The sequence below is a fragment of the Saccostrea cucullata genome, unplaced genomic scaffold, assembly GCF_032062105.1.
Source record: "Saccostrea cucullata isolate Sc308-1 unplaced genomic scaffold, CSIRO_AGI_Scuc_v1 ctg2579, whole genome shotgun sequence".
In the NCBI taxonomy this organism is placed as follows: Eukaryota; Metazoa; Mollusca; class Bivalvia; order Ostreida; family Ostreidae; genus Saccostrea; species Saccostrea cuccullata.
In genome coordinates this window covers 24,989-147,646 of record NW_026918726.1, presented here as the reverse complement: position 1 = coordinate 147,646, position 122,658 = coordinate 24,989, and the positions used below count along the sequence as shown (strand labels likewise).

The 122,658-nt window shown below is 32.5% G+C and overlaps 2 protein-coding genes and 2 long non-coding RNA genes across 4 annotated transcripts; all 4 read right to left on the bottom strand.

Moving 5' to 3' along the window:
* Nucleotides 1–11,408: 11,408 nt before the first annotated feature.
* On the bottom strand, nucleotides 11,409–16,185 carry LOC134270015 (uncharacterized). Its single transcript, XR_009992709.1, has 4 exons — nucleotides 15,871–16,185; nucleotides 14,506–14,530; nucleotides 13,817–13,878; nucleotides 11,409–11,563 (listed from the first exon to the last, which is right to left on the bottom strand). It is a non-coding gene; the product is annotated as an uncharacterized LOC134270015 (long non-coding RNA).
* A 1,909-nt stretch (nucleotides 16,186–18,094) lies between these two features.
* On the bottom strand, nucleotides 18,095–88,149 carry LOC134269999 (probable serine/threonine-protein kinase pats1). Its single transcript, XM_062752171.1, has 7 exons — nucleotides 88,128–88,149; nucleotides 87,204–87,662; nucleotides 85,985–86,215; nucleotides 29,351–29,836; nucleotides 23,122–23,376; nucleotides 21,811–22,050; nucleotides 18,095–18,273 (listed from the first exon to the last, which is right to left on the bottom strand). The coding sequence occupies exons 1-7, from the start codon at nucleotides 88,147–88,149 to the stop codon at nucleotides 18,095–18,097; spliced, it is 1,872 nt and encodes a 623-aa protein (XP_062608155.1).
* Nucleotides 38,876–49,272, bottom strand: LOC134270022 (uncharacterized). The gene is made up of 5 exons (XM_062752195.1): nucleotides 49,217–49,272; nucleotides 48,240–48,463; nucleotides 45,898–46,002; nucleotides 45,354–45,677; nucleotides 38,876–38,952 (listed from the first exon to the last, which is right to left on the bottom strand). The coding sequence occupies exons 2-5, from the start codon at nucleotides 48,310–48,312 to the stop codon at nucleotides 38,876–38,878; spliced, it is 579 nt and encodes a 192-aa protein (XP_062608179.1). The 5' UTR covers nucleotides 48,313–48,463; nucleotides 49,217–49,272.
* A 17,445-nt stretch (nucleotides 88,150–105,594) lies between the features above and the next one.
* LOC134270008 (uncharacterized) lies at nucleotides 105,595–111,785 on the bottom strand. The gene is made up of 3 exons (XR_009992707.1): nucleotides 111,684–111,785; nucleotides 105,786–105,890; nucleotides 105,595–105,646 (listed from the first exon to the last, which is right to left on the bottom strand). It is a non-coding gene; the product is annotated as an uncharacterized LOC134270008 (long non-coding RNA).
* Between the last annotated feature and the right edge of the window lie 10,873 nt (nucleotides 111,786–122,658).

Below are 122,658 nucleotides of genomic sequence, written 5' to 3'. Positions count from 1 at the left end.
AAAACTACAAATAAGATGCTATAATGTGATGCAAAAAGTTTCTATAAAGAAAAGTTGAATTTTTCGATTTCTTTGATCACTTCCCGTGACAACCGGAAGTGACGGCGGACAATGTTATCCCAACTGGTTTTGCCTACTCATCAAGATCTACCACTTGAAAGAGTTTGGTTTCTTAATCTCTTATCGTTTACGAAATCTAGCTATGATAACTTCACAATTTGAGGACAGAAAATCATGCAACCGGAAGTGAATTTAACACAGATATTTGACCTTCCTGTAGATATTTGCAGTCTGAATTACATATCCAAAAATCGTAACAAATATGTCATGTATAAGAAATATTTAGGAGAAAGAAAAATACTAAAAAAAATGCAGTTTTTCTCTTAAAACCGGAAGTTGACGTTTTTGTTTCCGGTTGGACTGATATATTTTAAAAATACAAAAAAGATAGTATAACGTCATGCCAAAAAAGTTTAATAAAAGAAAATTTGAAAATTTTGATTTTTTGGAACACTTCCTGTGACGACCGGAAGTGACGGCAGACAATCTTATCCAAACTGAATTTGCCTACTCATCAAGATCTACCAATTGTATAAGTTTGGTGTCTTAATCTTTTTCCGTTTACGAGATCTAGCTATGATAAGTTCTCATTTTGAGGACAGGAAATCACGCGACCGGAAGTGAATTTTATAAAGATGTCAGACGTTACTGTAGACATTTGCAGTCTGAATAACATATCCAAAAATCATTACAAATACTTCATCTATAAAAAATATTTATGGGAAAGAAAAATACTGAAAATATGCAGTTTTTCTCTTATAACCGGAAGTTGTCGTTTTTGTTTCCGGTGGGACTGACATATTTCGAAAGTACAAATAAGATACTATAATGTGATGCAAAAAAGTTTCATAAAAGAAAAAGTTGAAATTTTCGATTTCTTAGATCACTTCCTGTGACGACCGGAAGTGACGGAGGACGGATTTAAACAGATTGCACAAATCTACTTATCATGATCTATTATTCATAAAAGTTTTATGTCTTAATCTGTTTTCGTTTCTGAGATATCGTCCGGACATGATCAATTTTTGAAAAACGGAAATCGGACATATTTGACGACCGGAAATGAATTCTGAAAAACTGAAAACTGCGTTTGAAAGATATTTTCACTGTCTATCATCTCTGAAAATTTCACCTGAATCCGTCCAGTCATCTCTGAGAAATCGTCAAAAAAAGAAAAGGGAAAATAAAATAATAATAATAATAATAATAATAATAATAAAAAGAAACAGTAGAATCACTATAAGGTCTTCCGTCTGAAACGGAAGACCTTAATAATAATAAGAAACAGAGTAAAAACAATATGTTCCCCAACTTCGTTTGGGGAACATAATAAGAAACAGAGTAAAAACAATATGTTCCCCAACTTCGTTTGGGGAACATAATTAGAACATTTTTTTGCTGAGAATTAATGCCAATGCTATGATTGGTCTTTTATATGGAAATACCATAAGGTTAATTAAGTCTGTTCAAACGTTACTCCAGGGGTAGGATGGGGCCTCAATGGATGGTCAAAGTTTGAAATAGAAGCATACAGTTAAAAACTTTAAAAACCTCATCTCCAGGAAAACAAAAGCCATGATTGGATATATTTATATTGACAAATTCTTAGGTGGTGTTAATGTGATTTTGTACAAATAATGGCCCCGTGGGAAGGGTTGAACCACAAAGAACAATCAAAGTTCCACAAAGTAACTCATGGGAGAACTCATATAAAGATCGTCTTCTCAAGAACAGCAAATCCATTTAATTTTTTTTTTCATTTATTTCAAAGCATTCCTATTTCTAGGAATTGTATATTTAAATTGTTAATATCATTGCCCAGGGGTAGAGTTAGCCATGACAACGATGAAATTACAGACATAGAAAGGAAAAGTCCCAGTTAGTCAAAGAATACCAAGTATACTTGGTTTATTTGGACTCAAATTTGTTCATGCCTACAATACCACCTCCTCCAAATTCAGAACCGTTCGTGACAACTTTTCAATACTGAAATGATTTTTGCATTTTTTACTAGCCAGAGTCACAGATAAGCGATGTGACCATGAACCTCTGTTTTCTTATTTAATGAGTATTTTGTTTCTCCTTTATCCAAAATGAAATTCAATGAATAAATAAGTAATTTAATTCGAATAAGTAATTTATGAACTGAAATAAGTAAATAAATGAATAAAATAAAATGAAAGAAGATACGGTTTTGGTTTTACTTGCTCTAGTAATATATTGTTTCTTAAAAGTTATGAATTTGCCTTAACAATAGGCTAGTTGTGTATGTAAATATTGAAGAAAAATGTCATGAAAGAGGAACATTCTGGAAATATGAAGTCGTTTTTTGGTATTTTTTTAAGTTTCATTAGAAAAGTCCCTAAGTGACTCATTTCTGCGCTTATTTCCGTAGGAAAATAATGTATGCTGCCGTGGTTTACTTCAATTGAAGGATATATGATGTAAATTGCTTTAAAATTCACACATGTGAAAATCTTTGAGGACGATGGATGCAGAATATGGTATCTGAAAGAAAACTTCAATAGAATTTTGATGTTTTCTGCAACTTTTTAAAGAAAATACAGCTAAATGCACAAATTTATGACATCAAAATAAGCATTTAGGAGGTCATAAAAGAAAAACCAGTTATGTATTCTTACTGCATTGGATATCCGTGATTCAGAAAGAATTTGAATTTGAATTTCTTTTATCACTTCTATAGTTAGGAAAAATACAGGGCTATATTTGCATTGAAATTATACCATGTTCTATAACAACTTAAATAAGGAATAAGTAAGGCAATAAATAAATATTAAAATGTGTTACATTATCAGATTCTTTAAGCTTCATTTTTGAAGTATTAAATTGTGCTCATTTTAAATGTTCAAACAAAACAAAACCTTCAAGACTTGCGTAATTAAAATTTTGTCAGATTGCAGTTATCTACGTTTTGTAATTCAAATACCAAATTGATATTTCCTTTTTAAAACCGATTCTTAGAAAATTCATAGAAAAAAATGTGTCTTTAATTTTTCGTCAAACTCCTGGAGTTGTAAAATTTTGTTCTATCTCTTTAATTTGCTATCCACTGAACGAGAACTGGCAATGCTGAAGTGTTGAATTTACTACATGTATCTCGCATTTTTACTCCGAATCTCATGAATTATATCTAAAATACTATATTTATATGAAACACGAGAATTGTTTTTCTTTAATAAACAAAAAGAAAAATGTTCGTGAAAGTGTAAGGAATTCTTTAAAATCAAATTTTCTGGAAAGTCCTATTTTTCAGGTAATATTTTATATAAAAGAAACTATGTTTTTTACATATTAATCTGAAATGTTTAAGAAAAAAGTCCTGTTAATATCCCGGGATACAAAGGATCTATTAATTTCAAATCTGTGCCCACACTCCTTTAAAACTAATAACACTAGCCCACTCACCCTTTTCTATATATTTCATGACGCCTTTGACACACAGATGTACAAGTCCTGTTTTGTTTGTGTTTGGGACACAAATGTACTGATTGTTTCCATATATATCTTGACCACAACCTAACCTGGTCGAGGATTCTACCACCTCTGTAATATTCCGAGGACATGACTCCACAAAAGCTTCCATTTCTACAAAAAGAAATATATTGAAATTATTTACAAACAGAAAATAGAAAAATATGAACAGTTTGTACATTGTCATCACTTAGAGGAAGAATAATTATTTGTTTAATAGTTATAGTTTTTATATAATATGTTGTTTTAGTCTGTTTAAAACGCTTCATGCTTCTAAAGACAAAAGCGTCAACATCCCCTCAACATTATAAACGTATTAATGTCATATCCTTTCGAACTTTTGGTGTCATGTTCCATTCTAACTGTAAAAAAGGAAATAGCACATCACTGCTATTTTTACTATAGACTACTCTCATCACCTAAACAATAAGGATGATGTTTAAACGATCGATATATATATATTCCTGACTTTTACCTTTCACACACTCATATTTATAATGAAGATGTAGAAACATACATGCAGTTAATAAATGATTTTTTTAAAAATGCATATAATTCATTCAAACTTAAATGGATATATACTCTTTTTCCTCTGGTTCAAAACAAAAGGTATTCCTAAAACATAAAAAAAAAACAGTATGTTAACAATACCCTATGAAAATGACCGTGCAGACTACTGGACTATTTCTTCTGCATTTTAACCATAGCGTTTCTGCTTATTGACCCTATTTTTGCTCCGAATGAAAGAAAGTATGGTAAAACATATAAATATAGGACAAATAAAGTATTTCGACCAGTCACGAACAGAATAGGTCGGACACGGACTCTCCTTGATCTGCCCGGCCCTTGCATGACTTCGTTAAAATTGCTATAATTACTTTGCAAATCATTGTTCCTCAGAAGGTGAAACTTTGTTTGTTTACAAAGTTTTTTGATATTATCGGCGATCGAACCTTAGAGAAATATTAATCAATTCCAACAGCATGCCAAATATATGATATTTTTGGTCTTTTTTCTGATGACTGTTGAAAAAAGCATACATTCAAATTGATTTATGAAAAAAATGATGATTCCGAAAATCACTCAAATCAATGTTATAAGGAAGTTAATAAAACGAGCAGTCATTCGTCGCACGGCATTAAAAATGTTTTAAACGGATGAATTGATTTTTTTAAAAAAAAGAACATATCAAATTCAATTTGTACTAGGGAAGGCTATATCCTCCTAAAATAACAAATGAAATCAAACTTCAAAGATAAAAAAAAATAACATAATTGATTTTCTGAAACAGTCCTTATTCTAGCAACATTATTTACAAAATTAATACAGCTCCAGTTAACAGGTTTGTTATCGTCTAGACCTCGTATTTTTAGTGAATGATGCGCCTCATACTAAAAATGCAAGCCGGTGTTTTTTAAATGTTCAGTCAATCGGAAATCTTCCATTACTGTCTTTTAAAATTTGACTCCACCCTGTTTGACAATGTATTCTTTTGTTATTTCACATTAGCAATGTTTCTTCTGCATAGTTCTTCCAAAATATGTGTTTTCACCCAACTTAATATACATGACTGATTGATACACATAATTACCGTGTATAAGACGTCCAATGCGCTATTCATAAAACGGAAGTTGATAATTTTAAATGGCATTAGGGCTTTGTTGCTTAAAAGTTACAGATAAATACCAATAGTTATTGTGCCAATATCAACGATGTAATATTTACCTTTAAGAGTTATCTTTGATCCATCACTTGGTATATATTTTTTTATATTTAACACAGAAAAGGAGTGAATCTGTCTGTTGCGCTTCAATGACGTTAAACCCGATTCAAATATCCGGGTTACCAGTATAAAGTACACCTGTAAAATTGTCATTTCGAGCAAAAAACTCAACATATGATAATGAACACGCAAAAGCTTTATTTATGGGCGCCTATTTTCATGCATAAGATCCCAAAAGGATGATGTTACATAACTGTTATCTAGGGCACTCTTTTAAAAAAAAAAAAAAAACGAATGACAAGTATATATAATTCACAATTTTAAAATCTTTTTTTTTAAACATGAGTGAATAAAAGAGATGCCTTCTGAATAGTTTCAATAGTTCCGACATAATTTATATCTGAGGAATACTGCATTATCTGTGATTTTTTTTAAGAAAATATCATGCCAAAATTCGGCCTGGTTTGTGACAATATGTTCTTTTATGAAAGAGATTGGGTGGATCATAATACAAATGAGAATATGAATGTCCGAGGAGTCTACCTTACATAGTAATGTTATTGTTTTGCCCATAGACGCTTACCGAAAACAACCGTCCAATCCGATGACAGAAAGAAAAACATGCTGGTTTACTATATGATTACAGTTTATCACAGACAAGTGGTTAAGGTCAATTTACCTTTTATCCTCTTCTACATTTTAAACTTTTAATTATCAGCCAAGGCTATTTAAACTAAAAAGTACGCATTGCTTCTAAGTGTTTTCGACTTTGGAACAATAAATCCACATTAAACTTGTATTTACTGATACTGGGAAATGCATGTAGACATACGGGTATCGATTTTCATACCAAACACTTTACAAAACTTACACTTTGTATATCTATAAATTAATTATTTGTATTTGTGATCTCAGAAATTGTACATGTGTAGGTTCATGTCTAATCAATGTCTAGATTGCATATAAATATTTATCAGAAACCAATAAAGTTATACTTTTTTTCAAAGATTGAAATTTCCTAAGCATTATTGTGGTAATTACTCTTGACGCATCTCATTTAGCCGATTGATCAGTTAGAAAGTATTGCAGGTGCCTTTATTAGCATATGAATTCATTCTTATACTAGTCAAAATTTCCAAGTAAGTTTTTGCTTTACACTGCATTTACATTTGTAAATAATAAGAACAAGATAAATTGATAACTATACAGGATAAAAAGAAGCAAAAGATTTTTTTCAATTAGTCTTTCTTTATTGAAGGTCTTTTACACAAAATGCTGAAAAGTAAAGACACTATAGAATTAACAATTCGCAACATGCGATACTGTTTTTATCCTCCATTCAAACGAATTTAGATCAAGACAACTGCTTCTCAAAGAATTCATACAATTAAAGGACAATCTTTATTGAAGACTATTCCATGATTTGACGAGGTTTTCATCTGTAGTTCTGCTAAATGTTGCTGCTGAAAATAGTTTTCACTCTCTTGTCGATCTTGTCCCATTTATGTTCTATAGGGTTGAGATGTGGATGACACTGAAGCCGAACGAAATTGTTTGTACCCGACAATATTAAGCTCACAACACATAAGGTCTCCTTCCACGCATTCCCATCACTTCCAGTTTGTTTGTTATAATTTGGATAGTTAAGAAGACTTTGACCATGGACACTTCTAGTTCCAGTTTCAGTGAATTTCCGATTAAATTCTAGGATTGTTTAGTAGTATTTGTTGAGAATATATTATTTGTAATGATTATAAAAAATACAAGTAACCTTTGCGCATGTTCCGGACGGTAATTTAACGGTTTTTGATAAAGAAATAAAATTAATACAAAGGAAGAAAACACCACTCTCCCTTACTATATTTCAATAAAATACAGTGACAAACCAAAAGATAAAATTGTACATAGTTGCCCTCGTAAATTTTAAGGGCTTCAAAAAGTGGAACGGGATCAAATTCAAAATGGAATTGGATGTAAACATGATACCCCTACCCAAATAAAAGATACATATCTTTAAAATCAGGTTTCTATTTTTGTTTAAAATATTATTCCATAAATGTACACATATCAAAGATCAGGTACATAAAAAAAATTGAGTAAAACTTCATTTTTTTTGTCAATTTACGGGGAGGGGGAGGAGACGTAAGTCACCCCATCCTTTTTTTTACCAGTGCCCCAAAGATATTTTTGGGGCGATTTAAATACTGTTCGAATACATTCTGTTCATTTTTATCAATGTAGATTTGAACTCACTGAATACATATATGATATTTCATCAGTCTTAAAATGGTGATTTTGTTAGAGAGATTGTTTTTTTCTTCTAATTATTGTCGTAAAATCACATTTCCAGTCCACTAGGGTAACAGATAATATTAATTTTGTATTAAAATCAAAATATTAGGCAAAGGTGTATCGTTGCAAAAATGACTGCATGGACTTATAGGTCTTCGCAAGGTCATGCGCCTCGTTGAAGCTGAACACGACTCGTAAATAGGTATACATCATTTTCGACATTATTATCTACGATGCATCAACACCAGGGTATACTCGTCGCATGAGTTACACCTGACTGCTTTATTGTCACGAGTATCGGCTTGGAATGGCAACCCGAGGTCGTGCTGGTTATCTTGTATTACCTCTTTTTACATTTTATTTGCAGTTACTTTTATCTGTGTTGTTTGTATACTGCACTGACCTGTACACCTATTATAACTATAATTGTAAATTTATTTTGTATCTTACTTTCCCGCGTTGGACGATGTATTACGTTATTATTCTTGCTACCGAGTCCTTAATGAGGAAGGATATGGAAATAACGAACAGTATTCAATCTCAACGTCCATTAAACAAATATACAAAATAAGAGCAGAGCAAACACGGACCTCCAAAACATCAGAGGTGGGATCAGGTGCCATGGAATAGCATACATCCGTCTGTACTGGTGTCAACTGATCATGCTGAACAGTGACTAAGTTCTTGCCTTTATATAGGGTCATGCAGAGTAGCGAGAATCGGGAACCAAAATGGCGGACACATTTCTTTTACAAATCGTATTCATCTTTAAGCATCGATGCATCTGTTTCTTGTCATATTCTACTGGTACATGGGACCTTATTTTATACGGTCTCAATCGAAAGACTTTTTTTTTGAGTATCTGACCTAATACTGGTAATCTTATGGGTGATTTTTAAAATATGATCGCCGTATGGTTCAAAAAGTCGGTATGATTGAATAAGTTCGAAAAATAACAACCCAATTCGAATCAGAAAAAAATGTATTTCTTGTGCAGAATGTTCATAAGTTAATCTAGTGTTTAAGTTGTATAACAAAACATGGGCAATCCATTTCGTTAGTAACTTTACTTTTATTTTTTTTTTTTTTGCATTCATTTGTGGCACTGAAGAGAAATTGATCGTTTTACAGAGGGAGAGTCTGTAACGCTATTATTTAAAATGTTTATATGAGTGTTAGCATTTTTAATCAATTAAAAAAGGATTACAGAGAAACAAATTATATATTAAAAAAATGTGCTCCTCTGATAGATTTAAAATATTTCATTAAGAATTTTATCAAAATGCATGCTATGTGGCAAATACATAGATTGCAAGTTCAACTAAAAAGTCCAGAGACTTAATTGACGTTCAAAAATAAGATTTTTTCCCGTTAATTTCAAAACTAAATATTTGTGTATTGTTTTTTTAATGATCAAAATGAATGTCTAATATAAAAAAAAAATCGCTCAAATAACGTTCAGGTAGTTCTAAGGACGACTGAGTAATAGTATGTTAAACGTCACCAATATCATGCGAAACTCCTGAAAAGCCGTTTGGGAACACTGCAACAAAAGCCCGGTTTACCGCTCGCACACACACCAAGCGTTGCCTGAATCAACTATAACTGTCCAAAAGGGACGAAGAACCCTTCCCCCAGTTTTTCAGCGAAGGTGGTAAAGTATGACTATTTAATGGCTCTAGGAGAAGAGAGAAATATTTAAACGTTTAAGTGCAAATACAATAGCTCATCAGATTTTTTCATGAATGAAATAAATTTGCAGCTTAAAAAAATAAATAAACAATAAAGATAAAGACAAGACACAAATTATATTTTTTTTCTATCAGTGACGATGAACTTGCATTAATGACCTATGTTATAACTCACGACACACCCTCAGTAATAAGCAATCTTGGTGTAAAACGGGAAATCACAATGTTTATCTATTTAAAAGATATTGACTAGGCATGAATTATGATTCATTTCTGCCAGTGTCCTTAAACAGGCACGAATGACCTTGTGCTAAAGTCATGTCACACATCAGGTCATAAGCAATCTTTGTGTTAAACATGATCCCTCGAAGTTTATCTACAAGAAACATATGGAGCAGAATTGATTCATGAAATTTTCTCTGACGTTAAACTCAAATGACCTCGGCTCAAGGGCATAACACACCCTCATGCCATAGGTCATCTTTGTGTGAAGAAGCAGTTTAAAGTTTTTCCATAAGAAAATATCTACCAGACATGAATTATGATTTTTTTTCTCTCAGTGACGTGAAACAATAAACATGCATGCATGTAAAAAAAATGTCACAAGGACAAAATATATTTTATCTAATGTTACATAAACAAATATTTAAATGGATATTGTTAAAAGGATATAATTTAAAAAGAAATAAAAGAGAACAGAAAACTCCAATAATAGAAAACATTAATAAACATGAATATTTAATTTGATGTTGCGTTTACATATAGTGTATCATCAAAATCTTGATTTACAACAAAAAAACGTTAAAATTAACATTGATCTTACAATTTAAAATTTTCAAAAAATTATGAGTTTTTGACAACATTATTTGATTGAAAATATTCTTTTCATCTTATTATTTGAAATAAAAAAGTCTTACATGGACTTGTAGTGTACAAATCCATATAATTCTAAGGAATCATTACAGTTTCTTTTCCATATGGGTGAAAAATTCTCGAGAGGGACGTTAGAAAATAAACAACAGTACAGTTTCAAAAATACGGAAAGTTTTGAAAAATTACGTTAATAATTACAACTTTTTTAAACACAAACGGAATGGACAATTGACTTTTATAACAGCGAGGTGAATCATTGAGATTACTGTGACGAGTTTCAAATTTTAAAGTGAGACCGTGTGTCTTTTGGCGAATTGGCTGTTATGGTTTACATCAGGCTTTGATGGCTGGATACTTATCATTCAAAGAGAACACCAAGATAAGTATTATCATTTCTGTGAGCTATTTCCGGTGAAACTGCGGAACCTTCGATTATCACATCATTATATAAAGACGATGATTTACTTGAGTTTTCATTAGATCCATCAATTAAGTTGTCATCTCTGGTATACACTTCCGTATCCAATATTTCTATGTACGAATGCCGTTGTCTTCTGATAGTTTCTGTTGAAATAACAGGTTCTATATAATTTTCCAAACAACTGCTTTCACTTGTCGTCTCCATTTTTGACCGAGAACCACTTTTGAGCACAGATGGATTGTCCACCATTTCTAAACATTCCTCAATTTCCTGATACTCAGACTCAACACGCTGATACACGTGACCTTTAACCTTATCCTCTTCTAACCTGCTATAATGTTTTATATCGATGTCCAATGGCTTTCTTGAGGAGTCACTCAATACATTTATTTCATTGTTTTCTCCCCCTTCTTCCTTTGAAATTGTTTTGTGTGAAGATTTTGATCTCAATCGGAGCTGAACAATGATGACTATCAGAAGAATCGCTAATATCAATCCTACACCCAGGATTGTATAATTACTGTTAAACTGTCCCGTGGTAGTTCTATCAGTAGGTATTTCTGTTGTTTGTATCTCTGATGAGTACAAAATCGTTCTGTTTTGTATTGATATATACGGCTTTAGCGTTGGTGATGTTGATATTTTGTAACTCTCTGTGGTAGGGATTGGGAGCTCAGTTTTTATTATTCCTGATGATACTGATGGTGTAGAAGTATGTATTTTTGTCAGATGAAGCCCTTTATGTGAAGGGGAAATAGATAAAATGGAACAAGTTTAAAATTTATAACATTTTGCATTTAAAAGCGTCTTTCTAGCTTAATTAAATTAACAAATGCATTTAGTTTTTACATGTAACTGCCTGTGTGGTTGTAAGCTGGTTTATAAGAGGACATCCAGTCACGTGGTCACAATCCTTTGGAGAGCACGTGCACTCCCCAGCACAGCCTTCACCAAATTTTCCACGTGGACAAACTGTATCACAAAGTTTCCCAAAGTATCCAGGGGCACATACTAAAATAATATTTAAAGCAATATGAGCTGCATTTTTGAGAATTTTAATTTGCAGGTAAAATGTGTTATTGTGATTAATATGTATGTAATCTTAACCCTTATAATCAATAAAACCAAAATAAAGTTTAAAAATGTTTCATCAGAAATACTTCTGTACAACTGAATATACAGTATTATATAAGAAATCATAATTGTACAGGACGACAATAATTCAATTTTGCTTCAATCAAAGCGTATAAAAAGTTCTTTCATGGAAAATATGAACAACAGAAGTTTAAAAATGTTCTATTTTTTCTGTCATTGAAATAGTTACAAAGTTACAATTACAAATTTACAACATTTTTTCTGATGTCAAACTTGCAGCTCATATTGCTTTAATAGAGATATTGCTTTTTTGAAAGAACTACAACGAAAGCATTGTTCTTCCCCTTACCTCAAAGTCAATTTTCAAAAGTTAATATATTTAAATAGTTTTCCATATTTATATTTAATCACATATTGATATGAATTTCCTTTATCACATTACTTTTTTGGGAAAACAAAGAGAAATAACCCTATAATTTTGGTAAAACTCGCGTTTTTCTATATAGTAATCAACAGAAAATATTTTTTAATACATCCCCCCGTGAAAGAAAAACTCCTTTACACAGGTAATATAGACTGTCATTTCACAAATTCATACCAGAGCTTATTTTGTTACAAGGACAGGGGAACATACGTTTAATGACCAAAAAGTGACAAAAGTTATAATTTTTCAACAATTTCAAAGGGGTTTAAAACTAAAACATAGTATTTTATTAATGATATATGTTTAATTTCGTATGCTTAAAACATAAGAAAAGAGGTAAGGAACACTTATACACATTCAGAGATATTTTAAAATACGATGATGGTGTAAAGCTCATTTCAACGAAAAATAAATATCGTCTATCCCCCCATTTTAAGGAGCAAAATAAGAGATAATTAACTATTTTACACTGGTATTAAAATTATTTATAAATTATAGTTGAATTTATCTTTTCATTCAATAAAGATTTTATGGCCAAATTGTCATAAATATTGAATTAAATAAGCGTAAAATGTAGGCGGGAATCGAGAGTTATAGCGTACGTAGTTCTTTCATTCTTTTTAACAACTTGGAAATCCTTGATATAGAAAATGCGTTGTTTATTAAAAGTTTCTGGGAAAATGAAACAACCACTTGTCGGCGGAATTAGACCTGTACTTGGCAATTATGGCTTTTGAGAAGTAACGGAAATCTTTTTTAAGCCCCATCTACGATAGGAGACATTGGTTTCTACAATATCATCCAAGAATAATACATATCGTTACACAGTGTATCTAAACCTGTGGAATTGGCTGAACTCTCCGATTATTCTTCGACTCTAGAACAAGCATTCAAAGCGTTGTAAATGCAGGACACTTTGTAAAATTAACGATAGAGGTTATGGTTAAAACATAAATGCAAAGAGTGTAAAGAATACCATTGTGTCTTACGTAACAATTATTTGATAATTGATAATAGTCCAACAATATCTATAACAATGAATTTAGTAATAAAACATGTTTAAAAAACTGATTTGTAATCTAAATTCACAAAATCAGTTTACGAAATCACATTTACTTGGTAACTTTCTGTGTATAAAATAATAAAAAAAGAAACATCATAAAATGAAACAAACTGAATAAAATGTTTGCATATACAGATAAAAACAAAATCGTTCAACCAAATCAGATTTCGTTGAGTTGGTATCTTAAACGATTTCGTTGGCATTGTTTTTTTTTATTTTCGTTTCGAAAGTATCGCTATTCAATTTATAGACACATCAAAATATCCTGTTGGATTAAATTTCCCTGATAATTTAAAACAACTAAATCAACGAAATAGTCAAATCCACACTTTGCAAAAGTTGTTTCCCTTTGCGGGGTCAACCAAAAGGTCAAAAAGAAACGTCATTTCTCCTCTCTATGCTACCAAATATTTGGGCGTGCTGTGAAAAATCCATTGTGTTTAATTTTTTTTTCTTTCAATGTGTGGGTAGCCCCATCTTTGGGCAATTGATACACAAAAGGCAGGGCTTTTTAAAGTCACATGACGAAGTGAAAAAACTACAAAGGCTACCGTGTGGATTGTATGGGCTTATCCCCTAAGATGGCGGCCAAGGGACATAACTTTTGAAAAGTGTGGATTGGACTTTTTAATACCCAATGGAACTTTCTGCTTTACAGCACATGTACATAACAAATTCTTACCGTTACAATCCCCATTCTTGTCTCTGTCATAATTAGTACAACAGAAAGATCCTGTCACATTTCTGAAAAGAAGAATATTTAAAATTTAAAATAATAATCCTCTTAGAATCTTTGAGATGGGACCATTATTAGATCCTAGAAGGGCACTGTGATTTATTTCCCCTTGGTTACTCTGCTAAAGCTATATATGGCATATCTGAGCTAAACAATAAAAAAATATAAGATTAGGTGTAGGTTTCCAATGTATATTATTAATGTTCAAATTGAGACTTTCACTAATTTTGACCTTTAATATGCCCACCCTACTATGGCTAAATTGACTTTCAACTGTGTCTTAAACTGTGTTTGATATTTCAATCCTACTCGGAAATTATTGTTTTAAATCTCTGATATCTATGATACACGATTAATCTGAATTGTGTAATTTACAGGAAGTCCTCGTAGTTATATGGAGTAACAAAACAAATAGAAAGATTTTTTTAATTTAAGTTCATCTGAATTTATCAAAGACACCATATATAAAGATATGTATTATTAAACATTTTCATGTAAAAAGCATTTTTTTATTTAAATGAAGAAACTGACACATGATGTTATGCATATGAATGTCATTCAACTTTTCTCTATCTTTCTTGTGTTTGTGGCTATGTTTATTCTTTTAAAAGTTAAAAGTGTAAATGTATTCTTACCTGTTTAAGATACAGATTGTTTTACCTATGATACAGGAACAAAAAGATATTAAAAGTATTCCAAAAAATTGTAATACATTATGAAATAAACACATTTTGATATTGTAATATAAACTCAAATCCAGGAAGCATTTGAAAATTCGAAATTTACACTGACAGGAAGTCACAAACTATTTTAGTTATTTTTTTTCCTGTGGCAATTTATCGAAGGGTTCCATTTTCATTAAATAAATCGACATTCCGGTGACCACATACGAAGTCGATATTCACAGGAGAACCATGACATTTTTATTTAGATTTTAAATCTATCACAAGAAGACTCATATTTTGAAACAGAGAGGTCCATTTTTGATTTAAGTATTTCTTTTAAAACTTTTATTCATTGTTTCGGCATAAAGCAACTGTTACAGTTTTACAAGTGGGAGGTGGGAGAGGGGTATATGTAGCCCCCCACCCCAAGAAAAAAACATATTTTTAACCCTTTCCCCCTTTTTATATCACTATTGAAGGACAAGAGGAGAAAATGGAGATTAGGGATATCTTCTGAAGATCTTAAAAATTTATAATGTCTTTGTGTTTACTGAGCAGCGAAGCGCAAATTTTAGTAATAGTTTTCAACATTCCGTATAGTGTGTGATTGGTGGATTTTCATTCTTATCTTGCATTACATTTATGGAACGACCTATGTCTTGTAGATGGTGGTTTATGGTAATTTGATATTTTTGTGAGATTGTTGGTTATACATATGTAACAACTGTGAGCTTCCATCATAAATATTTTGATTTATTTGATTCTTTCCGTTATGCCTCACAGAATTTTATTAGTTTGTGGGCGAGTTCATCAGTTTCTATTTCTTTAATATCCATTGGGGTACCAAAAAAACCTCATCATACCATCTAAAATCTTTTGGGGAAAAATTCTTCAATTCTGTCTTTTTGACTTTCTCTTTTATTTGTTTTATTTTTGTGTTTTGATTGAAACTTTTTACAACTTTAAATGTTAATTTTTTTTCCTTACGCATGTTATTTTTTTCATTTTTCCTTTTAATTTCTTTTTTATTTAGCAATTTTTGAGCTTTTTTGCCACCTGGTATTTTTTCAATTTATTAATTTTAGAATTTTTTTTTTTAAATTAATTTCATTTTTTTTAGGTAATGAAAGATGTAAATACGCATTTTTATGATCATGTTTATAGTTGTAATTTACTATGTTCTGATTTTAGAATTTTTAAAAATTTATTTTAATTTTGTAAGGTATGATACAATGCAGTTGAAAATTAGCATTTTTATTATCATGTTTATAATTCTAGCTTACTGAATGTATAGTTTAATTTTCTGGGGTTTGTTTTCTTCTTCATCTTTTTTACCTTGAAACTGTTGAATTCAAAATCTTGTGTTTCTTTTAGTAGATTTAGAATGTCTGGCTTCCTGAAACTGCTTTAACGCAATATCAGATGACATACATCTGAATCTCTTTGGTTCTGGTTTGGACGCAGAGGTACAGGCAGTGGTCTCAGGTGGAGGTTGGCAATCCATATCAGTTGATTGTAGCCTTTGTATCATTTTAGTGTCTTGTTCACTTGCAGGAGCCAAAGACGATGGATCCAAAAAATCCAAAATATCTGCATCCTAAGGTAAATAAAACACTGCGTCTATTTTTTCACTTACTAGGTCTACATCAAAGTCATCGTATGGATTTTTCATTGTAAAAGATGCAGTATAGTTGCAGACGGTATCTAAATAAAAATCAGAATGGTATGTTAAATGTTTCATTGATTTTATTAATTGATGGATTTCTTGTCTCTTTGCCAAAAATATATTTATATCTTTTAAGGCTTATAAAGAAAATGTTCAAGATATGTTCATCAAACTTTATACACTTATATAAATTTTCCTGTAGCATTAGTAATATAAATTCGGCGGGACGTTCATGTCATATAGACATACTCTAGTTTTTCAAATCATGACCCCAGAGGCTAGAGTCAGGCCACAATTAGGGATCAAAGTTTTATATAGAAAAAAAGGAAACAAATCTTCAAATTTCTTCTGTTCAAAAACAACAAGAGCATGATTAATATAGAAACATTTTCAAGAGATGTAGATTCAAATTTGTACAAATCATGAGCCCCTGGGTTAGGGAGGGGCCATTTTTTCCTGACCCTTTTTGGCATCCACATGAAAATGCAAATTCTGAAACCATTTTAAACATACACAAGTAATGCATAAAATATTAGGGAAGTTTTTTGGAAGTAGGGTGATTAAACATATGAAATATTTTTAAAAAATAAAAACAAATATCGGCACAGGTTAGACCCCCTGGGCCAAAATAAAAGTTCCAAAACCTTACTGCACATCTACTTGACACCACCTATCATATCTTCAAAGATGATTAGGCTACTGAGTAAAATGCAGGGGAAATTGAGGGAAGACGCGGCTTGTTGCATTTTAAAAACATCATTTTTCGACCCCCAATTGACCCCTTGAGCCTAAATGGAAGCTCCTCAACCTTACTGCACATCAACATGACACCACCTACAAATGTACCATCTCTTATAAGATGATTAGGCTACTGAGTAAAATGTAGGATGAGTTCAGGGAAGATGGGGCTTTTGGCATTAAAACACCATTTTGTACCTCCAAATTGACCCAAAGAACCGAAATGAAAATTCTGAAAGGTTACTGCTCATCTGCATGACACCACCAACCATCTCCTTAAAGGAGATTAGGCTACTGAGTAAAATGTATCATGTTTTCAGGAAAGATGGGGATTTTTCATTAAAAACACCAATTTTCGACCCCCAAATTGACCCCCGAGTCAAAATGAAAATTCCGAAACCTTACTGCACATCTGCATGAACCACCTACCATCTCTTGAAAGATGATTAGGATACTGAGTAAGATGTAGGAGGAGTTCAGGAAAGACGGGGCTGTTTTGCATAAGAAACGTCCTTTTTCGACCCCAGTTAACCCCCGGGTCAAAATCAAAATTCCGAAATCTTACTGCACATCTACATGACACCCCTAACCATCTCGTAAAAGATGAATTAGGCTACTGAGTAAAATGTAGGAGGAGTTCAGGGAAGAAAAGTGTGACAGACGGAAGGGCGGATGTACATGAGTACATGTAACAACAATTTTCGAGAAGTTTCTCTAGAAAGTGGGGGCATAATAAGGCAAAATGTATCAACTAAAAAGCACAATATTACATTTTGCGTTGCTCTCAACGCAAAATATAATAACGCAAAATGTAATGATCCATGTTTATTATATTTTGCGTTGTTATTACATTTTGCGTTGTAACAAATTATTTAATCGTAATGAAAACATTTTATGTAGATTTCCTTATTTCGCAGATAAACGTTTTTTATGAAGTTTGACAAAAAATCATTTGCACTAAACATAACACAATTAAATAAAGATTGTCTCTCATATCATCATCGCCAAATTTTCTTTTAGTGAATGTAAACAACTCCTACATTTTGTAAATGATCTTGTTTGATATTCATATGAATTTCAATTATCAGTTTTAAGATACATGTACATGTATATAATTTTGATGTTTTAATGTTTTACAAACATATGGTTAACTAATCATAGGTACATGTAGGTAAGCTGATTATAGAGAACTTCTGGCTGTTTTAGGCCTACCTGATACTGTCTGTTTTTTTCTTCCCAGTGAGTCGCCACAATAAGGACGGTTGGTTTAGGAACTTTGTCATTGTCAGAACCACAATATGTATGGATTGACTTTATCCAGAAAACAAAATAGTCTACAATATAATAAACGTAGTCTACTTTAGAATACACTGTACTTACCTTATTATTTTTTTTTTCAAAATCGCCTGAAACCCAGCAAGAACAAAGTGTTTTATATTATATATACCCTTCATTGAAAAATATTTGTTTAACTTGTGGACGCAGAGTATTCCAAGGGTTTACTATATTGTTGCACAAATGTCGACACTGATATTCTTCAGTTACTATTTATGCAGTTTTACGTTGAAAAATTCACAGTGTAAGTTTCCTATTTTTTATATCGATTGAGAAAGTGCATAGGATTTGTGCAGCAAATTTAATAATTTTCTTGTTAATATTATGCATTATTAATTTTAAATAAATTTTGACAGGCCTTTGAGACCATCGATGTTCTTTTGTGTTTATTGTCTAAAATGGAAAAGCCCAATGGAGTCATGATATGACGTCATAATGTGAACCAACTTTAATACATGTATGCTGTAAGTTTTAAGTATGAATTCATTTTTGTATAGGCCTTATAATGTAAGTATTTTAATTGGCTCATTTGCATAGAAAAGACTGTATTTAGCCTCAGCCCACTTGCAAACAATCCCACATTTTTTTGAAAAATAAATTGTTTTTAATGGTGAGCATGGAAATAACAGAATAAAAAAAAAATAGAAAATGCTTTTAATAAGCAAAATGCATGGAAAATGTTCTTTCCGCCTTTTCGATCGCCATTAAATTTATTTCTTAACTTCAAATTCTTGTAATATCTGTGGTAACCTACAATGCAATTTCGATTTCCATTCATCTGATTCTTTAGTTCTTGTACCTCTTTCGCTAAACTGCTCCCCCCCCCCTCCAAAAAAAAAGAAGAAAAAAAAATAATAATTCAAGTTTCCATACAAGTATGTCCAAAGGAAATCTTAATACATGACAGAGATACATTGTACTACCACAGCTACGTTGACCTCCCCAGGCTTTAAAGTCTGTAGAACATGGAAAAACAAAAGGTTCCGAACACATTGAGGTGATACAAGAAGACATTGTATTTTTTTTCAAAATATAGGCATATCATCATCTAACAAATAGTTTGAAATACTTTAAGGTTAAATACATAAATATAGACACAGTCTAAGTCACAATCACAACCAACGCAGACCTCCGTTATACATAGCGAAAAAGCACTGGGACAATAAACTCTCTTTGCAAGTTCAGACTCTAAGAAATCTACATGATGTAATTGTCATAATGAATATTCCTAAAAAAAAATACTTTTTTTTATACTCGTTTAAGTTTAAAACATGATTCGATGTGAATGTTTAAAATTTAAACATTTTTCTATTAAATGTAGCGTTAATGTAACCCCCCCCCCCAAAAAAAAAAAAAATAAAAAAAATAAATAAATAAATAAAAAAGTTACATTTGATTTCTATTCAGAAGGTCATGGAAGACATAAAGATTTGAATGTTAGCAAAAGAATATTAGTATATCAAAGAAAGTTTTTTTTTTTGCATCATAACATTTAAAATTCAAATGAGGGACATGAGTTCTAAATAATTTGATATTTTCTTTTTTTGGTCAATGTCGAAATAAAAGCAAAAAAAAAAAAAAAAAAAAAAAAAAAACACGCACACACACATGTAGCCTCTGTAATCTTCATTTTAATGAAACATAACCCCCTTCACTCATAGATGCTTCATAAATGTAACAAAGTAGGTTAATATCGGTCCAGGAGTTCTTTAGAGAATGAAGTTGAAAATGTGAAAACGTTCACAGCCTGAAATCAGACACGAGTGACTAATGTTTTAGCTCTGCTGAGAAAGCCTTTTTTTGTTTTCTTCTTGCCTTCTCATATGCTCCATTCTGAAAATAATTTTTTTTGACAAGAATTCTGAGAGTACCGCTTATATGCTACTGACTTCCCCCTTTTTTTCTATAGGATACAAGTCGCCCGCGTGTCGCAGTGGTAAGAGCGTCTGCTCTAGAGTCGCGAAGTAAGAAGTCAAGCCTTACGTCGCGGGTTCGAATCCCACTGTGGGACGTGGAGACCGGTCCTTGTCGCAGTATGTGCTGGCACAAAAAAAGATCCCTCCCTGCTCAATGACCCTGAGTGCCGAGTATAGGACAAAATTTGCAGCTCTCCACCGGCAGCTGGTGGCGTCTTCATATGAGTGAAAAATTCTCGAGAGGGACGTTGAATAATATACAATCCATCAATCAATCAGTCTTTAGGATACAAGCTCGTTTGAAACTTTAATTTAGTGCATATTCCAATAATGAAAAATTAAAAATGCCGTAATTCCGTCAAAAATTAGTGAAGTGGACCGAACTTCAACCTTAATTTGTACATCATCAAGATACACTCACACATATCTAATCAGCTCAATATCTGCAAGCATTTAGAAAAAATGCGGAAAACCAAGTGGAAAAGACTGACAGACAGACGAAAGGACAGCTGGACGGACAGTGACAAACAGAGAAACAGAAGGACAAGTAGACGGACGGACAGCTAGACAGACTGACTCACAGACTCAGAGGAAACCTATATCCCTCCACCGGTTTTACCGGTACAGGTCTTATAAAATGATTATCAAAATAAATTTTGGTCTAAAACAAAAGTGACATCAAGAATATATACTGAAACGCAAACGAAACCCATCGTCAGTTTTAGGGGAAAATATTTATGTAAAATAAAGTATTTTGTATCTTAAAATTATAGATATCTTCAATTTGATAAATATTGGTAATTTAACGGTTGAACGATTTTCATGCCCGTGTTTGCTCTGCTCTTGTTTTGTATATTTGTTTAATGGACGTTGAGATTGAATACTGTTCGTTATTTCCATATCCTTATGCCATAACCGGAAGTCAAGTTTGAGTCTGCTCAATAGAAATCAAAAATTGCATATTTAACAAAGCATTTGGCAATGTTATATTAGTTTCAAGGGGTCCATCTTAAGTAATAAAGCGATGTTTAAAAATTTCCTTTCATTTCCCGTAAGGATGCTAAGGCTTCTTGAAAATGGCAAAAGTACGCATTTCCTTTCAGCTATCTGGAAAATCTCAAAGTAAAGATGATGGAGAGTTGGTGATACAAAAATACACTACATGTTATTACACCTCAACGGGGTCTTACGTATTATATGCATATATGATAGTCCTTTGACCGGAAGTCCAAGGGTTACTTAAATGCGCTGAGTTAGAGAAAATTCGACCTAATCATCTGAAAGACAGGCATTTAAAAATGGCAAAGAATATATCCTTCGCTCAAATATCGATTTTGATTAACTATCGTATCGTAAAAATTAAGCTGTAATTGTTGTCAATGGCAGTCTTGCGCGTTGTTATTGAATGGTTGAAAGGGGTGTTTTAGCAGCAATATGTTACTTAGTAAAGTTAAAAGAAATACATTTAAAATTTTTATCAAATCTCTGAATTTCTTAAGAGTGAGTTAGGCCTTACTATATTCTTTTTTGAAAATCATTAGATAGAAATTCAAACATTTGTAGATCACTGCTTCTTGCATTTCTTTTGAGTCACAGTATAACATGATATGGCACATGTACCTCCATATGTCCATCCGCAGAAAACGCTTCCATCTTGATCACAAACTGCCTTATCCACTTTCTGGTCAAGGATTTTAGAGGCGTCTACCACCACTACATAGAAAGCTCTCCTGGTTAGGTAAATCTGGTGACATGCGTAGTACGCACACTGTCCTCCAAAGTCAAAGAATGTCAATGTCTTATCGTCTATATTTGTTGCAGAACATTCTTTATTTTTATCGTCTGTGTTTACTTTCCTTGCTAGAAAAAAAACACGGATTTCTTTGATAATTACCCTCAAGTTTGATTCTATTATTGTTCATCGCTTTCGTGAAAGTGCGTAGATATTTAATCTCACTTGTCTGACCGTCCGTCTCAAACAAAAAAAAAAAAAACACAAAAACAAAAAAAAAATAAAAACGTAAACCTCGGTCATATCTTTTAAATGAGAAGGATTGTGACTTTCATATTACGTACGTGTTTTAATTCTTATGACAATATCTTTTTAAATACACTTTGATTTTGACCCTTTTTCCCTTTGAGTTTGACTTACTTTTCTTAAAAGGACAAAATAAGGTAAGACTCTTTTTTGGCCCCCCAATTTTAAGTGTCTTTCAGAATAATGCAAAAGTTTATGATTAAAAACCTGCTGTCACACCTACCACAAAATGAGCATTTGTCTAAATCTTACATGTAAATACACATTGGTCCTAATGAGACACAAGAATATGGAATTTCTTTAATTTTCTAATTTTCATGCCAATTTTCAACAATTTAACAGCAGATTTTATTTTGGAAAACGTAAAGCACAAGCTAGCCTAAAAACCGGATTTCAATATTTTAAACCCTAGTATCAGAGGTATTTTATGTGTAAAAATCTCAGATAGACACGTGTGCGCTGTAGGAAAACTATCTCAAATATGATGAAATTCTACCTGAATTGAGGAAATTCGTATAAATGTGCTTAAGCTGTACCCTCTAAAGGCTTTTATGTAAACTTTGAATCCAAATTAGTGCTTGTTTTAAAACAATCATCATTTCAAATTCTTAACCATAAACTAATAATACCATTGCAGTTTTCTGATTTTTAAATCAAATAGCTGGCCAGATTACACAGTTGCCTTACCTTGTTCTTTAAACAATACTTGAGATTGGATTTTTTCAACTGTATTTCAAATAGAAATGCAATCTACGGAAATACGGCGTTTTTATTGTTAATTATTAGAAACATTAGATTAAATAAGCATTTACTTGTTTTTATTTTTCATGCTTATTTTTTTGTGAATTTAAAGATAAGTGCACAAATTAGGATAGTGAATTTCAAAATTTTACCTTTAATTGATTTTGTTTCATAGCATATATCAAATATTTCCTCATGCACCTCCAAGCCCTCAGTAGATTTTACATTATCAATCTCTTCTTTACTACATCCGAGCAGACGTTTTAGCAGCGTGGTTTTCCCAGCCCCAGCACATCCTACAATCATCCCCCGGGCGTGGTGGACTTTCTGTGTTCCTCTCTTAGCGTACTCCACATACCGCTCTCTTGCCTCCTGGTCCCATTTCAGTATTTCTTTAGGGACTCCCACTGTATCAATTACAAGAGGCCCGTGGGCCACATCGCTCACCTGAGTAATGTGGCTTGTAAAAAAGCATAAATCAGTTTATCATTGAAAAGTTGCAACCCAATAGTGGTTCCAAAAAGGTCTTTAAAAGGGAAAGGGTATGATTTGAACAAACTTGAATCTACACTAAATAAGGATGCTTACATATTTCTTTGACAACCTGTACAATGTAGCTTTATTGCCCTTTACATTTGAACTTATATTGTGGCCCCGGCTTACCCCCATCATGATTCGAACAAAATTGAATCTACACTACCCGAGAATGCTTCCATATGAATGGGACTAATCATGGATTTGCTTTTTATGAAAAAAAAAAGGTTTTTAAATTTTTTTCTTTATGTTTCTATGTAAAATATGGATTCCATGTCGTGGTCCTACCCCCAGGGGTCATGATTTGAACAAACTTGAATGTCCATTGCCTGAGGATGCTTCCATAAAATATGATCAATCATGGCTTTGCTATTCCAGAAAAGAAAATTTAAAAAGAATTTCTTATATATTTCAATGTAAACTTTGATCAGCTATTGTGACCCCGCACTACCCCCAGGGATCATAATTTGAACAAAATTAAATTTTCACTACCTGAAGATGCTTCCATAAATTATGATCATTCATGCTTTTGCTATTCCCGAGAAGAAGATTTTTAAAAAAAAATTCCTATATATTTCTATGTTAAACTTTGATCGGCCATTGTGGCCCCACACTACCCCCGGGGGTCATGCTTTGAACAAATTTGAATCTACACTACCTGAAGATACTTCCCTATAAATTTCATCTTTCCTGACACAGCGGTTCTTGAGAACAGGATTTCAAAAGATTTTTTTCTGCATATTTCTAGGTAAAAATATGATCGGCCATCGTAGCCCCGCCCTACCCCCAGGGGTCATGCTTTTAACAAACCTGAATCTACACAACCTGAAGATAGATGCTTCCCTATAAGTTTCATCTTTCCTGGAACAGTGGTTCTTAAGACGATTTTTAAAACATGCCATTAATTTTTCACTATTTCTAAATTATCTCCTCTTGAATAAGGGCGTTTCCCTTAATTTGAACAAACTTGAATCCCCTTCACCTTATGATACTTTGTGGTAAGTTTGGTTGCATTATCATGGTGGTTCTTGTGAAGAAGTCGAAAAATTTAACGACAACAACGACGACAACAACGACGACGACAGACAACAGCCAAATTTTGATCAGAAAAGCTCATTTGAGCTTTCAGTTTCAAGTGAGCTAAAAAGTTAACAATAACAGTTAATCAAGAAATCTCTCCAAAATATGTTAGTAATAAGCTGACGTATAATAATTAAAGCATCTTTACTAAATATAGAAAACTAAGGAAAACGTACACATGTAGTTACTTTATATGGCTGTGGCCGCTCGCCATTAAAAATGACCCTTTCGTTTGCCAAGGAATGTTTGTTGGTTGATAATAACCCCCTCCCTCCACTGAAAATGTTTAGCTGTCAACCCCCCCCCCCCAATGATATTGTTTCCTTCGAGTCTGTTCAGTTATATATTTTTCTTTTTTTAGATCCTGTAATAGTTGCACTGTTTATATCTTAATTTTGTACTTATATTTCTATGATTTTTGGATAAATTGAGAAAAAGGTATTTTTCCTAATTTTTTTTTATTAAACTTTGACGCTAACTTTTTTAAAATTTAAAAGTCCTTCATGTGCAACACATTAGTGCATAATCATATACTATTATGAGTTTAAAACAAAATTAAAAATATATGTACAATGCATGTACATCTACAGTACTGACAAACTCTTTTTACGCTCCGAAAATAGAGTGATCTAACCATTAAAAGTTTGAGCTATATGTTGTGACATTGAGTAATTTTAAAGATACACCTATTAAAACATCAACAAAAACTTGATGAAATAATTCTAGTAGAAAAAGTGAAAAAGATGAGATCTCAATGCTTGTATCATACACCAGATAATAAATGTAATATAATTCAAGACAATTTCTCATTTAAGTTTTAGTGTGAAGGACATGACTCTTGACAGCATACATGTACATGTACCTCCTTCCTTCTCCTGCTCCTCACCTTATAGGGTTATAAGACATTTATGGGCATTAATATTTTTTCTCTACATGTATTAGGTGGAGAACAACTTTTTTAAGGAATATTACATTTTTAAATGCATACTTAACACATTTTTTTAAGAAAAGTAATATTTTTTTAATCATATTGTCTATTTATAATCCCAATATAACTATAGAAACGCAAAAAGTTTATAACACTACATATTGACTGGATTTGAGGGAATATTCAACAAAGGATCAGTGCTCGTGCAGCGGCATTATGACTATTAACACTCCAAACAGCATTGTAAACAACTGTTGAAAAGGCTGTAGTCACCTCTGTATCTGTTCCGGAAAAATAATATTAGGCAACCCTATGATAAATGATAAATGTTATTCATTTGGACGTCTTACATTAGCAAAACCAAGAAAATAAAACAAGGAAAATCTGCTAAAAACTGTAATCTGGAGATTTTTTTTACTGGAAAGTACATGCACTTGGGTTTATCCAAGCATTTGCGGAATTTCTTCATATTTCATTTGTTTCTAAGAAAAAAATAATTGAAAAATACAATGTACAAATGATAATATAAACACTTGTTTTTTTTTCTATAAAAATATTTCAAATATTCATGATAGAAACGCTAGAACAGTTTCCATAGAAACGGATGTTTAATAATGAAGGTGAGACATGAACTCTATGATATCATCTAAATTCTTAATACGTGAAATGAGAAAAAAAACCGCACTTAGCTAGTGGTATATAAAACGAAAATGTCATTCTTACGACTGCTTGACCTCTCGTGACTCTTTTGTGTGATATCATACTGATTTAAATGGAAAATTAATTTATTAGTCGATGAATTGTTGACGATCTTTACATTGTAATATCACGTCAATTTTCAATCAAGTTATAAGTTTTGTGAAAATATCATGAACACTCTTACTTAAACATGTATACTACTTATACAGGCTGGAGAAAAATGCATTAAGAAACTAGTTTTCCAGTGCCGTTAGAAATTTAAGAAAAATAGTACTTCCATCGCGATTGATTAAAGGTGTGGCCGCCTTTCGGAGAGTTTGTTTTTCCTTGTTGGCAAATTACATGTAAGGTTTAATGGACGTAAGCCGATGACGTTCTGTGCTTGAAATTGCTACCGAAACTAGAACATCATTTGGAAAGATCGAAAGTATTCTAAATATGAGTTTATTATGAAGATAAGTCGGTGCAAAAGGATACCCAGGATCTTTATGCGTAAAAATTGAAGAAAAGGCAGCATTCTGTAGAAATACATGGAATTATTTGAATTAGTCAGGGGGTGAGGTGCGCTTATAGCGTGATGTGACATACTTAACGTTGCGCCGAAGTCTACTCCGCACTCGATAACTATCCATTTTGATTAAGTTCTTGTGACATTGGTAAATTGAATTTGGAGAGTTATTTTCCAATATTTTTGCATAATGACTTTATTTTATCAATATACATTTTGTTTGCTTTCAACAACTCGCAATAATATTAAAGAAGGAAATTCCACAAACTTATGAATCAACCATCCTATAATTATAAACTAGAACTATCTCGATTTAACTCTTGTATTTTCATTCCAAGGGCAACAACACGTTGTAACCATGCATGCCAGCTTTATGTCATTGTCGTCTAAAGGGTGACAACAGCTGTCCAATCATGTGACATGCTTTAAACCAATCAGATTGACTGTATAATTCTGAAGGATAATAGTAAAGCTTATGTACTTTAATATCTCTTAGAGGATGCCTTTCTTTAATATTTGCGCAGAACAGTTCCTCAATACCTATTGATTACATGTTAATTATTTTCAAGTGTGACAGAATATTTCAAATAAATATTGTATAATTCATGTTATAAAGACTGTTTCAAATATTAGGAATAATATGCGATTACATTCTATGTACCTATCTACATGCACATGTAGTTCTTACATTACATTTAAATAATTAAAAACTATTTTTGCATAATAAATGATAAAGAAAATTCTTAATATGTGTACATAAAAATATTACAATAATTAGCATACAACACCAATACATGTTCATATTTAAACATAGGTAATCAGAGATTACAGAGCTCACCTCAACGAATGTTGTCTTTTAATAAGGCAAATTCACACAATTAACCAACAAAAAGTGTACATTCCAAAAATGAAAATATTTAAGCAATTTTGATCTGATACTTTGAAATAGATCTACATAAAAAATTTAAACTGGTTCTTCTTCATGAAAATGTAATCAAAATCCAGCATCTGAAGCAAATTTGAGAATTTTCATCTCTTGATGAAAACTTTAACCTGTTCACTCAACCAGAAAATGTAGGTCAGATTCAGCACCCGAGGCAAGCCCGGTAGTGTGCATCCTTAGATGTATCATCCATGCAAGTTTGGTCAACATAGGGCTTATAGTTACTTGGAAATGAAACCTACACCAAAATCTTTAACCTGTTCAATCAACCGGAAAATGTAGGTCAGATTCAGCATCCAAAGCAAGCCCAGTAGTATCCATCCTGAGATGTATTATCTATGCAAGTTTGGTCAAAATAGGGCTTATAGTTACTTGGAAATGAAACATGCACCAATAACTTTAACCTGTTCACTCAACCGGAAAATGTAGGTCAGATTCAGCATCCGAAGCATGCCCGGTAGTATGCATCATTAGGTGTATCATCCATGCAAGTTTGGTCAACATAGGGATTATACTTACTTGGAAATGAAACCTACACCAAAAACTTTAACCTGTTCAATCAACCGGAAAATGTAGGTCAGATTCAGAATCCAAAGCAAGCCCAGTAGTATCCATCCTTAGATGTATTATTTATGCAAGTTTGGTCAACATAGGGATTATAGTTACTTGGAAATGAAATCTACACCAAAAACTGCACCAAAAATGTTAACCTGCTCCAAAAACATTAACCTGGTCATTCCTTTGCTGAAATTGCAGCATCTGAAACTTTGACTGATACAATGAAACACACTAGAACCGTCTTCCATGCATGTCTAATCAATATAGGACACAGAAGTACTTAAAAAGAAAACTGCTCCAAAAAACTTAACCTTAACCTGGGACGCCGACGCCGACGTGGACGCCGACACCGACGCCGACGCCGACACCGACGCCGACGCCGAGGGTATTACATAAGCTCCCCCAACTTCGTTGAGGTGAGCTAAAAACCTGAAGTTTCTGTCAAGATTGAAGCTCTATTGGTTTGTACTACTAACAAAGGAAGAGAAAAATGGCAGTTGGGACTTGAAACTTTCAAACTGCTATTAATAGAATAAAGAAGCTTGATTAATTCTCCTTTTGGGGCAATATATTGCAATAAACGACAACTGAAGGAATAGCTTTTGATAAAATCGTACAGTATTTCTTTTACTTTAGTTACATTTGCAACATCACTCATTAAAATGAAAAAAAAAATATGCATCTCAGTGCAGTTTACCTACATGCCACATTATAATAAAATCAAACTAGAACTGTATTCAGAGAAAGATTTTTAAAGCATTTCACAGAAATTTCTATTTTTAGCAACCATGACATCGCCGTTCATCGACATCAAAAACCAAAATATGAAATTATGTATATTAGTGTTGTCTACTAGTGTGCCAGTTTATATTAAAATCAGATCAAAACTGTAGGAAAGAGCATTTTGAAAGTATTTCACAAAAATATTTATTTTTTTGTAACCAAGTCAACAACGTTCATCGAAATAAAAAAAAAAGGATACAAAGACACCTAGACTGACAATCAGACAGACGGACGGACGAATTACTATCGCATAAGCTCTTCTAGTTTATGACTAGTAGAACTTAAAACAAAGAAAAGTTAAAATAAATAATTTTTGTTACACATGTACAAGTGGTAAAATATACTCACAAAGTCTACTGATCCTTCCATGAATCCCCCTGTCAGACACAGTACAGTGTGTGATGATGTCCAGCTGTAGTTTGTCTATGAAGAGGTAGTACAATTTCTCCGGACTGTCCGGTAAATACAGACATCTCTCTCCCTTACTCTTCGTATACCACCAGGTCCGGCAGTATTCTGAGATCACGTCACGTGACACCGTGGTCAGGAAAAACTCCAGATCACTGTCCTCCACCAGACACTCCGTAACAAAGGCGTACATGACGTCATGTCGGATGTCCTCTGATATAAAGGTTATAACACCTTTATGAGTCTCTGTGATTCCATCAGGAAGATCTACCAAATCGTCATCATTTAGATCTATAAAACATCTATCTCTGATTTTGTCCCTTATGATTCTGTGAGATTGTTCATTGAGATTCAGCCGATATTGATCACTTAACAGTAAACAATACAGTAGACATCTGACTTCCGGCGGATAACTAAGAATTTCACCTGAAATCACAACATTTCCAAATTATAAAAAAAAATCAATAAATGATAAAATTTAAAGCTAGCAAATGGATAAATTATGAACTAATAGAATAAAAACAATATGTAAGAAAAATAAGTAAAATGTTTACATTCAGCTGAACTACTTTATATTTGTTCGTTAAGTATAAAACTCTATTGAATAGATGTGTTTTAAGACTAGCTGCAGAACTGTAGTTCTCCTAATAACTATATATTGACAGATCAGAGAGCGGCAGGGCCACCCACTGAAAAAAAGATAAACTTATTGCTGCAAAAAATTTCGCATGGTGTAGGATTAATTATTTCCAAATTCTTACTTCCATTGCAAAAAAGCCAGATTTCAGTAAATTCCTTACTCTTCTATCAAGTACTCTCGTAGTTTTCACCGGTACGTAGCGCGTTGGACCCAACTATTTTTACAAACCAACATGGCTTTATAAATATGCAAAATTTTCGATGATATCAAATTCAGGGCCGGGAGAGCAATTAAAAAGAATTATAGTGAACGAATATGGAACACACAGTTTCAATTTTGTAATATGTATGTGATGAGAGTTTAAAAAAAATGGAGAAATATATCGAGGAACATTACCCGTTTTTGTGCGCAATAGATATACAGTTTTTCCAAAGGGTGGCACTGTAGCTCTGTCAGTATACACACTATTTTTTTTTTTTCAGAGAGCTACAGTTCTGCAGCTATTTTAAGACGGGACTCCCTGTCTTTTTTAATTACAACTTTAGTCAACGGTGAATTAATGCGTTTTAAAAAAAATATATAAGGATATTTCTTACGAATGTACATATATTCCTAAAATGTGAATGCAAACCTGTTTAAAATGTTTATTCTTAATAATAGCTATATATTGAATTAACGTGTTGCTTTCGTCGCCAGCGAGACGCAGTGATTCCAGGATCTGCTTTAGAGTCTTGGAGTAAGAGGTTAATCCTCACGTCGCAGATTTAAATTCGGGACAAGGAAACCGGTCCATTCGAAGAGACTGTTAAACCGGGTTTGATGCCAAAGTATGCATTGGGACTTTTTTATCTACGTTTTATTACTATACAATAAATCGTGGACCATTCTTTTTTAGAATATAAGTGCTATTTTGACATTCATTGATCAGTATAAGCAGTATAAGCAGGATGAAAGTAAAATATAACGAGAATCAATGAAGAAAAACACATGACATCGAAGTTTTTATCATTTAGCAAGAATAAAATGTTTGGTTCATGCGGAAATAAGCTTAGGGTTAAGGTAATATGCTTATATTTTTCTACAATTTATTTGTATCATGAAATCAGACAATGTTTTTTTTTTACTTTCCGATCAGCCTTTCCCCCGTCTAGTCGATTTGTTACAAAAAAGATGCATTAATTCAACACTATACCGCATACATTGAAACATTTTATTTGTTTCTATTAAAAGTTCTCGGTGCATAGTTTTTCAAATCAAAAGCACTGCTAGAATAGTATGGTTTATATAGGGATTGATGATTTATTTTTCCATCTTAAGTACTAAATTTTAAAAAATTTTGGTAAAGTCGCAGCTAGGTTAAGGACGCCCATAGCTAGGGAATACGCCTTGAAATATTTCGAGAAAATCCGTATAAAGAAACTGTTCATATTTGATTTTTTATTAACATGAGTTTTAATTCAATGGGAAATCTACTACTGCTTATGTATGCATGGAATGTTTGCCGAGCTCGGCAAAAACGACTTCACTTTTATCAGTAAGGGGAACATTTTGTACGGTTATAAAGATCGTAAGAGTTCAACGATATACGGATAATTGTTCACAATGAAATGGATTGTATTTTCTTTAAGACAAATTTCTGAATAGGAAAAGTGCTGGGAACAACATCTCGATGCCCGTGAATTTTATAAAATATACCTAGACTAGAGGTTATAAACTTTATATCTATACATAAAACGCATTGAAATAATGTAAAATTACAGGAAAAAGCTACAAGGCACAACTTTTTCACTTTTATGGTAGTCCTACCTGAAAGTGCTGAATAATTAATTCTGTGATAGGAGAGTAGGATTTAAGCAGCCCCATTCATGGTATAGAGATTATTTTCCATAATAATTATTACAAACAGTAACTTATAATCCCCCGAGTAGTGTTGAACTTTTTATTATTTTTCATTATGGTAAAAAAGTGGGGGTGTCTTAATCTGTTTTTTTTTTAAATTAATTTATGATGTATATTTAAATGACCTTAAACAAATTATGGGGATTGGATGAGTAGCTTTATAGTTTATACTTCAACTTCTATGACATTTACACAGATTAATTATATTATTTTTAAAGAAAAATGTTTATTCATGCAAAAAATTAATAAATATAGCATTTTTGTGTGTGTGTTTGGAAGAGTGTTGTGAAAGATTGGATATTAAGGTGTTTCATATTCGTATGGTAGTTATATAAACACACTTTCAACTATAAATATATCTGTATATAATATTTTTTAACGTTAGCAGATCAAGACTTTAAATGCACTTTAAGGATGTATCCTTATGATACTCGGAAAAGGAACGTGCATTAAACTTTCCAAATGCTTATATTTTTCTGAAAATGTAATACCCAAGGAATAATTTAAAGACAAGAAAAGTATATATTAGTGTTCATTTAAGAGAGGTTCAACACTTTGAACATAGGCCAAAATAGAGCATGGGAAATTTCCTTTAAAAATGCTACTAGACCATAAAATACCTCATAAAACTTATAAATACAGTGAATTAAAACTTCATTTGGTTTAAATTTACTTGAAAGTATCGCAAAGTTGATTTTTTAAGGAAAATATGAGCAAATAAATACCAATTAGATAACTTGTACCCAAAAATGTTGTTCACTCATGTCAAAATTAGGCACATTTTTCCCTATGAAATTGCTCGAAAAACCAAAGAAAAACATATTTCTACAATTAAACTTTTTAAGCAAATTGTTGTACAGTTTTTTTTGGGTATTATGGCTTCTTTTCATAGCATAAAAAGTAGGGGTTAGTGCACATATAAGAAAGTTTTGATATTTTTTATATCCCCACCCCCTGTTTTTTTTTTCCAGCATTTAATGAAAATAAATCAAGCATTTAGGCATCAAACTATGTGTTTTATTCACCAAATATTCACCAAATATTCAAAATCAGTGTGATAATTTCAGGTAATAATTGCAATTTTGTTAAGAAAATATTTTTAAGAATAAAAAGTAATCAATTAACACATAAAACTTCATAATAGTCTGCTGGGTGCCCTCTCGTTCTCTTGCCCTGTGGGTTCCAGATTGGGTCCTGGTTTGTGATGTTGGATGGTGGCTTCACAGGGATTAGTCAAATCCAGTCCCACTTTCTCAATCTGATTTTCATAGTTTTCTCCATCTGATTTTAGTGGTTCTTTAACCCTGCTTTCTTCTAAATGCCTTCATTAGTGATTCTTGTGAAAACAAGACTTACCTGTAAAAAAATATTTAAAAAAAAGAAAAAAATTAGATTATAATTAACTGGTAATATCATTGTTCAAAAAATGTAAAATCATTACGCTTAGCTCTCACTTACATGTATGTACATGTAAACATTTATATATCAGATACTGAAAACTTCCTATTAATTTACGAGTATTGAATGGTTAAATACCCAAAACACAAAAATTAATAAACAAATATAAAAAGAGTGAAATGCGACTTTTCCGACTACATAATTATTAATCATTGCTATTTAGCTTTGTGTGTACTGTTCTAATAATAACAAAAAATAGGGTTTAGTCGGCAAATGAATTATTTAACCCTGAAAATCATTTTAGACCCGGTAATCTCATATGAGGCATATTCGAAGGGCGGGATGTTAAAATTCCGTAACAAATTTAAAATAAGAAACAAGATCTAATCTAATAGCCTAAGATAATATTGAATTCTTAAATAAGTTTTATAAGTATGGAATTAAATCGATTAATACTATAAATTGATTCGATGTACCTACTTGTCTTGCATGGTCACGGCGGAATCAGACGACTTTTTTTGTTTTATAATTATAGAAAGATACCGTAGAAAAAGTAATGCGAGCTAATTTTCATATAGTTTAGAATGTTAGAAATATAGTGCGAGCTAATTTTCATAGTTTAGAATGTTAGAACTATTTCACCCGTTTCTACGATCAATGAAATTGTTAATGAAATTGTTTCCTAGAATTAATTTGACCCCGTTATGCAGAAAACCCGATGATCCGAAAGTGCATGTACCACAAGTACAGTTTTATTTTTTTTGAAATGTTTATTAAAAGACTTATTTACATAAGCATTATGGAACCATTGTACGAAATGAAATAAATCATCGGATTGAGATTAGGGACTCCATTTCATTAAATTGATTTATTTGAATTTTTATTTAAGATTCAAGCAATGAGATGATTTTTTTAATCCATAAATCGTACAATTATTTAATTTATTACATACCCATCAATATCCTTGTTTTTGTTACTGTTAATTTTACCGAGTTTGATCCGATTTTCCGGATCACCACACTGTGGTTTTCTGTATCCATATCACCACTCTCTGAAACTGATGACGTAGTACGCAAAAACATGACGTTATTTTTCTTGCGCGTAAAAAAGTCCCTTGTAATTACTCTTTGTTGTATGGATAAATATTATACAATTGATCTCTAAAGTTTTATTCTGCTATATTTAGCTAGTTATAAGAGGGTATATAATAAATTTATCATTATAACAGTAACTTGATCCGAAGAGCCGTATCACGTCTCGTTGACAGGCGCGGATCATCATATCAAGTTCGACGCTTCGCGTCTCGTTAGATCTGATGATCCGCGAGTCAACTCGACGTGATACGACCCTTCGGATCAAGTTACTGTTATAATAATATATATATATATATATATATATATATTTTTGAATTAAATCTTGGATAAGTTTGTTCACACAAGTTAGGAACACAATCCCGAAAATAAGTAGATGCGTTTCATTAGAACCAGGTAGTATTCGAGGTTACTAATTGACCCCAGGTGAGAAATCAGTAAAGGTTTGTTGACGATGATCACACACACGCCCCGAGATGTCAGTTAGGGGAGAAGGGGGAGGGGATGTTGACCGCACAGGAAGGTAGTGTGCTAATTAGAGAGCTACGCATACGTGTAAGTTTTCTGGTAAGGAAAGGTCTTCGATTTGACACCCCGATGGATTACATTTTCAGTTTACTTTCACGCCCAAAAGGTAAGCTGTTTAAAAAACATCATGTTTTCCCTTGTATACATTAATTTAAAATTTGAACGTATACGGCCAAAATCGGTTTTAAAATCATCTTGATTAATGTGTTATGTTTTATTATTTTTGTAACATGAAGACTTTAATTAATTGTGCATACATGCAGTTTAAAGGCGTTAACATATTACTATATTATCAGACGATAAATAAGGGGAAAAAAGAATATTGCATGAAAAAAGATACATATCAATATCCTGCCTATTATTCATTTATTTGCTTTTTGGGTATTCATACACCGTAGCTTACCAAATATCTTTCTCCAGTAACTCTTATTCATTTAAGAAAATTATATTTAAAAAAATCTAATTTTGAATAAAAAATTCATATAATTCGATAAATTATTTTTAAAAAAAGACAGGTGATCGATTGCTGAGCATAATTTCATTTCCGAAAAATACAGTTACTGTTTAATTTTTGACAATCACTTTCTGCCTTACCAAGATATAATTTTTTTTTCATTTAAATATTAATTAATTGATCGATTTATTTATTCGTGAATTACGCTATTTATTTATTATTTTCCTTCTACGCTTTAATATTTCTTTTAAGGATGAAAAAGAAAGGGATGAAATTTTCTTTTCTCCTTTTCGGTTGAAGTAATCTTATTTTAGTTAACAAAACGAAAAAGAAACTCGGAATAGATCAGTAATTTCTTTCTATAGTAAAGAAAAAAAAAACCGAGGGTTTCCGAATGTACACGATAAACGCAAAACACGATACACGATAGAACCTGATAAACGATCTACACGATACACGGAAAACACGATACACGCAAAACACGATAGAAAACGCAAAACCTGATAAACGGAAAACACGATACGATAGGATACGATAGGATACACGCACGATACGATAGGATATACGCACGATAGGACACGATAGAATTGTAAAGAATAACGATGCGGGTACTGTAAAAGACATATAAGACACAGTCAAGGTCACAAGGTCATTGACCTTGGTGCCATGCGAAAGGGCTTCACTAGCGAATTGAGTGCTAATTGCTTTTTAACGCCAAGTGGGCAATGTTTCAGCCAAATTTCGGCGGATTATGCATGTCAAATATTAAATCTCTGCCTTTCTTCGTTCAAAGTTATGGTGAAGGTTAAAAATTTCCGTAAAAAAAAACTATATTTAGCATATAGGCTACAGTCAAGGTCATAAGGTCATTGACCATGGTGTCTTTTAAAAAAAACATAAAAAGCGTTGTATGCATACCAAATATGAAGTCTCTATCTTTTATGGTTCAAAAGTTATGGTAAAGGTTAAAGTTTGCAAAAAACCTCTATTTTTATCATAAAGGTCACAGTCTAGGTCACAAAGTCATTGACCTTGGTGTCATTTGAAAGAGCTTTGCTAGTGGAGAATGCATACCAAATATGAAGTCTCTATCATTCGTGGTTCAAAAATTATGGCGAAGTTTAAAGTTTGCACATAAACAGACAAACAGACAGGCAGGACAAAAACAATATACGCCTTAGATCTTTCGATGCGGGCACATAAAAATAGATAAAGATACAATACAATACATTCATTGTATTGACAATGTTTCAGGTGCTTAGACACACATTGATGTTAAGGACAGATGATACAAACATTTTTTTTTCTTTGTAAAAGATTAAATATCATGTCACAAGTTTAGAAAAGTGGATGGTTCTTAAAAAATTTTCTCCGAAGAACTGGAAAATGAAATAGATTTGGAAAATATTAGTAATATTTCAATAAAAAAACATATAAAGAAAAATCACATTCAGTAAAGGTTTACAGGTGAAAATAAATTTCAAAATATGTTATCCTGGCGTTAAAAGTGTAATATAAACCTAAGAAAAATATGCCAAGCCAGGCGAATTTTAAGAGGAAGATCGAAATAATAAAAAAAATGGCAATATCACATAGGCTGATTTTAACCATTTAGCTTTTCCTAATAAAATTCATCTGGCTCGGTATATTTTTCTTTAGTTTATATTACACTTCTAGCGCCAAGATAACATATTCTGAAATTTATTTTCACCTGTAAACCTTTACTGAATGTGATTTGTCTATATTTGTGTTTTCATTGAAATATTACTAATATTTTCCAAGTCTTTTTCATATTCCAGTTTTTCGGAGAAAAAAATCTAAGAACCATCCGCTTTTCTAAACTTTTGACATGATATTTAATCTTTTTCAAAGAAAAAATTTGTTTGTGTCATCTGTCCTTAATATTTTCTCAAATTTTCGGTATAATTTCAAGACTTACATGTATATGTTGCTTTATGTTGCTACAGCATTTCATACGAAAATATAATGAAATGCTTATTTTTCTAGAAGTTATTAAAAACGTTTAAAAGCGTTTGATTGACATATTATTGCACTTTCACAAATTTTAACTTTACCTTTCAGAGGAGAATGTGCGAAAGAAAAATCATCACATCAGTTTGGTGAATCAGTATTTGGTGGTGTGTTCGGAGTTGAACAAATGCACACACTTGGTGAAACGTACGCATTTACAACAACAGCGCAAGAAAATTAAAGCTAGGTAGAGGCATTTCTATGCAAATGAGCAAATAAAAATGCATAATTTGTGTAATTTTTACACAGAGAAGTTCCAAGCTTATTTTTTAAACATACTAATTTCACCAAGCATTATGAAGCAATTGTACAATATGACGTCTTATTATGATGTCATTGATCTCTCAATTTAAATATTATAGGTACATAAACAAAATAACGTCGGCGCAATAGGATCTTTAATAGATAAAGTAAAATATAAAGAAGATATAATTTGACGTCATAATATGCACTTGTTAGGAGCATGCCGTGGGTACCAAATCAACGTTTTAATAAGTCAATTGTATAGAAACCTCTGTACGTTGCCTTAACTTACTTGCGAGACCTCGCATCCTGTTTACAAACGTTTCACGGATGTATTCAATTTGTCAAACTCTGTGCAGAACATGAAACACAGGCTGACAAAACCAGTGTGTTGGTTTTGCTTTCGTACATTTCTATTCTAAACCTTATAGTTTTAATATTTTGTCATTATTACACAACTGAATAGCTTTTTCTCTTTAAAGTATTTTAAGGATAAAATAATAATTTATGAAAGTGGAAGATATATCAATAAAACTCCTCTAGCTAGATTAAATACTAGTAAATTCCAGAAAAATAAGATTTCTATTATATTTCCGTATGAATTGCTATAGCAAAATACAGATAACATTCACGAAATTATTCAGAAAATTTGAGAAAATGTTAACATTAAATTTGTGTCAAAGCATCTGCAAGACTTTTTTTTATTATCATTCCCTATGAATTATTTTTCCCTTATGTAAAATTCAAAATGTTTTAATTGCAATGTAAAAATACTAACGGTATTCCCTAAACTGTAGAGATTTTATGTACTACTTTTCATTTAAGGTAAAACTCTAAAGTTTTCTTTCAAATTATCATATTATGTTGTTTTATGTTTTAATTGGCGAATTGAATACATCGTTACCCTAAGCATTTTATATATAGAAATAATATATTTGATTAATCTGATTAAATAAACATATTATGGCTTAAAAAGCCTCCAAAAAGTGACAGACAGCTAGTTAAATTAAAATTCAATCATCTATTTTCCTAAAATGCTTTTGCTCACGTAGATTTCTTGCTTTTAATGTTTTCGCCTTAGCAACAGCGTTCGGTTGAGGACTTGTAGCCGATACTGATTTTAGAAAAGTAGAAAGTAGCTAAAATGATTATCTTGTAGGGGGAAGTAGGTACTTACAAATTCAAGATTTAGCAAAGTACATACCATACGACTTTGGTTTCCAAATATTGTAATTACCCAAATAACTGGCGGTGTAACCTAAAAAAGAAAAGAAATGAGAATGGTAACAATCTGCTTTACAGAATAATTAAATCAAACACTAAGGACATTTATTATTTTTGTATAGCTTTATTGTCATTTTGAGACACGTGTATATTTTCAGGTAAACAGAAATAAATGTTTGTCACAATGTAAGCTTGCAAATTTACAACACTTTGATTAAGGAAATGCAAGGCTCCATAGGCCACATCTGAGCATATTTTCTAGGGAAAAGGCACAGATAAATTCAGAATAAAAAATATATAGGAAAAGGGATACTTAATATAAACAGTCCAGATATGATTCTATGTCGATATTGCAATTGGCTCTGCTGTTTTTTAAAAAGCATTTTAAAATGATTTTCTCCTCAAACTTTGGATGTATTCACTTTGACAAAAGAATTGACCTATAGGAGAGAATAATTTCCCGGAAAAAGTGACATTTAAAATTTAATCTTTATTTGTTGTTTTTCCCGTGAGGATCCGGGTTAGAATAGGTCCTCAGTACCCCCTTGCTTGTCGTAAATGGGGCGGTCCTTCGGATGAGACCGTATAAACCGAGGCCCCGTGTCACAGCAGGTGTGGCACGATAAAGATCCCTCCCTGCTCAATGGCCCTGAGTGCCGAGCATAGGCCCAAATTTGCAGCCCATTCACCGGCAATGGTGACGTCTCCATATCAGTGAAATATTCTGGAGAGGGACGTTAAACAGTATACAATCAATCAATCAATCAATCTACCGTATATATGTCTAAGTTTTTCAAATCTGTATTTTACACCTAAAACTTACTATTTACAACTTTACAAGAAACCTCCAAAGTTGGCCGAAACATCATTTTGTCCGTTAAAGCGTTGATTTTTGCATGAATTTTGGCCTAGAAGTCCTTCAGGGCAGGCCTGCCCCTAAATAAAATTGTGATATTTTGATAGGTTTGGATGTAAGGAATAATTCAAGATAGGATTTTTTTTAGGGGCACCCCTGCCCTAAGGTCGAAATTCACAAAAATCCTACAAAAAATAAGGAAACCTGATTTTGATAATCTGCTTCAAATTTATACCTGTAAATATTATAGTCTGATTAGCTCAGTTGATATATGCGCTAACTTTTACACTGTGTTAACAAACATTTTAAAGTCGGGGGTTCGAATCCACCTGGTACCACACTTTTAAAGTTTTTAATTATCGCCTTTTCAAAGAATATTTTAATATTTTTTTATAGACTTGTGTATTTTCCTTCAATTATCTATCCTTTATGAATGCCCATTCTTGATATAAGAAACACTATAAAGAGATATCAAATCGTAAAAATCCAATGTACAGTTGTCAGTCAGGCGGAACAAACCTCAGTATAAGCACACTTTCTCTGAGGACAAGAATAACTCACTATGTGTTAAACAATACAGGTATTCTTGGCAGCATTGAGCTGCGATGAATGTCAATTGTATATACTCCTTAGAATTTAATAACATTAATTTTGGGTACATATATCAGTAACTGTACTCCCTCTGATTTGATTTAGGCCTATATGATTTTCACACATTAATGGCATGTTTTATTATATTTATGGATAAAATAGCCTAGACATGAATAATAGAATTTTAGAGGCAGTAAACATTACTATTATGTACAATGCAAGTAAAGAAAAATATCAATTATTACATTTGGAGATAACAAACTCAGAAAATCAATGTAAGGGTTCCTCCTACCTCTACTCACTGAAATAAAGATTTAGGAAAAAACAAATTGTTAGATGTATTTAGCCTAATGCCATTAATCAGAACGGAAATCGACAAGGTTTTTGTAGAGAAAAAAAACGAAGCCCGGTCCTATAGGTCAAATACCTATTTATAATGAAATGATCCTTTCTTTGTAAAATTTTTATCCAAAACTCTGACCCAACCTTACTTTCAGTGGTCTCACGTTTCTTTATTTAAACGATTTTTAGAAAGGACCCATATCAATTATCAAAATCAAACAATATAATCATATCCCTGCTTTTACGAAAAAAAAAACAGTACAAAAATTTTCCTACCTATTAAAAAAATTATATTTTGGGTGAAGGAGGTTTTTATCTTACACTTTTTACTAATTTTACTTCACTAATATTTCTATGAATCTTTCTACTAATTTACTTAACAAGGGGTTGTACACTTGGACACACATATATCTGCAAATTTTAAGAGAGTGCATGTAGGGGGAGGGGGGGGGTAATATTTCCAATTTCCAAATGATAACCCTTTGAAAATAAACGTTTGAATATCAAAATTTATTATCATTCTAACTATTATGAATATTATTACTATTCTTATCCTTTTACTGATTATGCATGTATTTCGTTCAATTTTTGCAATATAAAATTTTTATTATAATTTAATTTTTAATTAAACCTCCTAAATTGGCCATAAGTGTTTTTGCCCGTTTGAGGACAAATAATACAAACAAAAACTGGATGCCTGGATTGGTATATATTTTCTATGCTTAATTTCGTTGCAAATGATAAAAATAATAAATTTCTAGAAAATAAAGAAATTGTAAACCTTCTGTGATGGTCAAAAGTGTGCCCTTTTGAAACCATCCTTATTAATCTATTAAAATATTTTTCACTTTAAATTCCATTTTTCCAAATTTGAATAAAAAATTAAAAACTAAACGGTGAAAGTTCTTCATTTTATTCATTTAATCATGACACAAGTTGTATTTTTCGAATTCTTTGACACAAGTTTGTTTGTATCATCTGTCCTTAAATGCCAATTTTTGCATGGATTTGACCTACTCATCTTTCTGGACAGCCTTGTCTTTAGTTATACATGTGGATGGCGATATTCTGATACGTTATTGTGTAAATAATGAATTAAGGCTAATGCTTTCAGGTGAAATATATCGATAAATTGAAAAGTTATTCAAAAATCAAACATCTGTTCCCTTTCTATCACTTCTTAAACATTGTGAACACATAGCATGTTATAATAAACGTGGTGATAAGGGGTTACTTACTGAGCTAAGATTTATCGAAAACAAATTATTAAGTGCATAACACCTAAAGTCATTAAAACGAACGGAAATGGAAAATTCCTTAGTAAAGACAGGAAAAATCATTTACGGCAATATAGTTCAGATTTATCAGTGTGCCTTCATTTCTGTTTTTAATTTTAAAAATTGTATGTTGATAGCCTAACTTTAAAGTGTAAGAAAAACTGTTATCCTGCTAAAAAGGGAACCAAACAAGGAACTCGCTACCAATTCAACAGAAAAAAAAAGTTTCTGTCCCCTCTCCGTCATCAGATAATTTATATTCTGGTGAAGATAAAACAAGTTTTGTGGAATCCTTGAATCTCTCTTGGTCATAAAATTTTATCAAATTTAATAAAAATAAGGTAGGTATCCTTACGAGAAATGACTGTATGTGACAGTGTATGAAAATGAAAATTATTATTCATTCGCCGCGAGCTTCATCTTTTCAATATTACCATGACGTCATAATCGATTTATCAAAGCTATGCATAGGCTGATGCACTTATGGTAGTTCTTAAACTAGCTGCAGTTTCATTTGGAAGTGTTGAATAACATAGACCTAAAGCGATCGCTATACGATCTCCGTCCGATCGCCTTCACCAAGACATAGAAAACATCCGGCATTTCAAAGATAACGTTATTTACATCTACATTGTCGAGATATTATACATGTAGCATTGAATGAATTAAACTTTTGCCGAATATATCAAGTTTTTACTAATACATCAAAGAGTTTTTGAGCAGCTTTTGAGGTATTTATCTTGTTTTGCAATGTGTAAAAAGGGGGCTCTACAGTATTAAACATGATGATCACCAGATGATCACAGAGGAGTTGTCAAAATGCATGCGAATTTGCTCAAAATGCTATTCGATAAATATAAAAAGTTCGTATGTATGAAAAAAAAATGTTTATTACGTAGAAACTTTAAAAAGCAAAGTTTTTATGTTTTCTAGCAGGAATCTTAAAACATCAATGGTTCGCAACAGATCCCCTCACGTGGCACCCTATCATGATCATGTTACAGTAACAGGAGTAATAAGGTATTCTTTGACAAGCCAAAAGGCGTCAAAACCGCAACCCCTTCCCATTTGTTTTTGGCAAAGATATATATAATTTAAGCATTGATCACTGGGACGTATGTTAACACCCCCCTCCCCCTATTTTCATCAGGTATGTTAAAGTTCAAGCCAATGAATGGATAAGTTGTAGTATTTGGGGGAAAATAGGTATTGAAAGAAGTTCGATCCTAATAAATCCCCCCTCCCCTACCCCCGAAATAGGATTTTCGAGATTGTACGATATGGACACATTTTCCTTTTGCTACAAAACTTGTTGGTAAAAGAATAAAAATCTCTTAGGAATTATATTGATTACTGACAATGCTGTAATTTTGAATTAACACTGATTTGAAGAAATCATTTAAGCGTAATAACCAACCATTTTTTTATACAGAATTATGTAGATTATTAACGGGAACATCTCAATTAAGTTGTAAGCGATCCGCGACGATTGACTAGGTATTTATTTTTGTCAATCCATCATAGATTTTTCTTTTGTATAATAGATAAAAAAAAATAATCATGTACTACCGTAAAATATAATCGACAAATTTCAAGAGATGACACGTCATAATCAGTTGATGTTTGAATTTAAAAAAAATTCCATCGAATCCACAGCGTGAATTTATAATTTCAGAAGTATTATATCGTGATCATTTCGTCGAAGGAAGCATAGAGAAGTGACTGATTTCTCTTATGTGTTGTTATTTCCTCAGAAAATGTAAAAATCCATGATGCGACAGCGTTGATTTCATTACAGGAAGTTTGTTTCTATGAAATAAGAAGTGATTTGTGTTGTGTTGCAATGATAGCAAAAGTCTTTTACACTATGTATTATAAAATACGGAGAAAGAAGATTAATTGATTGATTGTATGTTGCTAAACTTCCTTCTCGTGAATTTTTCACTCATATGGAGAAGTCACCGTATGCCGGTGAAGGGCTGAAATTTAGACCTATCCTCGGCACTCAGGGCCATTTAGCATTGGTGGTTCTTTATTGTGCCAGTGCCTACCGTGACACGGGACCTATGCTTTTAAAGCCATATCCGAAAGACCCGTGACTTTCACTTCTTATGCCGAGTATTAGGGAAGGAAAAGTCACTACCTATTTTTACGTTTAAGGTTTAATTGACGGTGCTGCAAACGCGATCGAACCCGAGCCTCCCAATCGAAAATAGAAGACAAAAATACCAAATAAATATGAATTTAAAATCCTGAAAATTTCTCTGAATTCCGGGATACATCTCGCTTTTTATCCCAAAATATATTATTTTGTTGATCAATTTACAATTAGAAAAATACATTGCTGATTATCCAATTCGCTTTTTCTGCAAAAATTCTTGAAATTTGGCAATTTTCCCTTCATGATATGATTAACTTAAATCTTTGACTTTGAACAAATACTGTGGATAAATTTACATACCTTCGTGAATTTAGAAATACTTTTATGAGTACAATTGATTACTTAACTGCTTATTTTATAAACCTCAGGATCGGACTACCTTAACTTTTCACTTATTTATTAAAGCATCTTTTTCTATTCTAAAGATGTCACGTGATGACGTCTTGTTGGGATGCCTCTTATAGTGTAATCTTTTTGTAGTCTTTAAAATGAATAATGTTAGCAAAAGTTTTATACATTACTTTTTCGATTAATCAATGTTACATATTGCCAAAAGATTTCATTTGGCAAAATTCTGATCTGCGTTCTGTCTATATATACCTGCAAGTGTTTCCGTTAAATACGAAATAAACAGAAAACATATTAATAAAATCTTGATAAAGACCTTGAATCAACTTAATGGTTTATAGAATATATGTAAATAATATTTCATCTAATTATAGAATACGTTTTTTGTTGAGAAAATATTACTTGATCTGTTTTTCACTGCAAACAAACTGCGTCACATTTGACGTCACATCGACAAGTGGATTACGTCCAGTGAATTATTAATAACTTTTGTGAGATTTAACTGACGACGAAACATAATGCTGTAGTAAGTTTTGATATAGTTTGACGGTTTCTTACATGTTGAAATAGCAAATCACCTCATTATGTGCTATTTTAAAGAATTGTTGGTTTAGTGTGAGTTCACAGTAATTTTTTTTTTTGCGTACGAATAATGCTCCACCCCCTTTTGTAGCCTAACATGTAATTGTGTTGTGTATTAAATATCTTAATACTGGTGCATTATTAAAATCGGCATATAGTTATAATTCAGCTTAATATATATATTTTTTATTTTATTTAAATTTAAAGCTAATGTTCCCCAATTTGTACCATAATAGGAAAGATCTTGGAATTTTTTTTATATACATTGTCATCATTACCGAAAATATGTGTTGGCACTATTTGCTTTATTATTTCGTCTTTGTTGGCTCCGTCATTGGCAAACGTATCTCTGCAATCACATGCTTTCTCGTCTTGTTCCCACATTGTATCTTCATCTCTGACTTTATAGATCCTCTTTCCATTATCAAAACTTAAATTTGAATCTTCTTTGAGACCATGCTCTCTCTCATCTAGTTCAACAGATATTTCTGAATTAACACACCCTCCTTCTTCTGCATTTTCACTAAGGACATGAGCATCAGTAAATTCGTGTATTTTGTTTAGTTCAAATTTGACAATTGTTTCCTCTTCAATCTTTAGATCTAAAAAAAGGAATAAAACATCTTTCATTTTGCTTAATATTTCTAACTCTTCTGTAATTAGTTCATTTCTTTTCGATAATGTTAATTGTTTTCCGTCTTTTCTTAAAAATTAACATTTTGGGATTTTTAATTTATAAATCAAATCATTTTGTGAGTTTTAAAAGAATTTATTGTTAAGATATAAACACCAAATGTTAAATTTTGTTTAAGTTATCATTACCCTCAGCAGTATCTGTATGTGATAGCAACGGATATCTATAATCTGGAACTGTAGAACTGTTCTCGCCTTGATGTATTCTGATCTTATCTTTTTCTGATTCACCGACTAATGAAGCAAAAGAATACTTTGAAATGAACATTTCAATTCAAGTCTTTATTTTTTTTTTTAATTTCCAATCAGTTTTTAAAAGATTCGATTCAGGTCTTCAAGAACTGAGAATCCGTGGCGTTTAAAAGTTTTAATGGGACTGAAGAATAGTTGTTTAACAAGATATCAAATTTAATGCTACTGATTATGGCTATAAAAATGAATTCAAAGAGCAAGAGCCATCTTATACATAAAATGGCCCTGTACTTATATCAATTAATAAACCATCACCCTCTTTCCCTTTTCATACATCAAAATTAAGGGGATACTTGATATTTTCATTTTCTGTAATGAAATTTTGTTTTTGTGAATCCACATATTGGAAAACAGGTTTGAAAAATTGCAATGATCTTGAAATTTGCAGAAAACACAAGTGTATTTGACTACTTTCAGCAAAGAATTAAAATGTGAGCACAGCCCACGATCCAAAAAATAAAACATGTTTTATGATCTTCAGAAACAAGGCTTTCATTATGTATTTAAATATTTTTGATGAAAGTTTGTGCTCTACGAGTATTTGAAATATTGGAAAAACGCTTCAATATTAGGTGATTTTTAAAAGATATGAGGAAAATGACGCATTTTATGACGTCAAAATGCATTGACATGGACTTGGAAATTACGTCACTATTAATAGATACATGGTCACCAACACTTTAAGTGATTAATAGTGCATAAGCAGCCTAAACTGAGCGGTTTTGATTTTACAGAAATTCTCAGGGCCAAATAATGCCCAAAGTGGTTCTGAATCTTTTCCAAATTTCCTAGGAATATCGAAGTATCTGATTAACACCACTTCATGAATGCATGTTTGCAGTGTGCAAATGTTTCTAGTTCACTACGTTATATTTTAGTGAGGAGTAAAAAAAGATGCCTAATAGAACATTTACTTGAACCCTCTTTGTATCTTTGTTGGTAAGGATTTTTTCGAAGTTTCAGATTTCTATATAGTTATGATAATTCAAACTCATTTTGGTTGCTTGGAATACTAAAAACATCTAAAAATGGCAATGACTTTGAAGAATTTCTCTTTTAGAAAGAGAGCTATCGGTATACATGTAAGTAAGATTGCCACTTGTAAAATTAAAACCAAGTATAAACTAGTATAAAATAGTATTTAAATCAAAGGGGTTATAAGGAAGCATTCAGAATATTCTAGCTGGACTAAATCAGTGATACATTCAGACGTCATAGTAGACAATATGACGTCAATTTAAGAACACAAGTTAGTAAAACAAGTTTGCTAATTTTTCATCGGTTATATCTCTTTCGAAGACAGACACCTATTTACGTAAACCGGTCGTCCTTTCCTCTGTCATTCATGACAACAATAATGCAAGAGAACAAGAGTAGGCCATATATTTAAAAAAAAATACATTTATATAATGTGGTCAGCAAATGCGTGGATTCTTAAATACTTGAAAAGTGCTTCTAGAATCCCGAGGTAAGCATGTCTTCCCGAAAAATCTTGGTTGAAATGTATGAAATCAAATCTACGTGTGCATGTTTGTAATTATTATTTCACTTATAAGACAGTGGATTTCTAGCAGCACTAGACATCATTAGGCATGATACGTTTTTAACGATATTATCTACTAAAAGAAGTTATTAAACTCCGGGTGCCCGTTTTTCTAATAACTTTTTATTAAGGGACATTTCGACATAAATAGAAATCATGTAATGACGTGGTGATGGTGCACGTCTTTTATCTTTAAAGGTTAATAATTGTTCGGATCCATTTTATCAGTGGCTTTGGTAAATTATAAAACATAACTTTCTTTAAATGTCTAAATTTCTTGAGAAATAATTTGAATGTACCCTTAACATACCCCACATTTTCTTAAAAACATTTTGAATATTGAGCTTTACAAAAAAAGACAATGATGTTACCTGCTTTATCAGCAGGGATCAGTACATTCTGATCATGCATCCGTTCCAACTTTTTTTCCTCCCCTACCTCTTATCTGAACGAGAAATTTTACTTTAAATGAACATTTCTCTGTTATTGAATTTTAAGGAGGGATAGGATTGTTGGGGGTGCTGTGTTTATCATTTTGTAGACATATTATCATTTTGTTTCCAATATAACCCCTCTTCTTTCAAAACTATTATAAGTGCATCATAAAAAAGCTTAAGAAGTATTAAAAAAAACTGTCGTAGGTACTATGAGATTACCGTAGAAAAGTAAAAGATACCTGATGTACGTATTTGTGTTTTATCTTTCTGTTTACTTTTCCATTTCCAAACAACGCCACCCAGTACCAACATAATTATAAACACAACAGCAACCAGGCTTCCAACAATAATCCCCGTCGAGTCGTGGTCCACATGCGAGAGAATGCTGTGAAGGATATGGATCGTTGATAAGTCCAGTCTTGATGTTTCTGAAGTGTCTCTGGTAGTAACATCTTTTTATGTGCTATACAAACAAAGAAAGAATGATTAAAATCAAAGAAGTCGGAATACCGAAATCAAACTTCCTCTTTCTACCAAGGCATAATACTGTAGGAGCGGAAAAAACAATTTTTGGCAATTTAAGCAAGAGGTTTGAGATCGTTAAATTTGAATGTCGGTTATTTTTTTATACTTTATATGTTGCATAACATTTCTTGACATTAGGCCAATATTAGGTTATTTTATTGTGCAATATTAGCACAAAAAAACATAAAAATACATGTTGTTGATTTGATTTCTAAATTTCCCGGTGATCGTTAATGAAAGTGTACTATGAAAATAAAATTATGTGCAAATAAGTCAGTCTATTCTGACTAGCTGCTTTATAAGTGATAATGGGGTCGATTTCATTATCAGAGTCACCTCTCTTGATTAAGTGTGTCTTTGAATATACTGTGATGTCAAGAAAGAAAACACTTTCATCTGAGATTTCAAAGGTGAATTTATGTGATCGTGACAGGTATTGCCGATATCGAAGAATTCTAGAATTTCCTCTTTTGTGTCGTTAAAGGCTATAAATCCGTCATCTCTATATCTCCCATGATACAGACCTTCGTTAGCGAATTTGAATTTTGACAAAATCACAGTAAGCGGTCGACCCTGTTGTGAATCAATTTATTCATGAAATATCAGAAGATCCATGACATTGATACTGTTCAATTTCCAAGTAAAATCAAACTTTCTGCATATTCGCCGTCCGGCATAATCATTTACTTACACATTTGGACACGTGGACTTAACAACATAACATCTGTGTTGCGTGTTGATGTTCAGACAAGCAGGATCTTTTTTTTTTAAGATAAAGAGAATCGTATTAGCTTACAACTTTGATTTATGTTTAAAATTAAATCAAAATTAAAGAAAGGTGTATTTTTCCTGTCTCCTTCATCTAGTCTCCATACCCCCATATTTACACGATTTTAAATATCAAGGTTACTCACCTGTAATTATGTAGCGCAGTTAGTGTCATAAATATTGGTAAACTGCTTTAGGTCTTAAAATGACAGGAACAAATAAAGAAGAATAGATCATGAAACAAAATTCTTGAGAAATTCGGGATGCATTTTTAATGCATGAATAAAGCAGATTTTTTTTTACATTTAATTTTTTTTAAAAAATATATCTCAAGTTGATACAAAGAAGAAGATATGGATTTCATACAAATCTTGCCCTGTAATTTTCTAAAAAAAAAAAAAAATAAAAGTGGTGTAAAAGATAAAAACTCTTCATTTTTGAATCATTGACATTCATGGCATAAAAATCATACAAATTAATTTTCTCAAATGTGTTTTACTGCTAATTTGACGTCATAGACATGTGCATTTTTAAGTATTTTCTTTCAAAAGTTTCATAAGACAGCAATGTAATGTCCAATGAATTTTTCGTTCAGATAATATTGTCCACAGACCTCACCAACAAAGATTTTGAGATTTGTGATTTTTTATAACAGTTGCACACCATATCAGAAAAATTAATGTGGGAGACGGCTGTTGACGCTATTTTTAAAATGAAATTGCCCTTGAAATGGAACATTTTGATATTTTTTTTCTATTAACATTAGAGAAAGGCATAACATTAAACGTGTCATATTTGCAGATTGATAAACCTTCATTACATATAATGACGCCATATTTGCAGAATAATAAAATTTCATTCCATATACTTTCCCGATTTATCACAATCATATACTTAACTTATATTTAAGCCAGTTTCAAACGTTTTAATGATATTAAATGTTTACAGCAAAATAAAGTTAAAACCGTATTTTAAACATTAACTACTTGATATCTATTTAAAATATAGCACAAACAACAACAAAAATATTTAATACAGAATTACTGATTATTCTTTAATTTTTTTTAACTTATGATTTTGATGCATTACAGAAAGGCTTCACCATGCATTCACCGATAAATCTTAAGATACGAATGACCGGTGTAAAGACAAATAATGATCCCAATCGAATAATGACCGGGGGTCATTTTTCGACAGCGAAAAATGACCCCCAGTCATTATTCGACGTAGAAAAATTACCCTTTTGCCCGTAGAAAAAGTGTCACCACACTAAAAAATTTGCAGAACCCACGTGAAGAAAAATGACCCCCTGTAGATTAAAGCTAAAATTTTTAGGGGGCAAAAAAAATTAGATAAAGATGCATATTGGCCAAAATGCTCACCTGAGCTTATTGGGAATAAACTGATGATATGTTGATCTCATAACATGATACAATTAAAGCTATATTTTAAGGTCAATACAATGATTCAGAATCTAAAGGAGTAAAAGATTTATCAAGCCTTAAGGGTTAGGTAAACATTGTTTTTTGATGGTGGAAATCATCGAACAGACAGAAAAAATCAGCAGTATTATATATTATTATATCCTCCGCTTGAAAAGCGGGAGGGTATATAGTGATCGGGATGTCCGTCCGTCTGTTACGCTTTGAGGTATCCATCTCTTATCCGCAAATCCTCATATATGAAAAGATGTGTTTGTGAAACAGCTATGCCCGTGTATGGCAACATAGCGAAGATTAAACTTTTCTTAAATGCAATTTGAATATATTGTTACCCAAAGTAGGGTCTTCTCACAAGAAATATAACTGCAAAATAGGAAAGCCCTAGCACCACTTGTTCAAAAGTAATGGCTCAGGATAAGTTATTGAAATGTAGGTCAAACTCAAAGGTCAAGGTTGATGATTTCTTAAGAAAATGTTTAATGTAACAAGGATTACATAATTATGTGAAGTATGAATTCCCTAGCCCTTACCGTTCAAAAGTTATGGCCAAGGTAAAAAAAAAATCATAAGTACGGAAATCTCCAAGGTCAAGGTCAAAAGGTCAAAGTTTTTAGTATCAAATTAAAGGTAATGCCAAAAAACTACAAATTTGAAGTATGAGAGTACTAGTATCTACCGTTTAAGAGCAATTCTCTGTAATCACCAAAGTAATTCTGAAAGGGTCTGGCACACATAGTCTCCGATTTTCTTCAAACTTGGCATATAGTATCTTCCTAGGGTAAAACTTATATGTATGGCATAATTTTTTTCTGGACATCCTCCGTTACCATGGTAACCAGGATACAAAATTTCTGACATATAGGGCTAATTTGTGTATGGCAATTTTGCTAAAATCACACTTTTTACACCATCAGTGCTGAACCCATATTTAAGATTAGAACTCTGTTGCTAATTTCTTATAAAACTACAACATCAACACTTTCAATGGATATCTTTAATATGTTTAATAATTATTTGAAAATTTTGTAATACTTTGTCAAACAATGGCAAAATATCAACTTTTCGAAATTTGGTCAAAACTGAAAAATTACAACATTTTGGGAAGAAAAATAAAATATTAGCAGAACTTTCACAATGCATCACCTATTTCATCTGAAGGTACTTGTCACAAATAATGAAAATATTCAAAAACATTCATGGGCAAATAACAATAAATATTGACTAAAACAAAATGAAAAATCATAAAATTGGCATTTCGCCAAAAAGCAGCTTTGATGAACATTTCATATAACAAGATATATATTTTTTCTTTTTAAAATAAAAATTCAAGGAATTTAAGCTTAAAATTTGTAAAATCAATGAGATATTGTCAGCTGAACCATAAAAAAAATATTTATTCATATCTATAGGCAAGAATATGATCATAAATATACCCCGCCCCCAATTTATAGCACAATACAAAAATAATAGTCCTCTATTACTGATTACTGCAGGTAATAAGGCTGCATTTATAATTTCTAAATTATATGCTTTATAATACATGAACATAAAACAAAATCCAAAACACAATAAAAATTACATAGTTAGCTACATATGATAGAACAAAAGGCTTCAAAATATTACAATTAAGACAAGTACTGTTAGCTTGTGAATTTTTTTTTCAACCTTTATCAAAATTATCAACTACAATGTATCTTAATTAGCAAACCATATATGAAATTTAAAGAAGCTCTAAACATGGGCATCAAGAAGTGATCTGCAGACTTTCAATTAAGGAAAAAAAAATCATATAAAGGTATGCACATTGAGACTATTAGTTCATTTTCAAGAGGTACATGTACCTGCATTATTTCTACAAGAAAAATGTTATGAATTATTCATGAACAGAAAACCCTGTTGTTGACCATTGGGAAAATTAATGTGAATATTAAACAATTACTTATATATTCTTTGTCTAAGATAATGCTAGTAAAAATATTTTAATGATAAATAATCTATTACAAATTGTGAAATAAATGGTAAGCAACCATTTTTTCTATCTGACTTCTAAGAGCAGATCACTTTTACTGTATTAAACTACTCCTTCAAGGAGCTCATTATTGTGCTGTTAAGAGCTTCCTTAAATAATGACCTCACTGAATCACTTAGAAATATGGTTGAATCTTGAGAATTTCCAGTATGGAGACACACATGAATATTCTCATTTCCAATTTCATCTTCAGGAAAATCACTCTGTCAAGCCTGCTACATTGCTCTTCATTTGGGAAACTAAATTATTAGTAACAGACATCATAGTACTTTCTAAGGAATAAATTCAATGCCATATCTCCAACTTTCAAGGCTTCACCGTTGTTAGGAGATTTTATGATATTCAGCTTTGCACTTTACTTTGAACTTCATGATGTTGCATCTCCACTTTTTTCTACCTGCAGAAGTAAATACAATTTTCAATATCTTCAAATGAAGACAAATATCAAACTGAATTAAATACATAATTAAATTAAATACATATTAAAATGTAAAAGCAAACCCTAAATCAAGAGGTGTTTTTCTAATGATCATTATGACAGTTGTTCAAGTTAAACATGTTTTCTTTGATACATGCATATATTATTATGATTCTAAAAATCATTTTGATCAATAAAAGAGAAATGTGCAGAAAATATAGTACATGAATAGTACTGTGTTTTTTTTAACAATTTTGATTTGATTTTTGAAACTGGTTACCTTGAAGAGAAATGCATCTATAAGCTGTCCGGGTCCCAATTCCTGAAATTGTCTTTTCCAAAATTAAGTTCAAGATTTCATTCGAATTCTGTTATAGCCATGATTACATGTGTATATGTTCTTGTTCCTTTTCCTTTTCATCCTCTTTGGTAAATCCTTTGAAAACAAAAAATGAATATTATTTAATTTTTGTTAAAAATCACTAAATTCAAGATAAAAATTAATTAATTTTTTTAAATAAAAATCAATCTATATATTAATTATTTTTCTGTCAACATGATCAAAAGGAAAGTCATATTACCCTTACAAAAATATGTACAGGTCAAGCACTATATAAAAGAGAGGTTAAGCAGATGACCGTGTACATCTACGTGTACGTGTCCCTAGAGAAATCCCATATTTTTATGCGATTTATGTCATCAGTTTCGCATACCGCATACATGTAATTCTACAAGTTGTACACAATGTTTAGATTCGCAAGTACGCGTAGGTGAGAACTTGTAGCTTCTTTAACTCAAACTACAGAATATTTATTTTTCAGCTGGTGTTCGGTATGAATTTTAGTACCGGTATTTATTACGTACATCCAATGTATCTTTTTTCATTTCAAGCTATAGATCTATTTGATACAAATGGATAGAAAAGTGTCGTGCTGAAATGATGTTTTACACATACCAGTACAAGTGCAGATTGTTAAACTGAACACGAATCGATGTGAAATCACTGCTAGGTTTACATGTAGAGGAAGACATACACAGTAAAATGCTTAACCTCTCTATTGACAGAACTATTTACTTTTAGTTTTATATATAGGAGTATGTTAGGAGTATGTGTATTATACAATATGGCTGTAATGTATAAGGATTTACTGCTATACACAAAGATTTCATAATACCATGATTTTTCATCTTGAAATATTTTTATACACCTTGGTTTTTTTTCTTTTCTGAAAAGGGAAACTTTCACTTAATTTAAGAAGAATACATTGATTGTATAATGTCTCTTAGTCTTGAGAATTTTTTAATATAAATATGGAGAGACCCACCACTTGCCGTTGGAGAGCTACAAATTTTGTCCTATACTTGCCACTCACGACCATTGAGCAGTGAGGGATTTTTTTGTTCCAGTGCCTACTGCCGCATGGGACCTCAGTTTATATGATCGCATCCGAAGGGCTGGTCTCCACGTCCCACAGTGGGATCAATCTCTACCCAGAGTTATCGTTCCACTAATACCTCTGTCAATGTCTAAAAAGTAGTGCTGAAGCGGAGGGACGTGATTTTTTTGTTTAAAATTGTCCACAAGAAGATTAACACATTTACATTTCTATATATGTGTTAATGCTGCAAGTTGTTTGTCTATAAAAATTAAATCATGTTTATATTTATCGGCAATGCATTTTAAATTTTCCACGTTCGTAATATCCTGCCGAGAAATAATCTCTTATAGGTTATGGTGAAAAAGCGATATTTGATTCTAATTCTCATAAATTAACTTTTATTTAACATGTTAAAGAAGAATATAGAAGTTTTACATTCATAATTTATGATGCAATAGGTGAAAGTAAGTTTTGCCAAGAATCTTGGCATTTAGACGTTGACAGAGGTGTTGTAGCAAAGCGAACGACAACTCTGGGTAGAGATTGCAGTGGGATATGAACCTGCGATATAAGCATAAAATCCTTACTTTGGAATTCTAGAGCAGATGCTCTAAACACTCAGTGCACTGCGCAAGCGACTTAGAAGTTGCTTGGAAAAATAGGCCTACAGCTATCTACCTAGCCAAATCAATTGATTGTACTGGACCTGGTTATATAAAGAGATTGTGTCTGACCTGATTCATGTCTTCATAGTATGCCATCAACATGCATTTTATGTAATTTTTTATTGTGAAATGTACCGGGGAGAGTCAGGGCAGAGGTCCCTTCAGGTGTCACAATTTTCATAGCAGAGGAATCTCGGGTTACATGCATGCAAGCCAATAAAATGGAGAAAAAAGTATACATACATAGCATTTGTAATATTTATAATTACCTCTTGTCTTCTTTTGTATTATATCTTGGTCTTTTTTCCTTCTTCCACACTGCCAATCATCACCCCGGACCCGCTTTGATAAGTTTTCTCACCAAACTATTTATTTACTACTACAAGTGCCTACATATTGTACCTCCAAACGCTAGAGAGTAATCCAAGGGAAGTAATTTGGAAGCAAAAAATGCTTCAAAATGCAGAAAAAAATGGATATTCACCTTTGAATTTCTTTTACACATATCATTTGCCCACCATTTTTTTAATTGTTTAAATATAACCAAATATCAACTTTTCATGTTTTAGTATTGCTTAATTTGTAGATGGCTGCATTTTTTTGTTTTAAGTCTGTAAAAACTGATCAAAATTTACTATATTTTTGACATTTTGCAATGCATAGCATGACCACTTACAAGTGTAAAATTAAAATTGAACTGTAAATATTGTTGTTTGAATCTCTAGTATTGGATAACAACAATAAACACAAATTTAGATATCTCTGTTCATTTCTAGACATGGTTTTTCATGAAAAGTACAGATTTTCATGATTTACAAAAATGAGAAAGTTTGCATCCCGTTTCTATGGCAACCAAGTTTACAATTCAAAAACTATTTTTAGATTTGATAATCACTCACACACCTGTATCAAATTATGATATAAAAAATGAAATCTGTAAGTATGCGTGCCAAAATATTTTGGTGATTACAGAGAATTGGTCTTAAAAGTTATGGCCAAAGTAAAAATTTGGCATTTTTGTGTAAAATGGGACAAACTCCAAGGTAAAGGTCAAAAGGTCAAATTTGGTGGTACCCAAAGTAAGGTCTTGTCACAAGGAATACACATATTAAATATGAAAGACATAGCTCCAATAAATGAAAGGTTATGGTCAAAGTTAAGGTTTTTGCGGACAAACAAACCGTCAGATAGACAGACGGATTACATATTTGACAGACACGATAAAACTATATACAACCGAATCTTCGATTACGGGGACATAAACAGAAATGGTCTTCAATTAACTTTTCATATTATGATACATTGTAAAGAAAACGTTACAACAATGAAAATGTTTGTTCTGATTTTCATATTAAATTCTCTGAAAAATATACTCAGAACTGAGAAAAAGAGTGGAGTAAACCAAGAATTAAGGTAGAACCTATGTCGGAAAAGTCTTTGTCACAAGATTTTCAAACCTTTCAAAATGATAAATTAGTACTTGCTTATCAATCAGTTAAAATATCATGATATGTTTCCTTGTTTTTTAATCTAGAACAGGCTGTAAAACTTGGTATGGTATTTACATACTACGACTTCACATTTTCATATATTTTTAGGGGTACTTGTCATAAAGGGAATATGAAAAATCACAAAAATACTTCTTCAAACATCGTCGTATATAAATATTAACTGAATAATATTAAACAAAATTTTATCAAGAATAATTTCTTTTTTATTCAATTAACATAAAAGATAAGTCCACCATTAGAAAAATAGTCAAATGAACTATATTATTTTTAGTCAATTATGCACCCTACATTTGTAAATATTTTTTAGAAGTCTTTGTCACAGTGTTTTCAATCTTTAATATGATGAAGAACACAGCCAAATGATTACAAAAAGTGATTAAAATATATACCTTTTCCCTCTAACTAATGAATGATAGGCTATTTACCGATACTCATATTCTTGACCTTTTTGCACTTACACGGGATTTAATAATTAAATGACTGTTTGGGATTACCTTCAGATTAAATATTTATCAAAAATTGTACCTTAACTTTAAAAAGATCATATTTGATAGAAAAATTGTAATCAAACACCAAGAATATGAATAGGTAACAAATAATTGTTAAAAGGAATGCACATCATTTCAATCAAAAAAATTTACACACGATAAAACGATCTACAACACGTACCTCTTTAATTTAGACACATTTCATCAAAATATTACACTATATAGCTGGCAACTAAAGATTTCTTACGATTTTAGCATTCCTTCAAAATGGTTACATACCATTCAAATCATTACGAAAGTTGTATGTACATTGTAATTTCATTACACTAGATAGTCTTGGGTTTGTCAACTTCAGGTCTAGATCTAGTAAATAAAAGGTGCCTACATATTTTCTCTTATTTAGAAATATATTGCCATTAAGCATTATAAACCAAAAAATATATGAACTGAATTAAGATTATGTTGACATTATTGTATTCTGTGAATTTCAAAATGCAGTATTTTCTACCTTTTCTATTGAAGCTGTCAAGTACGGGAAAAAGTGGCATTGAATTAATTATGACGTCTTTTAAAATGGGTTAGCACAGGTTAAACACATTTATCTGTTATGATGTCATACGAAGTAGGTTCTACGTTAAAAGAAATGTAATGAATACTGTGTGCTAAATCAAAAGTTTGTGTCTACATGTATAGTTTTTGCATTAGAATGACTCTGTATTTTACACTAGCCCATAGCTTTAAAGAGCATATTTTTAGGTCTTATACTTACCCCACCCCCTTTCTTATTTATAGGAAAGTCGATATTGAACAAAAGCAAAAAAAAAAAAAAAAAAAACACCCAACCTTTATTTTTCTATAAGAAGGAATTAAAAATAAGCTTAAAATAATCTACTATTCTACTAATTTTTAACTGTTACTTTGCCACAATACTTTCAAGTATATCTCCAACAACATTTAATGTATGCTTTAATCATGGCGAAGTAAATTATGATATGATAGTACTTGTGTGAAGGCTTAACTTCATTTCAATATTCTATCTACATGTAGAACCTCTTTCAGAATTAATGAAAGGTATAGAGTTTTATTTATATTTTTGTTTTTCATTTATTATTATTTTTTTGGTTATGATTTAACGTTATGTTCTTTTTTTCTTGGGGGGGGGGGGGGGGGGGGTGATAAAAATTTCCTCCTCTTTCATTGTCAAATAGGATTTGCGAACCTTAAACAAGGTAAAAGTTGAAATGACGGAAACTTTCATTTTTCCTATTAAAGAGTATTCAAACCTGATTTTTGCATGGTTTGATTTCTAAAAGCAAGTGGAATATCATTCTTTAAGCAAACATTATAAGGAGGAATATTAAAAAAAATATATTTTTTTATTTTTTTTTTATATTTATTTATTTTCGATTCTTCATACAAACAAACAGTGAAATATATATAACAGACAAATTACATGTACATTACATTACATTACAAACAATATGACAATATTACCTTCAGACAATTTTATGCAAGTGATTTCAAATTTTTCAAAATGGAAGCATAGAAAAAAAAATTGAAGATTTTACGTAATTGAAGATGTTATAACTAGTTTCATCTAAGGAATTTATTCGACAGTACATCTTATATTTGTAAATTCTACAGGCATAAGAGATGCTCCCAGCACTTTTTGGGTAAAAAAATGTCTTAAAGAAAACACAATAAATTTCTTGGTAAAAAAAAATAATCTGTAAATCCTTGAACTTTAAAGATCTTTGTATCCGTATATTTCTTTCTAAATAAAACCATGCCACGTGACATACAGCTGATGTACTGGAAGTCACTTCGGCCGAACCGGTTGGGACCCTATACATACACATGCATTAGTACCATCCCATAAAAGTAAAGCTCTTAGTAATATAAGAAAGATATCAAAATTGATTTCCTCGGAATATTTTAAGGCATAGTTCCTATCGGCGTCCTTAACCTAGCTGCGTTGTTCAATCATTTTTAGAAATTAATCAGGTGGACAATAAAAAAGAATATTGCGTTTTGTAGACGGGATATAGATGGAAGAATTCTTGGACTTTAAAATATTGCAGCAGTTTAAAAAAATCATAGACTAGCAATAAGCAGTGATGCTGCTCATCAAGTAACACCAATGGCATCTTTCTTTTTCTTTTTCTTTTTTTTTTTGGTCATTGAATTCCAAATTAAATTATTCGCATTACGATCATAAATACGTATTTTTTAAATGTCTATACTATTGTATAGCCAAAATTATTAAAAACAGTATCTTATTTTTAAAAAAATATTTTTTTAAAGAAAACATCTGGAAAACATAGAGGACTCAAAAATATCTTCAGAATGGTTAACCTGTGTCATAATGATATCTGCATAAAAAAAATATCTTTTTAATTTCCAACTCTAGCTTACAATTGCTGGTCTTTCGAAAGAGTTCTTGAACAACTTCTTTGTAAGAATCTGCACAACAGTCTTTTCGGGATTCAGGTCGTGCATGTACAACTTTGCATATGCGTAACATTGGCGATCAAAATATGCATACTGAGAATTTCTAACTTTGAATTGCAAAAACATGCAAAAAATTCTGTTCACGTAGACCATTTCAAATTATTTAAATTTAAAAAATATGATGGAAATTACTTCCCAAGATAGCATGACTACGTTGTCCCAATGTTGGCTAATGGTTGGACCGTTGGCCGATGGTTGGCGTTGGGTTTACAACGTTAGCCCAATGTTGTGCCAATGTCGACATCAAACTAGTTTACTTAGAGGCCGAGGTTGGTTGGGGACACAACGTTGGCCCAATGTTGGGTCAATGTCAACATTACACTATTTTACTCAGAGACCGAGTTTGATTGGGGACACAACGTTGGCCCAACGTTGGGCCACTGTTGTTAGCTTGTCACCACTAAGTTGACGGATTTTGTTGGGAGTACAACATTGGTCCAACTTTGGGGCAACATTGGTGAATCACTCTCTTATTTTGTTATAGTTTGTTGGACACACAGCGTTGGACCAATGTTGGGTCAATGTCAATATAACCCTATTTTACTCAGTAGCTGAGGTGAGGACATTACAATGGCCCAACGTAGGTCCGCTGTTTACAACGTTGTTTACAACGTTGGCCCAATGTTGGGTCAATGTCAACATTACAATATTTTACTCAGAGGCAGAGGTTGGTTGGGAAAACAACGTTGGCCCAACGTTGGGCCTCTGTTTTTAGCTTGTCACCACTTAGCTGACAGATTTTGTTGGCAGTACAACTTTGGCCCAACAATGGGCCAATATTTATGAGTCTCGACCTTTTTCGATACAATTTTTGGTATGGACAACGTTGAACCAACATTGGAGTGAATTTATAATTCAGGAAACATGTGAAATGTTTGTTACAAAATGGGACAAAAAGATGGAACGTGAAAAAAAAGAAATAGTTAATTATGTACATTTATTGTTACATATATACTAGGGATGTCAACGGATATTCGAATATTCATTCGATGAGTTAATATTCGAATACAAATTTGTGATTCGAATATTCGGTTTTTAAGTATAAGCATAAAATAGAGAGAAAAATCTGACAAGTTTTATTTGAAATTGAATGAAGTTTGTACGGTTGACATCAGATTTGATTTTAAAAAATTAAAAGACACTCCAGTTTGATTACTTTAAAAGTGTGAAGAGTGTAATTATCAGAATAGATTATTCTTTGATCATTTAATCAGTGGTATAACAGTACCAATAACCTACAATTAGTTTGAATTGTTTTAAGGACACAGTTTTACAGAAAACACATAGATGCCTTGTTAATGCACTCGTATATATCATTAAAAATAATAATTTGGAAATTACTTAAATAAAATTAATTGATTTTAATTGTTCTTCAGTAGATAATTATTTAAAGTGGTATAAATTGGAGTAAGTAGTGTAGAATTTGGTAAGACGATCATTTAATCTGGAATATACTAAAGAAGCTTTTGAATTTTCAAAAACAAATTTGAATTACATTTTAGATGTATACTCTTCATATACTCAGTAAAATTTTAGAAATGTAATTAGTTTGCATTTACAATACTCCACGTAAAATTTCATTCCAAAATAATGACATACAACATATACTGGCTGACAGGAGAGTTAAAATATATACTTTATAATGCAAAATGTTTTTTTTTTTATTTTTTTATATAAATAATTTATTTATTATTTATTTTATCGAATATTCGAATATAATCGAATACTCCTATCGAATATTCGAATATCAATTATTGACAATTTTGACATCCCTAATATATACCATGAGTACCTAAAAACACGCATGACGATGTATATCAAGTTATATTTTTAGTTTGTGAAACTTTAAAATACTAGTATGCGTAAATGTTTAAACAATAGTAGTTTTATGAAATAATAATTTTAGAGAAAAACATAAATAGATTTAACTTAAAGTTAAACAATAATATGTTAATAAAATTAACTTGCATATTTAAAAAAAAATATAAGACGAACAACATTGAACAAGACACACTTTCTTAAGTGTTGCATTTAGGGGGCATTTTCTGAGATAAGAGAACATTTTCTGACCACGCAATTAGGACAGGGGTTTTCAAAGCGTGAGACTGGCCAGTTTTTATGGTAATTGTGATATCTGATAGGACAGGTTGGTCAACTCTGCATTCTTTTAACACGGCTAACATTTTCATCTCGGATGTTTCCTACTGCAGAACGTTGAAGATTTTATGTTAAAAAGAAACCTTTGATATGTGTGTTCTTGAATGTGGATTTTTAGAACTATGCCCAGACAATCACATACGGAAATGTAAGTATTATTTCAGATTTTAAGACACAAAATATAAAGTTTGTTTCATGCAATATTTATCTTTTTCTAAGCTTGCTTTATTCAGGTCAGTCGCTAATCACTGTGTCCTTTCTGTATAAAACTTATAAAATAAAATGTAACATTGATCTATGTTAATTACATGTATTACCTTAATCAAAATCTAATTTGTAAATTTCATTTTTAAATATCTTTGAAATATTGGCTGGGTCAGTTTCGTTTCATAAATTTCTCTTATATTTTCTACCGTTAAGAAAATAATTAGTTTGCAATTGTTACTTTGTGTTTCACATGTTTCAGGGAAATCAAATTTCTTAAGATTAAAGTTTTTATTCTACTTAATTAATGGAAATACCTTGGTAAATGAAGAGGAGAGTATTTGCTGTCATGTTTTTAAAACAAAATTGCAAAGAATTCCATTGGAAGACAGATAAAGAAATCCGACTTTTTCAAAGATTTAAAAGTAAGTAATAAAATTAACGTGCTCTGTTTCCCTGAAAAATACTATTAGTTATACATTATTATAAATGCAAAAAAAAATTATAAAAACATATATACATGTATCTAAGTTAAAAAAAAATGACAACCAAAATTACACATGTTAAATCTTCTATAATAATCGAATATTCTATGTAGTTATAGTTTCGAATACACTGAATCAATAAAAAATACTATAAACATGTGTTAATTAAGTACTGCATTTCTTTTTCTTTTTTGCTCAGTAAAGCTCTTCGAATTTACCGCTTCTATGCCGAAGTAATTTCTATGGAATTTTACTGTGTACGATCATGAAGGAAGGATAAGGACTGGAAAAGAAAGAAGAAAATTCAAAAATACAATGGAGGGCAATGATTGGTTATAAACTGTTAATAAAAAGTGTATATAAGTAAAATGAGTGGAAAACTTTGGAAATTTATTCTACTATATACAAATTTCAATCTAAATAAGGGGCAACTTTTTTTTATTGTTTTAATTGTATCATTTTTTTTTTATTCTATACTTAAATTTACTTGCCTTGAATAGAACAATAAATTTATCATTGATAATTTTTTTTTTTTTTTATTAATTGTAGGAAGTTAACAAGTCTGATATTACTTGTAAATTTAGTTAAGCTAACTTGAAGGATTAGTGGTAGATTTATTTCTGATTGTAGAGACGATCGGATTTGTTAATCTACAGATTTGTAACAATAAAATGTTTATACACATTGGGCCAGTGTTGGTCCAATATATTGGGTCAACATTGGGCCAATGAGCAAAATGACATTGGGCCAACGTATTTTGCCAACATTGGCCCATCGTTCTTCATGACGTTGGGCCAACATTGGCCCAATGTCGCATTCATTGAAGGCGTTGGCGTAACGTTGGGCCAATATCTGTAGAAATAACACTGTGTGAAAATAAAGACATCAATCAGCCAAACTTGTCCATGAAATTTATTAGGACCCTACACTCTAAACCAAACTTTGCGACATTCTATTCCCTTGGAAATATAAGCATTCATAAATGTATATTGAAATATAGTAAAGAGTGTTTCGGCAGTTTTTATTACGGGTACTTGCCCTAAGGTCTGCCTCTTCAGGGGTCCACCTTAGCAGTGTGATCTTGTGGTAAACGTGATCTAATAATTATTTCGCCTATGCTTTTGTCTTTGCTATAAGCTATAATTGGTTCCGATGTAAATAATTCTTTGCATCTTGGGTCTGTTTGCATTTCGTTCCAGTGTTTTAAGATGCGTTTTTTTAATCCTTTGATTCGGGGATTATATTTTGTAACCATAACCAATTTATTGTGGAGTTTCAATTGGTTGCTACTTTTATTTAGGATCTCATTTCTGTCTGTTCCAATTATGTTTGTGATAATAGGATCTATTTCTGTATCAGAGTAGCCTCTCTTTGACAAGTGTTTCTTAAAGTCTTGTAGAATAATATTGAGAGCTGCAATGTCATTGATATTTCTCACATGTCTTATGCATTCGCCTTTAATAAAACCTTTGAATAACGCCGGGTTATGAGAACTTTCCCTGTGTAGATATTGAAAGTTGTTTGCTGGTTTTATGTAAGATTTGATTTCAAGTTTGTTCGATAAAAAAGTTCACTGAATCAACAGAGATTTCAAAGGTGAATTTTAAGTGCGAAAATAAAGACATCAATCAGCCAAACTTGTCCATGAAATTTATTAGGACCCTACACTCTAAACCAAACTTTGCGACATTCTATTCCCTTGGAAATATAAGCATTCATAAATGTATATTGAAATATAGTAAAGAGTGTTTCGGCAGTTTTTATTACGGGTACTTGCCCTAAGGTCTGCCTCTTCAGGGGTCCACCTTAGCAGTGTGATCTTGTGGTAAACGTGATCTAATAATTATTTCGCCTATGCTTTTGTCTTTGCTATAAACTATAATTGGTTCCGATGTTAATAATTCTTTGCATCTTGGGTCTGTTTGCATTTCGTTCCAGTATTTTTCAGATGCGTTTTTTTAATCCTTTGATTCGGGGATTATATTTTGTAACAATAACCAATTTATTGTGGAGTTTCAATTGGTTGTTACTTTTATTTAGGATCTCATTTCTGTCTGTTCAGATTATGTTTGTGATAATAGGACCTATTTCTGTATCAGAGTAGCCTCTCTTTGACAAGTGTTTCTTAAAGTCTTGTAGAATAATATTGAGAGCTGCAGTGTCATTGATATTTCTCACATGTCTTATGCATTCGCCTTTAATAAAACCTTTGAATACCGCCGGGTTATGAGAACTTTCCCTGTGTAGATATTGAAAGTTGTTTGTTGGTTTTATGCAACATTTTATATCAAGTTTGTTCGATTCTTGATTTTCTTTTCCTTTATACACTGTTGTGTCTAAAAAGTTCACTGAATCAACAGAGATTTCAAAGGTGAATTTTGAGTGCGGATGACAATGATTACCAAGGTCAAAGAATTCGAGAATCTCAGTCTCTAAACCATTGAAGATGATGAAACCATCATCTCTAAATCTGCCATGAAACAAGACTTTATTAGCAATTTGAAACTTTGCCATGATTGATTGGGTTATTTGGAACATTCTTATATCAGATACTTCTGGGGAAACAGTTGAATCCATTGCACACCCGATTATTTGTTTGTAATATTTTCCATTAAATTCAAAATAATTATTTTCGAGTATGCATTTCACAAAGAAGATGAGATCTGAGACATCTGAGAGGTCTCTTTCGTTATTTGTTTACGCTTCTTCAACAGCGCATAATAATTCATCGAACTCCATGTTAGTATACATACTTGTAACATCGTATGTGATCAATAAGATTAGCGATGGAAGGCATAAAGTTTCGATTTTATTAATGAAATCAGTTGTATTCTTTATATAGGTCGATTGGTTTTTAACTATCGGAATTAGAAAATAATCACAGTAAGCACCAATTCTATGTGTTGGCGTATCGCATTGTGAAATAATAGGTCGCCCAGGTGGTAAACGTCTGAGGCTGCAAGTGCCATTCATGAGGGCAGTTAAGACATTATCTTTGATCTTGTGTATTTTAGGGAGCAAGTATAAGTGTCCGCATTTAAGGGACGACTCATTATCATGTAGATAACGATATGTTTCTTTATCCAATGTTCCTTTAATATGCATATATAGTATTTTTTCTTGAATGCTATTATGTAAGTAAGACAGATCGGGTTTGTCAACTTCAATATAATGCTTTGACTTAAGTTGACGTAGAGCTTCAGTGACATATTTTTCTCTGTCCATGATGGCAACAGTGTTACTTTTGTCAGCTTTCTTAATGACGATATGACGGTTGTTTTTTAATTTTGTCAAAGCTGCTTTTTCCTGGCTAGTTAAATTATGGTGGGAAAATAAAGACATCAATCAGCCAAACTTGTCCATGAAATTTATTAGGACCCTACACTCTAAACCAAACTTTGCGACATTCATTCCCCTTGGAAATATAAGCATTTATAAATGTATATTGAAATATAGAAAAGAGTGTTTCGGCAGTTTTTATTACGGGTACTTAAACTAAGGTCCGCCTATTCAGGGGTCCACCTTAGCAGTGTGATCTTGTTCCAATATCTGCAGAAATAACACTCTACATTAGGCCAACGTTGGCCCAACATATAGGGCCAACATTGGGCCGATGAGCAAACTTACATTGGGCCAATGTCATTTGCCAACATTGGCGAAATGTAACCGATGACATTGGCCCAATGTTAGCATTCTATCTGGGTCCTTACCTTTATTGCTCAATAATTATTGAAATATCAATCGCCATTAACCCATAAGCAATGTTCGATCCTTTCTAATTGTTAAGAATCAAGGTAAAATAATAATTAGTTTATTCACAATGTAAACAGCATTCTGAGAGTATCGCATGCTATGATCAAAACAGCTATGACATTTTACATGGTTAGACAGTATTTAAAAAAAAACCACAAAAGTCACCTGATCTATGGATCCTCGCTATAAAGCTACTCAGTATGTCTTAAATCAAATTTTTAAACTGATAATTTCGTTTAGGTTATTAAGATTGTGCAGAATGAACCAGATGATGAAACAAATTATAAGGGAAGAAATAAAATTCCTTTATATTGTCAAATTCATAGAAGCGGAACGGAGTGCAAACTTCATGTATTACTTACCAATATGAAGTCGTAACAAATCAGCACAATCGGAATCGGAAAGGTGTCGTAATTACGTAAAAAAAATCCTTGAATCAGATTGATATCTAAATATGATTTGTTTATGATCCATTTTCACTCACATACTGAAAATCAGGTAAATATTGTAATATTAGGAAAAAAATTGCAGAAAATCAAAGGGGCCGACTTTAAAACAGAGGGACAACTAGACGAAGATGCAGACTCAGATGAAACGTATGGTCCACCTCAATTTCACCGCGGGGGACAAAGAGCAATTGACTTTTGCAAAAATCGCTGACGTTGTCCGTTTACGGTTTTACTTTGATTTTTAAAACTTACATTGTGAATGAAGGTAGGAAATAGATGATATTAAATAAGAAAACATTAAGAGTATATTCGATTAAGCAACACGAGTTACATACGTCACTAGAGTTGCTTGGCTTGCCCCTCAGCTTAGATATTTTGTTAGAAATTATCATTCATTCTTTATTTAATAATTGTAAATTGTTTATTAAACAATTGTCTGTCCTGTTCAAACCAAATTTTCAGAGAATATACTGTTTTCCCGCCATATTTAAATAAACGCTATACAACACGAGATGTGTTAGACAACTAGTGATCAATCAGTTAGCATGCGCGTATTTTAAATTAACGCTAGTGCAACATGAGTTGTCTTTATCAAATACACTCGAACAGTGGTTCCGATAAAAAAAAGATATGGTGTTGGACTTAACCGAGGAGCACTGACTTTTAAAAATGACGGTTTACATTTACACAAGGACAATTTACCACACGAAAATAACGGGTTATTTCAATGCACATATAAGTTGTCCCTGACGAAAACGACAACCACCCTATCCTCAACTCACGGCCTTCATATGTAAGTATCTCTAACACTATACCTATGACCACTTATGTATAATTGACTTATGTATAATTAATTCTGTACCTCCGTACATGATACACGTTTAAATGTCAAAGTAAACCGTCATCTAACGAAGTCAGTGTTTCTTGTAAAGTCCTTTAGGGGCAATGAACCTGATGATCGGATGTTACATAAAAAAAACTTAAAACGCTCTATTTACGAGAGATACTAGTAATCCATTTATTTTCATCCCTAAAGGGATAATAAGAAAGAGAGGAAAATATTTCGACAGGAACAGGTCAAGGTGAGAAGGAAGGAAGTTAAGAGAGTGATTTCTACCATTTCATTTTTAGAAATATATAATGTGTTTTGAAATGGCACGCTTAGTTTCTTTTTATTATCTATTTAGCCTAGAATTTATACCAGGGGTTTTGCAAAACAGCTTTCGTATACTGCTTTTATTGAAGAAGTTCAACAAAAATGTTAAACAGTATTTTACACTTGTAGATTAATGTCACGTCTTAATTTGGATAAACTTATAATTTACTCTAAATCGAGTACATTTAATGATTATTAAATGAAAATATAGTTGTTTATTGAAAGGAAACAAAATGCACAAAAGTATACGGTTTGATAGTGAAGTGCATACATATATGTCCAAACAAAAAAAAACTATAGGAGTATGATAAGTAGTACAAATTAAACATTCGATGAAACTTAAAATATTTCGATGATGGCATATGTGACACAATGAACAAGTTGAACACAATTGAACAATGGATCTGAAATAGGGATGACTTTTTTTTACAAAAGTTTTAAAGTTGAGTGTGCATAAAGTCAAATTATTGCAGATTTTGCATTGGAACTTTTACAATTCCAGAGGTGATCAAAAAGTTCGCGAATTAATTGAATAACTTTCAAAAAAGAAATGATATAGGGTTTCAGTGTTGAAAATGTTTCAAAGTAGTCCTCTCCGATTTTAATGCAATCACTCTGCACATGCGCAGATCACGTGATATTGGCGGTCACATGACATGCTCCTTAGCATTCTGTCACAGAAGCTTTAAATTTTTTCAGACTCTTATATTTCTTACAATGTAGGTTATTTTTTCCAACAAAAACAGTCTATTTGTCATAAATGGCCTAATCTCAAAAATAGAATGGGTGTATAATGATATATTTTTGCCGAATGGGCATGGTTACCATCAAAACCCAAGTCTTCTGTCTTTTGAGCGTCGTTTATTTCATGTGGATAAAGTATGGGTGCCTTGACTTTATCATTTCTGGTATGTTTAAAGTCTAGAGTAAACGATATTGTAGGGATTTGATAATATATTATTGTTTAAATATTCATCTATTTTTCTAACTGTAAGTTGGCGATCTTTCTTACCAAATCGCTCTACAAATAACACGCCTCTCTCCCGGTTTGCATTCACTGGGCAACAGAACAAACATAATTTTTAAACATCTCCATTCCTTTACTTAAACAATCGATCCAATTACTGACAATACTTCTGGAAAGTCGTTCATTTCCATTAACCGTATACAAATTATTATAAACTTCTACAAAGGAATTTCCAAGATATACGTTTAACTTTATAGCCGTTTCGTTTCTCGAATACGACTGAGTCAATCATTTTTTTTCACTAGTGATCTACCTTATGACGTCATTTTCTCATTCTGACGTCACAAACACGTGAAAAAAATCTTCCATTACATGTGCTTTTATAGAACATTTGTGCCAAATTTCATTCTGATCTGAATTGTGGTTTTGTAAATATAGAAGTAGTTCGCGAACTTTTTGATCACCCTCGTATATGCATCATAACCATTGATTTCAGTTCAATAGAAAAACATTTAAACTGTCATCCTTTTATAAAGTCACTGTAAAAACATATGTCAGATTGTTTTTATTAACTAATAAATCTGATAGAAGGATTGATTTTAAAGGCTTTACAGTTTGTTTCTCAAACACATTATACCAGTTTTATGCATGTTCAAGAATATTTTGAATCCATTAGCATGGCCAACATTCATATAATTTCCAAATGAATGGCCCATGCATTTTAAGTTTGAATCAGCAGTACGTCGACAAATCGTATCGTTCGATGTGTACCGTGGATGTTCGAAAAGTCAAATGTTTTATGTACTTAATCCCACACGATTTATCATAGCAATATAGCAATACAATGAAAAGAATGTCACGGGATGACCCTGCTTTTGTTCAATAATGCAGACTACGATCAACTTGACAAATAAATGGCAAGGAAGTCGATCAATCCTAAACGTCACCTTTTTCAATTTTTCATTAGATTTATAATTATCACTGCATATTTTCTCTTCTGCTATACGATGCGTTATCAAAAAGTTCGTGGACTAGCGCCATAAAATGAAAATCGCTTAAGGTACATCAATGAATTTTGAAATATATAGTAAGCATCATCTTTTCTATCTAACGAATAAACCATAAATCATAAATTTAATTTTTTAATAAATTATTGAGGTTTTTGTAAGCAATGGTATGTCCAGGCGGCGCAACCTCGAACACGACGTTTTTGCGACCTATGTGTAACTGAGAAAAAACTCTTTTGATATGAACATTTGACATCCAAAATTCCCGTTAATTCAGGTAGGTGTGTCGGGACACATTTTCTCTAAAATTTTGTAAATTTTACATGGAAAGTCCTAATAAAGGAGGCCTTGAAAATGACGTCAAAAGGGGGGAGGGGTTTCTTTTTCCATCATTCAATCAAGTTTTGCCCCTGAAAAAAATGATATAGACCTAAAAAATGTTTAAACTGGCTACAGAGAAATAATATGTATCCAGAATACTTGTCTTTTAATGTCAAAATATATTCAGAGAGAAAAGGGATACACAGTTAATGTCGATTAGTAGTCAAAGTGTGAAAAATCAATCGCGTCAAAAAATAACCTTGATCATGTGTTGTAGATATTGAACTCTCAAAAACAAAGTATACTGGCACAATCAAGCAAGGATCTCTCCAAATGTTTTAATCCATTTGGCATATTATATTTATTGAAAGCCGCTGTTTATGACATTGTAAAGTCATAAAAACAAGACGGGTTGATGTTCTTACTCAGCTCCAGGAAATATCATCCAAAAAAGTACATGAGTTAGAAGAGGACATTGAAATAAACATTGACGTTGTCGGACGTCATGAAAATAAACGACGACAGCGCCGGGTGATCATATAATGCCGTTTTTATTTTATAATATTTTGGCAAATAATGAATGTATCAAGCTAACATTTTCAACATTTCTTTATTTTTTGTTGATCTATGTTCCATATAAATTTTGAAAGCACAGACTACATAGTCCTAATTTTACAGCCTCAGTCCATGAACTTTTTGATAACCCCTCGTATATGGAAAACTTTTGACCAATTAAAACTCAAATAAGGAACCAATTTCTTTGGTTTGATTCGAATGCTAATTTACTCCCAAAACCCTAACAAATAATCAGGGTTTATTGTGTGGTGATCTTCGACTTGATGGAGAGGACAATCCATTGAGGTTCCTGTCCTCAACTTTCCCTTTTCAATAAAGTTTTTATCGATTTCTACTCCAATTATTTGATTCTGCTCTTCTTTGCACATGAATCCTGTTTTGTATGAAAGGTGTTTGTGAAAGGTATCAGTTATATCCTTCAAAACTCTGTCGATGACTGCCTTTATTTCAAGTGTTGTCTTTTTCTCTAAGCGCCCATCTGATTCAGAGTGCAAACTTTGAAGCTGAATTGAATTTACTGTAACAGCAACAACAAAATAATGATTATTGTAGCTAAACATTGCAGCATTTTTGTACAGACATTGAGTTGCATGACTTCTGAGGACTTCTAACTCTTTTCTTTGCATCAATGCCACAACGAGACGGTAAAATAAAAAAAATGGCAGAAAATCAAACTGGAAAACCATCACGGAGGTTTTTTCCTTAAATCTCTGGAAAAAGGATTTCTTAACTATATCAAAACTTTTTTTGTTCATACATGGAACATAATGACATTTCTCTCCGACAGCCAAAAGTCCCAACCTCATCATGTACTTCAGCAAAGCTGCTTTGTGATACAAATAAGATCTATTATTTCTTTCATTGGCGTTTATGGATTCATAATCATCTCTTTCTCTGATATCTACAAAAGTGGTTTGTGACGCCGCTTGCATTTTTTCATCCCCCATCTTCCAGATGCCATTAAGAAGAGAATCTTCCAGATTCCCTGTCGAGTAGTATGCCTCCCATTCTTCTTTCGATGCAATTATTCCTTTGACATGTAACTTGTCAGTGATAGTGGTTTTAAATGCGTTAATGAACCATTGGACATCTGTAACTATTGAATCCCGGAGACCCCTCTCGTTGAAGAAAAGGCATTTCCCAGCATCATGATAGTATCGCAACATGTCAACAGTATTTACTTCTTTAACAGTAACATCAACAGGCATTTTATCTCTCAGCTCTTTCAGCGAAGTCATAGAATGATTGGAATTCTTATCATTGATTTTGTCGTTTAGGAAAACCCATTCGTGTGGTATTTTTTCGCTCCATTTTGATTTTAGAGTGATATTTACAATACATCTCTCAAGATCCTTCAAGGACTGGGTAGGTGGAAAGCCAAGACAAAAACATCGATCTTCTTGTATATATTGTGGCAAATGGGAGTTGTTTGGCAATACGTTGTACAGTGAATTTACGAAATGTTCCTTGTTCTGTATAAAAAAAAATATAACTATATATAAATCTAAGAACAAACTCCAAACATTGACTAGCCATTTTTATACATTTTTATCATATTCACACCATTGCTTTAAATGACGTGTGTGTTTGTCACAAAGCCTCCTGATGGACTACAAGTAAGTAAGTAAATGTGTATTTTAAACCACTGTTTACCTGGTCATATCATTCATGGCTAAATAAGATAATAAAGCGTAGCAAAATAGACAAATCTTATAATCATTCCACTCATTAAATTAATAACAAATTATGAAACATTTGATAGAGATAGTGTTCAAGGTAAAATTGTTAAAATGTCAAATGGTAAATCTTTATCTGCTACAATATAACAAATATATTAACCTTATTCTAGTAACGAAATTCCGAATGATTGTTATATACAAGTATGACAACGAATCGACATTTAATCATGTAGAAATAATCATTTATTAGATGATATTTTCTACGAATAGAAAAAAAGATACGTTTTAAAAGTAGTGAGCCTACTGACTTCATATGCATTGTAGATCTAAGAAGGTGTAAACGTGTGTCAGTTACCTTGTATATTGTTTCATCCCAATGCGTTCCTACAATTAGTACTTCAACTCTATCATCATTTCTTCCAGTTACAGATGAACAGTAGGTGTGGATAGATTTCAACCAAAATACGAAATACTCTGAAACATGCGTCTCATGCGTTAATATGACAGAAAAAAGCCTACGTTTTTCATTTGCAAAAAATAAATAAAGAGAAAAATAGTTGTAAATGCTTCCTACATCTTTGCAGCCTAACGTTGCCAATGATTACAAAAAAAAGTTTGATTATTTCTCTCTTCCAATTGAAATTTTAACGCAATGTTACAGTAAGAATATACCTCTGTATGTCCATCCAGAAAATAATGTATCTGTTTGGTCACACACCTCGTTATCTACCACCTGGTCAAGACCTTTAGAGGCGTCTACAACCACAATGTAAAAGGCTCTCCTGGTCAGATAAATCTGATGACAGGCGTAGTACGCACACTGTCCTCCAAAGTCAAAGAATGTCACAGTCTTTGAGTCTATATTTTTAACAGAACTTTCTTCCCTTTTATCCCCTGTGTTGATATTTCTTACTAGAAATGAAAATATAGAAAACTACTATCAGTATAATTTGATTTTATTTAATCACAAAAGTTCGTTATAAGCACATTGTTCACCAAAGTCGAAGAATGTCAAAGTCTTATCTGGAGGTTCATTCCTCTTTTCTTCACTCTTCTCAAAAATATCTCTACCTCGGATTCTTCCTGATGGATTCAAGGTAGTATATCTAATGATAATGGTATATCCATTTTTTCCGAATTTGTACAATAGAGGAAGACGAAAGATACTTTAATCGTCATAGGAGCATAACAAAGGATAATAATTTTATTGTTTTATTTAAAACTTTCCTAATCTTAGGTATTATAACATTAATTGCTTAATTATTTTCATGAACAATTTCATATCATACTATAAGTTTCAGAATGAAAATATTGGGCTTTCTTTTACCTAAGTTAAGTGTTACACTTGTGTCATCACATAATTAGTGTAAATATACCGATTCTGTATCTTGAGATATGAATGGTCTCACTATGCCACATACATGTATATCAACGACAAACCCGACATGTTGTATAATAGGCATGCATAAATGGGAAGTAACATATGAATAAAGTTTCACAATTAATGGACATGATTTTATGGAAATAAACATGTCTTTCCAAGGGAAGAACCCGTAAGTTGTAAGAAATTGTTTATGACCCTTTTGTGTTAAACAATTAAATATTTAAAAATCAAAATCAACATGTGATAAAATTCTTGTATATACTATTCTTTTAACTCAAAGGCCTCTGTTAGATTTTAAAGAAAAATCAAAGTACTGAAAGCACTCATGGGAGTTGAACGTGGTGTGAAATAAAATCTTTGATCGGGAGGTTAAGTGAGTGAACAATATTATTTTTTCAAATACATGTACAGAAAACTGTTTCAGATTTTTTGAGTTGCAAAAATCTTGAGAAAGACATTCAGAGACATTGAAACGCAAAAAAATGCAGGGGCCATATGTTGCCTGCCTACATTAGTCCTTTTGTATACCCCTTGCTTGAAAAGCGGGAGGGTATTTATTAATCTGGATTTCCGTCTATCTGTTTGTAACGCCTTAGGTATACCCATCTCTTATCCGCAACTCCTCTTACACCACTGAACGAAATTTTCATAGAATCTTTTTTGAACATATTGCCTTTGTGCACCTTCTATTACTTTTGAATCGTACACATATTTTGGGTTTCCCTTTGCAAAACATGGACACTGTCATTACATTCATATTAGAGGCGGTTGATCATTTATATAATTCACTGCTTACAGTCTTCAAATTTGTAAGATATTTTTCCTTGGCACCTTTACCCATGTGTTATGAGAATTTCAGTTTCGCAGGAATAATATCAATGTTGATAAAATGTGGATTTTAACACAGAATCCTTTAAGAGCTAACAGGTTTGTTAAATAAAACTTCTCTGTGAATATAAATGTACATGTATTTCAATTACACGAACATTATACATGGAGTACGTCAGAACTTAATCTTATTTAATATTGTGAAGAAAAAAAGCAATACCAAGTTTAAAACAAATATTTAATGACCAAACATAAAACCAGTGGTATATGTGAGAGTTTGTGTGCGTACGAGTTATCTGGTATGTAAATGAGGTTTTTCTTTTATTAAAAAAAAACACCTTCATTTTGTTGTTTTTACGAAATGATTTTACGAAAACATCAGTGTCCGATTTTTGGTTTTAACATTTATAACAGAGTACTAGATTTACCGCTTTTGGCAGGTGATACTGCTGATTTAGTAATAAATACGCATGTTTCCTAAAGTTTTTATGCATTAATGAATTCATTTAAACCAAGAAAATGTTCATGAAAAGTTTGAATAAATTCTGTGCACCGGTAAAAAAGAAATTGCTAAAAATCCGGAACCGTCGGGCGTCGGGACGACTAGATTTACCGCTTGCCGTTAGTATGTAGAGTTGTCGATCGTATCTTTTTCAGTGTATGACGCCACACAAAAAAAATGAGTTCCATTACGAAAAACTTTTGAGGTTCTTTATAATTTTGTCTTACTTTGAACGAAATCTAATATTCAAAATAAGATTGCTTTATCATTATTACATTTACTAACATTTCAAATTATGAAAATTAGACCAATTCAAGAGAAAATGACATGAACTATTTGTGGCGGATGTATATGCATGTTTTCTGTTGAATATGATCGGAGTAAATCAGCTGACACAGTAGCCTCGCTTTCGGCTCTATATAATCAACACAAATTACTGCGCATGTTAAATACGTGATTACCATAGGAGATTGAACATAGTTCAACTCCCAAAAAACGAAATATATATTCATGCACAATTTTTTTTAAAAGAGGTATTTTCAATAAATGATGTTGCACTTTCTAGTTCTGCAGTCACTAAAAATTGTTGACAAAAAGATGATAACAGAAAAATGTTTTATTATGTGATATTTGACGTTTTCGGTGTACCAAATTGACATTAACGTATTTTGTTTTCCTTTCATCATTTACAACATGAGATTAAATACAACACAACGGTAGACTCGCAGTAAGAAATATTTTGACAATATGAGTTATGTATAAATGAGATAAAATGGCAACGACCATAGATTGTTGATGATAATGTCTCCATACTTGATAGAAATTGTAAAGAGGAACGTCACAGGCCCGTAGATAACGATTTGTGTGGGAGGGGGGGGGGTGGCACAAGGAAGGATATGGAGATAACAAACAGTATTCAATTTAAAGTTAAAGTCAATAAAACAATACAAAATAAGAGCAGAGCAAACACAGACCCCCGAAAATCAGAGGTTGACTCAGGTGCCATGGAGGAGTGAGCATCCCATGCCCACCGGTCATATCCGCCCTGTGTTCCTTGTCATGATCAGGAAATAACGGGAAAATCCGTCGTCAATTGAGTCTATAAATAATCGACTGACAATTGGTATGAAAAACGTCAATAAGCATTTGACTCAATGATAAATTGTATTTGCTGACAAGGTCATTATATCGACCATAGATCTTAACAACCATCCATTTCATTGGTGTAGGAACTATTAACTATTTAAAATGAGAATCCAAAAACGACATCAAAGATGTTTTTGTTCAGAGGGCACATGGATATAGTAGCTATGTTTTCTAAAGTGTTCTATTTATCAGCAAAATCATTGTAGGGCCACTTCCCCCGTGTTCGCCCGAATTTTACGCCCACTTGTTAAACAATATAGCAATACCTTCAGTGTAGTAAGCAAAGGTACATGTAACCGGTATAACTTTATAAAGTAAAATTTTTGGTAAACAAATAAAGATCCATTGCAACACTTACATGTTGTATCTTTTTAACAAAAATTAAGGTGGAGATTATCTTTAGGTGAAATTTTTAACGAAAATCAAGATCTATGTCATCTTGGGGGGTTGGGGAGGGGTGGGGGGAATTGCATGGATACCAGATTGAGTTTTCTCTAAATTTCAGTTATTTTCTACCAGATTATACTTCACAGTTGCATGCTTTATGCATCAAATCTGAGATTTCACAAGGAAGCAAACCGTCATTTTTTGGGAAGATGCAGACTGGGGGAAGGGTTGGTGGTTGTTAGCCGGAAAATAAATTGACAATTTAAATTTGAAATTTAAAAATAAAAAAAAACGAAGAAAGTTATTCAATTTTAAAATTCCTACAAGCATTGCCTGAACAAAATGATATGTTTTTTAAAGAAAGAGAAGATCAGCAGCTGAAAAGAAATTTTTGAAACAAAAATAACAAATTAACTGCCTTTCTTGATAAAATTTGTCAGTATATAATTGTATGCGCAGACTGTGATAAGTTATGTTAGATACACAAACAATGCAATGAGTGTGTATATGTGTGTATATGTGTAACTATATATCTCTTCAAATATTTTTACATATTAAACAAAATTGTCATATTATTTTCACCTGTTAGTGATTCTGTTTGATCACATATATGAAATATTTCCTCATGCACCTCCAATCCCTCAGTAGATTTTACTTCCTTAATCTCTTTTTCAGTACAACCAAGAAGACGTTTAAGTAGCGTGGTTTTGCCCGCCCCAGCACATCCTACAATCATCCCCCGGGCGTGGTGGACCGTCTGTGTTCCTCTCTTAGCGTACTCCACATACCGCTCTCTGGCCTCCTGGTCCCACCGCAGTATTTCATGAGGGACTCCCACTGTATCATAAAATAATTAACAATATCAAACTAGAGGTACGATGAGCAATGAGCTCAGAGTCACTAAATGTTACTGCCGCCTCCCTTATGATTACAATATCATGACCATGTTTTGCTATTGGAACCTTAAAATTTGTATATTTTTTTACGGTAACGTGTAAAGAGGAATAGGGTGCTGTACATGTGTCCCATGTTTTTGAGAAGCCACCGCACCTCACATCATTAATAAGAATATAATGGCAGCATCCATCATGGTTTGCTACAGGAAACGAAAAATATTTTTTTCAGATCAAAAAAAAAAATATAAAGGAGATGCTATGTGACATTATGTAATAAAAATGATCTGAAAGTTCAGAGTCTCATTAGATTTAATTCAGTGGTATAAGCGGAGTTGCGAATAAAAGATGGCTACCCCTAAGCGTAAGAGATGGATAGACAGACGGACACACATCCCGATTACTGTATACCCTCCCGCTTGGAAAGAGGGGGGTTTGATAATAAAGAAATAAATCAGAACAAAAAAGCATTTTCCATTTAGTTTAAATGACAAAATGTGGCATAAAAGACATAAAACTCCTCAGAATAGGTTCTCTTTTTCAAGGTAGAGTAAGTTTAAGCATTACTGCTTCATTTATTCCGTTCAGCATAGATATAGGATATCTGGTCACAGGGCCGGTGTTGGGGGTAATGGGATTGGGTGGGGTATCCCAATCAATAATTTTGATGAAATATAGAAAACTATGGAAAAGGTAGCTAAACATGTAATATGATTTTTGTCTGATGAACTCTGAAATCTGATTTCAGGAATTTTTTGGCAGTAAATAGTACCCAAGGTTCTCAATGAGCTGTTTTACTGTGTTGCCCCCGACACAGTAAAATTTTCTCCGACACAGTAACAATTCAAATTTCATGCATGCGACACAGTAAAAAAATTTTCCGACACAGTAAGAGTTGTGATAATTGGAAAATCTTAACACATAGATTCTCCCTTACTGAAAGTTTAATCAAACAGTTCTACGTCTTTCAATTCAAAAAGTTATAACACTTAATTACTAGGGATTCACCTTGAGTAATCGATCAATTATCTCCTACACCCTCGCCGGACTTTACGCATGACGGAACAAAGACAAATAAATTGTTTTCACAAGTCAATGTACCGGTTCATTGGTAGTTGCAATAAAATACATTGTTTTATTTATGAAAAAAATATATAAATATGTCTTTCCTATAGAGCCACGGCTCTAGATTTATATAAGCACTGTAAATCAAACATTACATCGTATAGAAGTCATTTAATTGATGTAAATAAATTACCAAAAATTTTGAAATTTCAGCATGTTCAAGGAACTCTTTAAAATATTTTACTGTTCTGAAGTTCCTTTTTTGTAATGCAGTAACTCGATCAAGAAACCTGATAAATAAATACGGCAAATCTACTTTCAAAAATGTTAAGTAGTTCGACTATCGGTGAGAATTTCCTCTGATTTTCAGAACGTATTTTCCCTATAATCAGTATGTACGACCATACCATTTGTGTATCGAATTAGTGATTTTAAAATAAGTGTGTGCTTGTTATCTTCTGTAATTATAATGAATTGTGATTCAGTTGCGAATTTGTTCGCCAAAATACCGCGAAATATAAGTGCTTCGCGTAAACTCTGCAACACAGTAAAATCTCAAATGATGGAGAACCCTGAGTACCCCAACCACCAAACAATGCTTTCTACATGCCTTTTAGGTTTTGAATTTTGTTAAAATTCTACAATACATTTGTAATTGCAATTTTTTACATATAAAACTATGTACTTATTTATTCTATAATCCTTTCTTGAATAAATTGAAAAAAAATTTTCAATACATTTTTTTTAAACTTTGAGGGTTACCTTTTTAATTGATTATATTTGATATTCTCTCACTTTCAACTCAGATCTTAAAATATAATATTATATACAATAACTTTATTTTATAAAATGTACACACGTACAGCGCTGGCAAGCTGACACACTCTTTTACATTCGTTCAAGATCGGATCAGAATTACAATGATCTAGACAGTATGAGTTTGATCTATATGTTGTGATGTTGAATTATTTGAAAAATGTATGAAATTCATCAACAAAAACATGCTAAAGTTAGTGACTAAGACCTGATGACATGACTCTTCACGGTATAATGTAACCCCCACCCTCCCTAGCCCATATCCTACATCTGATCTCTAGTGGCATTAAATTTGTGTTTTATAAGGTTAACTACACACTTGTCTTAGGAACATTGTATATTTATATGCGTACTTTCAAGACGTATAAGAAACTTTTTTTAAATTTCCGTGAAACTGAGCAAATCATATTTGACAAAAAAAAAAATTCATGGACATATTTATTTCTTGCTAGGATATCTCTCTTTGATACATGCACTCAAAAAAGGGATTAGAACTTATTACGAAATAAATAGATATTGACATTTGTAATTAGTGTAACAGAATAGTTCATAATAATATTTAAATACTCACTTGATAAATACTGTTCCAGATATTAAGTATTTTATGTATTTACATGGTATGTACTCATAGTTTCCTTCCATTATATTTAAACTATTAAAGGAACTACTTTTGCAAAATTAATAATGAGGAAAGTTCTTAAAGTACAAAAGTTCACAAAATATTAGGGTAAAGCACCAAAACATGTTAATATTTTTTTTAACTCGAAAAAAAAAGTGGAAATAAATAGATTCCGTTTTGTTAAATACAGAGGTAAAATGGAACTCACAACGTTCGCTGATCTTGTTATGAATCCTCCTGTCAGATACGGTACAGTGTGTGATGATGTCCAGCTGTAGTTTGTCTATGAAGAGGTCGTACGTCTTCTCCGTTCTGTCCGTTATATACAGACATCTCTCTCCCTCTCTCCTCTCATACCGCCAGGACCGGCAGTATTCTGATACTTGACGCCGTGACGCCGTGGTCAAGAAAAACTCCAGATCACTGACCTCCACCAGACACTCCGTAACAAAGGCGTACATGACGTCATGTCGGATGTCGTCTGATATAAAGGTTATCACACCGTCACGTGTTTCTGTGATTTCCTCAGGAAGATCTACCGAGCCGTCATCAATAATATCAGGGAAATACCTTTGTCTGATTTTGTCCTTTGTGATTCGGTGTGATTGTTCAATGAAAACAATCCGATATTTATCAGATATAAGTAAACAATAAAGTTGACATCTGACTTTCGGCTCATATCTATGGATTTTATCTGAAATGACAAAAAAATAAATAAATTATGAATCACCAAACAAATTAATCTATAAAATAAAATAAATAAATTGTTAACATTCAGTCTAACTACATGGCATGCACTCCAATCTTTTTCTTTACACTGTATGTACACGTATGTATTCATTTCTATTGAAGAGATGTTTAAGAATGTGAACCAAAAACATATCAATAAGACATTGTAATTAAGCGATCTTGCATGGGGAGCATAAATACACTATCATATTTAAAAAATCCCGAAATACGAGTTCAAATCTGTAAAAAATGTTAGTTTTATTCTTAGTAATAGCCATATTCAAATCTGTAAAATATGATAGGTTTATTTCAATTTATATGCATATAAATTGAAATAACGTTTTGCATTCGTCGCCCGCGAGACGCAGTGATTTGAGCATCTGCTTTAGAGTCCAGGAGTAGGGAGTTCATTCTTTTAATAGCGACACCACATTATTTTCTTGTTTGTCGGACATCTGATGACAAAAGTATGAAAGGGCAAACAATTTAGTAATTATATTTTTATTTGAGCGTAAGTATATTCCTCCTATTGTTTCACCTTATTTTTCTTTTTCTTCTCTCTTTTTAGAGCTACATATAGCAGAATGACGAAGAGTACGAAAAATGGAGATGAAATAAAAGGAAAAAATATATATCAATACGACATTGTAATTAAGCAATGTTGCATGAGGAACATATATACAGAATCATGTTTAGTAGGATTCGCAGAAACTGCAGGAAAAGACGGGGGGGGGGGTAATTGTAACATTTCATATATTGAATTTTAAGAGACTTGTACCGGAGCTCCCCCCTTCCTATAAAGTCTACGAAATTATATTTCCATCAACTGTCATATATTTTTTTTAATTAGCTTCTAAAGGAATTTTGTATTTTTGTGCTCAAGCAATTAAAATATCGACTTCTTGGACAGCACATTGCTGTTATATTGGTCAATGAAAACATGCAATACTCAAGTCAATAGATTCATGTTTCTGCATCCCTCTCACGACCCCAACCCCCTCCTCCCTACACATAGAGACACACATGAAAACATACATCCGGTCCACTGATAAAGGTAAACTTTTGGAAAAGGAGGAGGGCAGCCAGAAAGAAAAAAAAACTTACCTAAAAATAGAAATATATTGACTTATTCTATATATCTCTATATATTTACGATGAATAGTGCTTGTAAAAGTGCAGAGTACTGTAATGATGAGTATGTGTGTTTGTTGATTAAAACGTCTCACTGCGAATACTTCACTGAAACACTGTTACATTGAAACCATCCTTCGCCGCGGAGAGCCTCAATTTGACCTTGGCACTGAGGGCCATTGAGCAGCGAGGGATCATTTTCGTGCCAGCAACTTCCGCAACAAGGGAGATCGTTTTAATCAGTCTAATTTAAGAACACGTGTTCACGTCCCTCAGTTGGATGAGATCTCGTGACATATATAAGGATCAGACGAGAACTATTCATTTCATACCCTACATCCATTCAAACTTTTATATATGTGCAGTACCTGGATTTTCATCGTCTCTAGTCATTTTAGTCAGAAGTCCGTATTTTTTTTTCCTATGATTTTATGATGAAACTGAATTTTTTTTAATAGTTCAAAATGCTTCCTGATTATATTAAGTTGATCTAATATATTTTGCACTAAAAAATGAAACGAATGATTTAAAGCATAACAACAATCAACTCTTCTTGCATTCAATAGGTCCATGGAAGGATAAAGGTGAAACTTTTAAAATGAGGTTACAATGTATACGAGCCTTTGTAGCGCTACATAACTCGTACGTATTATGATATCTCTTGCCTGCCACCCCGTCAGCGGTACGAGATAGCAAATTTATAGGACCTGAAATATTTTCACCAAGTTGATCTATTATTTTGCACTAAAAAATGAAACGATTGTTTTGAGGCATAACAGCAACATATGGAGAAACGGTGTTAATTCTGAAAAATAAGCCATATTGGGGTTAAATCCTGTTAAAGGATTATATAGAGAACTAAAAAAATTGCTAATTTTTATATTCTAATATTTCGGAAAAGTTCAAGTTTTTTTTTATATCCTATACAAATAACAATAATGTTGATGCCAATGTGAAAGTTGCGACCGCCTTTTTGATTTGAAAATTCGAAGCGAGAGTACATTGTTTTATTGAAGAAAAGAGAACTGACATTTAAATTTTTGGTGATTAAATGTAAGTGTTTATTGCATGAAAAGTTCTTCCAATTTATAGGTGCAAACGAAGGTCTATTTTTTTAGAAAATATTGCTGTTATAAAATTGTATGAAGAGTTACGACAGCCTTTTAAAATTAAAAACGACAATTCTTTGCATTTGCCTGACCTACTAATTATTGAAACATACAGTATCATTAAATGCCAACTGAAGCTAACGCTTAATTCTACCCATTTAGATATGTCGAGTGCTTAAAGGAATTTAAATAAAAAAAAGTCTTGCATGTTTTTTATATTAAAAAATTAAAGAAATGGTATAATTTGAGTTTTTGCAGGATCTTGTAAATATTAATGAGAAGTAAATCACGTGGGAGCAACCTCATGAATAAACTGCACGTCATTTCTCCATATGATCAAATCTACTTGCATTCAACAGGTCCATGGAAGGATAAAGGTGACACTTTTAAAACGAGGGAAGGAAAAAGGTATATCGCCTTTATATTTCTATTATAAAACTTGTCAGAGGTATCAGATAGCAAATTTATACGACCTGAAACATGTTCACCACCTTTCACAATAAATAATGCGGAATACATGTACACTTACATACAATAGAAAAATAAAAGCAAATGAAAATCCTGTTAAAGAGAATAATTTTTAATTTGGATTAATATTGAAACAAGTTTAATTTTACAAAATTTTTCCTATATACATGTATTTCTAAATGTAAAACTCTTAATAAATCTGCTTTTAAAAGATAGACATATATCCCAGCAATGGATAGACACAAGAAAAATCATATGTCAGCATGTTCACTTTTCCGCTATTACCTATCGGAGTATATACCCCGAAATGTAAAATACTGAAATTTACCTATCCAAGATTTTATTGTATACAAATGAATTAAAATCTAAATATTCGACTTTAATACCCTAAAGAGAGTAGAAATATTTTAGTCAACAATATATAATCATTGTTTTGCATGAATTAATATAAATAGATGCACTTTGTTAGAAGAAGATTTTTTATGAAAGATGTTTCACTATATATTCCATTCAAAAAAAATGTAAAACTTTGTAAACTTGCATTATTTTTACTCAATAATATTTAAGAAAAAGATTAAGCTGTAAAAAATTATTTGTCTTCGCATTATTTTCACTACCTGAGGATGATATTTCCAGATATATTCAACTTTTCCTGTAATACTGTTAATGTTTGTTATATTTGTAGAACAAAGTTTTTTAAAACATTTTTCACCCATATATTCCTATTGTAAAATTTGATCTTATTTTACTAAAAAATAAAACACACTAGTCTTGTCTGTAAATTGGAGACAATGAAAATGAAAGTGACTTGAATCAACACTTCCTGAGGATAATTTTTACATGAGTTTAGGCAAAATTTTGTTGGCCCAGTAGATTTTATAAGATTTTTCCTATATATTATATATAAAACTTGTATAAGGCAAGTCCTCGGCCATTTTGATAAAAGAGCTATCCCACTAACAACCATTGGATAAGTGTATGCTATTCATAAGATAATTTTATAATTTTGTATTAGTTCGTGGCTAAGTAGTTTGAAAGGGGGGGGGTGCGTCTTAAACAATAATTATTGTTCAAAGTAAATTTTATAATGTTTGATCAGTAAAATTTATAAATGTCTAAGTCAAATCGTAAGATTTTTTCTTCCGAAGATTACTATTAGCTTCACATGGCCGCCACAATAGTCGCGAGACGTCACCTGAGCAATTGGCTATCGGAACGAATAAAGCATACATCAGAAATATACAGAACTGAAAAGTTTTCCAGCCTTATCTTTATAATTAATTTATCCTTAGACTGTAGAACAATCAGTTTTTGTAGGTCATGATTGAAGCAAAATCGTTACCGGATATTTAAAACGCTACACAAACTAGAAAACCAGAATATTACTAAGCATGGCTTTAAAGTACTTGAAAAGCTGGAATTTAAAAGTTTTCCAGCAATAAACAGATAAAGCTCATGTAAAACTTTTATGTTCTTAGTGTATTACTTGTGTGCCAAGTTATATTGGAATCCCAAAACTGTAGGAGGAGTAGTATTTTGATAATTTCAACAAACTATTTTTAATAACCACAACACCGTTCATCGAAATCAAAAACAGATAAACAGAAATTTCATCTTTCCTTGTGTGCCAAGTTATATTGAAATCAGATCAAAACTGTAGGAAGAAGATTTTGAAAGAATTTCACAGATATATTGGCAACACCATTCATCGAAATCAAATACCAAAACAGAATTATGTATCAGCCATTTGTGTGCCACAATATTGAAATCCCAAAACTGTAGGAGGAGTAGCATTTTGAAATATTGTTTACAAAATTGACAGACTACACTAACCTGGGGATGATTCCACATGAGTTTTGCGGTTTTATATTTCCTGACGTCCAGTGGTTACTTTAAAGCGAAATCGAAGAAGATTTTATAAAGATTTGTATAATACAATAAAAAAAGGCTAATAAAAAGATTACATTGGGACGTAACAAGGGATACATTGGGGGCGTACAGTGTTTTTCACATAGAAATCATATAGTAAATGTCACATAAACAAACACACATACACTTTCAACACACATGTATGTTGCAGTTTAGTTAAAGTTGAAGAATGGTAAGTCGTACTGTTTGAAAGATAAAAAAATGATCATGAAAGAACTTCAATCTCCTAAAACCCAAATCCTCTCCTTTATTTAAGTAGAAAAAAATGACACCCTTCATTTTTAAATTTATGTCTACACAAAGTTACAGGTAGATTTAGGTAATCAGTAATATTTATTTAGATTACTGAACAGATTAATCACTTTTCTATACAAGATCGTGGGTAACAAATACAATCAACTGAGCTAATATAAGTTTATTGGTCTAAATTCACATAAATAAACTAAAGAACTAATTTTATTTTTTTCTAGAAAATCAAACTTTCTTACTTGGTTTTCTGTAAGCTTTGTTGTCGATGATGTAAATGTCGTTGTGTGGATGCAGACCTATACAGGACCTCACGATGTCAGGTCTCCAGTATCTCCAGAGCCACGTCACGTGATCTACACAGTCCTGTGATCTTCCTCTGTAATGTACAGCCTCCCCTTCTCTTTTTAGTTCCGTTAGAATTTTTTCTCGTTCATCTTTACTGCTCTTGATTTCATTTTCTGGGATATTTACTGTAGAAAAAATATACTGTTTATAATAAACATTTACACTGTAATACCATTATGTATATATACATGTGTATAGGTAGAGATACATTCAAATTATAGATTTATTAAACATATTCGATCAGTTACTTCTATTATCATCGGCCGCAGCAGCGGCCGATCTATTTGTGGTTGTGTTAGAAAGTGCACATGGGGAAAGGAGACGTTATTTTTCAATAATAGTCATAATTCTTGATTGATAAAAAGTAAAAATCATGAGTTAAATATTTAAAAAAAAACTTGCTTTAATATTAGCATTAATTGTTGTTATTATATTTCAATTTCATTATCATTTCTCGTCAGATAATTGATAATTTATGGTTATATAAAAAGAGTGTACAATAGATACTTTTTAACTTGCCATGATTTTCCGGAAAAATTAAAAGTGCATGGTGAATATTCAATGTATGCTCTAAAGCTCCAAGATTTTTCCCTCCATTTTGCACCGCGGTTGCAGCAGAGCTTACTCTGCATAACGTGACAAAGATTCTGTATCAGCACGTGGTTTATCTTGAGAGGCCTACATCATCATTTTCAATAAATTCTCATTATTCATCATTGACTTATTTTTTTACGTCGATTTACAATTATCTATTTATTAATTTAAAAAAAAATTACTTTGCCTTGAAGATAAGCTGAAAAAAAAAAGATTCAACCATTTCTCCTTTATATCTTGACGTGCTTTCCTTGCATGTGAAGGAATTTTTTTACTGCTAAATTTTGTTTGCAGCCGATTTGATGCTTTGCATCAATTTAACTTGTAATATATTAATCTAGTAGCATTTAATTGTAGTCGATGAAGCTACTACAAAGCAACTACAAAAAAGAAAGCTATTTCAATGTATAAATGTTTCTACTGATAACTTTTAAACTTTTTAAAAATGCAATCCAATTATTTTAAGAAAATTCTGGAAGAAAATTATAACAATTTTACAATTATTTTGCTCTGACTTACATATCCAGTGTATTTTATCATATATCTTCGTGTCCTTCATGGTGACGTGAGTCAGTATGCTCATCTGTAGACGGAGTATCAGTACATCATTCCAGTCAGGACTAGTGACACACTTCTCTCCAGGTTCTCTGTTGTATCTCTCTGATCTCAGGTACACACTGACTGTGTCATAACTACTGTAAATAAATGGTATTTGACAGAATATTGATGTTATCTTATACATTGTCTCATCCTTTGTGTCCTCCGTTATCTTATCCTGATCTTCCCAAAGGTAATCACGTGACTTCAGTCTGTCCAGAGTCTGCTGTGCTTCCTCACGTGTTACAGGATTAGTTCTCTGTCGCATCACATTTAGCAAGTCCAGCCACTCTGTGTCAGCGAAGTCAGGAGGACCGGAGTCAGAACACAGAAAACAAAATAACACGCACACCTCGTCATCAGTCAGTTTGGAGAACTTATCTACAACGTTTAGTGAACATATAATGAGTAACACTGTCAATAAATAATGATGCATATATATTATAGTTTAAAGGATCTCCATAATTTAGGTGATTTTTTAAATTCATTTTTCGCCATTTTTTTTTCTTTTCATCTAACTCAATTCAGCTTTTGTGACTAGTTTGATAGTAATGTTTCAAAAAGTGAAATCGACCTACATGTGTATATAGATTAAAATCTGATTACCAGATTAATTGAGAAGTGTTTTAACAATCAAAACACATGTAACGACCAGCACCATTCTTGATACTGTTTAGAACTTGTTCAAGAATATTTTCCCGATTTGTATTCGAAGATTTAGAATAACTGAAGAAAGATATGTGGAAAATTCAAATTCAAATTTACATAAAGTTAATTAAGGATACTTTTTTAAAATGAGCAAAATTAAGATTGCATATTTGACACCTTCATTTACATGTATATTACCTCGTCGTAATTTTAGTTGCATTGTAAATCAAAAAGAGAACAAAAAAATTATATTGGTATTTCTGCCTTTCCCTTTATTCTCAAAATATTTCTTAGAGTCTTGTACATATTTAGGTTATATTTAGATAAACGCATCAATCCCACATGATTTACAGAAATATCATCCGAAATATAATAGATAGGACAGGTCCAATAAAAGAATTAGAGTCTCCTTCTTTATAATTACATGTACAGGGAGGGGTGTATATTCGTAATATAATAACTTAATTATAAAAAGAGATTTCAATTATATTAAATATAAACTGCACAATGTATATGAGTCCACCGCTTCGGGAAAAAAGGAAAAGCATAACCAGTACGGAGGGGAAGGGGAACGACGCCCCCCACGCCCCCCCCAAAAAATGTGGATTTATCTTTATACATGTATATTTAATCAATTTTTATATTTAAAAAATGCCAATTTTGATATAAAGATTTAATTGCTTATTATCTATCATATGTTCAGTAGGATTTTTTAGATAAAGAATATTTATCACAGTGTAATGATGATTTTATGAGTTTATACAAGCAGACGTCATAATTTCTTTTTTTTATTTCACATGGTGATAACTTTCAATTAGTAAATAAAAAAATAATGTAAAAAAAGCTAGGATCTTCCGGAATTTGACCTGTTACCTCTCACATGTTAAGCGAGCGTCATACCCCTAGACCACATTTCCTCAGCTTGTAATGCAAATTAAATGCAAACATGGGGTCACATACATACATACATACAGGTAAATATTCACGTTGATATTGACAAAAATTTTCACAAGACCTACATGCAAGATTATGAAGCTATATAAGGACTAAGGCATCACTCAGACGAACTTACGTCACACCTTAGTCTTAAGCTAGACCATTAAATCTGTCCTGTATTAGGGGACCTTTTACTTCATACATGTTTTCTTAGTCCATGTTTTAAGACGACCGCGAGCTTCTCCCAAGACATATCTTAAGTGATTTAAAGAAGCCATGGGGCCAGGAAAACAAGAATCATTTGTTTGCATAAATAAGTTAAATATTTTTGTAATGTACATGTACTACTGTTTGAAGCCATTCAAGTTGAAAGAGGGGAGGGCAGTCATACATTTTCAGCTTGGGGGGGGGGGGCTATCAACTGCCAAAAATTCCCTGACAAGTAAAACAAAAGAGCCCATGGGCCACATGGCTCACCTGAGTAACTATGGCCATACTATTCTTTACATGATTTCCTCTTTGTAATACCTATTTTGACCCGTCTTACCCCCCCCTACTCCCCCCCCTCCTAGGAACATAATTTGGAGAATGTAAAATCTACACTATCCCAGGAATCTTCCACATAAGTTTCAGCTTTTCTGGTCCAGTGGTTTTTACATGCAAAAAGAAGATTTGTACTTGATCCCACCCTATATTCTTATCTTGATTATCTCTCCCTGTTGAAAGACTAGACCCATCATTTTTACAATTTTAACACCCCCCCCTCCCCTTTAGGATGCTGTGTACCAAGTTTGGTTAATATTAACCCTGTGATTTTTGAGAAGATGTTTAAAATGTCTACAAGGTTTATTCCCCATTTTAGAAATGTGAGTTATCGCCCCTCAAAATCGGAACTCTTCAACACCAGCATAACTTTGGCGGACTATGCATTTTAATAATCCAAGAAAATAATGATCAACTTACACGCTGCATTTAAAAATTTCAAAAGAAGGAAATGGTTTGCGAAAAAGATTTAAGCAATCAGCGATTTTATGAAGGATCTGTTAGCCCCCTTTCTAGAAAGTGATAAGAAAAAATAGCAAGGCACGTAGCATCGTCTTTACAAGGGGGGGGGGGGCAACAGAGAAATTTTTTTTTTTTTACTTACATGGAAAAGTTGACAAGCCAATGAAAATAATTGGCTTAAAATACTTCATTTCCCTCATATAACTTTACTGTAGTATAAACTGGGAGGAGTTGTGTTTCAATGAACGTTTTCAATGGACCCGATCAAGCTGCGGAATAGCCAAACCGACAATGCTATTCGGGTTGCATGTTATCATGAAATAAGAAAAACTAAATTTTGAAACTTCAGGAATTCGTTTTATTTATTCGAAATACGATCATTGCTTTTGATATCAAGTATATTACCTGTAAAATACGAATGAAAGCGTGCAATACTTCCGGTATCAGTAATAGTAGAACATCGATGGTCGGAACTGAAAATGCCGGATTTTATTAACTTTCTATCTCTCAATCCCCCGATCTCTCGAACTTTTCTTGCGGTCCCTTAGACTTCGAGAGATCGAGAGTCACCTGTACATGTTATTTATGCCTTAAAAAAGGATAATTTATGTAACCGGTATGTAACATAAATATATGTAACCGGTGAAACTGGGAAGATGAATTTCGCTGGATGTCAGTTGAGTGTTACACACTCAGAACTGATTATAAGAATGTTTCAAATCAACTTTCACGCGAATTTGATTGACATGTGATGCACGAGGGTTTCGTGCGTACAACATGTACAGAGAACGAATGTGTAAATTAGTTGAACAGTTGAATATGATTCAATGTTTTAGAATTTAAAACTGATTAAAATTATTAATTGTGAATTCAATATAATTAGGGTATATATATTTTTTCACATATATTCATGTATGTTACTTACACGAAGTTTCATGAGTGTCTCAATTTTCGCTAGCCAAGCGTTTTTATAAGCTATTCTCCTCATGAGGAGAGTGTTTCTGATACGCTACTCTCCTCATGAGGAGTGTAGCGTATCAGAAAAATGAGGAGAGTAGCGTATCAGAAATTAACCCTTGGCTAGCGAAGATGGAGTCTCTCTCTCTCTCTATCTCTCTCTCTCTCTCTCTCTCTCTCTCTCTCTGATATTGCTTTTTACACACTTTGCAAATCAGAATACCTTATGAAAATACATACTTAACTGAAGGGATTTTAAAAACAAAAATACACTTTACGAAAAGAATGTTTCCCTATTAACGTGAAATACGCTCGGAAATTATTGTATCATTTTCGTGTTTCTGCTGTCAATTCTCTGATCTAAAACAAAATAAGTGTATTTTACTCGGGAATATACATATGCTTAGATCCTACACTAAACCTTTGATTAAATGCAGCTCAGATTTTATACGACACGTGTTACACGAATTTAGGTCGATGCTACCGGGTATTTAATCAGTCTGTCCTCGTAACATGAGCACATGAGATTAAATTATTCATTTAAAATTCCATTCAAAGTTTTAATACAATAAAGTGAATCAATTATTTAACAAATGTAAATTTCTAGAAACACGGTTTATTCAAATGAAATAGACTTTAATTGTCACCAAATGTGCTCTTGTAAGTAAACTATGTTATGACATACAATCGTGCAAAAACATATTTTATTGATATCGGTCGCGGAAGACCAACTACTGCAGTATCTACAGCAATTTCAGAGGTAAAACTGTAGACGGAGATGTCATCAGTCTCCAAATAAAGTCCTAGAATTCGTAAAATCTATATAACTATACAAACAAAGTCTTATATTTGTTATGCACAGTTTGTAAATAATGACGATCCGTCTGCAGAACATCCACTACCGAAAATGAAATTTTAGCTTTTGTTTAAAAAAAAAATACCCCGGAAGGCATATTTGAATATGTTTCGGCATTTTATTAGTAATCTGTTTTGGTTTTTTAAAGAGGGGTGGGGGGGTCACACAGCGTATTATCATACTAGTACATACAGCCTAATGCAAATCCAGAAAGGGACTATGAGAAAGCATTCGACAAAAAATACGAATCAGTTAGGATTTCTTTTTATTCAAAAGCACAAAAACAGTTTGTCATATGACTGAGGCATTACACCATTAACATGTTTACATCAAGAACGTCCACGGAAGTGACTTTCTTATAGCGCATGCGTATTTACCACAGTAAAAGAGTTCCCTTCAAGGGAAATAACTCACCTTATTGAAATGGGGAATAGACGGACGGACGGACATACAAACAGCAGCTGATCAAAAAAGCTCTCTTGGGCTTTCAGCTTATGTCAACTAAAAAAGTCTCCAAAGGTTTTATTGAACTCGCACAAGATCCTCTTTGCGCATTTACAACAAAAGCCATATAAGGCGTACAAAGGTTTGTCACGTTAGATGATATTGCCTCTATTTTTCCCAGAGAGAGAGAGAGAGAGAGAGAGGGAGACAGAGAGGGGGGATATAAAATTTATCAACGCAGGTCAAACAACGCTAAGAAATATAATTTTGCATTATTTCTTTCATGATTTGCTATAGCAAAGTTATACAAATACATCAAAGAAATTTGAGAAATATGTACCGGTATTTGTCATGTATATACATTATCTGCAATTCTTTAGCTCGTCCCATTGTCTGAAAAAAAACTGGAATGGACGACCAGCCATATTATTTTCAGATCAGCGCGCGACAAATCTGAAGCTAAATAAATGGAGTTTTTCTACAAATGTAGCTTTTCTGAAGCTTATGTAGTTCCGCTCTTCTGAAGCTTATGTAGTTCCGCTCTTCTGTTTCAATTTTGTAAAAAAGATTGTACACAAGTAGCTCTGTTATATAACAGTTTGTGTCATGGTGCGGTACTTTTTCTTTTGATGTTGGCCATACTTTAAATCAGATAGAAAACCAACCTTTGGCTGAATCCCAACGTACTATAACTTCTAGGGGGCGGAGCTTAGCCGTTCAATAACTTCTAATTTACCGTACAATAACTTCCGACAGAATTCGATGGTTTTTAAATATTTTTTTCCAATTTCTGTAAGCTTATACACAATATCTAGGGGAAACATAAGATATCTCACAGAATATAACCCCCACCCCCACCCCCCATCTCACTATTTAAATGGATACGTGACAGGGATGGGGTAATTGAACAAAGAGTAATTGTACTTTACTGTAATTAATTATTTACAGTGTGGTAGAATTGGATTTTACATAGTTATTAAATGACGATAATTCTTATTGGTTACGATCGTTTGTTTTACATTCGGAAACTTTCTAGCTTTATACAGTGATTTGGGTAACGTCCTTGTCTGGGTTATACATAGAATGTAGATTTTGATTGGATAAGAGAGACACACCTTCAGTCAGCGGTGTATTTAAAGTCCAGCATTTCACGTTTAGATCAGTTGGTCTGGAACCTTCTCAAAGGTTCGTACCAGCTCACTTTTTGATTAGAGGGGTGGATCCCGGTCCCTGTCTCTGTCTCGTTCAAATCGTTCATATTGTTCAAATCGTTCGATCATTATCCTTATTTTTACGTCCATTTCCAGTTCCTTATTTCTATTTTTGGTAAACCGGTTAGGTTAGGCATAGTAGATTTTTCGTGCAGGGGTGGGTCACTTTTATTCGGACTTAGCTTTGGGTAGGACGGGCTCTGGACATCGTACATTTGTTAGGTAGGCACTTATTTTTATTGAGGCTTATAAGTATAAGGTCATTAGTACATCAGTTTTCGTTGTAAATATATTAATGTAAATATTTTTGTGCTGTTAATAAAATACATTTGTGGTCATAATAAATATTTGTTAATTTGCAAATTCTTGTTATTAAAATTCTTGGGTTAGTAAGTCACTTTCGTGACTATATTGAAATCAAGAGGTTTATTGGTAAGTAAGAAATTGGAATAAAACGCGAAGTACTATTATTAATAAAGAAAGTGTGTGATATTAAAGAGGTATTTTCATACGGTCATTTTCGCTACACTGGTATCGTGGAATTTCCTAAATTGCATTGATACCATGTAGCGAATTCCGGTTCCATTGGTGCCGTGACGGTCCCTGGGCGTGGAGGTTAATGTCCTGTCAATTGTGGTTACTTTGTAAGGTAAGATAGGCATAGACCTTCCAGGGGTGAACCTGGGTTAGTGATAATTGAGAAATAAATTTATTACGCAGTACAATTTTTGATATGAGTATAAACACATTCTAGCAGTAGTCAGCCAGGCTCGAGCGAAGTGCATTTAAATCAAACACTCGATTGACTTCATTCTATTTTTATCTTACAGGTAAATTATTGTCACTAATAGCTTTCGTATACAGTCTGATATATTTTTAGTGTGAAATACCTTTATTTCTTCATTTTTGCATATTTGAATTTTTGTTTTCACTCATTTATTTATAATCGACAGTTTAACACCAAGCTCTACAAATAGAACAGTCTCATACGGTGTCTACAAAACCTGTTTTACGTCGTAGTACACGTAGCACTCATGCGTGTCCTTGAATAGTTTTACACTGGTTTGACAAGTTATAAATAGAACTGAATGGCAGTCACCGTAAATAGGAAGTTCATTGAACATTCATATTTTCTGTGTGTGTTTAAGAAAAATGTTGAAACCAGAGTGTATCTCAATACACTGGGCATTTTTCTTGAATAAATTTAGACAAATAAATGATAGACAAGTTATTTTCAAGTTTACTGAAGTATATGAGCATATGATAGATCTAAATTAAGGTGAATTATTTTTTTTTTTTGATAAGTTCAGAAGTTTATATCAGTATGCATGCGCTACATATTTTGAATAAGACATTCCATTTTAGGCTTTATGGTCCATGATACTAGTTTTTGGATTCTTGAAGCAGTGATATGGTTTGTTTTATTCGAGAAGATTATATAGCATATTTTTTTATGAACACCTTGACTTAGATTTTTTGAGAAACTTCTTTGAGTGAAGCCTACTATATTTTTTGTTTTTCAATATTAGGATCTTTTCTTTGGTTGTTTGTGAGATAGGTTTTGAACGAGACGGGGGCAGAGCCGGTGATCATCCCTTAGGTCCGCCACTTTTAGATCTTTGGTGTGACATATTTCCAGCTATAGGACCTTAATGCCTCAAAATTTCGAAACGTTTTCAAAATTTGGGAGAAAAATAAAACTACCAGAAAGATATTCTCCATGATTTTAATTATTATTTATGTTTAACTTAACGTTCGCTGTCACGCTGAAAAGGAATTCAGACGTTAACTTGAATATATGTAATTTAAAAAAGTTATTTTACATCAGAGACTTTTTGTGTCCCCTAAGTAAATGTAATTTATTTTATTGCATATAGTTTAGCTTAACATCAGTCACGCTTACTGCCTGGTGCAGAAAAGGATATTCTCGTTTGTTAACCCAGCTATATGTAGTACTTCGGCACTAAGATTACTTTGAATTTGTTGTAGTAAAAGTAAGCTTGCATTTTTGCCGATTTCTTTAATAACTTAGAAAGCATCGACTCCTTTTTATAAAACTGGTTTATAATTATATATTTTTGGTTTATTCACTTATTATTTAAAATAACAAAATCAATGAAATTTGTCAGGATTAATGAGAGAAATTTTAAGGTTTGACAAGACAGTATTCAATACTGTTGCTTTATGTTCTCGATGAATTAATAATGATAAATTTTACTAGAATATGGTTCGAGTCATTTCATGAGCTGTGAATTGGCCTGTAAATAGGTGAAAGTACAATATTAGGCTAATACTGCGGGATTAGCTGCCAATACTGCGGGATTGGGGTTTTATTGTGGTTGAAATATTGTACTACCCTTGTCGGTCGTGTTCTGACAAGCTTTTATTATTTAGAATCTTTATATCCGGCCCAATGTTATGTTTACATTTCGAAATGCTAAAACGCAGCGGGGTTAGTTTCCTACTGCGGGAGGGGGTTGTGGCTCTGCCGAACTACAGGGGTACACTTATTGCAAGGTATCCAGTACTAAAACGCAGCGAGGTTAGTTTCTTACTGCGGGAGGCTGTAGGGACTGGGGCTGCAACTCGAATGTACTCATAATATCTGTGACAGCATTAGTAGTCTGCTTTATATTTCAGATATTTTTTTTCTTGGATTTTATGCATTATTACTCACTCTTTTCTTTTGTCTATTTAGTATGGAAGTTTTGGACAACTATATGTACTTGTAGTGGGGACTGGGGAAGTTGATGATCTCCAGCGAAACTGGTAGCAAGTATCTACAGGTGAAAGTACAAGAGAAACACATTGTTCTGAAAAGGAATCAACGCATCCGTATTCAATATTGCAGGAGCCTTGGAGTCTTCGGCACATCAGTAATTCATGGAGGATTGTCTTCGTGTTCGACTTGTGAGATTAATTATGTGTAAGATATGTGATGTCATGTGAAGTGATGTGATGTGATGTGAAATCAGTCGAAAAATGATGTGAATATTTATGTAAAAAGTGCTCTGAAATATTTAAATTAAGATGTTCCTTATGTTGTGCATTGATGAACCGCCTGGGATTCCATGATGATTCCATCCAAATGAACAGTGAAACCAGTGAACATTTATCTTATTAACTGTTAATTGAAAGTTTTGAATAAAATTTTATTTAAATGTGAATTTAAAGTGAAGAAAATTGAAATGTTCATCATTGCTCAAATGGTACCATAATATTTTTTTGAAATTGACCTACACATTTACCCTCAATATCTTTTTAAGATATTTCGGTTTTGAAGTGGGGGGAGTGTGGTAGAATTGGATTTTACATAGTTATTAAATGACGATAATTCTTATTGGTTACGATCGTTTGTTTTACATTCGGAAACTTTCTAGCTTTATACAGTGATTTGGGTAACGTCCTTGTCTGGGTTATACATAGAATGTAGATTTTGATCGGATAAGAGAGACACACCTTCAGTCAGCGGTGTATTTAAAGTCCAGCATTTCACGTTTAGATCAGTTGGTCTGGAACCTTCTCAAAGGTTCGTACCAGCTCACTTTTTGATTAGAGGGGTGGATCCCGGTCCCTGTCTCTGTCTCGTTCAAATCGTTCATATTGTTCAAATCGTTCGATCATTATCCTTATTTTTACGTCCATTTCCAGTTCCTTATTTCTATTTTTGGTAAACCGGTTAGGTTAGGCATAGTAGATTTTTCGTGCAGGGGTGGGTCACTTTCATTCGGACTTAGCTTTGGGTAGGGCGGGCTCTGGACATCGTACATTTGTTAGGTAGGCACTTATTTTTATTGAGGCTTATAAGTATAAGGTCATTAGTACATCAGTTTTCGTTGTAAATATATTAATGTAAATATTTTTGTGCTGTTAATAAAATACATTTGTGGTCATAATAAATATTTGTTAATTTGCAAATTCTTGTTATTAAAATTCTTGGGTTAGTAAGTCACTTTCGTGACTATATTGAAATCAAGAGGTTTATTGGTTAGTAAGAAATTGGAATAAAACGCGAAGTACTATTATTAATAAAGAAAGTGTGTGATATTAAAGAGGTATTTTCATACGGTCATTTTCGCTACACTGGTATCGTGGAATTTCCTAAATTGCATTGATACCATGTAGCGAATTCCGGTTACAACAGTTTTAAAAAAAGAGATTATAAAGCAATTAATTACATGATTTATAAGGCGTAGCTGTAATTTAATTGGGTGCGTATCATTACCGCTACATTTTCAAAATTTTCATTACCGCTACATAGTCATCACCGCTACAAAAAAACCTTACATTACCACTACATAAAAAAAGTATACATTACCGCTACATTGTGTACAGTACAACCTATAAATGCACAGTAAGACCCGTTTCCCCTGCTCATCACGGGGAGGTGAAAGTAGGACTTTGTGAAGGATGTTTTTTTTTATTTTTATTAAATCAATTTATTTCATAACACACAACAAAAAAATGAAAATAAGCACTGTTCATATATAAAATTTTAAGTTTTGTCAATTTTTTTTTACACTATCGCTACAGCCTTGAAAGCCATTTGTTTGAAATATTGCTGTGTTCTAAATTTATAATCATCGATAAGTAAGCCGGTGTAATTAAATTTCGACTGCAGTTATTTATATAAATAAACTCATTCTGATTACATGTAGATAGTGAGTGAATTCTGTTGATTAGAACTCATATACCGAACCATACCTGGCTAAATCGATATGTAGCGGTAATGAGCTGTTTTAAGCTGATTCAATACGTAGCGGTAATGCGTTGTTTTCGGTCGGAAAAATGTAGAGGTAATGATCGGTCAAAAATCTGAAAAAATGTAGGTAATGAGTTGAAATTTTTGGCGATATAGCGGTAATGTTGACCTCCCATTTAATTGAAGAGAAAGTAAAAATAATTGTAATTTGATTAATTACTTTTTAATGTAATCGACTCCATCCCTGAATTACGTGAAAACCATTTTCAAGAGAAATACATGTAACCTCATTAGTTAACTACTTTAAACAAAAAATAAAAACAATACACAGAATTTTACTAAAAACACGTATATTCAAATGAAAATAGGATAATTTAAATCTGACAATTTTGAAAACACGCGCAGTTCGATGATTTTGTTCAAAGTACCTGTTTCTTGGGTTCCTTGAGTTACATGCACACTGATAAATGTTCGTATAATATACAAGTATGCATTCTGGCTTTTTCACAATGCATTCCATAATTTAGACACCAGTGGCTACCGTACTCCATTCGGATTTCCTCCGGACATGCAACCATATCCGTAGTAACAGTAATGAAGCGGATCATTTTGCGGACGGATCCAGGTTTCCAGTATATACCTTATGGTTTTTTGAAATATTCAAACTGCTTAAATTAATCTATCAAATACGATTGCGCACTCTTTTAACATCGCTTGACTTTCCAATGCAACCATCTCCTTCGTACTTTCTGATTTGTTTGAACCGTCTACGATGGACCTAGGCCCGTTACGTAATGTCGCGTTTAGTTTGATGTCGAGGGAGTGACTATGCAAATGACCATGACTCAAGACATTTACAGACACTTTCTTTCGTTTGTAAGGAATTTATTATACAGAGAGGCGTTGCTGTCTCGTCGCTGCGCGACTCGACTGCCACGCCTCTCTGTACAATAAATTCCTTACAAACGAAAGAAAGTACTGTAAATATAACTCATTACACAAAATAAACGAAATAAAGTACTAAAATGAGAAATGGATGAATCGATGAATATGCGGAATGAATTAAATTGAATAAATAAAATAAACATATCAATCCTGAATAAAAGTATTTTTCTAAAGAAAAAGGGGGAGGGGGCACACCCAGAAAAGAAAATACTGACTCAGAAATGTTTTTGGTAAGTAAGAATTATATAAAAACGGTAAAAGTCTGAGTCGCCAAACCTGATTTAAAAAAAAATAATTTTAGAAAACAGGGAGGGTTATTAACTAATGTATATGCTTTTAAGAACTCAGGGAGAAACTTGCTTCTAGAGACGTTCCCTTTCTACATTCGCCCATAAATATATTGGATATTTGAAATAGGAACTTTGTAGTGGTAATATTACAAAAAAAAAGAAAACAAAATGCCTAAAATGGAATTCACCATATCTTAACTTAGGATATGCCTTAGATGCTTTGTCATACACCATAAGTACTTAAGACGTATCCTAAGATATCCCTAATTTAGCATTTATTTGACAGTTCTAAGAAATGTATAAGAATATTAAGTCTGTCGATAACCTGTAATATACGTAATAAGTCTCCTCATGCTCCTGTGCTAATTAAAAAAGTACCAAACGACTTTTAATGAAAATATTTTTTAAATGGGACAAATAAACATTGATATCCCAGACTTTCAAAGGAAGCGGGGGACAATTCCGGAATTCTACTTAATTGTGTTGCACAGTGAGGAAAATTTCAGCTTTAGTTGAGATAGATTTTTGAGCTATGTTTTAGTGAAACTTGTGATAACTGCGTAGATGATTTTTTTTTCAAAAATTTTTGGCCTGTAAAGTACCATATGCTAATGTTGGGACGGGAACAGGATAAACACGATAGAGACTGGGGCGTTTGCGATATTTTTAGATATTTTATACCAAATACAAAAAATGACTTTCACCCCTTCTGGATTAAGAACCCCCTCACAGCGAGTAAAGATGTGTTTATTAAAAAAAATCATCTATTAATACTGTGAAAGTAATGCATACTATTGAAAAAAATATATAACACTATAAAATAATAAATCTATTCTATCTATGAAATGAACTATGTTTACTGTTAATGAAAAAAAAAATATATCAAAGAACTCGTTTTGATCTAAAATGAGCAGATGTAAATAATAGTTGTTCACCTGATATCTCTGTCCTCCAAGCATCATATTTTCCCACGTAGATTTCTACGAAAGAAAGAAAAAAATATAATACCTGAATCGCTAGAAATGTGTCAAGTAGACATTTAAATAGTCTAATTGTACTCTTAAAATTGATGCTGGAAAAAAAACCAATTCACCCCCCCCCCTAATTATTTTTAAAACAAGAAATTAGGAGAACTGATCACCCCCTTTTAATATGGTGAGAGTGGGGGGTTGAGGTCTTTCGAATTCGGATGCTATGATCAAAGGTACATAAAGTAAATGTAACAGTTCTGTTCGGAAATTAACGCGAAGGTGAGGGGTGGAGTTTAAGAAAGTAATAGAGGAAGCTTAAACTGTTATGAAACAAACGAATTTCATGAGCAGTCAGCTAAAATATTATTTGTAGACCGACAGATAAAATATTCTATTTCTATCTGAAACCAACCGGCTATCCTTACCTACAGATCATGAATATATCTAAACTCATTTTTCTATTTCGGAATTGATTATTTAAATTCTATTACATATGGATTATGGATCTTGGGTGTTATTTTCAATTTCCTTCTGCGCGTTGTTGCCAATTTGCTCTTGGGTTTTGTTGTGAAGTTGACCTTGCGCATTTTTGTCACTTTGCTCATCTGTCTTGTTTGTGATCTGTTCTTGAGAATTGTGATGAATCCGCTCAATTGTATTAAGTATCTCATTTTAATAAATGTATCATTTGAATTGATGAGAAAATCAACATCACATGAAATGTATATGTAAATTTTAAGGTAATTAAACTTTTTTTTTTAAATAATGTCAGAAATATTTGCACAAAATAAATCACCTCGAGATCCTCTCCTCCCGTCTTCCAACAACGTCTCACCCTCAACTTCAAAAAGAAGAGATGTACAAAGTTCAGAAAATGCCTTAAGGTAGCACTTATGTCCGAAAAGTCTTGGTTACAAGATTTTCAAACTTTTCATAATGATCAATTAGCACTTGCTTATCAATCAGTTAAAAGCACATACCATGTTTCTTTGTTATTAAATGAAGTACAACCTGTTAAACAATGAATGGAAATTACATATTTTGACTTCACAATTTCGGGGTACTTTTCATGCAAAGAAGACAAAAAATCACGAAATTAAATGTGAAAACATCGTTGTTTTTTTGTTTATTAATTGAACACTATTAAACAATATTTTAAGAGAATAATATTTTTTATTAATTTGACATGAAAGATAAGTCCACATTTATTAAAGAAAAAACTATTGGTAAATGAATTCTATTTATTTGCAGTCAGTTATCCACTCAAAATTTGTATATAACTTCCAAAAGTCTTTGTGAGGATGTTTTCAATCATTTATATGATGAAGAACATACCCAATTGATTACAAAAAGTGATTGAAATGCTTACCTTCCCCAAACTATTACAGATAAGTAATAATCTACTGTTACGTTTTTCTATCCTGTTTGCACGTACACAGGATTTAATAATTAATTGATAGTTTGGGATGAGAATGTTAATACATGTACATTGTATTTATGAAAAAATAATCATTGTAATTAGTTTGAATTAAAGTCCATTTATTTCAAAATGCCTTATTTTCTACATTATTTATTGAAGCTGTAAAGTACGAGAAAAAGTAGCATTGAATTAATTATGGAGTCATAATGGATCCAGCACAGGCCAAACAATTCACTAGATATGGTACGCGGTGAAATGCGACGTAGTTTCTACGCTAAAAGTTCAAAGATATATCTTATATAATTAGACATACAAACTTTGCCAATTATCCTCACCAGATTCAATATTATTCCAAGAGAATGACATGCTTAGTTTGCCTTTTTGTTTCCGATTTTTTCTTTTCCTCAAAAGGACAACAGCAGTTATCACGATAACGACAAGTATAAACACACCAGCCAGACCGCTTACAACCTCTGCTGCATATGATTGGTCGTGTTGAGGAGCGGTTGTTGTGTTGCTGGTAACAGTTGTAAAAAGAAGCATTATTATGCAAGGCTGATGTCAATCCTTTATGAAAACCCAAAGTGTTTTTTTTCCAAAATCACAGTTTTAGGTTTAAGGCACGCAGCACAGTTAAGGTTACAAAAAGGAGGCGGAGCCTAATTTGTACGGGAAAACTTGACTATGACATCATACACAATATACGTCATACAACATTTCTTTAAAATATCACAAAATGAGTGTATCGGCTAATTTATCAGTTAGAAATCATCAAACTACATAAAAACTTACTACAGTGTGTTGTTTTGTCGATAGTTAAATCCCACATAACAAGTTATAAACAAGTCACTGATCGTAAGACACTTGTCAATATGACGTCATTTCTTACAACGTGACGTAGTTTGTATGCAGAGAGAGCCAGATCAAGTAATATTTTCTCAACAAAATATGAATTCTTTAATTATATAAAATATTATTTACAGATATTCTATTGACCAATCACTTGAATTTAATGTCTTCTTCACTATCTTATGAATTATATTTTCTGTACTACATTACATATTTAATTAAATCTGCCGTATATTTGTATGCAAGTACATCGGAGTGTAATGAGGGGTTTTAATAAATCGATCTAGTGCAAGGGCATACTCTTTATGGCTCAAAGTAAGCTTTTACATTTCAACTATAGAACTATTAAGGTATCTGAAAAGTGCTGCGATCCTGATAAAATCTTAAAAACAATTTAATAATATCAATATTTCACGCCGCTGACCAGCAAAAAATATTGCATCCGGTCATACAAGTATAATTTTAACAATGAAATTGCAGAATTTAGACAGGATCGCAACACTTATTAGAAACTACAATGCGTGTTGAGAATATTTATATACTTAACTTGGAAATGTTACTTATTTAACTTGGTTATGCCCTTGCACTAGTGATTTTTATATGTAACATCAAAACTTCAAGTCAATGTGCCAAAATCGCGTTACTGCCGCATCACGTGACTAGTCTTAATATAAAATATAATCGTCCTCGATATGTAGTTATTTATCATTATTACAATTATCGGAAATAAATAATGTACTAAAAATAATCGCCATCCTGATTACGAATACATTTTAAAATACAAAATTAAGTCGCTATTTCAATTGCACACCTTTACTGTACTGCGCACGTGAATCGTGGAGTTCCACCAAAAAAGTTCAGTACATAGATTATGATTGTAATGGGAATGGAGATTACTAAATTGTGTCCAGAACCATTTCAGTTTTTCGACAATAAACATAAATATGATTTAATTAATATATAATTATATGAAGGTCAATACTACCATTAGTTTCGACTTATTTCTCAACTTGAATTTCATCAGAGTTGACAGCAATGTTCAGATATTGCTGATTCATGATAAACCAATGTCAGTTTAATGCAATATTAAAGAAACTGAAAGCTGAAAAATATATTTCTAAAACGTAAAAGAATGTGTGACATCTAAGAATAGTTGAAGAAAGTTTCAGCTAGGTTAAGTACATGTAAGTACAGGAAAATGAAAGTTTTCAAAATAAAAATCACAATATAAATACATGCATATCATTAAACATACTTTAAATAATTGTACATATCTGTATGCTAATCTAGATCTGTATGCTAATCTTAAATCAACAGAAATTTTATAAGATATTCCTTGCTCTTAAAAGTTAAGTTTAATTTCAATTACATGTAATATTGTATTAGCAAAAAAGAGTAGAATATTATAAAGAGAGGCGCAAAGATAATTGGACAAAAACATTAAGGCAAATAAGATGCCAATGATATGAAACAGATGCTTAGTGAAAAGGGCAAAAAAAAAAACCTGAAGCTTCATCGAAATGACATTCATATTAATCCTTTTATTGTAAATACGGGACATGGTTTTTTTTTTACATTTGCGAATGCTATTTGTATGTATTTAAAGACTTGCACTTTGGCAATTGGATCGAAGAACTGCACATTAGGGAGGTAGAAATTTTAAACATCATGTATTTGTTCTCATTTTATTACGTATTACGTCACCAGTTTTAGTGATGACAAGTTTTCTACATGTTTATAAAACGTTAGTAAAAACTTGTTCAGAGCCGTAGAAATAAAAACAAAAATTAGCTAATTGATGTGTGAAAATAGGATTGATTTACATCGTATGGGACGTTAAAATTCATAAGCACTTTAATTATATTATCTTATTTATTTTGTTAAGCGTCAAAAATCTGCTATTAGATAATTTAAACAAAGACATGTCACATGTCATTAAAATCTCAACAGTCCTTAAATGTATTTGTGTTAGTCAAAATAAATGCAAAAATACGCGTAAAACTTAAAGATAACAACGTTTTTATCTAAGAAATCCTTAATGGAATTCTTCTTTATAGAAATTTCTCTTTGCTTTCTTTTACTCGAACTTATTTTATATAACAAAGAAATAAAGAATTTAAGGAAAATCTAAAAAAAAAAAAAAAAAAAAAAAAACAGTCGTAGCAAACAATTTTGAAGCATGGGTAGCTGGATTTTCCAATGCTACAACTGTTACTTTAATCCTTCTTGCAGTTTTTCCAAAAGGTAAAATTTATTGGTTTCTTTGTGCAAAATAAACCTAGACTTGAATGTAGATATATTTGCATCTATTTCTAAAGGTAATGAAACTCTTCCTGGTATTGCTCAAGCGCCACCTCATTTGTTATGGGCACCCCTTTCCCGTTAACTTGGTTATAATTGGCAAAATGTCTGTTTTGTAGACGTTTATTTTCCGAAACGAGATGGGTCATTGGAGTACACATCTAGTAAAATGAGAATCAGCCGATCCGAAATTAGTACATATTATATAAGTGCGATTTTGAAAACTTCCATGAATTAACACTCATTTGTAAAAAAGTTTAAGGTTCACCTGTCCTTGCCCATTCGCAATTGAAACGATTTTATAGATAATATTTGTTTTGATAATTTTAATTATCTTTCACTTTATTTAAGGTACGGTTAAAACACTTTAAATTTCACCGTGATTCCTGAAAAACTTGAAGACCTATAATGTTTACAGCTAGCCGAAACCGGGCAAACGAACACCACACACTTTTCGATCAAAATGACGACAAATAAAATTTAACTTGAAATATTTGAAAATTAAAAAAAAAAAATGGTCTGGACAACAGTTATACAAACATTAATATTAACCAAATACCATATTTTTAAAGTTTAGAATTTCTGCAGTAGGTATTTAACATTTAATAATATACTTAATAATAGATACATGTATGTGAATGCCTTATAAATCAGTCTACTTTAGTATCAAAAATAAAATTACATATTGTTTATTTTCTTTTATTTTATTTAATCTTAAAAAATGTAAAATGAAAATTAATTTTCCATAAAAATATAAACTTACTTAATTGGACATGAGGATTCTGCAAAATAGCAATTTTGTTCAGTATTGATGCCTTGACAAGCAGGATCTAAATTAATAAATGAGCAAAATTTAGATGATTCAATAAATTAACCCAAAAAATTGTAATAATTCCAATTAAGAATTGTTTTTTATTGTAATTTGAAGCTTAATGAAATATTAAAAGAAAAAAAAAACTTTGAACTTACATTGGTATATCTCATTGCTTCGATAATATTTCCTCGGACAGCCCGATGAAAATCTACTGCAGTTGAAGTTAACAAGTTTTTGTCCGTCAGTTTCCAAACAGTAACCTTAATTGTATAATAAGTGGAAAAGTTTATTTGTAAAAGTGAATCAAAACAAATAGTCTGGAGAATAAAGAAGAAAGTGCCATAAATGTATCAATTGACATTTTAATCAGATGTCTCCGAACTCACCTTGCATCCACTTGATCAGAAACAATCTTTCGTTAAATGTATTTTGAATCATTTCATACCTTTGTTAAAAATTCCAATTGTATTTGATAATAAATAATGTAAGTTTTCCATATTTTCTGCTTTGAATTATAGTTCATGAGGCCTGTTTTACAAGAGATCTTACGACAAAGACTAACATTTATTCTGCTTATGAATTCCTTATTTGCATTTGTTTGAAAATGGTTTTTATCTTTTAATAAGTAAAAAAAAATCATGCTAGTAATTTTAAAATCTACCATTAATTTTGAAAATATTTACAATCAATTAAAGTTTTTGGTCATAGTCGTAAGTTCTTTTGTAAAAGATGCTCATTTTTATCAAATATTCTACAATCATGAAACCACCATAATTTTCGTGTATCTTTACATTTAAGAGCGTTGTACAAAAGTTTATTATAGTAAACAATAGTAAATATTTTGTATGAATCTTAAGTCTCGATCTGTCTTGAATATTTATATCCCTTATATTTTCAAGTACTTAACATTGCATAACAAAAAAAAAAAAACTTTTTCAGGAAATATGGACTGTAATTGCAAATTCATACAAAAGTGTTTGTGTTTCACGGGGAATGGGGGGAAAAACCCAGTTATGTCTTCACCAATTTCAAGGCTGTTTTCAACTAAAACCTTGCATCTTATTAATATATATATATATATATATATATATATATATATATATATATATATATATATATATATATATATATATATATATATATATATATGCATTTGCCTTACACATAAGAAAAGGTTTTATGGACAATTAATCCTATTCGGAACTATTTTAAATTAAGGCGATGCTTGAATGGCCGATTTCAATAGAAAATATCGTTTACCCACCTTTTTTCAAGAGCTATAATTAAGGGTATTTTACATTCTACATGTACCGTTGGTAACAAAATAAATAAATCAGTCACCAGAGATTTTATTGCAATATTGCTATAAATATTGAATTCAATGGGTGCAAAATGTAAGCGTGCTTAGCTCTTTAATAGCAAAATATTAATTGTATTAATTTCTTAATTATTTTAACAGTGTAAAAGATTTTTTATATTACTTTGAATAGCTTATTATTGTAGTGTTAAGGGAAGTAACTCTAATTTGTGTTGTGTCACTTGTGTGTAAGAGTTTGTGTGCTAGAGTTATGGTTCGTAGTGTGGGTCAGGGTCAGTGTGTATCCGGCATGAGTAGTGCGTGCATGGACCGTCAGAGTGGAAGCATGTGGTTATATACCTGTATACATGAATAAACTGGTAAAACCTTGATTCAATTCGAGTATTCTTCACTGGCGACGAGGAAAACGAAAACTACAAGATGGCTACACTAATAGAACTCAACGGAGTTGGAAAATTTGATCCAAATGCTGAACCGTCACAATTAAATCAAGCATGGAAAAGGTGGCACCGAAGTTTTGAGCTTTTCGCTGTTGGAAAAGGGGTGAGTGACGCTGAACAAAAAAAGCATTACTTTTGCACTGTGCTGGACCCGAAGTTCAAGACATTTTTTATACATTGAATGTTGAACAAGCAGGTGACAATGACAATGTGTATACGTTAGCTGTGAAAACGTTAGATAAACATTTTGAGAATAAAGTCAACGTTCCGTATGAACGATATATTTTCAGGAAAATTCTGCAAACTGAGAGTGAAACAGTAGAACAGTTTATCACAAAATTACGGCAACAGGCTGTGTATTGTGACTTCACAAATCAGGATGAGCAAATTCGGGATCAAGTGATTGAAAAGTGCAGGTCTCACAAGATAAGAGCCAAGTTGTTAGAGAAAGGAAAAGACTTGACTTTAGAGCAATTGAGGACCATAGCAGCTACATTTGAGATGACTGAAACACAGGCTAGGCATATGGACACTGAAATTGTGGCGTCAGTAAACAGAATTCAGGGACATCGTGAAAAAACTGACAAACAGAAACACAGATTTCAGGACAAGAAGTGTTTTCGTTGTGGACGAGAGGGGCATTTTGCAAAGGACGTATCGTGTCCTGCTCGGAATAAGGAATGTCGGAAGTGCGGAAAAGTTGGACATTTTATTAAATGCTGTCAAACAAAGAAACCAGGAAAAAGCAAACCAAGTAAAGGTGGGAAGATACACAAAGTGGACTATTCTGAAGTGGATTCCGACTCAGACGTATACGTGTTCAGTCTAAAAACAGGACATACATCATCAGACAAAGTAAAAGTCAGCCTAGGAGGAAATCCTGTAGAATTTGTCATTGATAGTGGTGCATCAGCTAACATTATTGATAAAGAACTCTGGGAACATCTCAAGAAGAACCGTATCAAGTGTAAGTCAGAGAAAAGCGATAAAAAACTTTTTGCGTATAGCTCTACAGAACCATTGAAACTATTGGGTAGATTCAGAACGCAAACATCAATTCCGGAAAATGGTAAAAGTGGAGAAGAGGAATTCTATGTGCTAGATGGTAAAGGACCAGCGTTACTAGGAAAAGACACGGCAATGAATTTAGGTGTTCTTAAACTCGGAGTAAACACAGTTCAGCCAGCTGATATTATTCATGACTATTCTGAGTGTTTTCAAGGTATTGGAAAACTGAAAGACTTTAAGTTGAAGTTACGTATTGACAAGAATGTGAAGCCAGTAGCTCAAGGGATGTACAGAATTCCGTACAGTTTGCGAGATAAAGTAGGAGAACAGTTGGACGAACTTGAGTCTCAGGATATCATTGAACGAGTTAATGATCCTACACCGTGGGTCAGTCCAGTCATAATTGTACCGAAACCCAATGGTGACATTAGATTGTGCGTCGACATGAGACAAGCCAGTGCTGCCATTATTCGAGAACGGCATCCTATTCCGACAGTGGATGACATACTCTACATGGTGAATGGTAGCCAAGTGTTTAGTAAGTTAGACCTTAGAAGTGGATACCATCAAATTGAGCTGGAAGAGTCGTCAAGGGAGATCACTACATTCGTTACGTACAAAGGTCTCTACAGGTATAAGAGACTGATGTTTGGTATTTCGTCAGCTCCAGAGAAATATCAGCAAGTGATTTCGCAAGTGTTTCATGACTGTGAAGGAGTACAGAATATATCAGACGATATCGTAATCTATGGTTGTGACAAAGCAGAACATGATGAGCGACTTCGCAAAGCCTTACAGAGACTCAAAGATAAAGGTTTGACACTAAATCTAAACAAGTGTGAGTTTAGGATGAACAAGATAACGTTCATGGGACACGTCTTATCAAAGAATGGTATTGGACCAACTAGTGAAAGGATCAAGTCGTTACTCAATGCTAAAGAACCAACAAATGGATCCGAAGTGAAAAGTTTCCTCGGACTTGTAAACTTTAGTGCTCGTTACATACCAAATCTTGCTACTGTGGCAGAACCGCTCAGGAGATTGACAAAGAAAAATGTGAAGTTTGTCTGGTCAGCCGAACAGAAGAAAAGCTTTGACACTTTAAAGAGTTGTTTGTCAAATGTGAAAACTTTAGGACATTACAGATTAGATGCAGAAAAAACTCAGTTAGTGACAGATGCTAGTAATGTAGGCCTAGGAGCAGTTTTACTTCAAGTCAACAAAGGTGAAACACGGGTCATCAGTTATGCCAGTCGTACGTTGTCAGCGGCCGAACGCAATTATTCGACAATTGAGAAAGAAGCTTTGGCAGTCGTATGGGCATGTGAGAAGTTCCATATCTATCTCTACGGGGTGGATTTTGAATTAGTCACAGATCACAAGCCATTAGAAGTGATTTATGGAAGAAAATCCAGACCTAATGCAAGAATTGAACGATGGCTATTAAAACTTATGGCTTACAACTTCAAAGTACGTTATTCACCTGGACATCAGAATATCGCAGATGCGTTATCTCGTTTGGTGGATAAGACACATGTAGAAAACAGTAATTCAAAAGACACTGAGCAATACGTGAAATTTATTGCAAGGGAGGCAACCCCTCAGGCACTGTCGACTCGAGAAGTAGAAGAAGCTTCAAGGAGAGATGAAGAACTCGTCAGAATCCGAAAATTCATCAAAGAGGGAAAGTGGGAGAAATCATGTGTTGATTATTACCCATTCCGAGATGAACTTTGTTGGATTTGATACGTGGTTTTACGTGGATCCAGAATAGTGATTCCAAGAAATCTGAGGAAGCAGTGTGTACAGTTAGCTCACCAGGGTCATCTAGGAATCGTTGGGACGAAACAGCAGTGACGTACTAAAGTGTGGTGGCCTGGGATGGACAAGGAAGTGGAGAAGTATGTGAAATCGTGTCACGGATGTCAGAATACCAGTGCGTTTCCGAAACCGGAACCAATTAGTCCTACTCCATTACCAACAGGGCCATGGCAAGAATTAGGTATTGATATTCTTGGACCATTAACATCTGGACAGTACGTGTTAGTGGTTGTTGATTATTACAGCAGATACTACGAGATTGAAGTTACCAAGGATATTACAAGTGAGAAAATCATTGATTCGCTGGAGGGAATGTTTTGTCGACACGGACTTCCATTACAAATAACTTCTGATAATGGACCCCAGTTCAGATCCAAGTTATTCAAGGATTACTTGACAGATAACTGTATCAAGCATCGAGCAGTTACACCGTTACATCCGTCAGCAAATGGGGAGGTAGAACGACAAAACAGATCGTTGATGAAAAGAATTCGGATTGCACAAGCCGAGTCTAAGAATTGGAAGACCGAAATCCGCAAATATCTATTTGCATACAGAACGACTCCTCATACTACGACAGGAGTACCACCTGCCGAGTTGATGTTCCGTCGGAAGCTGAGAACAAAGCTACCGCAAGTGGAAAATCTACAAGAAAACGACTATGATGAGGGAGTGCACGATAAGGATGCGTATTCTAAATACAGGAACAAGCTTTACATCGACGAGAAACGTGGTGCAGTGGATTGTGATTTAGAGCTAGGAGATTCGGTCCTCTTGAAGAAAGCGGTCAAGGACAAAATGGATACGCCGTATCATGCTGAGCCATATCAACTTGTTCAGAAAACGGGAAACAGTTGTGTTGTAAAATCGCCGGAGGGAGTGTTATTGAAGCGAAATAGTGAATTTGTGAAAAAATATCAGGAACCGGAAAGTGTGTCCGATATTCCAGAGAATCCGAGTGATCTTAGTGAACCGAGTGTTGAGTCTAGTGCTAATAGTGATGATGTTCCATCTGCGGCTCCAGTAACTCCGAGCGTTAGAAGGTCTACCCGTATAAGGAAACTACCGCAACGCCTTAAGGACTTCGAACTGTGAAATATTTCTGTGTGAATGTTAATGACTGAAAGTTTTCTATATCTGGACTGTAAATTGTAAATGTTTTCTAATAATATGTGGGGACAATAATTTCTTTCAGTAATTTATTTATTTTGAGAAGTGAAAAAGTTTATTCTTAGAAAAGGGGGATTGTAGTGTTAAGGGAAGTAACTCTAATTTGTGTTGTGTCACTTGTGTGTAAGAGTTTGTGTGCTAGAGTTATGGTTCGTAGTGTGGGTCAGGGTCAGTGTGTATCCGGCATGAGTAGTGCGTGCATGGACCGTCAGAGTGGAAGCATGTGGTTATATACCTGTATACATGAATAAACTGGTAAAACCTTGATTCAATTCGAGTATTCTTCAATTACTTACCTTGTTCTATTATACCCATGATCCCACCGTAGCACAATTCGATCAGGCCTGTTTTGTCAATGTAAGGGACACAGATGTACTGATCATTTCCATATCGATCCCTACCACAACCCAGCCTGGTGGAGGATTCTAAGACCTCTGTGATGTTATTTGGACAGAAGTCCACAAAGTTTTCCATTTCTTTTAGCGAAATATTGAAATTCATAATAAATTCTACAATTTTCTCAATATTATTATTTATATAAAGTAATTAAAAAATAAATAGTCATATTAATATATGAAAGGTGAGTTGTTTTTCTCACTTCGGATATCCAGCGCTTTTGAAATATCATCGTCATTATAATGTGTCTCTTGTAAATCGTATGCCAATTTTGAAAGAGTACTCACTTGGTCAATAAAGAGGTATCCAGGCCCGTAGGGGATGCCTAGTCACAGGAACAGAATTTGGTAGATGCATACCTAATTACAAACAAGAAATCAATGTCGATACATGTGAAGCATTCAACATTGATAATATACAATTTGATTACCTTGAAACATACCTCAATAATTGTATGATACAAATGGTAAATAATAATGATCATAGATTTTAAACTGCTTAAATGTTTTTATAAGGTCAAATATTTAAAGGGTCTAGACAGTAGGTCCATTTTCAGTGGACCCTCATTTATCCGAATGCTTTGCTTCCCGGTCATTTGTCCTGATATATGAAGCATCCGGATATCTGAATCACCAATTAAACAAGACAAAATAACATTTAAAAATTTTGTTCCGATGAAAAATTGTCCGGATACTGAAGCATCCGAATATCTGGCGTCCGGATATCTGGCGTCCGGATATCTGAAGGTCTACTGTATTTTTTTTCTACAATGAATGGTAAAAAAAATCTCCAAGGAATTGTGATGCCCCTAAATGACTTTTTAAAAGATATTTATCACAGTTTTTGATGCTGCTGAAAGTTTTATCCAATATAAAAAAAATAATAAGTTTCAGAGTATTTGATGATTATTCCTAATTCTACTACGATTATTGCAGACATCAAAGGAATGCTCCGAACCTTTTTTTCCAATAATCATGAACGCCTTCAAAAACTTATCAGAACAGAAAAACATATCAAACCCGAACAATTCAAATGTATGTTTGGCTGTAGAATTAAATACTTGTTTAGACCACATCGATGTGTTGTATTTTGTATTATAAACAGTGTAAATTGCATCAGACAGATAATATTTATAACCAAATAAATGCAGGTTCCTCGTCATAAACGTTTGAGATTATTCCTTAGTGACGATAGAAAATGTAGACGCGCATTCAGTGGAATACATATTTTTCATTGAGTTGGAAAAATGACATTATGAAAAAGATTTATATGAACATATATGCATGTAACCTATAATTGAAAACAAGAAAAAGTGATGCAAATGCTAACATCTACATGTTAATCTAATTTGAACTGTACACATTGGTCGCCCTCTCTTTACATGCTCTCTAATATGAAATCAGAACCCCGTTTTTATAATGGATAACAATAGACCATAATAATTCTTATTGTTTTTAAGATTTTACTAAGAACGGCTTCACTAGAAAATAAATAAACGTTTTGGTAACCTTGATAAAACGTAACTGTTTAATACCCAGGTACTTCTAAACAACCCTTATCTTGAAAAAAAAAATGCAACATTTGATTGGTTTTATAAGAGAGTGGGAATGATTTATTAAGTAAAACTTGTATTGTACTTTATAAATTTCCAAATGAAATTCGATATAAATGTCTATTAGAAAATAAGATTTATAATCAGTGACAAACGGACCCAACATATACATATGCATGTAAAAAATATATTTAGGTGTGCACTTTTAAAAGCCTGTTATACATATAGTATAGTATTGCAGTTAATTGAGAAATAGATTCCTTCCCTCAATGCTCTGTCTTTCAAAGACTATATATAAGCATATTTTGCCTCTTTCCTTAGCCAATCTTTTGCATTTTCCAATTGTTAAATCCTTAATTTTGATAGAGAAAATCTAAACCTTATAATCTAAAACGAAAGTAGATTTATCATCACTCTGTATAGTTAATTTAAAGTTTATCACATATATAGATATTCGAGTAGTGATATCTTTATATTTAATATACCTTCTACAATCATCCAGAGACCAGTAATTTATAAATATCTTCTTTCATTGCTCCAAAAAGACGAGTTTATCCTTTGTGTATGGTTCGATGCATCAGAAGTAATCTTTACCTAGTTTAAATATCCGGGTTACCTATTTATGAAAATAACACACCTGCCTTTCTACAATGCATACCTGTTAAATTGAATAGGCGTAAAACTATTTCGTTGTTTACAGACTGTGTAGGGCTTAGCTATAAATGAGAACGTATTGAAAGAATGAATAAAGCCATTTTAGCAACAACAAAAACAGAATTGAAATAAACAATAAATATGCAAATCTTAGCTCATTATTTATACTTCTGACCTTTACCATTGGTCTTGGAATGAAATTCGTGGTAAATATCTAAGAGAAAAAAAATGATTGAGAGTCGAAAATTCTATTTCGCGGGGGGGGGGGGGGGGGGTATAGCTTTCTTTTTCAGTGTCAACTATTTTTAGTATCAATTCTAATACTACTTTTTCGGTACATACATGTAACTAAGAGTGGGGGGGGGAACCTAGCTCCCAATTAACATTTCCTATAGTATAAGTAAGGTTGGGAAAAAAGTGGGGAGGGGGGCAGCCCCCCCCCCCTGTTGCTACGCCCCTGATTTAAGAAAACTGTAGGTCGAGATTTATATTGAAACTATGTTTTAATCTTTGTATTAACTTTTATGATCAATTAAACTTAAAAAGTTTTAAATTCCTCAAAATATATCCCTGAAACTGGCTTACGTCTCCAATTAATCCAAAAAAAAAAAATAATAAAATTCGTTAATGATTCTATTAAATTATGTGTTCAAATATGTGTTTTTTTCAGTATATATGCAATGTTTTAAACATTTTTTTATTGATTAAAGATTGTATTTTGTTTGTTTGTTTGTTACCACCCCTCTTTGAAACATTGCACTTATATAAAAACGCCACCACTTGCTGATGGAGTGCTGAAGATTTTAACCCCACTTATTGCTTCTGAGCATACTATGTTCTTTTTCGTTCTTTCTTTCTTTTTTTTTTTTGCTCCATTTAAAGAAAAATGTGGTATGCAGAGGAAATTCGAGATAATTATTTTTATTTTTTTTATTTTTTGCATCAAAACTTTTTTCCCTGCAATATGTCATTCATAAAAGAAATTTTCTTTATGTTTTAAAACACAATATCGCACTTATAATTATGTATATTAAAGCTCAGGGTTTTTTTCCCCAGATATTAGTAATTGAATGACATGCATTGAATAATTTCAAAAGCACACATGCTTGTATTCATGAACACAATCCATTCACAGACATCATATATCAATAATCTGATTATTGAACTCATTTGATTTTAATATCAGCAGAATGTGGACAAGTAAAGTAAAAGGGGCTAAAAATAATGAGCCTAAGAGTTCTTATCAATTGATCAAATTTTCAAATAGATTACAGGCCTGTAGGAAAAAATGTGAGTGGTGGGAGGGGGGCAGGCATCCATTCTCATTGAAAACTACCTGGAATATTTTTAAAAGCAAAAAAAATGTCAAATGGTCATTAACTTAGGGGACAAAAGGATTCAGTGGCTATGTTTTTATATATCGGCAGAATTAATGGGGGAATGGGGGGGGGGGTGTTTATTGGTCATAGTGTGATCAATTAAGATATTTTCTGTGAAATACTAAGGAAACACTAGCAGGAAAAGTAGATTGCTGACATAATTAAATGAAAGTGAATTATAACACAAGAATCATAGGTGTACAATACTTATAATTTATGGTTTTTTACTCATCATAGAACGAACGCTTAAGGTCTGTGCTCTTATCAGTGATTTTTTTGTCATATAAGAAAATGTTATCCTTTAGTTATCATTTCTTTAATGTTTCTGTCAAGTACATAAAATTAAACAATTCCAAATGATAATGTGGGACAAATATGAAATTGTACATTAAATGAGATTACTGTTTATGCACTTATTACATTAATATTCTATTTAAGATGTGCATTACTAAAAGCTTTTATGAAAAGATTTGAAGCAAATTGGAAGTTTGATTTGCAAATTATTGACAAGCAAGTTGATGAAACAAGAGTATCAGCAGTCTCGTTAAAAGTCATAATTTTGTAAGTTCTTTGGTCGATACAATGACCTTGTCAGCAAATTATCATTGAGTCAAATGCTGACTGACGTTTTTCATAATAACTGTTAGTCCATTATTTATACACTGAATTGACGACGGATTTTTTTCCGTTATTTCCTGATCATGACAACGAGCACACGGCGGGTGTAACCGGTCGGCAGGGGATGCTCACTCCTCCATGGCACCCGATCCAACCTCTGATGTTTCGGAGGTTCATGTTTGCTCTGCTCTTATTTTGTATATTGTTTAATGGACTTTGAGATTGAATATTGTTCGTTATCTCCATATCCTTATTAGAGAAACACCGACATCTTACGAACGAACGTAACTTTCCCTAACTTCCCGTATCTCGATAGTTTTCTCGGGACCAGTGATTGTACCCATATAAAATTTAAAATCGAAAAAAATAAGTATATGTGTAAAATAGAACGGATAGTGTTTTAACTACTTTGTATTTGAAAATTGCTCATGTGAAATGTTTTGTGATCACTTACAATGTTTTAAAGAAGCGAACAAATGGAAGAAAATACACAGTAATACTTAAACTGTAGACGGATTAGGAAACACGTATGCCATGCTTCAGTGATTAAACGTATACAAACTACTCGTATTGTGTGCCTTGTTCATATGGGGAAAGGTTACTTTTTACAGCTTGAAAAAAATAAATCCGTGCAATCAAGTAAATAGGTAGTTCGCTTTATAAAGTGTCTTGTATTGAGAGAGAGAGAGAGAGAGAGAGAGAGAGAGAGAGAGAGAGAGAGAGAGAGAGAGATATTCTTTTTTAAAGTTATTAAAATATTACTTCAAAAAAGAAATAAACGAGCATTCATGGTAGACAGTATCTTCTTATATGATTATTAAATGGCGATCTTAACTGAATTATCTTGGGCTGCTTTTATTTTATAAAATATATAATATGTAACTATGGTGTATGGTGGCATATTTCTGCCCCTTGTGTGCAAGTTATTTTTCTATCAAATATGTCGACATGCAAGACAAATATGTTGACATGCAAGATAGTTATGTCAACATGCAACATAATTATGTTGACATGCAAGAAAATTGCAATCAAATAAATATTATTCAAAAATCTTCAAAAATCTCAAATATCGCCCACATGTGACTTTTAACATGCTAGATGATACTTATCTATTTTAAATAAATATGTTGACATTCAACTTATTATGTTCCCCAAACGAAGTTGGGGAACATATTGTTTTTACTCTGTTTCTTATTATTATTATTCTTATTATTATTATTTTTCTTCCTGGGAAAATTTTGTCCGCGAGTGATCTTGTAAACTACACATTCGACTTAGGTGAAACCTTTTTAGGGTAAGTAGGCATGTTATGTAGATTTGCGGAATCAAGGTCATTTTGCGCGCACGTGCTTGCAAGAGCGCGCACGTGCAAAACTTGAAATGACCAATATATAATGGATATAACCGTAACTTTTCTATTTTTAAACAAAATGTTTTGAAACTCATAATGTAAGGATATATGAGTAGTATGCACAAGATGTCATGGTCAAAATAGCAAGATCGCACGAGCAAGCACGTGCGCTTCGCTCTGATTGGCTGAAACTAAAGTCTCAATATCTTTCTTGTTTTTTGATAAAATCATTTGAAATTTTGAACATAGTCAGTCATACATTAGGGAGATCTACAGCCCGTATTAAAAAAATATCATGAAAGCATGTGCATGCACGTGTGCTTGCAAGAGCTCGCACGTGCAACACGAGAAATGTCTAATATAATTGATACAGACGTAACTATTTAAATTATTGATGATATGCTTTAAAACTCATATTAGAAGTATATATTAGAAGCATAGACAAGATGACATGGTCAAAAAAGCAAGATCTCACGCGCATGCACGTGCGCTTCGCTCTGATTGGCTGAAACTTAAGTCTCAATATCTTTCTTGTTTTTTGACGAAATCCTTTGAAATTTTAAACATAGGCATGTATTAGGATATCCTACAATAATATATATAGCAATTATCATGAAAACGCGTGCATGCACGTGCGCTTCAATCTGATTGGCTTATGCTTTAAATAGCTATAACTCCCTTGATTTTCAACCAAACAGGATGGGATTTGGAACATTGATAGATATAATGGACTTCTACAAGAATATATGGTCAACATGCACATGGATACATGTGCATGTACGTGCGCTGCAATCTGATTGGCTGAATCTGAACAGCTATAACTCCCTTGGTTTTCAACCAAACAGGGTGGGATTTAGAACATAGATAGATGTAATGGACTTCTACAAGAAAGTATGGTCACCATGCTCATGTGAGCGCGTGCGTGCACGTGAATTGAGTAAAATAAAAAATACACTTGAATTAGCGTATTTTTAAATACTTTTGGATCAAATACTTTGATATTTAGTATATTAAAATCTATAGATTGTTAAGACAAGATTATATGGTCATTACGCACGTGCATTCACATCCGCACGCGTGCAATGCTAAAATTTGAATGAAACTGGTACACTTCTGGGTAAACGTTGCTAAAGTCTCAAATGCATAGTTTGTCTTATTTAATGAAGCTTATAGGGAATATGGCACCAAAAGGGAGTTGGGGAGCGTTTGGGGAACATCTGTAACGGTCCCCGTTACAATTAGCACTAGTTTATGTTGACATGCAACTTATTTATGTTGACATGCAACTTATTTATGTTGACATGCAACTTATTTATGTTGGCATGTACGTAACTTAGTTATGTTGACATGCGAGATAAATATATTGACAGGCAACTTATTTATGTAAACATGCGGCATATTTATGTTGACATGCAACTTATAAGTTGCATCTCAACATATTTATCTCGCATGTCAATATAACAGTAGCTAAGTTTTCTATAATACCGGTATTACGTTGTTTTTTTATCTACTTCATTGGAAGGGGCGCTTATCCCAAACCCTCAACCTCGTTCCCATATACGACAGTGTGTACATGTATATCTGTTTATATGTGTGGATTATAAAAAAAGCTGAAAATAGCATTTATGTGGGGTGGTGCATTTTTCATAGTAAAGACCACACACAGAGTTATTTTGACAGAAAGTCCAATAACATTTAAAAACAATAACCGAAATTATAACTTGCTTCATTTGTAAGGAAAAATATATATTCACCATCCTGTTGTACTACACAAGAATTATTGATTCCAGAATACCGACAATAATATATACGGACTTTTAAAAGTGGGAATAATATAAAAACGTAGTTGTCATTTAGTTGTCATGGCATCCTTCAAAAGTATGCACACACATATGTCTATCCAAAGTGTTTGTAGACCAGACAACCTCCCCATTCCCACCTGAAATATATATATACAGGTGCGGATCCAGAAAAAAAATTTTCCGGGGGGGGGGGGGCACCCCAGTCAAATAAAAAAAAAACAATACCCAGAAATTTCTTGACAAGCAAAAATAATAATAATAATAATAAGAACCCCGAAAAATCTATTTTGTGGGGGAGGGAGGGGGGTATTAGTCTATGACTCTTATTTCCTAAAATCTTTTATTGTTCATACCCATTTCACATATATTCACAATTACAGGGGGGGGTGTCAGGGTTTTCCAAGGGGGCCCAATGTACCTTTTTTCTTGCTTTAGTATAATACATTTTTTAACCTAATAAATTCCATGGGGATCCTGACCCCCCCCCCCCCCCCCCAAAAAAAAAAAAAAAAAAAAACCCAAACCCCTCTCGAGATTCGTGCATGCATATATATCGGGTCCCAAGATATTCATATTTGTCTTCTTATTATAGAACATTTTACAATGTATTTCATATGAAAAATGCAAAAAGTTCATAGAAATCACTGATTTTTTAACTACAGGTGTCAATTTTGTATGTTGTAAATTTTAAAATTAATGTTATAAATGAAAAAAAAACCAAAAATATCTTTGGACCCGGATTTATATATATTTCAGGGGTTGGGGAGGGGGATAGGTCCTATGATGGCATGCTAATATGGAACTTGCTCTCAAATATCTTAAATTATGTTATAATCAATTCAATAAACTTCCATTTTTGCGGCGATCCCCCACCTATGTTGGGTAATTAATTATTTCGGTCTGTCCGTTAGTCTTATAATTCTGTCCGTCTGTTACACTTTTGTTTCGAGCAATATATCTCAAGAAGTCTTTGAGCTTTTACAGTGAAATAAAAAAAAAAGCTTTGGGTCTGGGATATTAAAGGGGGGGGGGGGTCCAGTCCACTAGCATTATATGAAGATATTTAAGATACATGTTTGTAAGAAGAAGCTTTATCAAACGACAAATTACGAACGGGCATCCCCCTGAATTTATAATATGGCTATAATACCTGTGTATAAAAGCCATAACATTTTTATTTTTCGCAGCTTATAGTATTTTGAATAAGAATTTCTTTAAAGTTTTTGTGTTTGTGCGATTTAATTTTAGACCATAACTCCTTATTGTCCCGACCGCCTTTCGTAAAGAACCCCCCCCCCCGCCAACCTTTCGACCCCTTCTAAATTAGCACATACTATTTTTTTTTCATGCCACAGAATGAAATTTTTAAAATGTTCCTTTCATTTCCCTTCTCGAACCCCTTTGCTCCTTTAAATGTCCATTGAAATGTATTGAAGCGTCACAGTAGCAACTACGAAAAAATGTGGTATTGAGGTATCTTGTGGGGATTATTTCTATCGATATCCAAATAAAATTGAAGAATGTAATAATCCAACCGTGAATACAATAGACTACAATGACTGATCCTCGTTTTTGGTTACGTTCGTTCGTAAGATGTCGGTGTTTCTCTACTATGCATCTATCACTTCAGGATAAGTGGTCAAAACTTCCCTCAGGCAAGACTTGGATTTTATTCAGAAACTGTAAGACTTTTCACTATTTCTTTGATGTTCTTTGTAGAAAAACAGCAATCATTTTTTTCATTATATTGTTGTAGTATGCATGATTTAGTCGACTTAATGTAAGAGTCCCACTGGTACCTCCGATCCTCTGAAACTCACCAATTTTCTTCAGATACTCTTTCATTCACGGAATGTAATGACTACTCTGGCTTTAGGTCAGTAATAGACAATATGAGTGTTTGGATTTAGATAATACAAGACGTTGGTTATTAAACAATGTCTAATGGAACCAAATTGAACATGAAAACTATTACGTGTACAATAACAGAGCATACATACTTTGACAAAATTATATTGAAGAAAGGTGTAAATAATAAGTTTATTTATATTTTTCAATTACTAAATATGACATATACTATTTACCACAAGGAGAAATGTTCATACACAACGTTTAGTTTCTTGAAAGATATAGAAGTCAAGGCCATCGGGTGAAAATTATAGGTCATGTACATAAGAGAGACCCTTTTCAGTTAATGTATCTGTGAAATATAAAACCTGTATTTTCATTCAATCAAAAGTTTAATTTCTGTGACAGACTGAGAGGCAAATGAGATTTTGTAAAAGTGTTTTTTTTTGCGGGGGGGGGGGGGGGGGGGGGCAGTGGATCTTAGATTCCCTCCAAATTTTAATGAATTATTGTATTTAATATGAAAATATTTTAGACATAAGGAAGGATATGGAGATAAAGAACAGTATTCAATCTCAAAGTCCATTATACAATATATAAAACAAGAGCAGAGCAGACACGGACCTCCGAAACATCAGAGGTGGGATCAAGTGCCATGGAGGAGTGAGCATCCTCTGCCAACCTGTCAAACTCGCCGTGAGTTCCTTGTCATGATCAGGAAATAACGGAAAAATCCGTCGTCAATTCAGTGTATAAATAATGGACTAACAATTAGTATGAAAAACGTCAGTCAGCATTTGACTCAATGATAAATTGTATTTGTTGACAAGGTCATTGGACAATAGAACTTACGAAGTTACGTCTTTAAACGAGACTGCTGATATTCTTGATTCATCAACTTGCTTGTGAAATATTTACCTCGTTTTAGAAATTGTTCATACGTACACTGCATGAAAAGTCGGGTTTAATTTTACCTTAAATGCGATTTAAATGCTGCTATTATTTAATGTTTAAATGCATAATATAACATATTGTGGGACCTTAAATGTTAGAAAATAATTAGCATTTAATACGAGTTTAATGAAAAATTACAAGAACAAATTTAATAAAGTTTGGCAAATTGTAAACTTACTAATATGTTTGGATTTAAGTCTGCCGTAAACAAGTATGATACCTCTAATATACAAAACATATACTTATTATTAAACATGGCCATAAAATAAAGTTTTATGGTCTTTCTACATATATACACATATAGTTTAATTTCTACATACTAGTAGTAAGTAATATACTGAAGTAATTATAAATAATTTAATATAAGAATAGAATTGTGTGTAAAATTCAAATCCGCAATAAATCAGAACACAACAGGTCAAAAATGTAGTCATTTTGGAGTCCAAAAGACTGCAAAATCTAACTAAAACTGCCCCTATTAAAACTGCTGCATGGGTTGTAAATGGCTTTTCAATTTCTCACAATAAATTATATCATACTTTGCATAAAAAAATAAAAGTTGCCAATAAAAGTTGCCCATTCGTTTTACATGTAGATTTACCGGGTAAAAAGGCACACTAAGCCAGTGACAGAGTAGCCTCACTCGCCCACAAGCAACAGCAAAAGGATCGGTCAGAGACACCACCTTTCTCTTACTTGGGTATCAAGATCTGCAAC

What these genes read in the sequence shown, in the direction of transcription:
- LOC134269999 (XM_062752171.1), bottom strand. Translation starts at nt 88,149, where the DNA reads ATGCAACTAAAATTACGACGAG. An exon ending in GCAACTAAAATTACGACGAG is followed by an intron (nt 87,663 to 88,127) that starts GTAATATACATG and finishes TAAACGTTGTAG; the next exon opens with ATAAGTTCTCCAAACTGACT. An exon ending in TGAAACAAAATCAATTAAAG is followed by an intron (nt 22,051 to 23,121) that starts GTAAAATTTTGA and finishes TTTTTTTTCTAG; the next exon opens with CAAGGAAAGTAAACACAGAC.
- LOC134270022 (XM_062752195.1), bottom strand. Translation starts at nt 48,312, where the DNA reads ATGTTGGTACTGGGTGGCGTTGTTTGGAAATGGAAAAGTAAACAGAAA. An exon ending in ACATACAGATACTGCTGAGG is followed by an intron (nt 45,678 to 45,897) that starts GTAATGATAACT and finishes TCCTTTTTTTAG; the next exon opens with ATCTAAAGATTGAAGAGGAA. An exon ending in AGTGCCAACACATATTTTCG is followed by an intron (nt 38,953 to 45,353) that starts GTAATGATGACA and finishes TTTCTTTTTTAG; the next exon opens with GTTACACCGCCAGTTATTTG.